Source organism: Tamandua tetradactyla, chromosome 1 (assembly GCF_023851605.1).
Source record: "Tamandua tetradactyla isolate mTamTet1 chromosome 1, mTamTet1.pri, whole genome shotgun sequence".
Taxonomy (NCBI): domain Eukaryota; kingdom Metazoa; phylum Chordata; class Mammalia; order Pilosa; family Myrmecophagidae; genus Tamandua; species Tamandua tetradactyla.
The window spans coordinates 121,364,778-121,508,956 of NC_135327.1; the positions used below are offsets into that span (position 1 = coordinate 121,364,778).

The 144,179-nt window shown below is 35.6% G+C and overlaps 1 protein-coding gene and 1 pseudogene across 2 annotated transcripts; one reads left to right on the forward strand and one right to left on the reverse strand.

Moving 5' to 3' along the window:
• The first annotated feature begins 23,198 nt into the window (after nucleotides 1–23,198).
• On the forward strand, nucleotides 23,199–25,052 carry LOC143681261 (BUB3-interacting and GLEBS motif-containing protein ZNF207 pseudogene; annotated as a pseudogene).
• Nucleotides 25,053–39,990: 14,938 nt separating this feature from the next.
• Nucleotides 39,991–90,901, reverse strand: CASD1 (CAS1 domain sialic acid O acetyltransferase 1). 2 transcript variants are annotated; one of them, XM_077123657.1, is made up of 18 exons: nucleotides 90,688–90,901; nucleotides 84,108–84,204; nucleotides 83,440–83,560; nucleotides 79,620–79,664; nucleotides 78,563–78,625; nucleotides 74,211–74,255; nucleotides 73,574–73,697; nucleotides 72,074–72,288; nucleotides 69,959–70,381; nucleotides 68,759–68,848; nucleotides 56,404–56,523; nucleotides 55,266–55,422; nucleotides 53,849–53,928; nucleotides 51,516–51,617; nucleotides 49,957–50,097; nucleotides 49,435–49,512; nucleotides 48,128–48,220; nucleotides 39,991–40,606 (listed from the first exon to the last, which is right to left on the reverse strand). In XM_077123657.1, the coding sequence occupies exons 1-18, from the start codon at nucleotides 90,818–90,820 to the stop codon at nucleotides 40,577–40,579; spliced, it is 2,157 nt and encodes a 718-aa protein (XP_076979772.1). In that variant the 5' UTR covers nucleotides 90,821–90,901; the 3' UTR covers nucleotides 39,991–40,576. The 2 variants fall into 2 exon arrangements, with proteins under 2 accessions (XP_076979772.1, XP_076979769.1); XM_077123654.1 differs by lacking the exon at nucleotides 39,991–40,606 and adding an exon at nucleotides 45,139–46,671.
• Nucleotides 90,902–144,179: the final 53,278 nt, after the last annotated feature.

Consider the following 144,179-nt stretch of genomic DNA (forward strand, 5'->3'; position numbering starts at 1 on the left):
TACCTAACATTGGGGGTTCATGTGTGTGTGTCTCCAGCCAATTAGATAGTCAGAGAAAGTAGAATGTTTGAGATACACTGGTCAAGCAGAATAATATATACCCAATTTTTATTATTTTTCAAAGCACTCAAATGTCTTAATGGACTGAAAAGCAGGGCCATTTCATTCATTTGTTCAATGGCTATTTACTGCAGTGGTAAATAAAACAACTGTAGTGTGTTATGAAAGACAATAAACAAAGTCTAGAACACTGGCACTAATTGATGCTAAATATTTGTTGAGGGAATTACCTAATGTCATCAAATAAAAGTTATGACGGTCACAGAGTACTGTAATAGAGAATGGAGAAAGTGAATCACTTGGATTAAACGATCAGAACAGGCCTTTTTAACAGAAAGCATTTAAAATAAGATTAGAAGAATGAAGAGGGGCCATCCTGATCAAAAAAAACAGCTTGAACACACCGCCAAGGGCAGGGCAATGGACTAGGTAGTTTAGTTACCCAATATCCATTTACCCTTCTTCTGAAAAACATCTGTGTTTTTCTCTGGACAACCACTCCATACCATACTTCCAATCCAGGTGCTTCCACTAGAGTTGACGCCATACCCAACTGCAGAACTCAAGCCTGGCTAATCAGAGCACTGTACCCCATTGAACAAGCTTCAGGCTCTGAGCTGGCAGAAGCTGTGGGATAGAATTCTATTTTCTAGGGTAAGTGAGACAGAGGAATGGGTTATTTTCTGATATTCTTGAATATGGGGGGTGGGAAGTAAGGACAATAAAATAAAAAAAGGTAGTCAGAAGTTAAACAAGTGAATACATTCTATTTGTTCTTTAGGCAATTGGATTGAATTTTCTGTCACTTCAGTCTCAAGAGCATGAAGGAGCTCTGTGTTAGAGTTTATTGAATGAATTAAAAGTGGGATTAAAGATGATTCTGGAAATATAAACAGTTCCAACAGTTTTGTAGAATTTGATAAAAGACTTTGGATTTTATTGGAAGAGCACTGATAATGATATATTTAAAGTAGGAACATAGCATAATCTAATTTCCATTTAACAATCACTCAGCAAAAATGGCAGAGGAAATACCTCCAAAAATTCTCTCCTCCATAAAAGCAAGCAGAATGGGAAAAAATGGGTACATTCCATTTTTTCCCGGAACTCCAGAATTTAATCAATAGCTTGCAGCAATCTGGAGATGGTTTATTCAAGTAAAACAGCTGAATCTTGGTAAGTACAATTTGCTTCATGGCATTTTAACTTGCCCTAATCCCATCCTCCCTCTCTAGCTCCAAGGTAAACTTGAAACAAATAGACTGCTTACATGGTGAAAACATCCAGTCTGATGTCCACTGGAGAAAGCAGAACGAGGTTGGAGCCCCTTCAGAGCCTCATTCCCAAAGAATTGTTATTGTTTGACTGGACTGGAGTTCTTTGGATGACCCCATTTACAAGGTAGCTTTTATTTGGCCTGACTTAGAGTTTACCTAGTAGAAAAACCCTTTTCCCCAAAAGATTTGTTGAAAACAATTAGAAGCAGTTAAGGAACTTTGTGGCTTTCTGAGGCAATGAATAACATTTAGGGCAAATAATAGGCCATCCAAAGTACTTAAAGGAAAAGGTTGGGAAATAAGATGTTCATCAGGGTTTTGAAAATCTCCAATATAGTCTTGGAATCTAGTAGGTACATGTATGCACACGGCTGTGTGCATGCCCAGGGCTATGTACATGGTAAGGAAAGACCTAAGAAGGCCCCTAGCTCTTCATTTAGGTTGACTTTGAGGTTTAGAGTACAGGACATGAAGGCTAAAGCAGAGTTGTCAACCCTGGCTGAAGGTTAAAGATGTGCACCTATAGGCAAGACCACACTCAGGCTCAATGTTTCAGTAGACTCACAGGCTATGCTAATCAAAGTTACAGTTTATTACAGTGAAAGGAATTAGATCAAAATCAGCAGAGGTAGAAAACTCTGGGCCAAAGTCCAGAACAAACCAGGCACAAGCTTTCAAGTGTCACTGCCCAGTACAGCCTCATGAGAACACACCTAATCGTCCCAGAAACTGTATGTGGCAACATATGTGAAGTGTTGCCAATGAGGGAATCTCACCTTACACTTGGTGTCCAGGGGTTTTTTCAGGGTCAATCCTGTAGGCATGCAACCTACTCAGACCTCAGCCCCCTGTACCTGAGCAAAACCAGACATTCTCCATAAATCACATTGTTAGGATAAGTTTATCTGGTCAAATTGTTAAAGTATGACCCAAAGCCTCAGAAATACAAAATCACTCTTATCAGGCAGGATATTCTAAAGACTCAGAGATTATCTCCTAGGATCTGGCTAAGAGTCAGTCCTGATGACAGGCCTTTCTTTGGAATATGCAGGGTTTGAGTGACCCAGGCCTGGTGATTTAACCCTTCTGGGGCAGGGGCTCAACCACACATTCAAGCAGGATGAAGAATCAGTGAACTTGAATATAAGAATATTGAGATTATCCAGTCTGAGGATTAAGAAAGAAAAATAATGAAGAAAAATGAACAGAGACTCGCAGCACACCATCAAGCCTACCAACATATTCACAATGGGAAACCCAGAAGGAGAGGCGGGAAAGAAAGGAACAGAAAGAATATTTGAAGAAATGATGACTGAAAGGTTCCCAAGTTTGATGAAAAATATTAATCTATATGCCCAAAAACTTCCACAGGTTTCACTTGGAGAAATTTAATGAGACCACACCCAAACAAACACTCACAGCTCTGGCAATCCATCCACCTGTCTGTCTATCTGTCTAAATATTTGAGGTTGTATACATCTGCCCCTTAAACACTTAATACTTCCATGTACCTTTCCTAATAACAAAGATGCTCACTTATGTAACACCTTGAGTGCAGTTATCGCCTTCAAGAAATTTAACATTGATATAAAGCTTACAGTCTATATTGCAATTTTTTCCTATTTCCCAATAATGTCCTTTTGTGCCTCTTCACCAACATTATTGTATCCAGTCCAGGATCATGTATTGCATTTACTATTCATTGTCTCTTAGTCTCTCTCTCTCTTTAAATTGCAGAAACATATTTACAACATAAACTTTTTGATCAGAACCACTCTCAAATTCAGTGGGATCAATCACATACACAATGTTGTGCTACCCACGTCACCATTCATTAACAGACCTTTTCCAGAACCCCAAACAGAAACCCTACATCCATTATGCATTTACTCCCCCTTCCTGTTTCTCCCTGCCCTGATAACCTGTACTCTACTTTCTGTCTCTGTGAATTTGCATATTCTTGCTATTTCATGTAAGTGAAATAATACAGTATTTCTCCCTTTGTGTCTGACTTATTTCACTCAACATGATGTCTTCAAGGTCCATCCATGTAGTAGCGTGTATCAGACCTTGATTCTCTTTTAAGGTTGAAAATATTCCATTATGTGTATATACCACATTATCCATTTATCTGCTTTCCATTTGGATTGCTTCCCTATTTGGCTGCTGGGAATAATACTGCTATGAACATTGGTGTACAAATATCTGGCTGAGACCCTGCTTTCCATTCTTTTGGTTATGTACTAAGAAGTGGGATTGCCAGTTCATACCTTTTTTGAGGAACCATCTTACAGTTTTCCATAGCAACTGCTCTATTTTACATTCCCACCAACAATGCACTAAGGTTCCTATTTACCTGCATCCTCATGTGTTTGTTATTTTTCAATTAAAAAAAGAAATAACAGACATTAAACTGAGTGCAATTCTTTGTGGTTTTGATTTGCATTTCCCTAATAGCAAATGATGTTGAAAATATCTTTTCATGTGCTTATTCCCAATTGTATTTCTTCTTTGGAAAAATGTCTACTTAACTCTTTTGCCCATTTTTAATTTGGATGTTTGTCTTTTTTGTCGCTAAATTGTAGAAGTCTTTTTTATATATTCTGGATATTCAACTGTTATCAGATATATAGTTTCCTACAAAGAGGGAATTTTGAAAACAGCAAGAGAAGTGACTCATCATGTGCAAGTGATCTTCAATAAGCTTAACTCTAGTTTCTTATCAGAAACCATGTGGGATGATATACTCAAAGTACTGAAAGAAAAACAGTTAAATTATACCTATATCTAGAAAAACTCTTAAAACATGAAGAAGAAATTAAGATATTCCCAGATAAAAAAAAACAGAGAATTTGTTGCTGGTAAACCTGTTCTTCAAGAAATGCCAAAGGAAGTCCTTCAGCCTACAATGAAAGGACACAGACAAAGTTGAATCCAAATGAGGACATAAAGTTTACTGGTAAAGTTAACTATATAGGTAAATAGAAAAGATATGGCAGGTGAACTCACTGCCCTCCCCACTACCATGTGGGACATGACTCCCAGGGATGTAAATCTTCTTGGCAACATGGGACAGAAATCCAGGGAAAAGCTGGGACCCAGCATGAAGGAATTGAGAAAATCTTCTTGGCCAAAAAAGGACGAGAGAAATGAGAAAAAAATAGTGTCAGCAGCTGAGAGATTTCAAACAGAGTTGAGATTTCAAACAGAGTCGAGAGGTTATCCTGGAGGTTATTCTCACGCATTCTATAGATATCCCTTTTTAGTTTATGGTATATTGAAGTGGCTAGAGGGAATTACCTGAAACTATAGAGCTGTGTTCCAGTAGCCTTGTTTCTTGAAGATGAGTGCATAATGACACAGCTTTTACAATATGACTGTGTGATTATGAAAACCTTGTGTCTGATGCACCCTTTATCTAGAGTATGGACAGATAAGTATAAAGTATGGATAAAAAATAAATAATAACAGGGGACAAAGGTTAAAATAAATTGGGTAGATGGAAATTCTAGTGGTCAATGAGAGGGAAGAGTGAGGGGTATGGTGTGGGCGAGTTTTTTCTTTTTCTTTTTCTTTCTTTTTCTAGAGTGATGCAAATGTTCTAAAAAATGATCATGGTGATGAATATACACTATGTGATGATGTTGTGAACCATTGATTGAACACCATGTATGGTATGTTTGTATGCTAAGAATGTTTGTATGTTTGCTTATTAAGTTTTATCAATAAAAATATTTTAAAAAAAGAAAAGAAAAGACAGCAGAATGTTATATTCATTTGATACTCTTTAACAATAGAAGGCAGGAATGAAGGTATAGAACAAAAAATATGACATAGAAAACTAATAACAAAATGGCAGATGTATATCTTACCTGATCAGCAATTACATTAAATAGAAATATATCCTCTCATGCCAGAAAATTGGCCAAATGGTTAAAAAAACATAATCAAACTATATACCATCCACAAGAGAGAGACCTTAGATTCAAAGGCACAAATAAGTTGAAAGTAAAAGGATGAAAAAGATATGCTATGCAAATAATAACCAAAAGAGTGATGGAGTGACTAAACTAATATCAGACAAAATAAACTTTAAGATAAAAATCATTCTGCTCCATTACATAAAAACTAAGAAAAAAAATTTGCATTGCAAAACTACCATAAACAAACTCAAAAGACAACTGACAAATGGGGAGGAAATAATTACAGCATATATAATAGGTAAGAGGTTAATCTTGCTACTTTATAAGAGTTCTTATAATTGAAGGGGAAAGGACCAAATGGGCAAAAGACATGAACATACAATTCAAAAAAGCTATATAAATGCTCAAACATAGGAAAAGATGTTTAAATCCACTAATAATTAGGAAAATGAAACTATGCTGAAGTGCTATTTCTTACTTATCAGATCAGTGAAAATTATGAATTATGACAATATGTTCTATTGTAAGGAAATAAGAATTTTCACAATATTGCTGGTGTTTTAGCTGCTAGATTGACAAAATGCAATATACCAGAAATGGAAATTAATTCATTTACAAGCCTCCTTTTCTGAGGCTGTGAAAATGTCCAAACAAGGCATCTTCAAGATAATACCTTCTTCCTGAAGACAGGCTGCTGGCAATCCAGGACACTTGTCAGATGGCAAGGCATATTGCTTGTCTCTGCTGGTATCTCCTGTCTCTTCTGGGTTCATTGCTTTCAGATTCTGCTTCAGTGGCTTCCTCTCTGTTGCTGTGGCTTTCTCTTTCAGCTTCTGTATCTTGCTATGCTCATCCCATTTTTAAACAACTCCGGTAGGAGGATTAAGACCCAACCTGAATGTGGTGAGTCACAGTTTAACTTAATTTGAGATCCTACTCACCAAAAGATCCTACTTACAATAGGTTTACACCCACAAGAATGGATTAACTGGTTTTTTTTTTTTTTTGTATGCTGTATGGTGGGAGTCTCATTTCATTCTTTTTCAATGTGAGTATCCTGCTATTGCAGCACTATTTGTTGAATTTTTGTTTGTTTGTTTTTTGGGCAGCACATGGGCTGGGAATCGAACCTGGGTCTCCCACATGGCAGGTGAGAATTCTACCCCTGAATTATCCTTGCACCCTTGGACTGGATTAACTTTTAAGAACACAATTTTCTGGAGTGCATAAAAGCTTCAAACCAATACAGTTGGTGAGAATGCGAACTGGTATATCAATTTGGTAGGGAATTTGGTAAAACCTAACATATCCATTTGTGTTTTTAGCCATAAATCCCACTTGTAGGAATTAGCCTGAGGAACACCTCTTATAATACAAAATTGTTTTTGTACTAGGATACTCTTTGATGCAAAAAGTATTTGTAATTGCAAAGCATTAGGAACAACTTAGGCCTAAATTGATGTATCCATACATGAAGGTAGATGTTAAAAAAAGAAAAATGAATGAAGAATATATCTATGAATTGTTGCAAAGTGATATCCAGAGTATACTATTCTATATTAGTGAAAAAACTATACTAGATAAGTGAAGAAAAGCAAAGGGACAATTTTAAATTTCTTGAACTTGCTAACTGCACTTAAGGTGATTATATAAGGTGAATATCTTCATTCTTAGGAAATGTACCTGGAAGTGTTCAAGAGGCAGTATGTGTATAACATACTGTCAAATGTTTATAAAATAGATAGATGGACAGACAGATAGAATGAAATGATAAATTCATTTATCTAGGTATGTTGGAATTCCCTATGGTTTTTGCATTACTTTTGCAACTGTCCTGTAAATTTTAAAGTATTTTAAAATAAAAAGTTTCTTTTAAAAAAAAGCAAAGGGAAAATAGTTTCTATAGTGTTCTAGCTTTCCTATAGGGAAAAATAATGAGATATAAAAAAATATACATCACTCTTCTTATTTTGTGCAAAAAGAAAGGAGAAAGAATAAACCAAAAATTAATGTGATTGGCTGTCTCCTTAGATGGTGGGAAGCGGGAATTGGGTGGAAGGAATGGAAGGTGGGGAGTGACAATTATTTGAGTTTTTGAAAGTATTTTATTTTTTTGGGGTATGGTTCTGACTTAGAACCATATTAATGTTTCATATACTTAAATAAATAATAGCTTAATTAATTAATTGATTAATTGAACCAACAAGTAAGGGACTACCCAAAATAAAATACAAACAAACACAAATGTATCCAAATGTATTTAAAATGAATAAGCTAATGCCTCTGAAATAATTAAGGATAAAACTAATTTAGGTAGCTGCAATACAGTGGTTTAAGTATTTGCCTTAAGGTAATGACAAAAAGAACTATAAAAAAAATTGTACTCCAGATTAGTGGGTTTTTTTTTACAGTGGTATGGGTTCACGATTCTGAAAACTATTTTATATTCTAAGATTAAGCAAGTAAGTGAAGGTTTTTTGGATAATGGGAGCCAGGTTTCTCATTGTTGAAGGGAGTTACAAGTATGGAAAGGGAAAAGGTTAAAATGGACTCCATAGTTTTGGATTGGAATTGGAGGCATCAATTTGAACCCATTGTTTTAAATAAACATATAAATAGAGGATGCATGTGTGTATGTGCATCGTACATCTATATATATTTCCTGGGAGGGTCTAAAAGCAATGCTACCTTAGAAAATCTGGCACCCAGATTCTTGGTTTCTAGGGGGCAGGACTTCTTTGAGCAAATGTTGATTTCAGGGTTGGTGTAGGGGTAGTATTAGATAAGCCTGGAATATCCTGTCATGCCAGAAAATTAGGAAATGCTCAAAGAATAATGTAAATTCATCAGAAGAACTCAGGCGCTAGCTAGAAGGGGCTCACATTGGTTAAATATGGGGCAATTTGATTGAAAAATAAATAATGATAGTAATACATTATAAACTACAGATGAGGTTCATGAACCCATACTGATATCAATGAATGAATGACTGGACAGATGGTTACATGGATCTATCTATCAAATATACAAACAGATATTCAGACAGACAGACATTCATACGGGAGAATGGGACCTATTAATAAACATAGAAGAATGATGGAATTAGAAAAATCATCATTCGGCCACCACCACAGAAACATTTCATGCAAGAAGCATCAATACATGATCATTTAGAATCCAAGATCCTGGCACTAGATGTTTCCTGGCGTCATTGCTTCTAAGACCTCTCCTCAGTGCAAAGTGCTAACATATATATATATACACAAACATCTAACTGTATATATTAAAATTTGTGAGTAAAAGTGCGTGGGAAAGTAGACTATTCAAATAGTATCAAAATATCTCTTTATGGTGGTTTGGCGCTCTATGTACCCCCAGAAAAACATTTCTTAAACTTAATCGATTCCTATGGGTGTGAACTCATTGTAAGTAGGACCTTTTGATGAGGTTAATTCAGTTACAGCATGGTCTACATTAATCATGATGGGTCTTTACCTTATTACTGGAGTCCTTTATAAGCAGAATGAAATTCAGACAGAGAAAGAGAAAGCCACACAGAGCAGCCAGAAGCTGAAATTCAACAGAGTCCAGAAAAGAACTGGATACCAACATGTGCATTGCATTGTGACAGGGAAGCCAAGGACCGCAGCCAGCCAGCCCCAGAATACCAGTCTTCAGGAAGACATTGCCGAGATGATGCCTTGATTTGGACTTTCTTTTAAGCCTCAAAACCATGAGCTAATGAATTCCCATCGTTTACAGTCACCCCATTGCATGGTATTTGCTTGAATCAGTCAAAGAAACGACAACACTCCCCATATGAATTACAAAGGGAAAATGTGTAACTTTTATGGGCTGAAACCTGTAAAACACTTCCTAAACCAAATGTGCAGAGTTAACATCACCTGTAATGATACAAGGTGCCTTCTGACATGATGCACTGAAAACACAGCCTCATTTGCCCAGCGATTCATTTTCTAAATCTAAAAATGAAAAAAAAAAATCTGACAATACCAATTTGAGGGACACTCTACAACTGGTCTTACTCTTTAAAACTGCCAAGATCTTAAAAGGGTAAGACTGAGGAACTGTTTCAAATTAAAGGAGACTAAAGAAACATGACACCCAAACGCAATGTGTGATCCGAGACTGGATTCTGGACCAGAAAGAGGACCTTATTAGGAAAATTGGTTAAATGTGAATATGTTCTGAAGATTAGATAATAGTATTATATGAATGCTAATTTCTTTGTTTTGATAATTGAGCTAAGTTTAGGTAAGAGAATGTCCTTGTTTTTAAAAATTTACACAAAAGTATTTAGAAGTAAAGGAGAATTATTTCAGCCACCTACTCTCCACTATTTTAGAAAATAAATTTTGTAGGTAGATAGGAAGATAGAAAGACAAAGATTGATTGGATGGATAGATATATAGTTATGTAGAGAGAAATGATAAAGTCTGTGGAGTAATATTTTAACATTTCGGAAATCTGAACATATGAAAATTGTATCACATTTACAACTTTTTCTAAATCTGAAATTATCTCAAAATGACAATGTTTGAAAATATTATTTTAGAAAAATCTAAAAAATAGCACTCTTACCAAGATACAAAGAATGGATAGAAGGGCAAGAACTTTATACAAAGAGGAAAGAATAGCAATAGTTTAGGACTAGGATGGGGAAGAAAAAGAAATGGAAAGAAGTATGTATCTTTGAGAAATATTTTCTATAGAAATTTGCTGATGAATTGCAAGCAGAAATGTGGGAGAAGGAGGAATCAAGATGATTTCCACAATTAAGGCTTGCATTCCAGGTGTTCCATTTACTGAGATTGAGAAGGATGGGAGAAGAAAAAATCGATACCAAGGGTAATTCCAAAAGTTTAGTTTTAAGCACTTTTTTTTTTAGTTACAAAGGCCAACTCTTCCTAGGGCAAAAAACAGGGCTGATATGCCATCTCAGGGAGTTTTTAATGCCATCTCTCAGCTTTGTGTATATAGGTTTGTTGTAATCCTCTGAAACAAATCTTAGGGGCTGCAACAGAAACTATTAGTAAAATATTAACTAGTCACATATACTAATGCTTGGTAATATCTATATCAGTGCAAAGCACACAAAGGTTCTGTTATAGATAAAAATATTAAAGTCCTGGGGTCTTGTTTCAAGTGAATGTATAACACAGGTCTATCTTAGACAAACCTAAAGAGTAATAAAAGTGAATAGTCAAAGGAGTTATGACACTGTGGGTCAACTATTTAGTCTAGGTTTGACTAGAAGGCTCTTCTGGTCTCAGCTGGATTTCCTTGTATGTCTTAGAGTTGGCTGACTATTGGGTGGTCAAATATGGCCTCAACTAAGATGGTGGGAAGACTTGGTTTCCTCCAAGTTTGTCTTTGTTTTATTCAAGGAGGCTAGCATGGCTGTGTTCTCACAACATGGCAGATACCCAAAAAAGAGTAACTCAATCAAGCAAAGGTCAAGAGAAATAAGTATAATTTATTTTAAGCCAATGTTTTGTCACATGTGCTAATAGCCCATTGATTAAAGCAAGTAAGTTGTCTGAGCCATGAATCAGAGTGGGAGAAGAATATAAGATTATAGGTAGAGTGTGGCTATAGGAGGCCATTATTGCAATCAATCTGCCATTGTATTCTCTTAGGTCCTAATTATTTATATTCCTCTTATGTGCAAAATGCACTGTCCCCCTATTGAGACCCCCAAATTCTCATTCAAACATGGCAACAAGTCTTGAAACACAGGATTTCATGATCTATATCAGGTTTAAATGGATCTCTTTGGATGTGGTACCTCTTGATATGGAGACATACATCAAAATTATGAATAGTTGCCCTTTTCTACAACTCAACATAGACTGGTGAGATAGGGACATGATAAATACAATAGATACTCATTTTAAAGGGGCAAAGCATGGGAAAAACTGCAGTCATTTATTTGTATATTAATTTACAACTGCTGGATAAAAATCATCATAAGCTTAGCTGCTTAAAACAAAATAAATGTATTATCTCATAGTTTCCATGGATCATGAGTCTGGGTCTAGGGTAACTGGGTCCTCTGCTCAGGGTCACACTAGGCTGAAATAAAGTGTCAGTCATGTCTACATTCTCATATGATGCTCAGGGTCTTCTTCCAAACTCACTGGTTGTTAGCACAATTCAGTTCTTTGTGGTTGTAGGATTGAAGTCCCTATTTTGTCCTGGCTATAAGTTGCTCTCAGTTCCTAGAGGCCACTCTCAAGTTCTGGCCATGTAGTCCACTCCAAAGGCAGCTCACAATATGGCTGTTGGCTTCTTTAAGGATATGAGGAGAGTCTCTCTCACTTTGAATTTCTCCCTTCAAAAAGGGCCCCTGAATAGGTCAGACCCACTCACGATAGTTTCCTTTTAATTAACTCAAAGTCAACTGATCAGTAACCCAATCTCACCATATAAACTAGTCCTGTCCCTACTAAAGGGGAGAGGATTACACAGGGTATTACACCAGGAGAGGAATATTTGGGGTCATTGTTGAATTCTGTCCATTACAATTTATAACAATTCTGTTATCCCAATAGACAAACATTGCTATTCCTCTCCACTGTAGAATAAAGCACTTCCTTGAGTATGGCCCACCAGTCCATTGTTCTCCACAGTTGCTGATTCTGTTTGAAAGGCCCTTCTTTAACAACACCCTCTTTGCCCACCTGTTGAAGAAGAAATTGGATAATTTGCCCTTTAAGGCAATGTTCTTAGATTGCTTATTGATCATAGAAATTTAGAAGCCCAAAGGACTTTTTGCATTTTGAAGTCTCCCGTCCTTTTAGTCTAGACTGGAGGCATATTCGCCAATATAATTCTCTCGCAAATTCTGTCAGCTTTTTATGAATATAATTTCTTTCAGATCCATTAATTATTTCCAAGATGGGCTTCTCTCTCTAGAGTTAATCACTGACACATTACCTTGGTTCTTCCAGATGACTTTACAAAGGCCATCACAGCCACACCCTTCATTTGATCTTTACTGAGGCTATTTCTTTGAGAATCTTTTACTGGTTTGAGAGATTGGAAATAAAAAAAACATTTTATTTTTTAACATAATTTGACCTCTTTCTATTCCCCGTAAATTATCCTTGCAAACTTGAAAGTTCTTTCTCTGGCTTATGTCTTTTTTATAGGCCTTTTTTATATGTAGCTAGTAAAATCTAGCCAATACTCTCAATATTTCATGTGAAAATCTTGCTATTCAAATCTAAGAGTTTATTAAATATATGTTCCATCATCTAAATTATCACTGATATTTTCAACTGTATAACATGGATAGTCATTTTTATAACCTCCTATAGCACTCTCCTTATTATTTTTCCAATCTCTACTAATTTTTCAACATTTTCCTAATCTTTACCACCTGATCTCAAAACTAATGCTACATACTTAGGTTTTTCTTATGGCAGCACATCACTTCTAGGTACCATTTTTAAATGTTATCCCTTGCCATAATAATGTTATATAAAAAAAGTCACAAAATCTGATTTTAAAAATAAGTATTAACTTTCTGTGGGCCAGTGGGTTAGACTAGATTCAGCTGGGAATTTCTTCCAATATAGGATATCTCTTTACTGTGATATACCTAGTCAGCAAAGGGGGAGCAGTACAGACAGCCTAAGTTAGAAATATTTTATTTGAAGTATCATGCAAGACAAAATAAAGACAACAAGGAACATCACAATAAGATAATATAAAGAAATTAGAGGTATAAAATAATAAAGGGGTGGTTAAACTATCAATATTTGAAGATGATATGATTGTATATCTGAAAACCCAAGAGAACCAACTGAAAAACTATTACAAATATGTAAAATTTTTTCCATAAAATAGGGGGTGTAGCTTTAATATAGAGGCACCACTATATACAAACAATAACTAGTTAGAAGATACAATGATAGAAAACACCTAACTTAAAATAGAAACCAAAAAGAGAAAACATCTACAAATAAACCTAATTGGTTAAGTGCAGACATACGTACAGAAATTTTACCGATTTTTTGTCACTACTGAATGACCCAAAAGACAACTTGTACAATGGAAAGATACACCATGTTTCTCGACTCATTATCCAAAAGAAGCCACTTTTATCCTGAATTAATTGATAGAGTCAATGTGATTCCAACAGAGTCACCATAGGTTTTTTGGAAGTAGGCTAGCTTATTCTGAAGTTCAGTTGGAAAAACAAACAATAGCTAGAAATCCTCTGATTAAAAAAAAAAGAGTAATGGGGGTGGGCACCTTTATAAAATACAAAAATATTGTTTCATAACATACTATAAAACCTCTATGGTAAAAACTGTGGGGCTGTTTTATGAATAGCTATAGTGATCCAGAATAAAAAGTACAGAAATGACCCATATATAACTGTGAGTTTAGTGGTAGAAAGGTGAACTGTTAATTAATAACACTGGGCTGGATGATAGTCATCTGAAAAAACAATAAGTTGGATTCCTATTTAACTTAATAAAGGTCTAGGAAAAATATGAGTGATTTCTTTTATTACTTGCAGTGGAGGAATCTTCTTTAACTATCATTCAAAATCCGAAAGCCATGAAGGAAAAGAGTTATGACACCAACTATATTTTCTAAAAGCACAATTTCTACAAAGTAAAAACATCATAAGTAAAGCAAAAGACAGACTGAGAAAAAAGCATTTGCATCTTGTATCATAGACACAAAATATACATTAAAAATGCCTAGGATTTGATAAGAACCAACAATAGGTAAATGAGAAAACAATAAAAAGAAACTTCACACAAAATGGAAATATTAATGACTTCTGAATAGATGACAAGATGCAAATATGTTGGGAAGCTTATGGGACACAAACGATCATACATTACTGGTTGGGGGCACAAATGCCCGCAGTCCCTAAGGAAAGCAACCTGGCTGCATGTATCAAAATTGAAAATGCATATACCCCATGACCCAGGACTACATCTTGGTACTTACATATACTGACATCGGTGCAAAATGATATATAAATATGGCTATTCATAGCAGGATTATTTATCATGGTAAATGTGTAGAAATAACACTCTCAATAGGGTGATGGTGAATCTATGAAGGGACATCCATACCATATAACACTATATAATGGTAGCAAAGAATGAGGAAGCTACAGAATGATAAGGAAAGATCTCCAAGGAATATCGCTAAGTTAAAAAAAAAAGCAGAAACCCAGGTAACATGGTATATTTTGATAGAATTAGACATATATATTCATATTTCCTTGTGTCATATAAAGAAACTTCATGAGAATATATAAAAAGCTAGTAAAAGTGGTTACCTGTGTTAGGGGAGGAGTAGTCATGACAAGTAGGCAGATGAGGGACTGTGGAGGAAAAAAAAATTTTCTTTATATGCTCTTAATATTTTGCTTTAATTTTTGAACCATTTAAATGTATTTCTTATGCAAAAACAAAAATATAAAAAAAGGAATTTTGAAGGAACTTGACCTGAAAAGAGGAAGCTAGAGGACATGGGCTGGTACCAGTATACATTCCTATTTCTGTTCTCTCCACATAGTGCCCTTGGTATTTTAAGGATGACCAGAATGCTGAAAGAGAGGCTTACTAAACCTCTGGTGTCTTCTTTCTGATCTCCCCTTATAACACCATTGGTATTTTCAAGGCTGTTACCTTGCCAAAAATGAAGTGTACACATGCTTCATGTGGGAAGTGATGGGCTCCTCACAATTTTAATTTTTGTTCCAATAGTACGCGGGTTCCTTTTAGGTGGCCTTGTTCAGATAAAATGAGAACTCTAAGAAAAGAATTAACGATAACTACTGGTGTGGCAGGAGCAGAGCATGAAAGGTTTAGATCAAGAGAAAAGAAACTGAAACGAGCCCATTCCAACATGCTGGAAGAGAGAAAAATAAGTCACCACAATAAAAAGTAATAGACAAAATATTAAAAATAGGATGGAAGGAGAAAGTTAAAAAACTGAAGTTAGAGTAAATGTAAAAGTTTAAAACCCCTCTGGAAAACCTCTGTAGTACAGCTGTTCTATTAGTTGATTGAAAGCACAAATTCAAGCATTAACTGACCAGCGAACTGGGGTTAAGAGAAGCATTTTCCGTGCCTATTGAAGTGCGTAACTGGAAGAGCCATCGCTCTGCCACGTGATGGACTGAGAGAGTACTTAAGATCTGGTCAAGATGCTCCTTAGGAAAAAAAACAAATTTCTTCTCTTAATCACAGACAAATGAGTCATTGAGGGCCCAAATTTCTGCTCCATATAGCACAAACTCAATAATTTTATTCCGTGAAATGTTTAAGGAAGGTGTAATCAAAAGCCGACTGCAGCACATTAAAAAAAAGAAAGAAAAAGAACTCACAAAACTCAATAAAACTTCCATAGAATGACTAGCTTTCAGCAGTTTGTTTCCTGATGTACCCTCGAAGTTAAACTATGTAATGTAGACCGAAGTAATGGAATGAAGTGATATATTACATAGAATCATTAACTAGAAAAACAGGCATAAGTTGGAGAAAACCCTGTGTTTATTTTTAAATAAAATTGTAAGAGTTCTTTATAGAAGGATATTAAAAGTAGGTTTATTAGTTTTTAAAATATTTTTTTAATTTGTCCTTTATTTTTGTTTATGGCATTTCTTCTGACCAAAAGAAGTATTTCTTTTTTTATAAGCAAATATTAAAATCGGGTACATTTTGTTTTCCTCGTTTGCTTATATGCGTAAGCCATTCTTTCTAAATTAGAGATCAGATAAAAATTAAAATGTATTTTCTTTTTCCCTCCTTTTCTTGCTTATTTGAAATTATGTGTTCGGTATATTATGAATGATTATATATATATATATATATATATGACACTATTTCCAGTGTACTTCTGGTCCATTGATGTAGCACACCCAGATTTAATATGTTTCTGGATCTCATTATTATTATTATCAATTAAATATGCTCCCCTCATTATTCTTTGGGGTGACCATGGAGGTGCACTGCTCAGATCTCCTTTCAAGAGAGGCCACTATGGGGAAGGAAGGAGAGAGACAGCCTCCAGCTGTTGCACCTTTGTATCTGCCTGTGTGCTCAAATAGAGGCCAATACAGGGCATGGCTGGGATATGAGAGTCAGTCCATTCCTGCTCAACATTTGACACCTCTAATAAGTAATTATTATTGTGGAGTTTCTATCACCCTAGCCAAGACTTTTCTTCGAATTGTGCTGAAATATTCCTTCCTTGCCTTTCTCTTACCACAAACATCAAACCTGCATTAATGCTGTAAAGGCTTCCTTGGGCTCTCCTGCTTCATTTCCTCTTTATCCTTGGCAAGTATTTCTCCTAGTAAATCTCTTGCACCGTCTAATTCTGTCTTGGTGTCTTCTTCTAGGGGACCTAAATTGACCTAGTGCATACCGAATGTCCAAGAATGGAGATGGTAAGATAGAGTTAAGGGACAGTTTCACTCACTGCCAAGCTGGCAACAAGTGCAATGTAGGTCACAGAGCCCCTGGCACAAGTTGGAGGCCTAACTGATGATGTTTACACTGGTAGTGACATGGGAAAATGTCCTGGTGAAGGAACACACTTGTAAGTGATGATTGAGGCTGCCTACAAGCAGTGGACATGGTAGATTACTACTCAGTTGTACAGTTGTATTAACACTCAGCAGATGGATGATGAGAAACTGAGGGAGAGGGGTGTTGTTAACAAACATAGGCTTGGTTTGATAGCCAGGGCGGGCCTTTTTTGGTAGCTTGGAAAGAAGGCCTTATATTCTGCAATGGAAGTATAGACACAGCTGAGGAGAAATGTCAGGATTGAATAGAGTGACAGAATTCCAGAGATGTTTAAATGCTCAGTCAAGGCAAGTCTGTTACACTAAGGCTAAGAGCTCCATGTAAAACCTGAGACCCTGAAACATGGGTTGGAGACATTTAATTGTATGCGCCCAAGGAGTATGGCTCTGCTTTCTCCTCTGAATGCTCAGAGCCTACAGAGGTGATTCACCTCTCTTTATTGAGAGCTGGTCTTTCTCCCATGTAGGAAAACATTGCAGAACTCTCTCCCTAGAAAAGCAACAGGTGTTCGCTCCAGAGTTGCCTTCACATCCCCTGGCTGTCACGGTAATAACTAAGGTTAAATCCTAGCATAATTCAGCTGAGGATGTTGGGAATGATAAGGGAGAATACAGATTATATCTGGAAAGAGTTGAAAATAAAAATTTTTAGCATGTGGGCAGGATCCAGAGGAGTATGCCTGGGATTGGATTTTGAGGGTTTTTTCATCAAAGGGGGCTGGAATGTATGACAGGATATGCCATAATATATTGACTTGATGACACTTTCTTGAGTCACAGTATTCAACATTCTGGAAAATTTACTGCCAGGGTGGCTTTTTTTTTTTCTTTTCTTTTCTTTTTTTACATGAGCATGCACCAGGAATTGAACCCAGGTCCTCTGGCATGGCAGGCAAGCATTCTTGCCTGCTGAGCCACCGTGGCCTGCCCGCCAGGTTGGCTTTTAAAAACTTGGAGAAAACAATGGCCCACACTGAGAAAAGTACAAATGCCTGGCAGATGGTAGGAGAAGAGATACAGGCTTAAGGTGGTAAGCATGCTGGTATGGAAACATAATTGAGGCTAGAAGATCCATATGAGGATTATGTTCAATAATTGGGAAAACAGGACAAATGATTCTTCACTAGGGTCTATCAGGAATGTCCTGGTGAGGGGTTACCAGTATCACTAAGAAGTTCAGTGGAAGATCTCTTTTGTAGGTCAAGGCTGATGACAGGAAACGAAGACTCTGAGCCGGACTTGTTAATCACAACGGGGTTGATGGGGCTCCAAAATAATGGCGGTCAGGTGGCAGCACATGAATATAATATATTACTATAATCCTCACAGTCAGTTTGTAGCCAAGAGGTCTTGACCTGCAAGGAGTTGTAGAAATAGTTAATGAGCTACAGTGACTCTAGGAGGAAAATAGATGGGCAGGAAACTACTGGGCTACTTAATATCACTAATCAGAAGAATGCAAAAATAGAGGAGCAGGAGGTTGAGAGCAATAGCCCAGTAAAATGTCACAATCCCTTGCTCAGTTCCCAGAACTGAGATACTATTTTAGATGTGGAACTCATTGACTGAAGGGTTGACTGGGTCCCCAGAGGGAGAACCCTCAAAATTATGGCAGATATATATTGTAAATATTTCTTCAGGCCTTTCCCCATTGAAATTTATGGACATTTACTCAGGTGATTGTATGAAGGGTAAATGGGAATACCAACATTTTAAAGACTACTAGATGCAGGGCCCAAGTTGACATCAATACCCAGTGGCCTAGGGCATCATCACGCCCTTCCCGCTTTTAGAGTGGGGTCAAATGAGGATAATTAGTAATTGAGGCCTTTGATAAAATCCAGCTTACAGTGTGTACACTGGGTCCACAGACCTACCCAGTGGTCATTACCCAGGTTCTTGAGTGTACACTTGGAATTTATTTACTTGGGATTTGTAATCACTCCAATGGGCCCTTTGTCCATGAGGTAAGAGCTATTAAAGGGAATAAGGCCAAGGCCTTTGAAATGACCCTCCTCTATGGACCAAGATGGTAAATCTCAAACAATTTCTCACCCAGATGTGATGGTAGATATAAGTGCAACCATTAAAGATCGAAAGGATGCAGGGATGATGACCCCTATCCTATCTCTGTTTAATTCACCAGTCTGGCCCTGAAGAATCCAGATGAATTGCAAGGGGTAGCTGTAGATTCCCACAAACTCAACCAAGTAGTAGTCTGGATAATGTCTCTTGTGCCAGGCATGGTTCCATTGGTAGAGCAGACTAGTAAGTCTTCAGGTACATGTTCACCAAGATCTAGCAAAAGGGATCAGGAATAGTTCATATTCATATGGAACAGACAACAACATTCATTTGCTTCAGATAACTTTTCATGTAACCCTCTATCATTATATAAACCAAAGAGATCTGAACCATCCAAAAACCTTCTGAACATCACATTGATCCATTACATTGAGAACATCATGCTGATAAAACAGAACAAGGACAAGGTGGCTAGTATGCTGGAGTCCTTGATAATACATGTGATAAAACACATGTATTCCAGAGTATGGGTGATATACCATAAAAATATTCATGAACCTTCTACTTAAATAAAGCTTTTAGAAGTTCAGCGGTCAGGACTGTGCCCTGACATGCCCACCTAAATAAAAGGTAAATTGCTGCATCCTGTATCCCTTACTTAGAGGAAAGAAGCTTCTAGGGCCTGGTAGGCTTCTTTGGGTTCTGGAAGTGACACATTCTATACCTGTTCTGCTCTGGCCATATACCAAGTGACAAAGAAGGCTATAAGATTTTGGTGGGGCCCAAAGTAGGCAAGGGCTTTCCAGAATATTTGTGGTGCAAGAAGTCCCCCGTTTTGGCCTTATGATCTGACAAAATGCCCATCAAGTGATTAATGGATAAACAAAATGTGTTGTACCAATACAATGGAGTATTATTACACCATAAAAAAGGAAGTAGTGTTACAAGTTACAACAAAGATGAATCTTGAAAACATTTTGCTAAGTGAAAGAAACCAGACACAAAAGGCTGCATACCATATGATTCCATACATATGAAATGTCCAGAATAGGTAAGTTTGTAGAGAAAGAAAGTAGACTAGTGGTTGCGATGGATGGGGTTAGGGTAGGGGGTTGAATTGGGACTAACTGCTAAGAGGTATGGAATTATTTTTGGGGTAACAGAAATGTTCTGGAACTAGGATGATGGATGTACACCATAGTGAACATACTAAAAACCACTTAAGCATGCACTTTAAAATGGTAAGTTAATGTTAGGTGAATGTTCTAGTAGCTAGCTGCCAGAATGCAATATACCAGAAACAGAATGGTTTTTAAAATGGGGAATTTAATAAATTGTTAGTATACAGTTCTAAGGCTGAGATAATGTCCCAATTACAACAAGTCTATAGAAATGTCCAATCAAAGGTATCAAGGGAAAGATACCTTGGTTCAAGAAAGCCGATGAAATTCAGGGTCTCTCTCTCAAGTGAGAAGGCACATGGTGAACACAGTCCAGGCTTCTCTCTCAGCTGGAAAGGCACATGGCAAACACAGCATCATCTGCTAGCTTTTCTCTCCTGGCTTCCGGTTTCATGAAGTTCCCCGGGAGGCGTTTTCCTTCTTCATCTCCAAAGATCGCTGGCTTGCAGACTCTCTGCTTCTCGTGGTTATGCTGTTCTTCTCTGCTCTCTCTGAATATCTTATTCTCCAAAATGTTTCCTCTTTACAGGACCCCAGAGACTTATGAAGACCCACCCGAATGGGTGGAGACAGGTCATCACCTAATCCAGCTTAACAACCACTCTTGACAAATCACATCTCCAGGGAGATGATCTGATTACAGTTTCAAACATACAGTATTGAATAGGGATTATTCTGCCTTTACAAAGTGGATTTTGATTAAAACATGGCTTTTCTAGGGTCCATACATCCTTTCAAACCAGCACATTTCATCCTCTGTACCCTAAAATAGACATGTTTTCCCTGTATACAAAATACATTCATTCCATAATGAAATCAGAGTACCTTAAACCATTCCAGTAACATTTCAAATACAAGATTAAAATCAGTACAAAGTCTCATCAAAATTAGTTAAAAGCATAGACAGTCCTAAGGCAAAATTTTCTCCATTTGTTCTGGACCCGTAAAACTCAAAACAAGCTAGAAATGTACAAACTCCTATCAACGTTAGTTACAGGCATAGTCTGTTCTAAGGCAAAATTATCTCTGTCTCTGGACCTATAAAAACTCAAAACAAGTTATTTGCTGCCAACATGCAAAGGAGGAACATTCATAGGGTACATATATATGTTTCCATAGGGAGGAAGGAACACAGTGGTGAGCAGACCCATGCAGTTTCGAAAACCCACAAAGCAAAGTCCATTAGATTTCAAAGTGTGAAAATCTTCAGGGCTTTAGAAAGCAGCAGTCCCACCTTTTCCAAAGGCCTACGCAGAGGCCTGCCTCTCTTCAAATGCAACTTTGGGGGACATTGGGGAGACTACCTTTCTCTCAGTTCCACCCTCTCCAAGCATTGGGGCTGCACCCAGGCTCCACCATCTCCAGGGCACACGCTCAACCCCACCATGTGGTGAGACCAGGCTCTCCCCAAACCTCAAGGAATGTGCTTCACCCTCTCCAAGGCCTGAGGCGGCATGACTCTTCCATTGCAATGAGGTGGAAGGCCCATCCTCTGCCTTCAAGGAAACTCACCCTCTTCATGGGCTTGGGTGGGTTTGCTCTCCTGGCCCAAGGCTTCTTGACTTCAGACCTCAGCCTCCATGGTTTTGCCTCTGAAGTAATTTTTCCTCCAATGTACCCCTTCTCTGAACCCCCCAGTCCAGACGGGCAGTGGCTCTGTTTATACAGGTCCCACAGCTCTCTCTCATTGGGTTTCTATGCAGTAGCCTTGGATCATGCCCATCGGACATAAGGAGTTTCCACAAATCCTTCCTGGATAACTCCATGTCCAATCCTGGCTTTCTCTGAAATGGCTGACTGGTTTCTCACATGGTCACGTCCTTATGTGGGGCACTGTTCTCTCGGGTCTCCCTTCCAGGAAGCCCAGAATTCTCCAGAACATCAACTTCTGATTTCTTTGTACCCAAGAGTTCAGTTCTCAGCTTATCTCTTTCCTATTGCATTTCACTATAAGCTGCAAGGAGAAACCAGGCTGCACTTTGGACATTTAATTTGGAGATCTCTTCTGTTAAATATCCAAGTTCATGGCTTTTAAAATCAGCCTTCCAGCCAAAGCCACTAGTCAATTTTGCCAGATTATCTGCCATTTTAAAACAAGGCTCATCTTCCTTCCAGCCTCTAATAACACACATCTCATTTCTGTCTAGAGCCTGGTCAGAGGTATCTTTAGAGTCCACATTTCTACCAACAGTCTCTTCAAAGCATTTTAGGCCTTCTCTGTCAAGCTCTTCACAACTCCTCCAAAGTCTTCCCCTTATTCATTTAAAAAGCAGTTCCAACATGTTTAGTATTTGCAAATTGCAGCAGCACCCCACTTCTCTGGTACCAAAACCTGTTCTAGTTTGATAGCTGCTGGAATGCAATATACCAGAAGTAGAATGGCTTTTAAAAGGGGGAATTTAATAAGTTGCTAGTATACAGTTCTAAGGCTGAGAAAATGTCCAATTAAAACAAGTCTATAGATATGTCCAATCAAAGGTATCAAGGGAAAGATACCTTGGTTCAAGAAGGCCGATGAAGTTCAGGGTCTCTCTCTCAAGTGAGAAGGCACATGGTGAACACAGTCTGGGCTTCTCTCTCAGCTGGAAAGGCACATGGCGAACATAGCATCATCTACTAGCTTTTCTCTCCTGGCTTCCGGTTTCATGAAGTTCCCCAGGAGGCGTTTTCCTTCTTTATCTCCAAAGATCGCTGGCTTGCAGACTCTCTGCTTCTCGTGGTTATGCTGTTCTTCTCTGCTCTCTCTGAATCTCTTATTCTCCAAAATGTTTCCTCTTTACAGGACTCCAGAGACTTATGAAGACCCACCCGAATGGGTGGAGACATGTCATCACCTAATCCAGTTTAACAACCACTCTTGACAAATCACATCTCCAGGGAGATTATCTGATTACAGTTTCAAACATACAGTATTGAATAGGGATTATTCTGCCTTTACGAAATGGGATTTTGATTAAAATATGGCTTTTCTAGGGTTCATACATCCTTTCAAACCAGCACAGTGAATAATATCTCAATTTAAAAATAAGTTAAAGGTTTTCCTGTGGGATGCAGTTGTAGCTATTGGGTCAGAAACTTGAATGATTTTTTGCCTTGTTTTTCTGTTTGTTTTCTCCCCTCTTTTAGCTTGTCTGCAGAATGCAGTCATGGGACACAAGAAGAAGAATAAGCTGAAGCTGTTATGCTGGTATTGCAATAGAGATTTTAATGATGAGAAAATCCTTATACAGCACCAAAGGGCAAAGCATCTTAAATGCAATTTGTCACAAGAAATTGCACATGGGACCTGGTTTAGTTATTCTTTGCATGCAGGTAAATAAGGAGACAATAGATGCTGTACCAAATGCAATACCTGGGAAAATAGATATAAAGCTAGAAATACATGGTGTGTTAGTTAGATTCAATTGTCAACTTGGCCAGGTGAGCATACCTAGTCTTGTTGCTGCGGACATAAGCCAACGGTACGTGAACCTCATCTGTTGCCAATTACATCTGCAGTCAGCTAGAAGGCGTGTCTGCTGCAATGAGTGATGTTTGACTTAATTGGCTGGTGCTTAAATGAGAGATTGCAACGTAGCACTGCTAAGCAGCTCGGCATTCCTCATTTCAGCACTAGCAGCTCAGCCCAGGCCTTTGGAGATGCAGAAAGAAGTCACCCTGGGGAAAGTTGTTGGGACCCAGGGGCCTGGAGAGAAGACAAGCAGAGACCATCTTGTGCCTTCCACGTAAGAAAGAACCTCGGTGGAAAGTTAGCTGCCTTTCCTCTGAAGAACCAACAAAATAAATCCCCTTTTATTAAGAGCCAATCCGTCTCTGGTGTGTTGCATTCCAGCAGATAGCAAACTAGAACACATGGTAAGGAAGGTATTCCAGAAAAAGACATTGGTGAAAGATGACAACTTCTTGAACAGAAAATATAAGAGGGTCAAAAAAAGGAAGCACAAGATGATTCTGATGAATATGATGTTGACTCAGTAGTTTCAACTTCATTTTGACTGTTCAACCTCAACAAGGTTATAATCCACCCACCCACCTAATGGCTCAGCCAGAACTACCCCCCAGTTCTGGGAGCACCAGGGATGCCTCTAGGTATACCTCCATTAATGCCAGGTGTTCCTCCTCTTATGACAGGAATGCTACCAATTATGCTACACATGCCACCTGTATTGCATCATCAGAGAAAACACACCCAGTCATTTTGCGATGAAAATATAATGATGCCAACGGGTGGAATGATGTCACCTGGACTAGGAATACCCCCTCTGATGCCTGGTATGCCACCACGTATGCCCCTACAAGTTCCACGTCTTGGAATTCCTCTAATGACTCAAATACAGACTGTTTCACCACCAGGTATTCTTAATAGACCACCTGCACCAGTAGCAACAGCTCCTGCTCCACAGCCTCCAGTTAATAAGCCTCTTTTCCCAAGTGCTGGACAGGCTTAGGCAGTTGTTCAAGGACCTGTTGGTACAGACTTAAGCCCTTAAATCGTACCCCTGCAACAGCTACAGAATCCCCAAAGCCTACATTCCCTACTTACACACAGTCTACAGCTTCAACCACTAGTACAACCAACAGCACTGCCACTAAGCCAGCCACTTCAATAATAAGTAAGCCTGCTACACTTACAACAACCAATGCAGCCAGCAAGGTGATCCATCCAGATGAGGATATATCACCGGAAGACAGTAGGGCAGTTACCTAAGTATCAATGTAACCTTCCTTGACCAGGACAGGCCCGCATTGGTAATCCACCAGTTGGACCAATTGGAGGGACGGTGCCGCCACAGCCAGGCATCACCCAGCAACAACGAGACCCCAGTGTTGCCTCATGATCAATATGGTGGTCCTCATCAAGGCATGCCAAGTTACATTCCCAGTTCTATAGCACTGTATGGTCAGGGACTGTCAATCGTGCCCCCTTAATTGGTCTCCTTGACCTCTGATGAGAATGAGACTTCCTGTAATGTCACAAGGTGGCTGTTCTTGATCTTACTTCAGGTAGTCTAGTAGCTTTGGAGAGTAAGCCTTTTCTCAACTTATGATTTGTTTATATAGCCAAGCTTCCATCAATTAAGTCTTCATTGTGACTTTAACAAAAATTATCTTCCCACATATAAAGAACTATTGAACATTTATTTTACATTGGAAAAATTATTTGGAATAAAGCAGGAGCATTTCCTGAAATTGCAATTTATACTGTATGGCTTCTTTTTCATGTTTCATCTGGGTTTTTAGAAGTGAACTATAGTAAATATGGTTCGTTGAATTGTGAAGGCACTGGAATTATATGAACATACCACCTTAATAAAGGCAAGTTTTGTAAGCTTACACTGCTATGTGTAAAGTTATGCCTTCACAGCATTTCAGATGCTGTTGGATTTTATGTCCCCAACCTAGCTTAGTGAGGGCTGTAACTGGATCAAGGAACTTTATATGGGAAGTCTGAATATGTAATAATATTTAATGTATTTAGAATTCCTGATGTTGCAGGGTTTAAGAAAACTGACCCACCAAGTTCATGTGACTGTTCTGTTCTGTTAAAACTTCATTGTAATAAAAGGAGGGAAATAATTACGACTTTTTATTCATAATCCAGTGGTGGACCACACTGCCTGAAAGGTTTGTACAGATGCATGCCACAGTGGATGCTCACATAATAATAAAAATCATGGTTTTCAATCCAGTTTTAATATATCATTGGATTCTGTCTTTGAATTGTAAGTTACTCCTTAGCTGTGTGGACAGTATATATAGAATTGTATGTCAGTGCTTTAGTTGACAGGGACACAGATACATATGAGTCATTACGTAATGGGTATGAAATCTTTATATTGTTTCTCCTCTCCACACTCCTTCCTTCCCGTGGTATCAATACACATCAGATGTTACAGATATTTAAAATGTAAATTCTTTACTCCTTTCCTAATGATGTTTAGAGCTTAGTACCAGACCCATTCATTTCCTTTTGATTACTTTTGAGACTGCAGTACTGCATGGACCTCAGAAGCTTTTCAGGTATACACTTCTGAAAGCCTAGGGACATGCACTAATAGCTTCTTGTGATATTAATAGGTTAGTATATATTCTCAGTGTAATGTTGAGAATGTAAACTTGCCTCTGTTAGGATGGTTAACAGACAGATTAGCAATGTTTAACTTTATTCTATTCTTGGAAGATTACATTATTTCATTATATAGATATCTTCTATTATTATTAAGTCTAAACTTGCTTTACTGCTAATTCTTTTCATCCATGGAAACTTGAATGTTTCTGTGTTTCTATGGAGAATTTATCTGTAGAGATGACCACTATTTTGTGTTGCAAGTCTATTAAATATAGTTCTTGTTAACCTTTTTGCCATCCATTTTTCTGATCTTTCACGAGGTAGTTTTATGAGTATTTAAGTATCAAATTATATATTAAAGGATAAGAATTATGGAATTATAACCCATACCAAACTTTGAAATCTGTTCTACAACTAATTGTTCTGATGTACCTTGAAATTTATTGCTTTTATGTATATATGTTATCTAAAGAGAAGGAGGATTATAACAGAGAAGTTAGGATTTAACAAATGAGTATGACTGCTAAATCATACTGATATTTCAGTTGCTCCCCAGTGTCTTGGTGCAGCTAGAAAAAAATGAAAAATCGTGAAACTGTAACCCATACCAAACTTTAAAATCTGTTCTATAACTATTTCTTAAAATGTGCTTGGATATTTATTGCTCTATTGTATATATGTTATATTACACAATAAAAAAAAACATTAAAAAAGTGTAAGTTTTAAAAAAATGAAATAAGTTAAAAATAAAAGAGCAACTGTGAGGGCTACTTTAAATTTTTTGGATCAAGAAGTCCCTGTTAAAGAGGTGAAAATTGAGCCAATTATAGGCAAGTTGGAAGTGGGACTGAAAAGAGCATTCCAGACAGGGAAAGAAGAGCAGACACAAAAGCTCAAAGGAACAGAAAAAGATCAGTGCATCTGGTGCACAGGAAGAAAGAGGGGGTGTGATAAGAAAAGGGTCAGAGAGGAGGCAAAGGCCAGGTCATTTGGGTCTTTAAGACATGGTAAAAAAAAAAGTTTGATTTTAATTTAAGCATGATGAGAAACAATTGGAGGATTTTAAGCTAAGTACAACATGATTTGATTTATGTTTTTAAAAGATTAATTCTGGTTGGTGAGTAAAGAATAAGTAGGGGGTTAAAAAAAAGGAACAAGGAGTGAGTATTCCAACAGTCGATTTGAGAGCTATGGCTTGAGCTGTGATGGGAGTGATAAATATGATAATATGTGGATGGATATGGGATACATTTTGACCATGTGATTGATGAACTGTGAATATAGGGGCTGAGGGGAAAGAGCGTAATCAAAATGAACAAACTGATGGAAATTGAAGACTAGAGGAGAGGAATGTTTGGTATGTGTAGTGAATCAAGAGTCCTGTTTTGGCTTTGTTAGGTTGAAATAACAGTAAGGCTTCCAAATGAAGATGTCATTTGGGTAACAGAATAAATGAGTCTGAACGAAAAGGGCACGTTGGGGGTACAGAAATAAATTTTGGAATCCTTGTCAAATATATAGCATTTAAAACAAAAGGAATGGGTGGATCATGTCTATAATACAGAAAAGAGAACAAGGCCCAAGAATGAGACCTGGGGCAAAGCATCATTTAGAGGGAATACAGAGGGGGAAGAAATATAAGAAACTGCAACCAAAAAAGGTGGTATCGCAGGAATCAAGAGAATGTTTCAAGAAAAGTGTATCAGAGCAGCTGAGAGGTCAAGTAGATGAGAAGAGAAAGGTGAACACTGGATCTTGTAGTAGGTCTGGCCCAGGTTATCCTTCCAAGGCACATTTCAGTGGAATGGTAGGAATAGTAGCTCAATTCAGCTGGTTGAGAAGTGAATAAAAGATGAAGATGTGGAGACAGCAAAGTGTAGGCACCTTGTCAGAAAACTTTTATATTAGGAGAGCAGATCATTGGGAGCAGTATATAAAGAGGTGCTTGGGATCAGGTTTTTCAAAGAAAAAACTTTAAAATTAGAGCATATTTTATGCTAATAGTAATAATTCAGGAGAAAGAAAAAATGATGATGGACGAGAAAGAGTAATTTTTGAATCAAAGTTCTTGAGAAGACATTCTTGAGGGGAACAGCATCCAGAGACAAGTGGAATGTTGACTATTTCTATGTAATATATAGAAAGACAGTATAGATTCAATTGTTAGTAGAATTGAAGACTAAGCTCCCATTTGATTGAATATATATATATATATTATTTTTTTTAAACACGGGCAGGCACCGGGAATCGAACCCAGGTCCTCTGGCATGGCAGGCAAGCATTCTTGCCTGCCAAGCCATCGTGGCCCACCCAAATCTATATTTTTAATGTAGTATGAGGCAAAGTCATCAGACTTCATGAAAGGAGAGGAAGTATAGGGGGTTTGTAGAAAGAACTTTCATAAGTTACCACTGGTTCTGCCACCTTAAACAGATGTACTATTATGGAGGAATATTCATAATATATTGTGGAAAGAAAATGTTGCCAAACAGTATATATTATTTCATGTAATAACTTTGTGTGTAAAATAAGGCCTTGAAGAATGTTAGGGTCCATATTGAACTATGAAAAATGGTTATCCCTGGAGAATGAGAATGCAGTTTGGAAAGAGAATGGAAGTAAGACGATCTCTTCTAACATTATGTACTGTTTTATTTTTTTAATGACCTTTTTTACAGGGAACTTGTATTATTTTCATCATTACAATAGACAAGATACATTAAACTATAGAACAGAAAAAATAAAACCATGAAAACACACCAGAATCTACAGATAGCAGACAAAGCTGTTTTTGGAATCAAGTTCATAGTTTTAATAGCTTCATTATTCAATAGAAAAAAACTTAAAAATTATTTAAGCCTGCAATTCCAAAAATTAGAGAAAGAAAAAAAATCTAAGGAAAGGAAAAAGAAAAGAACAAAAATATATATCTGAAGTTAATAAACAGATAAGCAGGTATTGACTTAATAGATAAAACCCTTTAAGTAATATTTATGCTTGAAAAACAATATAAACAAAACTAACTTTTAAATTTTAATCAAGAAAAAAGGACAGAATTATGGAAGATCACAACTACAAAATGGGCAAAAAATACAAATATAAAGTTTAAAATTTTTAAGAGAATACTATGTATAATCTATGCTAATAATTTTGTAAATGTCAATGAAAATGGATGATTCCCTTATAAAGTACCAAAACTGACCAAAGAAATAGAGAAATCAAATAAACAATTACCAAGATTTGGTCGATGCAACTGAGTAGAAAGCCTTAAAACTGCCCCTATAATTGAAAGAACTTTCCATAAGATAAAAATAAAAAACATGAAACTAGTAGAAAAGAATAGATTATTTAGCAAATGGTGACTTAAATTACTTAATTATTCATAAAAAATAAATATCTATCAGTACCTCATCTTTAACAAAAATTAATTTGATCTAGTAAGGATTACATATATTAAGTGAAGCCACAAAAAATAAGAAAATATACATAGATGTTCATATAATTAAGAGCAGAGTAACAATCCACTTACTTTAACAGGGAGAAAATTAAACTTTAGTTTTGTATGAATACCCCGTTTGACACAAAAGCTTTCATTTTTTTAAAAATATATGATAAACAGACATTAAATTTTGGTCATTACTAAGACAAAATTCACTTTTATGAACCTTTTTTTTTTTTTTTTTTTACAATTCTCTATATTCATTCAGGGCTTGTAGCCAACATTGACTATAACAAACAAAATTCACTACCTCCAACTCTCTACCACTTTTCATATCCATTTCACCTTTCATTTTTATTTATCCAGACTGCAAATAATCAGGAATACATTTGGTAATAAATTCACAAAGCTTTTTGAACTTGTATACTTCCTGTCAATAACAGTATTTATGAAGGTGAGAAGAGACAGAGATATCACAAAATAATGGAAGAAGGAAGAAATTTATGCTTGGGTTTGGAACACAGTCATGCATCTATATACTTATACACAGAACACATAAATGATTACAATATGCCTAAAATCTCTCGGTACAATTCAGCACTACCTTCAAAGGTCAGAAGTTTGAAATATAATTAGTTTTTTGATACTTATGGAATTTATATCCAGAAAAAAAACCCCTCAAATTTTCCATAATATTATTCCCAAGTGCTGAATAATACCAGGAATATGCTAGTTTACAAAATTAACTTATGGGTTCTAAAAAAACTAGTTCAGAGCTATATTTATTTGAATATTACTTTCTTATTTAAAGGTCTCACATGTGTCATTTCTTCTATGAGGTCTGCTTAGGTCATTCTTTACCTGCTTTTTAAGTTCTTCCGGTATTTTTATTCCTTTATTACCTCAGTCTTATCCTATGCCCTAGTACATATATATCTTAACTACAATATAAACTCTTTGAAGCTAAGAATTAGATTTTCTCTATTTATGGCAGTATTTACTAATGAAAATACACTGATTGACATTAACAAAGTCACAACAAATTCAAATTCTTCCACATACTGAGGTAACAAATGGCCAAGGAAATAAAAGCTAGACTCTTTAAATCCAGGTAATCAAAGTCATAAAAAATCCATTCATATTTCTTACTAAACTTAGCTGATTTCTTAAATAGGGTATATTTTAAACATTAGCATATTCTTATTTTTTTAAATATTTTATAAGTGTCATCACTTATCAGGTACATTGCTCAGTTCATGTATCCTAACTTGTCTAGTTAGGCTAATTTTAAGAGGAATATTGAGAATGTACTTATAATATTAGCATATATTATTGATAAGCTTGTATAAATTTAGGGTGAATATACCTCGGCTGAATAAAATTGCATTTGTTCAAAAATTTGCCATAAAATTCCTTTTATTGGGTTGGCCATGGTGGTTCAGTGGCAGAGTTCTTGCCTGCCATGCCAGAGACCATTTCCCAGTGCCTGGCCATATCAAAAAAAAAAAGAAAAAAAAAGATCCTTTTATTGGAAGTTGAAAACAACCTCTTTGTCTTCATAATATCTTAAAATTACAAACAATTTTAAAAGTACATTGACTATCAAGTTCTGGAAAATATAAGGCAATTGTTTTGTTGCAAGCCTAAATCCAGGAAAACTTTTCCGTATCTCTCAAAAATCGTTCATTTTTACTTACTGAAATTTGGTAATTAGATTTTATTCAGTTACTCCTATCCCAAGGCTATTTGTATTTTGATAATGATCTGATTACTACAGTTACCATGCAGAGGTATTATTGGAAAAAGATAATATTAACAAACACTCTGTTCTGAAGCATTTTTTATGTTTACCATTTCTAATCTCCAGGCCAGTAAGAAAAGAATTCTAAACCACAACGCACCATATTTTTCTGTGCTTGGCCCTTCCCCCATAACTGCTTTAGGTGGTTAGGCCTTGGGACAGAACGAAGCCTGTCTTGTTGAAAGTTTTCGGTGAGGGCTGTGGAATTTTGAGAGTTCCTATGCTCTTCTTCAACTATTTCCGATTATTTGATTTACTTTACTAAAAGCTGTGACCAGGACAATTGGAAGAGGTCTTTGGTTTATCCAGAGGCAGCTCTGTGGCAGTTTTCTGCTGCCTTAGGAAAATTCCAGGGGCAGTTTCTTTCTAATGTTCAGGTTTGTTCACAGTAGTTACAAAACTATGGTTTTGAATCTTGATGTTCAGAGAGTTTTCTCTTTTTTAAAAAATTCTTTTTGCTTCAGAAATACCTATTTATATAAAAACACTTGTCTATATCTTAAACAATTCCAAAAGAGCTTTTTAAAAGAATTTTGTTACTTTGATATTACCATCCAGAGGTATGAGAAAATACATTGAACAGACAAACACAAATAAAAAGTTAGGTACACAGAGACAGAAACACAAAAATACTTTTGAGAGGGACAAAGGATTGAATACATTGTCTCATCCCCTTTTTACCTTTTTGCAAAACAATTTCAAATGTAATATCTTTAATTTTAGCTGTAATGTTACTATTTTCATTTTAAACCATATTGAGGCCAGAGTATGTTACAGAAATAAAACTTTTTTAAAAAATAGACTCATAACTAAAATCTTTTCAATTTTCAATACAGTTCAAAATTTTCCTTTTTAAAAAATTTCCATAATCAGTAACCAATTAGGAACATTTGACCAGTACAAATGCAAGAACATACCAACTAACAAATTTAAACAGACACTTAACATTTATTATATTTAAGTAGTACACCAGTTAACTAGACCAAACACTCCAACCAACAATTAAATAGACATCAAATATTTAACACACCAATTAACAATTAAACAACCATTAAACTTTTATTGTACAGAGGTAACAAACCAGCTAGCACTTAAACAGCCCTATTTAATTTCATTAAATACAAATTAATTGTTGGATTGCTCACCTTTTAGGGGTATAATTAACAGACAAATTTAGGACAATGCTTTAAGGTCCATATAGCATGGTACCTAGAGAACAGAAAAGTGTAAATGTCAGAACTAAGGGGATCATTTTGGAAGCAAACCTTAAAGCCAAGTCCAAGGGGACTCAAACTGCCATATTTACTCTCTGATCCACTTTTACTCCTTGTTGACCCACTCACCTAATCAGATGTCCAGGAGATTGGAGATGGTTTCACATTCAGGTAATTGCCTCTGATTATTCCAACATACCAGAAAGCAAAAAGGAATACCTATATAATGATTTAGTAATCAAAGTCATCCCTTAAATACTAATTTCTTGGCTACCAGAGCAGCATGCTCAGAAAGGAAAGGACCAGCACTAATACCACTAGAATCATTGACAATCTTAAAAAAAAAAAAAAGAGAGAGCATTCTTTGAGAGGGAAGGAATGATGAGAATAGAATAGGAGATGGATAACTTTTTTTTAAGAGAAGTGTAATGGTAAGGTTCTGCTGTCAACTTGGCTAAGTGATTAGGCCTAGTTGTCCGGTCAGGCAAACACTAGCCTGACCGTTCCAGCAAAGATATTTCATTCCTGCTTGATAAACCAGAAGGCTGGTGTATTATATCATCAGTCAGTTGATTACGTCTGTGGCTGATTACATCTGTGATCAACTAAGGCATGCCTTGAGATAATCCAATCAGTTGAAAGCTTCTTAAGGGGGAAGAGAGACTCTTTCACTGCTTCAGCCAATAAGCCTTTCCTGTGGAGTTCATCTAGACCCCTCTTGTAGCTGCCAGCTTCACAGCCTGCCCTACAGATTTGGGACTCTTCCATTTCCATAGTTGTGTGAGACAACTTTATAAATCTTATATTTACAGATCTCTCCTGTTGGTTCTGTTTTTCTAGGGAACCTTGACTAACACAAGAAGTTATAGGTTTATAGACTAAATAATCACAACATATGTAAAATACAGAGGAGGAGATGAAGAACTTTTGGCCTCGATTTTGTAGAGTGTCATGGAAAAATGTGAACACTTGCTATACATTTTATGAGCTATTCAGAGACCCCAGTGGTGACTGAATGAATTTGGTAGACCGGGATTCCTGAACATGAGCACTAGGGAGACAACAGTACTATTTGTCTATTATGATCCTATTGTTCATCCCGGCTGGTGTGGTCTAAAGAAACATTTATGACAACCACAATGCTTTGTTTGAAAAAAGGATGCAAGGCAGCTCACAGGGCTATGCAAAATATAGCAAGAAATCATCTAAAATAAATGTGAAGGAAAAAGGGACCAAGAACCAGATCAATATTTAATAAATTTAATATTAGTGTTTATTTGCAGATGTAAAAAACCAAGTCAGTGTCCATAAGATAGTAGCAAATGAACTGTTCCAGAGAAGCACAAACATTCCAACACAAAGGCCAGAATGAAATGATTCTTGAGAGTCCACATAAAGAGGCCATTGTCTAATGTAATCAACAACATTCTTACAGCTGACACAATGATGAATTTCATAGAACTGTTTCATAGGGGGTCTGCAATGCTAACCAAAAATAAATTCTAGGGATGACTCAGGAAGTTATCGTCCATGTGGCCTTTGTTAGGTGTCTGACTTAATTTGGGGTACATTTTAAAAGATCTGAGGAACTAAAAAAAATAAATTCTTCACATTCCTTTATAAATAATGTTAGCCACAGTCAAACCCATTGCTGCTAGATACTAACTGGCTGTCAGTTCAATACTGGGTATTTTATACCTACAGTTTAACTATCCTAGGGTTTCAGGGAAAAAGTGAGAATGTTGGTCTTAATAAACCATTAAGCTGGTGTAGAAGTGACATCTTTTGGGAAGAGCAATATTTTAGAACTAACGAAATATTTTAGAACTCCGTCAAGATTCTTTTTAGGAAAAAAAGGGAGGCTTGAATCTGCAATCTGACTCAGATGGGCCATTTAGGTTCAAAATTCTAATAATTAATAATACTTAGTCTCGATTAATTTTATACCCATAATGCCCGTTAAAAAAATTCCCCCTTCCCCAGACAAAAAAAATGTATTCATACATAGTCTAGCTTTGAATACTGCAGTTTCTTGACGTTCTTTCAAGTTAAATTATCTGTGTACATCAGGGATCTGAATGAAGTGAATTTCTCTATGCAATTAATCAGAACCCAGCTGAAATTTGGGAAACACCTTATTTTTCTAAACTATTAGAGTTCTTTCTATACTCACAATATTAATTTTTTGTCAAATATTCAAGTTCTAAAGTTTTCCAGCTTGTATTTCTTCTATTTGTCTTTTGATGCATTAAAGTTTTAAATTTTTATGTAATAGAATGCAGCAATTCTAGTTTCACCTTTTGCTTGTACGTCTTTAAACCCATTAATCATCTTGAATTTCTATCAGTATATAGAGTAAGAAAGGGAATTTAGTGCCTCCACTTGTATAATTAAGCAATTGTCCCAGGACTATTTAAAGGATTTTTTTGTCTTTTCCCAATAATGTAACCAACAAGTTAGGATTTAACAAATGACTGTGATTCATTATATAGATTTCATTATATAGATTCATTATATAGATTTCTTTTCACTTTCTAATATATTCCAATAGCCAGAAGGAAATATCTGAAATTACTCAATTGCAATCCAGCAGACTTGATCTTTGATAATGACTCTATAACCATAGAGCCCTTATCTTCATTGTAAGAAGTCTGTGGTTGCCCCCCCACTTGTATCACCTTATCCTGTTTTTCAACTTTAGAGTCTTATGATCACTAAAGACAGCCCCTAATGTTTATTAATGAAGGGTTTTTAATCAGCCCAGAACTAACCCACCCCAATTCCAAAACTATCTTGCTAGATGGAGCTGGATCTAACCCAAATTGGCCCAGCTGACATAGTAATAGCTTAAATTTTAACCTATAAGTGACCTATACCTCATTATAATACTAAAAATCATGTTATTAAGTCATCATATTAAGGCCACTTTTTTCTTCATAGGTTCTCTGATTAAGCGTATAATCAATCTGTACATGCTCAATAATTAGATTGTCTCTAACCTCATCACCTTGAGCCATCGTGCTCATTATCTTATAACCTGCCCATCTTTTTTTTGTATGCTGTAGGTTGGAGGTCACATTTTATTCTTTTTCCATGTGACTATCCCATTATTGCAGCACCATTTGATGAATTTATTTTGGTGGGAGGTGGGGAAGTGCATGGGCTGGGAATTGAACCCAGGTCTCCCGCATGGCAGGCAAAAATTCTACCACTGAACTACCCTTGCAACCCCCTTGCAACCCCCTGCCCATCTTTTGATAGTATAAGACTATCAGAGTTGCTGCAGTTCAGGAAGACAGGTTTTAGGACCATTAGGTTATGTGATCTTCTGCTTCACCCATAGAGATAAATTCTCTCTTTAAACCCTTGGTGTCACGTATTGGCTGTTAATGCACATTGGGCAGAGAGCCTACCACTTTTGATTGGTATTTGTATTAGTTAGGGTTCTCTAGAGAAACAGAATCAACAGGGAACACTTGCAAATATAAAATTTATGAAAGTGTCTCACGTGACCGTAGGAATGCAGAGTCCAAAATCCACAAGGCAGGCTGCGAAGCCGACGACTCCAATGGATGGCCTGGATGAACTCCACAGGAGAGGCTCACCAGCCAAAGCAGGAATGCAACCTGTCTCCTCTGAGTCCTCCTTAAAAGGCTTCCCATGATTGGATTTAGCATCACTAATTGCAGAAGACACTCCCCTTTGGCTGATTACAAATGGAATCAGCTGTGGATGTAGCTGACGTGATCATGACCTAATCCTATGAAATGTCCTCATTGCAACAGACAGGCCAGCACTTGCCCAATCAGATGAACAGGTACCACAACTTGGCCAAGTTGACACCTGTCCCTAACCATGACAGTATTAGTAATGTGAAATCAAACTTTTTCTAGTATCTTAATCTAATGTTTCTGTGCATCCTATTGTGTCTTCTAATTTCTATATATTCTTACATCCATTCCACACTAATATAACTGTATTAAAAAATGTTTCTAAATATCCAATTGTACAAGTCCTACTCATCTCATTTCTTTATTTAAAACATTTTTTGGATATTCTTACCATGTATTACTTCTGTATAGTCACCATTTTTAATTATGTAACCTCTAAGAAAGTTCTTCAATTCCATGTCACTTTGTATGTGTGTTTTGAAAGTGCTGGACCCCTCAGACTTAAACTAAATGTGTATCTGACACATTTTCTGTCCCAAGGATAGTGTCCTGAAGTGGGGATAAGATAGGAGGAGGCAAGTAAAGATAATGGTGGGTTCTTAGCTCCAGTTAGTACTCTCTCTTTTTCTCTTTTCTGTATAAAAATAGCAATAGCTATTGCCACCTTGCCATTCTCAACATTAATTATCTTCCAAAACAGATCTAGTCTAGCCTTCTGGAGACAGTTTATTTCTTCTATTAGTAGGACTTTGAATCTATAAATTACCACACAAAAGAAAACAAAACTGCATATTGGCCTGGGTATGAAAAAAGCTAAATTAAAAAAAAAAAAACCTACTGGGACTAAAAGAAAATAGAATGAGGAGGGCTAGGGATAAAAAATTAAAAACCTTCCAGAAATATAATTAAACTTTTAACTTACTATATTTTACTGAATGATAATATAAGCCATTGCCGTAACATAAACATAAATGATACAGGAGATATTTTAAATTGTAAAGAGAGAAAAATAAATGTAAAACATATAATTATGATATTTTCTTTTGTGTATTTGTTTTACTTTGAATTTGGAATAAAAATCTTGACACCATTTTGTATTAAGATGTAAAATGTCAATCATTTAGAAGCTCAGTACAGTTTTACCTTTGAATTCAGTTAAAGACAAATGGTATTTGATTTTGTTGTCATATTGCTCCCCCAAATTCTTCATAAATGTTACTTCTGAATATGGATAAAATACCTGCATAATAGTTTTTTAAGGAAATTGTTTCTTATATGAAAATTCAGTTATTCCAATATAATCATATCTAGGTTCTGATATCATACCAAATGACAGTTAAATAACTTCCAGTTATACTCCATATTTATACTATCACCATAACTATGGAAATGTAAAGCAAATAGTGCTATTAAATATTCATTAAATTTTAAAATCAGAATCACTTTTCTGCAGTAGTTTTCAACCCACAATTTTGGGAATGTAGTTCAGGCCACAAATTACCCTTCAGAAACTAATTTTAGCATAAGAAAATGAGCCAAAATATATTTGCAAAATAAATTTCCCAAATCACAATTATCCTAGGAATGAACAAATTAAGTAATACATTTGTTCAATCACTTTTGAATGTCTTTGCAGAGAAATATTCAAAGTGGTAGAATGGGTTGAATTGCCAACCAAAAAAGTATCTAGATAGTGAAGAAAAGCAGACAGGTCTTAAAGGATAGTTGAAATGTAAAGGAATCAGTTAGCATGGGGTGAATTTTCCATTTTTGCAGCTTTTCCTAAGGGTAGCCACAATTGTAACATGGGACAGCCAAAAACTTATAGAAAGCTCAAACTCTTTCTGGTCTGAAGAACCAGGAGAAGAAGCCTGGGGCAACCAGAGCCACTAGAGTAAGGGGATAATTCCAGAAAGGAGATAGAAGTGAGGCAGCCTAAATTCTGTGTATAAATTCTCAAAGTATCTGGCTGATCCTTGAATCATGTATACACAGGACGGACAAAATAAGCTGAAATGATGTCTGAGCTGCTATCCACTGCAGACAACACAGAGCTTACAGCTTACGTCTAACCAAGTTAATTGTCTGTTAAACTAAAAACATCAACACTATTGAAGAATATAATGGAATCCAGCATCTCCATGCTATAACAGCCACAAAGCCCAGAATTCAGTCCAAATTTTTCAACATACAAAGAACCAGGTATATATGACCCAGTCTCAAGGGAAGAGACAATAAACAAAGCCCAACCACAAGATGATCCAGATGTTGGAATGATCAGACAAGGAATTTAATGCAGCTATTTTAACCATGGTCATAGGTAAACATGATAGGAAATAAAATTAAAATGATAGGAAATCTCTGTTGAAAAATAGAAACAAAAGAGAGAAGTGGAAATTTTAGAACTGAAAAATGTGTTATCTGAAAAAATTCACTGGGTAGGCTTACTATGAGAATGGAGATGACACAAAGAAAGAGTCAGTAAACTTCAAAAGGATAATAAAACTTACTCAGTATGAAGAACAGGGATAAAAGCAGTTAAGAAAAAGGAACAGAGTCTCAGGGACCTGTGAGTCATTATCAAAAGATTGAAAATAGGGGCAGTTGTAGTTTCAGAAGGTGAGGAGAGAATGGAGCATAAAAATATTTGAACAAATATGGCTAAAAAATATCCTAAATTTGGTGGAAGATTCAAATGCAAGAAACTTAGGAAACCTCAAACAGGAAAAACACAATGTGCTGATGTACCTCAAACTACTGAAAACCCAATGTGTAAGAGAAACTCATGAAAGCATGCAGAGAAAAATGACACATTACACGCAGATAGAAAAACTGAACATTGCTAACTTCTGTTTAGAAACTATGGAAGTCAGAATTCATTGGAACAATTTAAGTAGGAGGTGAAAAAACTCATCAAACCATAACATTATATCCAATGAAAATATCAAATGATGACAAAATAGATATTTTCAGCTAACGGAAACCAAAAGAAATCTTTGCCAACACAGTAAAAGAAATGCTAAAACAAGTCCATACTGAAGGGAAATACCAGAGGGGAACTCAGATCTTCAAGAACTAGTAAAGAGCATCAAAAGTAGTTCATGAGATGTTTTAGTTTGTAAATACTGCTGGGAATACACTACTCCAGAAATGGGTTGGCTTTTATAAAGGGAATTTTTAAAGTTACAAGTTAACAGTTCTAAGGCCATAAAAATGTCCAAACTAAACCATCCAAAGAAAGATACCTTGTCTCAAGAAAGGGCCCATGACATTCAATGTTTCTCTGGGAAGCTGGGAAGGCATATGGCAATGTCTGCTAGCTTTCTCTCCCAGCAACCCCTTTCAAATGGCTTCCGAGGGAGTTTTCTCTCTGCATCTCCAAAAGTCCCGGGAAGTGTAGGCTCTGAAGCCTTTCCAAAAATTGTTCCCTCTTAAAAGACTCCAGTAAGTGACCCACCTTGAATGAGTGGAGATGCATCTCCATGAAAACCACTAATCAGAAGGTCATCCCCATGGAAGGAATTTAATAAAAAAGATCCCGCTCACCAATATTGAAACAAGATTAAAGAACATGGCTTTTCTGGGGTATACAACAGTTTCAAACCAGCACAGGAGCTTAGACTCATAAAGAGAGAAGGAGGGAGGGAGAGAGTGAGCATAAGAGCAAGCAATCAAGCTAGATCCTTGACAACGCAAAGTTCTTCTCATTTATTATTACATATTTTTTGTTGTAAAATTATGGGCTGGGACATGCAGTTCAATCTCAAATAGTAGATTTGGAAGAGATTGCATGATGGTAAGAGAAACAAATGGGCTAAACATTCAACTAGCTAACATGAAAAGGTGATTCAGAGGGATTTAACTAGGGCTTGGATTTATGGGTCCAAGAAATGTTTCACATACTTCTTCATCCTGGAGTTAAAGGTTTTTGGAAATGGGAATCCTTAGGAATCTCAAATAAGCTATGGATTCCAGAACAGAAATAAAACCTATGGCCGGGCATCCTAGAATGTAGGCCAAGACATTACAGCTCTAACGAAGAAGCCTTATGTCCCTGAGACACAAGAGCAATAATGCAGTTTAAGCTTAGTAAAATGGGTAGACCTCCATGTAGCAAAAACATTGAAAAATTTTGTTTCAGCTTGCACCCCAAGAGGGGCTTAGAAGTGAGTTGAGACAAGGAGGATGCTGGGTACAAGGACCTCACAATCTGAGGCTATGGTGGCCCCACAACATTAGCAGATGCCAGTATATGATACTCAGCAGAACCTTGAAAAATAGGGAGACCATAGAACAAACGCTTCACTGTCCATGAAAGTTCATTAGTAAGTCTTCTGAGAATTCTTCTTAACCTGAGAGAAAAGGGAGAATGAAAAGTGAATGGAGGCAAATCCTGAAACCAAATTCACAGTTGAAAAACTGCTACCTTGAATTGTTCATTGTCTCCCATCAGTGGAAATGGAGGGTCCAGGGCTAAGTTAATTTCAGTTCTGAACAAGAAAATCATAGCTTGACCACCCAACTAAGACACCCAAACCCATTATCTTTCCTTCCCCATCACTTCATTTCTTTTCCTTTTACAAGTGTGACTAGTTGGGTCAAAAATAAGAAAAATGAACCATTTCTGAACCAAATGTATGTTAACATTCTCTTATTCAAAAACCTGACAAAAATAGAAAAATCTCAAGCCGTGCTCTGTCCTAGTTTCCGATGCAGTGAAGGTGTGAGGGAAGTTTCATTTTTCTTTTTCTGGTATCATATACTATGATTTTTGGGCTTGGGACACTGATTCTCTTCATATTTATGGTGATTTTCCATTACTAACATTAATAAACTAAAATCTGGATTGATTAGTATCATTACTGGTATAGGCTCCCTCAGCAACTGCACATTGAATTTGCGCCCCTTCTGTGACATCTTTTTTCAGCGTGACTTGAAGTTTTGATTATTTGCCTTCTGACAACAGTGAGGACATGTAGTAAGTGGGAGCAGGCTTCTCTTCTGGATAATAGATAATAGCCAAGAGTTTATCAGCAAGTGGATGTTCCCTCTTAATTAAATGGAAGACTGGAGCTGTGTACATACAGCAGAGCTTAAGATTATTTGGGTTCCCATCTGCACCAAATTCTCAGCTTGCCCACTGCTTTAGCCTCAGTTGACAATATCTGTGTCCCATAAGAAATATAGATATTAAAGACTGATGAAACCAGAGAGAAGTGGGTAGTCTATTCGTTCACTACTGTCTCTTCCCCAGTGAAACATGAACTCTCCTTTATGGTTGTTCTTATATTCCTTATTACTGGAAATTAACCCTAAATTTTGAGAGCAAACACCCAAAATTAAGAGGCTCCAGGGAACAGTGCATTAATATTCGCAACTGGAAGGTGGGCGGGATATCACCATACCCTCTGCTACCAAAACACTATAACCAGTTCCACATACCACACATTGTCCTGCTGAAGTTCTATCCTAGCAACCCTATTTTAGCTACCTTTCTTTTTTTAGTAAGGAGTTTTTAACGGGAAAAAATAAAAGACATGACAGGGCTAGTTCAAATAATGAAAGTTTATTGGGAGGGTAGATAAAGCAATAAGACAGATGGAATCCTGTGAAAGTCTAGAAGGAGAAATTATAGTATGTGCTTACTTCGTAAGGGCTAGAACTGGGAGGATGTTTTTTTCAGAGCCTAGGGATCTCAGCAAAGGGAGTACATCTTGAAACTAGTACTCATCCATTTCATGACTTATACTCAACTACTCTCCATAGGTCTACTTCTTTTCACCTGACAACTAGCTATTCTTTTTTACCTTTTGCATGTGCAGGCACCTGGAATCAAACCTAGGTCTCCGGCATGGCAGGTGAGAATTCTGCCACTTAACCACCATCACAACACCCACAACTATTTATATTGTTCTTTCCCAATCTAATTCTTGAGAGAGGAAATTTGTTGACTACTATGCCTGCTTGAGTAGAGCTTTGCAGATAAGACTTTTTTTTTCTTTTTCTGGTTCTCACCCCTAGTTCAAAAAGCTACGGCCACAAAGTGTATCTTGGGGTAGCTAACATGACTTCTTAGCATCTTTAGCAGGCATGGTGTGAGGGGCACTTACACTACCATGAAGACAGGCTTTGACTAACCTAATCACTCTATCTACTTTGTACAAAAGCACCTTAAGAGACACCATCTTTATTCTTACATTACTGAAGAAACAGAAAATATGACAAAATAATGGAACTGGGTAATTAATGATAAAGTTTAAAAGAATTTAAAATATTTAGTTTCACAGAGAAGGTGCAGCTTAAATTCTACTTAAAAAAAATAAGTTAGTTTAGGTAGATGAAAATAGTAAGAAGAAACAAAGGGAAAGAATAGCATGGTATTTGGGAAACAGTAAGACTAGCCTGGTTGGAATTCATATTAAAAAGAGATAGGTGACAACACAGAGAGATTTGATCATCAGCTAAGAATTTATGACTTTATTATTTTGGCAATGGAGAGTCATTGAAAGTTTGTGATGAAAAGAGTTAAATAATGCATCCATGATGGCTCTAAATAAAAAGCAGTTTTGTTAGTAGTTCTATGAGGACAAATTTTTAAAAAATAATTTTTGTTATTAGAAAATTCTCTTAAATAGTTCCTAAATAAGGATGACTAGGTATCAATTAAGTAAAAGCTAATACAAATAGCTGAATTTAAAAACACATTGATGAATATAATTACTTTTAAGCAGGAAGATTTTGCCCTACACATGATAGAAACTTCTAAATAACTGATTTCGTTTAAAAATATTGGTCTATTCCTTTGGTATGGTCAGGAATTCAATTTTTTAAAGTGTGTTACATAAATAAGAATTGAGATTTAAGTAAGTTATTTTTAATTTATTAAGTATTTTGTAGCTCATAATACTCTCAAATCTACCTTTTGAAAATAGTCTTATATTAGTTCTTTATGGATCTAATTTTTAAGGAAATTTAAATTTCTAATTCAAATCATACAAGGCACTAGAAGGGGTTCATTAAAAGAAAAATAAATATGAATTTAAAGGTGTCTTTCAAATATGAATATCTTAAGGAGATTGCACTAATCAAAACTACACTAAATATAAGCAAACAATATTTAGAATTAATATTGTTCTTATTAATATACTGTCTTACTTTTTCTCTCAATAGGGAAGTTATTAGGTTGAATTATATGAAACTACAGGTCAAAATGTTTTTGTAGTTCTAAAGTGATGACACATTAGTGATTTAATATTATTCAACACAAAATTTTCAACTTGATTCTCCAAAGATTTGCTAGATTGTTAAAAGTCCAAATCTAAAGGGAAAGGAGCATTCTCCTAGAAATTGTACTCTTTGAGACACTGGGTTTTACTGAATAACTATGTGAAAGTGCAGATGTAGGATTCTTATTATAGGTATTTATATGTATGTGTCTGCATAGCATATGGTTAATAATTTAGCAATAAAATTACATATAAAATAAGAATGTGCTTATTATCATTAAAGTTAATTTTATTAAGCTTAAGAGGTTCCTGTACTAACATTTGAAATAATAAGGTTTTTATGGAGAAAAAAATTTATCCATCTTTATAATGGATCTTATCTTACAATAGAATGGTGAGGTATAAATGTTATACACCAGTATCTAAAACAAATGATAGGATCTAGCTCAAAGGTACAGAAAATGTTCCTACGAGAAGGCTCTGAATTTTTAATGCTTCTTTTTTGCTATCCATAAAAATGGGAAGATTTGACAAAAGAACAGGAAAAGACAGAACTGAATCGAACAAGTACCTTTTGGGGTGAGATGGTACATTTCTGAACATGATTTATATTACAGAAAATCTGAGTTTAGAGAATCTTTGTGGTTTTAACTCAATTTTAGCATGGCTAATTATTCTCTTAAATATCTTATTTAGAAGATGGTATGACTGACTACTGCAACGTAAGCATCTGAATCAATGCAGAAAAATGATAGTAAGACATTTACCATACAGAGGTGCTATCACTGTGGATGTTTCCACCACAATAAATTCTCATCCATACAGACTCATTAAGAAAATAAAAAATAATATCAAATATGTTGTATTGTTTAAAATTATATTAATAATTTAATTATTATATATAAATACATATAAAATAAAACAGTGCTGCATATTAAAGAAGAGCTTATGATGAAGAAATAGGGCTTTCCAGTTAAGTTTTGGGATTGAGTTAAAATACAAAAGAAAACTTATGCTCATTTAGGTATCACTAGTGGAAGGTATAGTGCTTCAGAAAAACAGATCACCAGTCATATTTCTTTTTCAATGGTTTCATCTGGAAGAATATTTTTCAGGTGATAAAACCTACAAGCTAAATTAAAATACACACTACTCACTGGCAAGCCACATCAGCAAGAACAATGTGATACAGTACTTGGAAGTTTTTGATTTATCACTATACTATCCTCTACTTATAAGGCTGCAGTCTAGGAGGCAGAGCAATGAATCATTACAATTGTCTATCTGGGAAATGTCAAAAGATTAAACAAGGACAGAAAAAGAGAAAAAGAAAGAACACACATTTCTGTCAGAAAAAGATTCCTCAATTAATGGGAAGATATCACTATTACAGAAACTCAACGCTAGAGAAGTAATAATTAAATTCTTAATAGAGAAGTAATAATTAAATTCTTAAAATCTTCAAGTGAAGCTGCTAATAAACCACAGTGTTTAACCTTGGCGGATGGAAGGCAGATTATCTTCAAAAGCTCTGATAACTATAGCATTTCTTATTCAACCATCACTCATAACCTGCCACTATATATGACTTTCTAAAAAAGCAGTTTTTGATTTGGGAAATGAATTAGAAATTTGAGCCAATCATTAACAGATCCAGCTTTAAAATAAGAGAACATACATAGTTTAATTGAAATTTCTGCCAATACAAAAATAAGCATCCACAGAACATTTATTTACTGTTTAAATTACTCCATATTTTCACATGTGAACAAAAATATATTTTACCCCACACATAGTAAAAGCAAATAAGTGCAATCTTTTAAACATTACAAAACAATCAAATTTGTACAACAGATAAATAAATTTATACCCTAATAGTTAGGTTGTAACAAAACAAAACCAAAACAGAAGCAAACACATTGTCCAAAGTCACCAGTTTACTTAAAATTCTGTGTATGGTCAGACTCAATCATAACAATTTGAATCTTCACTACACTGCACAAGTTTAGATTGAAAGATAGATATTGAAAAAAAGGAAACAGAAGGGGGTAATAGGAAATACCAAAAAGGTGACAAAGAGCCTTCCAAACATTGGAAATAATATACAAAAAATTAGTGGGTGGCAGGGGCAGGTGGGGACATATTAAATTGATCCTCAGGGTTAGCAGTACTAAACTGGTGTAGCTGAAGGAAAGGAAACAGGTGAATGTTTGGATTGGAAAGAAAATTTGGTCTTTTTATAAAAAGCAATGACAACGTCAACTATGACAAAACCCTGTCATGGAGCCTAGAATAGTTCTGTGAGACAAAATGTACAAAGATTCAGGCTTATACATCAACAAATCACAGTCAATAGGCAAAATTATGTCAGGAAGCATTTAACATCAGAACACGAATACATATAAATTAAAGGCATACTGTTTATCATTCTACATCATTGCACATGATAAGAAAACAATACTGCAGTCATTCTTGAGTAAGAAAGTTTCAATGAATAAGGAAGTTCCATGAGGAGCACAGGTGCAGAAAGTCTTATTACCACAAATTTAGTAAATATCAAAACACTCGATGGTATCACTAAACTAATTATATATATATTTTTTACTAGAGAGTTAATAATTTCCCTGCCTTCATATGTTAACTTAAAATCAATTATAAATGGAAATAGAGATCTGGTAGAAAAGACTTTGCACATGCAATCCTAAACAATGCATTCTGTTGCATCATTTCTTCTAGTATTTCACATCAAATATATACATTTCCAATATATACAACCACGTGTTGAACAGATATCACTGAGTTGTCCTCTTACCACACAGTTTATATTTATATACATATTTATATCCCTAGATTAGATACTTTTCTCCTCTAGGTAGATACATAATAATCCTGAAGAGTTTAAGTATTTTTATGATTTTAGGAAGCTAAAGTCTTGATTTTTCTTGAATGGATGATAAGAGAAGGAGTCCACAAAAAAATGCAACTATGCATGCCAGCCTTTTCACCAGAGATGAATTGTCTTTAGGAATAATAACCTGTGCAAGGTCATTAGTAATCTGAGAAATTTCATGTGCTACACAAACGAATATAAAAGTGCTGACAATGATGTTGAGCATAGGGTTTCCAGGTATGAGCACCAAGACACCCCTCGTGTCTGCTGCCAGCCATATGTGATATTGGCAAATAAACAGCTAGAAGGAAAAACAGTTAAAGTTAGAGAATGAATGAATAAGTCACACTTTTTTTTATTTAAACACTTTACAGCATTATGATGCTAGGAGGCTTTTCTAAAAACCATTTGATTCCATTTCACTACTTTGAAAACACTTTGCATGTTGTGTAAGACATACTAGAGTGATACCTGGACTCCAATATTCAGATCTTGATTAAAGAATTAATGTATGTGTGTGTGTTTATGTGTGTGAGTATAAACTATATACTTGTGTCTTTTTATATATGTACAGCAAATGTATACAACTGTGCATATACAGGATATATATATATATATATAATATTGCCACATAAAGAAAACATTGTATTATATAATATGTTATAAATATGAATTATAACAGGTTAGGCATATATATTGGGTTTGTGTGTGTGTGTGTGTATAGGTTGGGTATATATATTGGGTTTGTGTGTCTGTGCATATAGAGACACTCCTACTATGATTAGAAATGTGGTTCTATAATTGTATTGCTTCAAAATATCAGAGAAGGAAAATACTTTAAGCTACTTTAACAAATATGTGGAATATGAAATTTCTAAATTCTTAATAGAAATACTAAATAGTAACTTCATTTATTAAAGTTGACAAAACTTCTGTGGCCCAAATATAAAGGGGCTGGCAAATAAACATTCTTTCTTGTTGATTCAGGTCTCAATAAGTCATTTACGATAAAAAATTTTAAATTTTATACAATTCCTCTTATAAATGAGACTACAGAAAACAATAGAATATTTATTTAATAACTCAAGGAGAAATTTATTTCCATATTTAAAAATTTAATAACTCTTAAACACTCTGAAAATATAATGGTTACCATATGAATTCTATAGCTTTAAAACATTCTATTTCAAGTAACAAAGCTCAGAGTACTGAGAATGTACTTCAAAATCTTCTGTTTAAAGATTTGTAGATGATGTTGTATTAGATATCTCATGCCAAAATGTAATGAGTTAAAACATTTTTCCACAATTGCCAATCATAGTAAGGGTGAATTTTATTATAGTAAGCATCAATAAACTGAATTCCAGTAATATAATATCTAATTAGGGAGACGAACAACAAATCAAAACTCCCTCAACTTAATTTCATTTATATCTAGTTTAATTTTTTTCTCTTATGATCTCAGCAGCTTGGTTGTACTTGAAAGCTTAAGACAAAATACAGAATATTAAAAGTCATCTGTACCCAGTCATTTAAAGCTTTAAAAACATTTTGCAGTACTTTACTGCTGTTAAACATTAGTTTTTCCCCTATAATTCCATAAATAATACAGCTTTGGTTTTAAAAAACTGTTTGAATGTCAGATTTACATACATACATACATATATATATACACACACACACACACATACGTGTACATATATGCATTCACATAACACCTGACTGTGTGAGATAGAGTAAAATATTAATGTACGAACCTCTAATGAAATTTTTCCAAACCAAGCAAAAAATGAACTGTAAACTGAACGGGCATATCCAGGGATGTTTCTTATTAGAATGAAGGCTAAAATCTAAAGAAAAACCATAAACGTTAATATTAATGATCTCTACAACAAAAAGTATTTTTGCAGGATGCTTTCCTTCAAGAGGCAATCTTATTCTTTATATTCTTGAATGTGATACATACGCAATAATTTTTTTTAAACAAATAAACTATTATGACGTTATTTTTGCTCTAGAGTCCACCCTAAACCGGATTTCTTAACATGTGATCTACATACTGCATACTGATGCAGATTTTAGGTAGTAGGTGGCTGAACATTTTTATTTTATATACTATATAACAAACCCACCCTGAGGTCTTTTGTGTAGAAACAGTTATCTTATTTATGTGGTAATACTTCATAAATCCTTCTGGTACAATTTTGCTCTTTGCACAAATATCTACATGGTTGACAGTCACTCCTTCTTTATCCTCTTTTTCCCCTCCAGATCCTTTCTCCCCTCAAAAAATCTCAAGCTTCTCGCGTCCTAGCCTTCACCCCTTTTCCCCATTCTTCTGAATCAAGTGATTCTTGCTTTTTATAAACTTCCAATTCAAAGTGTCAAATCCAACATTCAATTTATCAAGCAAAGAATTCTTAATAGTAAGTCTTCCTATCCATGTATATGGGATGCCTTGCCAATTGTCTCCTTCAAATTCTTTTAGAAATGTTTTGTAGTTTTCAGTGTACAAGTACTTCACTTTGGAGTTAAATTTATTCCTAGATATGTTATTCTTTTAGATGCTAATTTGAGAGGAATAAAATATTTGTTAAATGAACAAAATGTGTTAAACGAATGAATGAAAATATATTGATCTGTCTCTCTATTAGGCTATAAATTCCTTAAGGGCAGGGGCTGTACCTATTTAATACCGAATCTCTTACATCTAATATGTTGCCTAACACATAATAGATATTTAATAACTATGTTGTCTAACACATAATAGATATTTAATAACTATGATTAAATAAATACATTAATTAAGAAATTTGAATAAGTGAATGATGAGAAAAGGAAATAATTTTTTTCTGAGGGCCTATTAAGTGATAACTACTGAGCTACATTGTATCCATACAGTTAAAACAAAGATTTTAATATTCCTACTACAATAAAGGAAGGTAGGGCTTTAGAAAGATTAAAAGACTTACACACATTTTCTGGAGTTTGATCTAAAATTTCTCTGCCTCCAAAGACAGTTTTTACCAAGAATTAAGAAATAAAAATTTCTCTATATAATTACCTGTACCACAGAAACAGATGGATGGAGTTCATTGCACTCTGCTTTGTTTTTACAACTGCTAGCCCAGATGGAATAGGTCTACAAAAATATATATATATATATATATGGATTAGTACATAGAAAAGTTAAGCATTAAATAGGCTTAATACTCAGAATTTTTTTACAGTCTTATTTATAACATTATAATTCATTATGATATTTAATAAACTTCAGAAAAAAATGCCCAAAGGTCCCACTGTTTCTTGTTTTGGTGTACTCAACTATACAAAATAAAAAAGAAAGAAGTATAGCTATAATGCTTTTCTGAGAATAGTGATAAAAAATTTATTACTGGTTGTTCTTTATATTTAGCTTATTTATTTATATATATCTTTAAAATTTATATTCAGTTAGAAAAATAAGGAGAAGAAAGAAAAAATTAAAGATTTTATATATTAACTGATTAAATTCCTAATTATTAAAACTAATTTTTTTCTATCACTTAAGAGTTTGGAAAATAGAAAATTACATTTTGAAACTTACCAAGAAAGAAACTACTGAAATAAACAATAGAAAATTTGAAATTCTGTTTGAAAAAAGAGGTTCACCCTTTCCTTCAGAAAGTACTTGGCGCTTCTGTAAAGCCAGATAAATGAAAGCAAACAACATTCCATGAAAAACTACCTAAAAATAAGGAGAAAAATTTGTTTTAAACAACTATTTTTTAATAAACAACAAAAATATTTGGTTAATGAGGGATAGCTACATAAAAGTAAAGAAGATGAACTTTTAAGTTCATGAAGGACTTAAACTTTAAGAGTAAAACTTCAAGCAATGAAATAAAGACAATGATTGTCAGAAACCGTTAGCAATAGACAAACAAACATCTCATGCAACAATATAAGATAAAGTGGGTTCATTTTGAGCAGTCTCAGCAGCAAGTGAAGAAATAAAGACAATTTAAAAATAATGATCAGACACTATCTTGAAGACACATGACACAATTTAAAATGTACTCAACAAAGATAAAACACATTTTATATTGGTTCTTTCAGTCAAATAAAATGAACAACAATAGTACCATCAAGATCATAGTTTTAAAAAGTGTATAAGCACAAAAGAGTGAAAAAGAACAACAGTAGACCAGAAAGCAACTAAGCTTTTCCTTTTTCAGACCTAGCATGTATTATATCAAAGTAGACTTCTCTAATGAGAAAACTGAGAATTTATAATTATTTGACGTCGAGACTTCAGCAAAGCTCTCTTCTTCTTTTTTTTTTCTTTTGCATGGGCAGGCTCCAGGAATCAAACCTGGGTCTCCAGCACGGCAGGCAAGAATTCTGCCACTGAGCCACCATTGTACCACTGCAAAGCTTTCTATTCATACATAGTTTTGAAATATAATGTAGTACATTAGAAAAGACATAGTTATTAGAAACCAGGAATGAAAGAGTAGATACTCAGAAAACACCTACTGAATGAAAAGAGGATGACTGAAAGACGGAAGAAAAAAAGGAAAGAATAAAGAAGACTAACATTTATTCAGTGACTACTACTTTCCAACTGCTATGCTAGATGTTCTGTCAGCTGAATCTTAACCAACAAGATTAAGTTCATGGAGTCAAACATGACAGTGTTCTCTTCTTTGTATACTTCTAAAACAAAATCTATACTGCACAGTTTAGTACCCAATTGCACTTAGTTGTCCTGGGTTTTAAACTAGATTGTAAGGCTCAGGAGCCTGGTGGTATATTTCTAATATACTCCTCACAACAGCAACATCTAAAGGCTCACATAGGGGTCAATATTTATATTGTTTTGAATGGATGAAGCATACATATATTAGTGATCACCTATTATTATGGCTCCAATGAAGTCTACTTTATAGACAATATTTTTACAATATTTTCCTGCTGATACACATACACATGGATACCATTTCCCTGCTGTAAAAACAAAAGTTTGGAGGCGTGGAACAGGATGGCTTTGATTTATTAAATAAACGTGTTTCCTTATTCTAAAACTAAATGAAAGTGATTAATTCATATCCTTTTTTAAAAGTACAGTTAGAAATGGCAAGAGATCACAAGGTAAATACATACGTAACGGTCTAACCTCCATCTGAACCACCATTCATATACATTTCCTTTCAGTTCAAAGCACTTGGACAATGGCCAAAGAGAAAAGATCTTCTCAAACGCACCCTGAGAAAAGGAATCCAGAAAATAAATTAAGATGGTATAAGTCAATACTTGCTTTGTAATTCTATAAATTGTGGTGTTCTAAAGTTACGATTATGTAATAGTCATTCACAATTAGTAAATTCTACTTATACAATTTGAAAATATTGCTTCATTTGAAAATATAATTATTTTATATATGGTTAATAAAAATGACGTAAAACTTTTTTGTTCACGTACTTTTACTTCACAAGAAAGGCTACGGAGATAGTGCATAAAACTTAAAAAAAAAACTCTGGCAACTGGAAAATTATTCCACTTAAAGATTTTTTGTTTATTTTTAATTTTTTTCTATTTAAGGAACTTAATCTGGTACATGGTACATAAAACAGCTAATATCTACTGATCAAAACACAAAAATAAAAGACTTCAACCTGCATGGTATCAATATTTTACAGAATGATATAAGGTTACAATATAGCTTTCTTGTGTGCTAAATGCCCTTAATAATTTATAATTAACTATATGAGTTAAAAGAATCCTCTGAATTAGTCAACTTAATCAACTATATCCAAATACCATTACTGGCCTTTGAAACAAAGTTGACAATTTTCCTCTGGTCAAGTTAGTAAATGGTACCTTCTTATTAATCTGACAGCCAAAAAAATCTGGGAATGAAGGGGCAGAAGTCTTGGGTGCATTCCAGCACATTAACGAAGTCTTTCAAAGAAGAGAACAAAAACCTCAATTTTGAGGCTGAACAATGATAAGAAACTTTGTCAAGGAAAAGCTCTATTTTTAGACCTAATGCCATAGTATAAAAAAATGTAACATCACAATTAAAAAAAAATTAAAACCAAAGCAAAAATTTGAAAATACTTTTAGTTACTACTGAAACTTAAGTTAGAAGAACTTTATTATTTTAATAAAATGCAATATTCTCCATCTAACCACAGAATTAAATATGTATACAGCATATTAAAAGTAGGTTTTATAAAAAATTATGTCCCAGAAAATTAAGGATAAATCTTAACAGGGTTGCAACATTGAGTACTTCTAAATCATACATACGTGTGTGTGTGTGTATTGCTATAATATACAAATATATGATATAACAGATTTATATCTCAGAAATATGTGGGCATATATATAATACATAATTGTAATTGAAAATTTTATTCTAATTAAAAATTTTTTTCTTACATGATCAATAAACAAGTATTTAATGGACACCCATTTTGTGAAAGATACTGGGCTGTATCCTTTTTTCCTTGTATATATTGTTTTCTACTGGTGAGCCTTCCTTTCTTTTGCTCAGATGCACTCATATTATGATGGGGATTTTAACGAATAATTGTCCAGTAGTTGTTGCTGTTACCCGGCTATTTCATGATATTTATATATTTAACTTTATTGTTTCCTTATTATTTTATTTAACTCCTATAAAAATCTTGGATGTCAGACAAAAATATAAATGCTCTAAATATTTCTAAGTTTAAAGGCCCCAAAACAAACAGTTTTTTAGGATCATACGCAAACAGAAAATGCCGATAGGGCATTTACACCTGAAACAACCAAGTGTAAAACAAAGAGTGTTACAGGCCAGGAAAAACTACAGAAAATGCTACAACTACAGGCATTCAAATTAAAATATTTTGTTATAAATACCATGCTGCCCAAATAATATGCCTGCCAGTGGATATGATCAGTAGGTAGAAGTTTGCACACTGTTAAAATAACTGAGAGAATCTCAACCATCAGAATAAGGGGATTGGAAAATGACCAAAAATCTTATTAAACATAATGCATATCTAGAAACCCCTTTGCTGCTAAGTTGGTTTTAGTAGCTGCCAAAATTTTACTCTATGCAGATATACAAAATTGAAGTAATACTCTGATGAAATGAATAATGTACAAATCAAGTTGCAAGTTCTGTCAAGAAAAATTTGATCTCCACTTAGGGTACTGCCTTTTAAGAGGCATTCAATAAATGTTTGATTGATCAAAGTCAAGTAAAATGGATCTTGAACAATTGCCAGAGGCAGAGCTTTAAATTGCTCTTACAACAAAAACAGAGGTAACAAAAGTAGATAGGTCTCAAATGAGCTACAGTGAGTAGTCAAGTACAGAGTGACATTTTTATTACAGTCATTAAAAAAAATGAAGCTAAAGAAAAATGCTACGACTCATCACATACTTTAATAGACTTGAACTTTAAAATAAAACAAAGTGTAAACTAAAAAGATGGTACAAACCTGAGAATATGCCAAAAAGCATATACATGACAGCAAGAAGGCTAGTTTCATCAGTAAGCCAAAATGCCAGAAACAATTTCCTAGGAGAGAAAATATTTAATTCATCAAAAAAATGTAAATTTACATTAGAAAATATTTTAACTACTCTCTATTTAATGTACTTATACACTACCCTTTAAATAATTTAAGGCTGTTTATAAGGATATACAAAATAAATCTAAGTAGCATAAATTATAAGAAGGGCAAAAACGAAAAAGGTGGGAATCCTTGTTAAGATACACTACACCTGCTATTCATTCTTCTGGATTCAATGAAACCTATTCATTATTAAAAGTTACAAAAAAATTTGGAAGAACATGTTGACAGTAATTCTAACAAACATGTTAAGAGTATAACTTAGGTGATATTGCTTAAATATCGGAACTTAAACTCCCTAAGGGGCTAGATTTAACTAGAAGAAATGAGAGATGCATATTTTAAAATATGGGTACAAAGTTTATAGATATTGATTACTCATTCTATTAAAAATGCTGGGTTTGTGTAAAGAAACTGTCAAGACTGTCCAAAGACACCAATAGATTTTGTTAGTGATTTGAATTTAATTTTATCCTGAAAAATTATTTGATATAATAGAATGAAAGCCAATGAAAAAATATTTTTGACTCATATTATTTGGATGAAAAAGGTTAGCTAAATGCATTTTTTTAAATAAAAATTCTTTATTTTTCAAAAAAAAGGGAAGATTGTATTTTTATAATACGATCTTGAGGGAACAAAGCATTAAGATAAATTATATTGGCCTCAGTTTGAATGTCTACAGTAAGACTATGTAAAATTTGAAAATTACAACTTTTTGGGCATTCAGGATTCCCTGTATGTAAAAACAGGTTGCCTAAAGAGGTGTCTAGAAGATAAATTACATTAGTGCTTCTAAACACTGACATAAAAAGAATTCTTGCTAATGAACATTCACCCAAATGTTTAATATATGTAAGAAATAAAATTAAAGCAGAGGTGCCAGGATGAAGTGTGGTGAAGGGCTGTGGAGTCCCACCTGGCTTTCCCTTTCTCTATCAAGACCACTTCTTCTGGCGATCTCCACTTTGGCTTTGTACACACAGCCTGAAAACTGTGCATTAGTTAACTGGTAAAATAGCTTTGGAAAATCAAAATTTAAAGAAAGAGAAAATACACATAATATAAAAGCAAAAGTATATTATATTACTTGAATTACTTAGCTGTAATATTTAAAGACGTTTTAAAAACCAAATTTCAAAATATCAAAACTACACATAAATTTAAACTGTCTACATTTCTTACTATAATAATAATGATAATAATAGCGTTTGGTAAATAAAAAGAAATACAGTATGCTGAGAGAATATGTTTATTAATATTAGTAAGAGAGGACACTTACCATTTGCTTTTTTTTGGATTATTTGTGGCCATAACGCTAAAGTAACATATATGACCACGAACCATACAGTGACCAAGGGGACAAAGTAATAGAATTGGTAAGGCCGATCCATTACTATACATAACACCACTACCAGGAAATTGAGACGAAACAGGACCTATTAAAAAGGGGACAAAATGGTTTTCATTCCAGGTATACACAAAATGCAAAGTCAGATTTTCTCTCACAGAATATAAATATTTAAGATTAATATAATAGTTGTATTTTATAAATCCCCCAAATTAAATTTGTTCTACAATCACTGTAAAGAGTTGAATATAAAATATTTGTACATCACTATATTAACTAAATTCCAGCAAAATACCAGTCTGAGGTACCCTCTGGCTACATTTGCTATCTTATTAATTGTAGGGTAGGAATCGAAAATCTCCTTTCTAGGGCTACAGTTTGTAAGCAGAGATTATATTACCTCAATAGAAAAAGGCATCCATTTCATATTGATGTTGATTTACTTCATTTGAGATTAAACTGAGAATTGTCATGGATATAAAATAATATTATTCAAATTAAGAAGTACCTTTGGGGTCATTTAAGAGTCATTTCAGACATTGGTGTGATGCCATTGAATGAACAGACTTCGAAGAAACTTATACTAAAATTGCACCACTTACTATGTAACCTGGGGAAAATTATTTAACCTCTCTGAGCCTCAGTTTTCTTATCTATAAACAGGAAGATAACAACTCAGGGTTGTAATGAAGAGTAAATTAAATAATGTTTAGAAATTACCTAGCATAACACAGAAACTAAATAAATATTAAACCCCACCTCAGGGAGGAAAAACAGAGCATATTACAACAATTTCAGATAATTGTACATTTCTTCAAAACTAAAATCAATGAACAATGCTGTTCCTCGTATACTAGTGTTCTCTTACACACTCATTAAATTATATTCCCCTTCCTGCAGTAATAAATTATCACGAATTATTGAACATAGCACACAGAAATAACTTTAAAGTACTATCTCATAAATTCAAATTACTTTTGAGCTTACAATGACAATATATTTTTTGAACAGTTAGGCACAAAAGCATGTTGAATTGAAAGAAAAAGAGAATAACTGAATGCACTCCTACCTGACATACTCTATAGATTCCAAAGTCTCCTTTGATCCAAAAGTATGAAAAATGCCCATATCCCGTTTGAAATAGATATGCAGCAACCAGAACTCGAATGTGCATGTAAACAGGCAAAAACTGTTGACAAAGGTAAATAGGTAAATATATGTTGGCATTAATTTACACTTTGAATTATTATGACAAGTTTATTTAACAAAGATAATGTTCATTGTTATCATTTGGCATAGGCATAAATGTAAAATTTTTTTCTCAAAAGTTAGACATTATAGAAAGGGTTAAAAAATGCAGATTTTGGAATCAGATAGACATGAATTCCAGTTCTGGTTCTGTCACTTACCAGCCATGTGACTTTTCTAATCTGCAAAATGAGACTATCACTTCCTCCCTCAAGGGATTCTCACGAGGACTGAATGAGATAATGTGAAGAACTTGCAGCCAGTCAGAATTCAGTATACAATGACTATAATTATTAATCACCATATATCCTGAATATAAGATCAAACTGAACGTCATATTTTCCCAATGAGAAGAAAAATAAAACAAACAAAACTCTCCCATATTTATCCTTGTTAAATATATAAACTTTAGAATGGTAAATAAGAGTGACATAACTACTTACAATATTTAATAAAATATACATATTTAAAAAACAATTTAAAATATTACCATCCCCCAATTTTATTTTAAATTTCTACATCAGTGTCTTTACTACCACCAAGCTCTTTAAAGTAAACTCTTATGGTTTTCTAGAGCATCAGGTTATTTTTTAAAATATTGAGTATCTTCACACCCCGTACAGTTCATCCAAAGCATACAATCAATGGCTCACAATATCATCACATAGTTGTGTAGTCATCACCATGATCATTTTTAGAACATTCATACCACCCTAGAAAAAGAAATAAAAAGAAAAAATAGATCCCATCTCCTTACCCCTCCCTCTCATTGACCACTAGTATTGCAATCTACCCAAATTTTTTTTACTCCTTATGCCCCTCCTTATTTATTTATTTTTCATCCTTATTTTTTCATGCATCTGTCCATACACTGGATAAAGGAGTGTCAAAGACAAGGTTTTCACAATCACATGGTCACACTCTAAAAGCTAAATAGTTACATAATCGTCTTCAAGAATCAAAGTTACTGGAATACAGTTCAACAGTTTCAGTATTTCCTTTTAGCTATTCTAATACACTAAAAACCAAGAAGGGATATTTATATAATGCATAAGAATAAACTCCAGAATAATCTCTCAACTTTATTTGAAAACTCTCAGCCACTGAAATTTTGTCTCATTTTTCTCTTCCCACTTTTGGTCAAGAAGGCTTTCTCAATCCCATGATGACGGGTCCCAAATCATCACTCGGAGTCATGTCCCACACTGCCAGAGAGATATACACCCCTCGGAATGATTACTCTGGGATGTATCCGGCATCATGCTAATCTGTACAAAACAACAAAATCTCACTCTCTATTCAAGAGTTCATGTAATTATGGTGTTCAAATAAACTGATCATACAAGTTAAATCCAATAGTGTGCTACCAAAAATGCAAATTTTGCACCAAATAAACATCTCTTCTTTTGGTCTCACATAAAAGTTGAAGTTTTAAAATATAGACCATATCCTCCTTTACGCTGTATTCTGATTTACCTTAGTCCTATTCAGATCAGCTTCATTCATATCTCTAGTTGAAGTCTGAGCACTTTTTCAACTTTTTTAATAGTGGTTGTATGGGGTAATGCTGACTTTCATAGCTTCAGAGCTCCAACTCTGAGTCTCAGATGTCATAAAAATACCCGAACTTCCAGGAAGCAACCAGGTTTTACACAAAGAGCTCAGCTTCTCAGGATATAAATAACAGTTACAACTCTAGAATAGATATGACCGCTGTAAAAGCTCACATTCTAGGAACCTTTATAATAGGCCTTCACCTGATAACCTATGCTCTTAAATTCAAATCTCCGAGTTTATATATTACAGTTAGTCCATATGAGTTGGGCATATTTTGTTTTCTGACATTTCATTCAACACACTGCCCTTAAGGTTCATTCACCCAGTGACCTGCCTCACAACTTTATTCATTCTTGCAGCCACTCAGTAGTCCACCGTATGTATCCATCACAGCTCCCCTTTACATTCCTTAGTCAACGTACCTTTAGGCCATCTCTATTCATTGCAAATCCTGAACACTGCCACCATAAACACCAGTGTGCATATGTCCATTTATGCGTCCCCCACCCCAGTTCCTCCAAGTATACACCTAGTGATGGGGATGTAGGATCATATGGCAACCTCACCCCTAGTCTCCTGTGGAGCTACCACGCCACCCTCCAGAAGGGGCTGTACCACTCTTCTGTCCTACCAACACTGAACAGGTACGTGTCTCTCTCCACATTTTCTTCAGTAATTATATTTCTGTTCATTTTTAAACAGTTTTATTCACACATCATACAATTCAGCCTAATAAACATCAGTGGTTCCTGGTATAACTGCCTTCATCACCACAAGCTATATGATGATACTTTCTGCAAAGAATCCCATACTCCATGCCCATATCCCTGGCTTACTGATATTTAGTTCTGGCATACTGCTTTTGTTACATTCAAAGGAAGCATATTACAATGTCATGTTAATTGTAAACTCTAGTTTGCATTGATTGTATACCATCCCAATTCTAATAATTTGCAATGTTGACATTCATTTATTCTCCCATATGAAAAAACCATTCTTATATTTGTACATTTAATCAGCATCATTGTCCACTAGGCATCACTAAATTACACCATCTCAGTCTTGACCCTCTATCTTTCCTTCTGGTATCATACATTTTCCCAGCCCTTCTCCCTCAACTATACTCACACATTCAGTTTCGTTCAGTATACTTATATTATTGTGCTACCATCAGATAGTATTTTCCTATCCATTTCTGGATCTTTACAATCAGTCCTACTGAACATTCTGTATCCCTTCAGCATCAAATGCTCAATCTCTGCCCTTTTCTATCCCCTGATAGCCTGTGTTCTTAACTTTAGCTGTCAAGATTCACTCATTAATGTTAGTTCATATTAGTGAGACCATACAGTATGTGTCCTTTTGTTTCTGGTTAATTGCACTCAGCTTAATGTCATCAAGGTTCATCCACACTGTTACATGCTTCATGACTTTAATTTGTCTTATAGCTGCATAATATTCCATCATATGTATATACCACAGCTTGTTTAGCTATTGGCTGCTGGTGGACATTTGGGCTGTTTCCATCTCTTGGCAATCATGAATAGTACCAATATAAACATTAGTGTGCAAAAGTCTGTTCTGTCCTTGTGTTCAGTTCCTCCGAATATATACCATGTAATGGGATTGCTAGATCATATGGCAACTCTATATTTAGCTTTTTGAAGAACTGCCAACTTGCCTTCCAGAGCAGTAGCACCATTCTACATTCCTACAGTTAATAATTGTGCCTCTTTCTCCACATCCTCTCCAGTACTTGTTCTTTTCTGTTTTTCTGATAATGGTCATTCTAGTGGGTGTGAGATGATATCTTATTGTGGTTTTGATTTGCATTTCCCTAATAGCCAGTGAAGCTGAGCATCTTTTCATATGCTTTTTAGCCATTTGTATTTCATCTTCTGAAAAGTGTCTGCCCATGTCTTTGCCCATTTTTTAAATTGGGTTGTTTATCTTTTTGTTGTTGAGTTGTATAATCTCTTTACATATTCTAAATATTAAACCCTTATCTAATATGGGATTTCCAAATATTGTCTCCCATTGTGTAGGCTGCCTTTGTAGTTTCCTGACGAAGTTTTGATGTACAAAAGTGTTAAATTTTGAGGAGATCCTATTCATCTTTTTCTTTTTCCACTGCTCGCACTTTGGGTATAAGCTCTAGGAAACCAACTCCCATCTTAAATTTATAAGATTTTTCACTGCATTTTCTTCTAAAAGCTGTATTTCAAAAAGCTTTATGGTCTTAGTCCTAAGGTTTAGGTCTTTAATCCATTTTTGAGTTAATTTTTTTGAACTGCTTGTTCAGTGTCATCCAATCCTTGTGCATATAAGTTCATTCCTTTAGGGATAATTACTAAATCTACATGAAATTTCTTTGTATTGTGTTTTATAGACTCATTTGATAAGCGCTGTAAGTAGTCAACACTACTTAAGGCCATTTAAGGTCAAATACGTCTTTCACAAATACATTTTGTAGGACAAAATAACTAAGTGAATACCCTAAGTAAGAGATTTTATATGGTCTTGAATGTATAGAATCCTTTTTATCCCCCACTGTGGGATAACTATTTTTTTGGAAGAAGAAAACCATAGGAATTTTTAATGGGTCATATATTCTTTTAAACAGCCTCCACTCTAACCAACCTGATAAATTCTCTGTATCCTACATAAGTTCTTCTTGTGCTTCCCTGACCACTCTCCTTTACTTACCTGTTTTTTTTTCTACCCTGGAATGTTCTTCCCCTAACCATATATCACTTATTCAAATACTATTCTTCTTCAGAGCGCTGTTCAAATTTTCTAACATTTACTATCAGATGAAATTCATCTCTCCTCCCTCTGAGTTTCTATAGCACCAAAAATCTATTTATCAAACAAGGAGTTATTATTTATTGCCCTTCATCATTGGTTCTTTATAAATGTTTTAACTTTTTGTTACATCAGAAATTTTCAACGAAAGGGTAACATATTAGACTCACAGGGTTGAAGGAGGGAAATGTAGTATTGAAATAATTATATTAGGATTTATCTAATCCAGACCTGTGTCCTTACCTAATTCTTCAATACTCACTAAAATATCCCCTTCATATATTTGCTGAACACATTGTAAGGGCAGAAAACATAAAAACCTCAAGGTAATTTATCCCCTTTCAGATGATGATTTAGTGCCATAAAGTCCCTTTTCATGCAAAGTTGAAAACTAACTATAGGTAAAAGCTACCAGCTTCAGCCTTCTACAGCAGCAATGCTCAATAGAAATAAAATTTGAGCCACATATATAATTTTTCATGTGGCTATTAGAAAACTTAAAAATCTAAAAACAGGTGAAATTAATTTTAATATATTTTAACTCAATATATCATTTCAACATGTAATGATTTATTTTACATTCTTTTTTCACACTAAGTTTTGCAATCTGTTGTGTATATTACACTTACATTATGTCTAAATTCTGACTAACTACATTTCAAATGCTTAATAGCCCCATAGGTCCAGTGGCTACCAGGCTGGACAGTCCTGCTCTAGAGTCACATGCACAAGCTTAATTACTCTTAGACCTGATAGATTTAAAGTATTTGAAAATTGATGTCAAGCCTAGGCTACAAATATTCCCAATAACTTTAACCACTCCCCACTCTTGGTGTCAAAACCTGTTCTAGTCTAAAAGCTGCTGGAATGTAATATACCAGGAACAGGATGGCTCTTTAAAAGTGAAAAATTTATTAAGGTGCAAGTTTACAGTTCTAAGGCTGCAAAAATGTCCAAATTAAAGCATTGAGGGAAAGACACCTTAATTCCAAAGAAAGGGCTGATGAAGTTTGGGATTTCTCTCTCAGCTGGGAAGGCACATGGTGACATTTCTAGCTTTCTCTCCTCATTTCAAAAGGCTTCCCTGGGGACGTTTTTCTTCTGCTCCAAAGGTCTCTGGCTGCATGGGCTCTGTCAGTTCTGGTGGCTCTGTAGCTTTTTCTAAAATGGTTTCCTCTTAAAGGGCTCCAGTAAACAACCACAACTTGTATGGGCAGAGACACACCTCCATTGAAATCATCTAATCAAAAGTTACCATCCACAACTGGGTGATTCACATCTCTGTGGAGAAAATCTAATCGAGTTTCCAATCTACAGCACTAAATAGGGGTTAAGAGAAATAGCTGCTTCCACATGATGGATCAGGATTAAAACAGGGCTTTTCTAGGGTCTGTACTCCTTTCAATCCTCTGGAGATGAAGAAGGAAAGTGCCCCCAGGGAGCTACATGAAACAAGAAATCTGGAGAGAAAGCTAGCAGATGTCGCCATGTTCGCTGTGTGCCTTTCCAGTTAAGAGAGAAATCCTGAACTTCAACGGCCCTCTTGAACCAACATATCTTTCCCTTGATGCCTTAGATTGGACATTTCTATAGCTTTGCTTTAATTTGGACATTATCACAGGCTTAGAATTGTAAACTTGCAACTTAATAAATTCCCCTTTTTGAAAGTCATTCTGTTTCTTATACCACATTCCAGTAGCTAGCAAACTAGAACAAGTAATATATTTCCCCCAAATTTTTATTTTAAGGCATTTTAAACGAGCAGAAAATGTGTGAGCATAATACACTGTACACCTATATACAATGTGAACCATTTGAAAATAAGTTGCAGACCATATGACATCACCCCTAATTCAGCAAATATCTCCTAAGAATAAAAAAATTTTCTTACATAAACACATTATCATTATCATACTGAAGAAATTTAATATGAATATAACAGTATCTACTATACAATCCATATTGATATTTCCCGTTATTCCAATAACATTCTTTAAAGGTTTTCAAATACGTTTTTGATCAAGAATCACACAATACATTTACTTGTTCTGAATTTTTAGTCTTCTTTAATCTAAGCTGTTTTTCTTTTTGTGTTACATGACTCAAGTATTATACCAAAATATTAGTATTCAAAATACATTTTAGAGGGTGCACAGGTAGTTCAGTGGTAGAATGCTTGCCTTTCATGCTAGAGACCCAGGTTTGATTTCCAGACCATGTATGCCCTCAAAAAAAAAAAAAAATTGAAATTTCAACTTCATTAGATTTAATGATTTAATGGCTAGGCTGACTTCTGGTCCTGTTCTTTTTCTTGTCTCACCAATTTTCCCCCAAGACTTTTAATTCAGTTCCCTTTAAAAGTTATGTACAAACTCTCACAGGAAAAAAAAAACCCACAATAAAGCCCAAAATTATCTACTGCATATAACTCACTTACTGCTCTGTCCATGTTAAATTTACAGCATTTTTATCCATAATTGATATCAATTATATTTTTAAAAGAGTGTTAATAGTAACAATTGTGAACTGCTAGGCCAACTGGATTATTTTAATAATTCCGTTTTTTTTAAAATTACAAATAGTGAGTTTATTCATCAGTGTCCTCATTCATCTTTGTTATGTACACACATATTTTAATAATTATGTAAGAGTTAAAGCATCATTTTTTGTTCCGGGATTTTCAGTTGCAATACAAATTATTTTCTGATTATCCACATATTTTTAGTTATGTTGATAAGCACACAGAAGATAGAAATCGACTAAAGGATCAACAGTGATGTAGTATTAATGGAAAAATGGCCACATTTTTCTCAACATATTGTTTCATGCTTTTGTTAAAATAAATACAAACAGGGAAATACGGCAGCCTAGGGAGGTGTGGTATTTAGTTCATTCTCTAGGGTAGTTAGTAGATAGCCAGGAATTGCCTTGAAAAATTGTTTGGGGGACTTCCATGACCAACCATACACTGTACACCAGCGTGGAATGGGTGGAAGGGCCAAGATCTCAGCCCAGAACTGTAACTAAATGCTTCCAAGCTGTGAAGGCTGGTGCCCCTCCCCCACTGGCACACCAGACTGATTTGGAGTTTTTTCCCAGTGGAAAACAGAAGCCCTTTCTAGGAGCAAGGGAAGGAGAGCTCAATTAAGCTCCAATTACAGATCTGATCGACAAATTCACACTGCTGAATACAAGTTCTAAACACAGCTAAAACTACCAGGCAAATATGAAAGATATCATAAGGTCTCTTCACAGCAGCAAGGAGGCAGGGCTGATGAAAAAACAGAGGCATCTGGAGTTGACTGAGCTCAGAATACTGGAAAAGGGGTATGCCCCAAGAAAAGGGGCACATGGAACCAGGGTATCAACTCTGGCTCTTGATTGGTGAAACCAGGGCATGGGGTAGAGGGTCGGGAGGAGTAGGGAGCGACTCTGAAAAGGATTTATATTTTTTTCTTTTCTTTCTTCTTCTTTTCTATTTTTTTATTTTTTATTACTTTTCAGCAGCCCATTAAAGAAATCAGAGGCCTTTCTCATCTTTCAAGTACTCTCTTAGGCAAGGGCAGAATCAAGGAGTGACTGAGACAAAGAAACTAATCAGGTAAAGGAGATAGCTCCATAATGGGCATATCTTCCCAAGAAAATGGAGTAGGGCCTAGTGCAAGTGGCAGCTCTCATTTAGATAATTTAGGCCCCCAGGGGCTGGGATATCAGCAGGCATTTCAACCTACAGGGTGGAGACCAGTCTGTCCAATGCAATAGTACCAACCTACAAAAAGTGGAGCCCAGCCCGTCTCAAACATGCTCCTGGCAGGGGTGGAAAGGGGCTCTAGCAGAGGGGGGAAGAGGGACTGTTTGAGAGAACTGTAAGTTTCCAGGCTGCAGGGAAAAAAGGGCTAAAGAGCAGATTTCCTACACAATAAAAAGGGGGGTGGGCGCAAAACACAGCACAGAAACATTTTAAGTCTGCCTTTAGCCTCAGCTTCTGTTCAACAATGCCTCTGGCAGGAATAGGGTCTGCTGAGAATTTAAGGCACAATACCACTTTATACCAGCGGGGAGCAGTGGGCTGACAAGTGCCATCTTCAAGGCAGGACAGGAAAAACACAGAATCAAGAGGATGCACAAGAAAAATGGGCACCCTGCTATGTCTCATGCCCAGGAAACCTTGATACTTATTGCACCCTCTTTGTGAAAACTGGGCCTGTCTTGTCCTGCATATCTTATTGGGGTTGATCCTATTTTGGCAGGCCCTCCTGTCAAAGACACACCTCCAAGTAAAAGTTGCTAGAGGAAATAAAAGGAATGTTAAAAAACATACAGGCAGACTCTCTCGCAGTGAGCATGACAAGAAAAACTCATTGTCTTCCCCCTCCCTATGTGGGACATGACTCCCAGGGCATAAACCTTCCTGGAAACATGGGACAGAAATCCTAGAATGAGCTGGGACTCAGCATCAAGGGATTGAGAAAACCTAGACCAAAAGGAGGAAGAGAGAAATGAGACACAATAAAGCGTCAATGGCTGAGAGATTTCAAACAGGGTTGAGAGGTTATCCTGGAGGTTATTCTTACGCATTATATAGATATCACTTTTTTAGTCAAGGTATACTGGAGAGGCTGGAGGGGAAGTGCCTGAAAATGTAGAGCTGTGTTCCAGTAGCCATGTTTCTTGAAGATGATTGTATAATGATATAGCTTTTGCAATGTGACTGCATGATTGTGAAAACCTTGTGTCTGATGCTCCTTTTATTTACTATATGGACAGATGAGTAAAATATATGGATTAAAAATAAGTATATAATGGGGGAACAAATGTTAAAATAAATTTAGTAGATTGAAATGCTAGTGATCAATGAAAGGGAGTAGTAAGGGGTATAGAGAAAAACAGGGGAAATAAAAGCTAAAATACACTGGGTAGATGAACATACTAGCAGTCAATGAGAGGGGGGTAAGGGGTATGGTATGCATGAGTTTTTTTCTTTTTTCTTTTTTCTTTTTATGAATTGACGCAAATGTTCTAAGAAATGATCATGGTGATGAATATACAATTATGTGATGATATTGTAAGTTATTGATTATATACCAAGAATGGAATGATCATATGGTAAAAATGATGTTTGTATGTTACTATGTTTAAAAAAAATTTAAAAATTAAACAAACAAACTAAAAAAAGAGGCAGAAAACAAAATGAACAGCAGCTCAACACTCTCTGAGGAGGAAGACAGAAGAGCTTCTTCCTGGTAGTGAAACAATTGCACACATACAAAAAAGGGCAATCTCAAAAAACTCCCAAATAGGCAGGGCATAAACCAGAAAAACAAAAGCTGAAAAATTCTGATCAGCCAAACAGAAGCCATGTGAAAGGTCTAGAATAAGATGAATCTAACGTCAAAGAACAGACTGAGAACAAAGCCAATCAACAAAAAATCCCTAGGGAAAAGAGACAAAATGACCTCCAGAAAAATTAAACAAGAAAATCAGATACCCAGGCACCAGCAAAAAATCATTAGTCATACTAGGAAGCAAAAAAATACGTTTCCAGTCAAAGGAACAAACCAACGCTTCAAATGAGACACAGGAGCCGAAAGAACCAATTAAAGATGCTCAAACAAATCTTCTAAATCAGTTCAATGAATTGAAGGAAAAAGTGGCAAAAGAGGTGCAGGTTATAAAGGAGACTCTGGTGTTCACAAAGAAGAACACAAATTTTCTGGGATTTTTGACAGCTTCTATTATAGTATAAAATCATGGCAAAACTAAAGTTTGATACATTTTACTCAAAATAAAAGACATTAAAATTAAGTTATTAAAATAATGATGTCATTTAAAAAGTTTTTAATAAGGCTAAACCCTCAAATACTGAAGAGTCAAGTCCCAAATGGTTTATAACTCATGCTAATAATACTTTGCTATTGGAGATACATTTGATTTTTGACTACAAAATCCTACAGATAAAAGAGCTGGGTTATGCTAATTCATCATAACAAATGATCTATTAATGAAAAGTATGTCTTTCTAGAACAGGGATAATTTTTTAAATTGTAATTTAGGACAAATTGGGATGTATTCTAAGAAGATGTATTAGAATGTTAGTTTGGCAAATTATTACAATGCCAAATTGCCCTTATCCTTTTATAATCTAAATCCCTCTGTAATCACTGAACTGAGGAACTTAATCTGCCTTTAGAAAAAACTTTTTTCAGTAGTATCACCATTCAGTATGTTAGCAATTATGTCTCTAAGCAACATTTTAAAACAAAACTTTTTTCCCTAAATTAATCTAGTCTTTATTCACACATCAGAGATATTTGTAAAGATTCAGCATTCATCTCTACTTAGTTCTTAGGGAATCTATTGGATTTATCCTACAAATTCTAAAGTTTTATTATCTCCATCTCTCCATGCTTCAGATTTCTTTTACTCCCTGGCTCTTTCGTAACTACTAAATTCACTGCTTAGCTCCAATATCACAGGAGTTTCACTACTGCCACAAATACACATATCATAGTCTTATGATTTCAGTAAAAACTACATTTCATTACTGTCTTGTGCCCTTCAAACAATCCATAAAAGCACTGATATTTGTAAATAACAAAGAATAACGCTGTTTTCAAATTGTTAGAGATATCAATAAAAACTCAGTTATAATATTAGTTATCTTCTTAATTGCTGCTATGGAAATTTCAAATACTCCTTTTTGGGCAACATTTCCATATTAGCTCAATTTATCACTGATTCAATATTGTTTACCAACGTGCTTTTTATAGGCAAATAAAGCAATTAAAAAATCATAGTTTAGTAGTCCTCAACTCACAAATGAGTTTCTTAAATTTTTTAAACATACTTTATAGAAGTCAGATTGCATCTTAACTATAAAACTTGAGTTAAAAGTGGTTGTTAGATACCTAGGCTCACCCTCAAAAGCCTATTTTAATCATTATGTTGCTGGAATGTTGCAACTCAGAATTAATACATTTTCTCTACTGCTGCCATATCCAAGGTGGCCACGCACCACAAGAATTCTAAATCTTTTAAGATTCTAAGAGAAAAGGAAAACACATTTTTTTTGTCCAGGTACAGCAGACACTGTGTGATCAACAGGAAGGAACATCCCCAGAATAGAGGAGGTAAAGCTTTGGAAGTATGACACACCCTACATGATCATCAATGGCAGACCAGCTGCGTCTGAGGCATATATATTCTTTGAAGACAGGGGCAAGAAATCTCTAAGTTTTATACACCTTAAAAGTACACAAATAGTTGGTTAAATTTCCTAAAATACCATTAAAGTTAGAGTCTAAAATATAAGCATATAATTTGACTTCTTTTGATAGCAAACTGCATATTCTAATTCTTTTGCTATGAAGTATTATCTACAAAGTTTCTTTATAACTGTAATTGTTCAACATTCTGACATCAAATAACATCCTTAGAATATCAGCTATTTCTATTACATTAAACTTAAGGCCAGCGAGGTGCAGAATTCTTGCCTGCCATACTGGAGACCCGGGTTCGGTTCCCGGTGCCTGCCCATGCAAAAAAATAAAAAATAAAAATAAGACCAAATCAATACAAATCAATTATTGTCTTACTTCACCTTTTTTTTTTTTTTAATTATTTTGCTTCAAAAACTATATACTCTCAAAGAATCAGGTAGCAAGAAAAGAAAAGGAAGCAGGAAGGATGGGTGGGAAGTAAGAAGGATCTCTAAATGGTTGACTATAAAAAATGCAAAAAGGCTGGCACTCCTAAATAAACATTAAAGTGACATTATTTCTTAAACTTTCTGAACTTAAATTCAAAATACTTACTGTACTTGCTCCAGAGATATGATAAATCAAAATCACAAGTTGCATCCAGCCTTTCCATTCATCTGTTTGTTCTCTATTTAGTACTTTAGCCTGTGTAAAAGAAGTGCTTTAAGAACTCCTCATGAAGTAATTATTTGGACAGGATACATTAAGTACGTTAAAAATTTTCTTATAGGATATATAGCTAATGCTCCCAACCAAAATACCCTGGGGGACAAACCAGTTAAAATTGATATTTTATTTTATTTTATTTTATTTTTTTTTTTTTTTAAACATTTTCTTGTTTTATTATATTTTGTTTGTTTGTTTGTTTTTTACATGGGCTGGGGCCGGGAATCGAACCGGGGTCCTCTGGCACGGCAGGCAAGCACTCTTGCCCGCTGAGCCACCGCGGCCCGCCCGATATTTTATTTTTGATAAAAGATATGACTACTATTTTAAATGCAATATAAATGTGAAAGACAAATACAAACATTTCTTTATATTAAAATTATATTTACACTATGATAGATATATTTAAAAATTTAAGAGGCATTCTATAATTTTCTTTAATAAAATCTTAGAATCTCAGAGTTAAAAAAGGATGCTACCGTTCCCTTAAACTTAGTCAGAAAAAGCTCTACTACTATAGTTCATTTTCCCCAATACATTCTCACTGGAGATGAAGAACTGATTAATCATCCTCATATAAGCGCTATTTCTTACAAAAGAATTTATTAATTTAAATAAATCATGCTTTTAAAGGAAACAAATATTCTGAGCAATTCCAGCTGTTCTGAAACAGGAAATTTAGAATATTGCAAACAGTTATATCATTATCTAAGTTTTAATTTGCATGTATATATCTGTATAAATATATAAAGTATGCACACATAAATATTTGCTAATGATGTTTTTCTAACTTTATAAAAGGTAATAGTATCCCACATCTGAAGATCACTATAAAATCAGGAGCACCTCCACTTTCTCCATTGCCAAGCAGTCAAAATAACATTAAGTCATGAAATCTTTTCACAGTTGATTATTTTCCAACTTTTCAACAATCTTGACTCTTTTAACGTCTTCCAAACTGTTCCAAAAAAATAAAAATTCTTCTATATACATATTTGTATGTTCTGGCATGATAAATGATATTATTTCTTTAATCTAGAGTTTATAATGAGATAAGATAACATGAGTTAAAAAGAAAATGACTCTTACCTCTTTAGTATTTTCATTGTAAAATATTCCCAAAACCAAGATGTAGATAATTGGAATAAAGAAAGATGAATGTGTATAAAATTTGTTTTCTTTCATAAACAGATTTGCACGGTCACACATGTAGAAATAAGCCATAATCAGGCCAAGTTTACAGAAAGAGTGTAAAAGTATTTCTAACGGCGACACAGGGGTATTGATAATATTTTTCTTTTCCTCTCCACTTTCCAAATCCGGACATGGCTTATTCTTCCGATGAGCATTACGATGAATGATAAAAAAAATTAAATATCCGATAATAGATAAAGTGAAAAAACAAGCAGCGAGCTTCTGTATGAGAGTTATAGGAGGTTGAGGTTGACAACAGGAACCATCTATAGGCTTCAAAATCTTATTGCAATACACGTTCATAAGAATCATTGCACTCTGTGAACAAATCAAGTTATTTGGTTATTATCTTGTCAGTAATATATTTGACATTAGATTTTCTACTATGAACACTGACAAGTTTTCAGCACTAAAACCAAAATGCTTTTGTATTCTATGCTACCATTTCCCAAACACTCATGAAAATAACTACTCTTTCAGTCTATAATAGCTTGCTCAGGGTTTTTCAAACTTTTTGAGTATGATCCTTAATAGGAAATTCATTTTACAATGTGATCCAGGACACACATAATACCTATCCTTATTACTTGTAATGTATTCTGACATTTTTCTACTCTGTTCCATTCTCTTTTTTTTAAAATATCAACTTCATGGCTGCTAAGGGGTCATAAGCTTTGGTTTAAAAAGTACTGGCAGATGTCAAGAACCAAAGAACTTTAATTAGCAGACTTTCAATACTGAAGATACCAGGATACTCAGGATAGATTTCAAGTCTTCACAGGCAAAAAAAAAAGAATGTAGAACAATTGCCACCAAAAAATAATTCTCATCTGACAATATTTTTAATATACTTTTCATTTAGTTTACAGGTTATATAAGATCCTATAGTTTCAAGATCTCTAATGTTAGATAAAATGTTGAATCATCAACATGGTTGGGATATAATAAAAATATTTTTGGCATGCTAATATCAAGATTCTGTACAGTGAAAGATCAATCAAACTCTAGTTTCATACAAACTTCATAGTTTAGGCATATGTGGAACTCTAAACAATTACATTAATTAAGCTTAAGCATTAAAAGTAATCAAGTATTTAGACAATCTCACTCTTTTAGCCCTCAGACTTCAAAAGGTTCTGTGCATGGCATTCCTGCAAATACAAATCTACAGACGCCATACCAAGGTTCTTAATCAGCTTCCAAGGAGTCCAAGAAGACCCTTTTTATAGGTAGAACCATGTATGTATGTGTGTACGTGGGTGTATATGTATTTTTCTGCAGGAGAGGAATGGAACCATTGCTTTTTTATCAGATACTCAAAGGAGTTATGTGACATTCAAAAAGGTTAAGAACCACTGATATCTGTTCTACTATCTGTAAGATTTATAATTATGCAATTTCTTAATGCTTAACCCAAATCCCTTTTGATCAACCTGGATTTGCTAAGTATCTGCTACATACCTTGAATAATTGTTAGAGTATATGAACTATAAGTAAATAATAAAAGATATTCCATACATTATAAAATGTGTTCTTCACTCAAGTTTAATCTTAACATTTAAGGTAAGGAGAACATATATATAGCAGTAGTTTTCAAACATTAGTATGCTGAGAACTTACACATTTCTTATGAGACAATGTATATTAAGAGTGACTAGCTCTTAAAATTGAGACTAGATTTTCTATTTTATCACACAAAACAACTCACACACACGTTTATTCTATCATTTTATTATTCTTTTTTACTCTCAAGAATACAATGAAATTCATTTAGTATGTATAAAGTATTTCCTCCTTTCCATAACTTCTTTTTCTCAGAGCTATGAAAATTCCAAGGTATATTTAACTAGGCAATGGAAAACAAAATTATTTCTAGATCTAGCTTTAGATAGAATAACCACTAGTAATTAAGATTGTGATAAATTATTTACAACTACATTATGGATGCTTACGGCTATAACCAATTAGATATTATATTTTCTATCTTCTGACAGACATAGGAATTCTTACAGTTTCTCTGCTTGATTCAGGAAGATGTAAGCCATCCAACGATTCCATGATGGTTTCTTGCGCAATTAATTTGGAAACACTGAACATCCTAACATTTGATTTAGAATTTCTGGTGCTACTATTCAAAATACTGACTGCAGCTTCATTGTAGGCATCTATCTTCTCATTAGTAATCATTTTCCTATTTTCACTTAATAGATCTTCATAAACAGGATCTGCGCATGAAACACAAGAAATTGTGATTATAAAAGTTTACTTGAATCCAGTTCATATTTTATTTTTAAAGTCCAGATGATTCCAGATATCTAATGATTTATTATTACCTAAAATTGGCCGTTTACATTTCCTATCTTAAATTCAATTTTCAAGTCACTCATCCTCTCCCTCAAATTTCGAGAACTCTTCCCTTTTCTCTCTTATGTTTACAGCTTAGAGGAAGCATTTTGTTTTAGCATGTCTTAAGAGCTTAAAATTTTTTAGGGTGCATGGATAGTTCCATGGTGGAATGCTCGCCTTCCATGCGGGACGCTTAAGTTCGATTCCTGGAACATGAACCCCCCCAAAGAAAAAAGAGTTTACAATTTTTGAATGCTAGGAGTTTTACTGGGTAACAGGAAATTAAAATTGGATTATGAAAGACTACCTAATCAAGAATAGAAGCCAATCTGTTTTTTTTTCCTGTTACCATTTCATTTTGTAAACTTTGTTCACACAATTAGGAAGTAGTATTATTAAGGATCAGGATCTGTCTATTATCTTACTACCAATCATACATAATTTAAATTTTTCTGATTTAACTAAGAGAGAGCTTAACAAAGCCAATAAATAAAATAGGGATTGTGGAACAGATTATCACCATCCTTTGTTATGCCTTTCAATTTGACATTCAACTTGGAAATTATAAAAATTTCTGACAGACAACTTAAATTGTTAAAATATTCAAGGCATTTCAATACTCTGCTAGGCATTAAAAAATGGACAGTCAATAAATTCTTAAAATGAGCTGATTTAACATGCACTTTCTCTTAAAGAATTTCATTACAAGAATAAATTAGATGGTGTGAATTTAAATATATTCTGTCAATTCCAAAGTATATTTACCTCAAACGATTCTAATATTGTGAAACAGACTTGCTAATAACTTTTTCTCTATTATTTTCCAATCATAATAAACAAACTTTGTAAGAAATAAAAATCAGAGGTAAATATCGCATTTGCTTTTACAACATATCTCTTCGTTATATTTTACAGCCATTCTTCCTGCTGAGGCTCTTTGGAGGATTTTATTTATTAATTTTTACTTAATATATTTATTAGACTATCTGCTCCTTAAATTCATAATAAGGAAAGCAACTAACTAAAGCTTAATCTAATCTCACAAACCTTATTTCAAGATATATTCTCATAAAGCAGTAATTTTGCTTCTTGAAACAGGAGATAATAAAAACCCATGTCTCAAAATTTATACAAAATGACATTTTTTCATTACTTATTCCTTACCTTGTAAGACCCAGTAAACATCACTAGTCTTTGCCAATTTTTCTAAAAGTGGTGCTATTGAAGTAATGTTCATTTTATATTGGGAAAGTGCTTCATTGCTACCATTGTGAATCTTGATGGACCACTAAGAATAAGTAAAAATTAAGCATTAATTCAATATTTTATCATAGAAAAATTAAAGCATATGAATGACCCTATTGTAACAAGGTTAATTATTTTAAGATGATTTCCATTTCTATTCAATAGGCAAATAAAATTTGATTTCTCTTCATGAAATCTATGAAAGCAGTTAGAAAAAGCTATTATAAAAATAAGATTCTCAAATGTATAATATTCAAGAAGAATACAATTTTAGGTGCAAATATTTTAGAGATAAAATTGTAGATGTAAAATACAGAAAAATTTAGATTATAAATTTAGATATAAAATTGTAGATATAAAACTGATATTTAGCACCAAATGTCCTAAATTAATTGTTATTATTATTAAAAATCATCAATCTGATTATTTCTGATAGAAAAAGGAATTAAAATGTGCAATCAAGAATTCTATTTAAACACAGTAAACTATACTTTTCTTATTATGCCCTTAGGTATGAAATAAAAGGCCTTGTATAAGAATATAGGTAATAACTTACTGTTGCAGCTCCTGCTACAATCACATGGGGCTTTGTAACAGAATCCTAGAGAAATAAAAATCTTTCATAATGTTATATGCAGTTAAGGAAATTAATACAAACAACACCATTTATTTTTTCATTAAAATTTCAATTCTTTTTCCTTCTAAATACATTTTAAATCTCTAGAGTTTTCTTATTGGATTTTTATTATAATAAGATAGACATTCAAAGCCTAAAACCTTATATGGTTATACAGGATAGAATGAGGAAAACATCTGAAGACATGACATTATTGCTGTCTGTCAAAATGGGAGATGCCATTCCTTTTATGTTGACATGGCTTGTATGGTTAACTCTTTGATGGTCTTAAAAATAAAGCAACAGTGGGTGCAAGGGTAGTTTAGTGGTAAAATTCATGTCTGCCTGCGGGAGACCTGGGTTTGATTCCAAGTCCATGCACTTTCCAAAAGACAAACAAACAAGCAAAACAAAAAAAACAACAAAAACTCAACAAATAATGCTGCAATAACGGGAAAGTTACAAGAAAAATAATGAAATATGACCCTACCAGAGAGCATACAAAAAAATAATAATAAAAAATAAAACAACAAACACACATCCCCAAAACCCTGAAATCTAACATGACCTAACATTATCCTAAATACTGAATGAATTGCTTAGAGTGAATTGCTAGTCAATTAAAAAGTCTTCATGGAAAATACACAACTATGTGATGGTACTGTGAGTCATCGACTGTACCATATGGTAAGACTTTATGTGTGTGTATATTTCTCAATAAAAATATTTTTTAAAAAAGGTCGTCATGGAAGCCTACAGCATACACAGCCTAAATGTTAAATAACATATAAATTTAGTGCTGAAAGACACCTACTACTCTTTGAGGAAGCTAAATCCAACATGTATTTAACAAAATAAATTGATCATTATTATAGACCACAATATGGGGGAAAAAGGGAGAAATTTATACCCAAACCAAACTATACTACTACTGATTCCACCAACTATATAGTACTTAGCAATTAACTAAGCACTTTTTCTTAAATTATCTCACTTTAATATAGATTCTTATTACCCCATGAGATAGGCAGGAATATATTGCACATATCCTACAAAACAAGTAAAGAGACTAAGAAAGGTTTATAGGGTATTGCTGAGGTCTAACAGGGGACAAAGCTAGAACTTAAGTCTTTTGGCTTCTGAATTCAGTGCTCTTTTTATCACATCAAAGACCTGGTATTTCAATTTTGTGTACAAGAAACAAAAGTAAGCAAGAAATTTAACTAGAAAAAAAATCAATCCATACATAAAAATTAAAATGGCAGTTACTGTCTGATTATAAAGGAAAATAAAATAAATGTTCATTACAGAAAACTATGAAAACACAGAAACATAATAACAAAATAAATCCCCATTCCCTTCCAAGATATGCTTCTGTTTCTAGTCCAGTGTGCTTCAGTTTACACTATTAGAGAATTATTCAATGAAATGTGTTTTTTACTTTTACCTCATCCCAAGGTGGCAGCCTTCTCCATTCTTCACAGCGGTTATCCTAAACCTTATTTTCCTTATGCAAATCCCTCTTGTCCTCCTCCTCACTTTCATAAGAAAATCTAATTACTCTCGAACTTCATAGAGAAAACAGAATTCAGCTGGCATATTTGTCTTATCTTTTTTTCTCCTTTCTTCTCCTATATACTCATCCAGCCTATCTTACTTCGAAAAGAGAGTAAAGAAGGTATATTCCTATTTCACTCAGTGGTTAACCTCTTACTCTGTGACTGGATTTCCTCCCTCTTTATTTCTGGAGCTATGAGCCATGAATTATCTCATCCAACTACAACACTAACAGTCTTGTCCTCCTACTCTGCTTTTCCACTCTCCTTTCTTCCCTCAACCTACAAACTGTTAAATCCTCTTTAGCTTAAAAAAATCTACCTTTGACCCTACCTCACTCTCAAATTCTTCCCCTTCACACCCTTACAGATTTCTTGACAAAGCAGTTTGTGATCACTATGCCAATTTCTTTACTTTTCATTTATGTCTCCATTTATCAAGTTTTGAAGTTAGCCTATGGAATTTCCTCAGAGTCTGTTAAACTATGGCTTGTCAAGCCCTATATCTTCATTCTAACTAACTACTTCCTAAAGAGACACTACTATCAACCTTTTAAAATTCATAATCTGCTATATACTTACCTTATCTTTTGTCAATGTGCTCCAAAAGGAAGCACATGAAAGGAATAACCAAAACCAAATGGAAATAAAAACCACTCTGTATTTCAACCACACTAAAACTGCAGATGCTCTTGAATAGGCTACATTCTATTTTTAGCATCTTTGCTAGTTCCTTTACATGGAAAGACCCCCTCACTCCAGGCCCTCACCTTTGCGATCACTTTATCTGAAAATGAGACTGAAAATTCTAAAATTATCATTAGTGCTCAGCCACTGTAATCCCACTGTACCCTAAAAGTTCCCTATTTAAACATATGTCATATTGCTTGTTTAATTAGTTCTATCTGAGACTATCCTAGAAGCTCTCTGAGGGGAAGACCTTTGCTTGTTAACCAGCATATCTATTAATGTCTAGCTCAGTGCCTAGAATATGGTAGGTGATTTGTAAATATCTGTTGAATAACAAGCTACTTAACAGTTCTTTAAATTCTACTTTGTTTCTATGGCTGTTGACTTCCATAAGCCTATTCCAGTTGAGTGTTATCTTTCTGTCCCACAGTTCTTCTGGAAATATTATCTCCTCTGTAAAGCTTTCTTGGACCATCACCTATATTTTCAGCACCCCCTATCTCAAGGGCCAGTAAATGAGCTTCTATCCACAGTACTTTCACAGTTCTTTTTTGCTCAATTATATATTAGCCTTCATCTTACCACATCATTATTCCTAAGTAAGTCACTATCTACTAGACTGCAAATTCTTCAAGGTTGAGACTAATTTCCAGGCACATTCTAAGCTACCAGGTAATACATAAGTAATAAAAATGTACTACTAAGCTATCATGTAGTACATAAGTACATGAGTAATAAAATGTGAATCTCTGTATTCTCAGAACTTACTATGGAAATTGCCAAAAATATATAAACATATACATACAAATATACATGCATACATACTTTTTGAATGAATGAACCAATCAGCTAATTAATAGGTAACTACATGGCCATCTATTTAACTATTTAAATTGAATCTTCCCTTTCTCCCAACAACCACAGGAGTTTTGCAATAGAATCTAAGGCTCCAAAAACTAGTTTTAGTAAACTATAAAAATGGAAAATTTGGATCTGTGGCACATCTCTAGGTTAGTAAATAAAGACTTTCTGTGATCTTGAAGGACTTATAGATTACATTCTATTGATATCTGTTTAAGCATGAATTTCTACTACTTTCATGTACACACTTTCAGGTTCAGTACAAATATAAAACATATGTTTCAATGATTTTAAACATACAAATAAAACTATTCTACACGACTGGGCATTTTTTAATTGATATAAAAACAAAACAATATAGGCAGATCTTGATTTACAAGAAAGTAGAATCCTAGCTCTTTCTTATAAAAACTTGATATTTTCTTAAAGAAACAATGTTAGAAATGGTGACTAGGTTAGCAATGAGTCCTACAAAAGCCTATTTAGTGTATGACCTACTTGCAGTACCGAACACTTACCGTGAAAAGAAGCAAAGAAAAACATCATAGCAGCAAAAGTAATCAAGCAAAACAAAGCCAAAAAAAACTGGATACTCTTGTATCCATCCCAAATGCAAAAGCGCTGGGAAAGAATACAGAGTTATAGGGAGATTGTTGTGGAGATTTTGAGGGAGAATTAGGTGTTGTCTGAGGTTAACTAAATGTCCCTCATCTCTAATTAATTTCCAAACATTAGGAGTCAAAACTTATTAGTCTTGTCTTCTGGGTCACAAATATAATGCTAAAAGGGAAAATAGGCTATTTAAAAAGAAAAAGAAAAAAATGGTTCCTGAAGTATCCAGGCATAAGTTTGAAGAACAAAGTAGAAAAATATTTAAGAGCATGTGTACATGTTCTAGAAAGGTGACCTGGGTTGTGTTAGCCGAGCTGTGGAAGTAACAGAAAACTTTTAGTCTGTAAAGTCTGGCCCAAGCATAATCTGCCTTAGGGTTAGAATGACAATACAAAGGTACTGGTCAATGGTTTCTCCTCTCAATAAAGTGACAAAACCAGTCCAGAACTTGATGGTGGGAATAAAGTATAGGAGAGTGGGACATGTAAGTAAAGGGGAGAAAAACAACAGATGCTTGCAGGCTTTATAATTTGTTTGCTCAAAACCAAAAAGATTGTATTCTCAAATACAGACCTCAGTCCATACTTTGATACACTGTTTCATAGAACCATTAACTTCTGGATGCCACAGAAAATCCTAAAAGAGAAAGGTAAGAAGAAAGGAAAAAGTATAAGAAACTGTTACATCCACCACTCAAAATAAACACTAACATGTCTTTTATAAAGTACTTAAAACATCCCCTTGTTTGAGACAAGATAGATTTATCTCCTACTTCATTTTAGCAAGAGTCTCACGATAGTTCTTGCATCCACTGTTGTCTTCTGCTAACCTAATCTCCATATTTTAGAAGAATAATGTTTAAAAATTTTAATTCTGACCTTGCCATATCCCTGCTTAAATATCCAGGGGCTTACAATTGCTTTCAAAATAAAATCCAAAGTCCATAAAATTGATAAAAAGGTGCCTCTCCCTCCTGCCACTCTTTCCTTAGCTCTCTATGTATCCATTTTGGTTCTCATTCGGCAACTGCAATGTTCTAAATGCTCCTTTTTCTCTAGCCCTTTGCACATAGTTTTCTTTCTGCCTGTAATGCTCTTAAACTCTTTCACCGGGCCTGGCTATCTCAGTGGGCCTCCTTCATATCCTTGAGGTCTCAGTTAAAACATTAGTTCCTCATGGAGGAAGACTACACTCAATTCCTTGATCTGTACTTCCCCAGGCCCTACTTTTTCCCTTTTGTCACCCTTATGCTACTTGTAATTGCAGTGGAGAACTGTAATGCCATGCAAGTTCCATTAGGTTATTCTGTCTTGATCTCTATTGTATTCACAGTGTCTAAGAAAATTCATAATGATTGAGATTTCAGAAAATTCACACATATTCTTTTATGGTTATTAATCCTCAAGACATACTGGTTTCACAAAATTACTTTTCTAGATAAAAATTTGAGAGATTAAAATTTCTATTTATCACACAAAACAACTCAAATATTTCATTATCTTATTTTTATCTGTTCTCAAGAATATACAGAAATATATTCAGTATGTATAAAACATCAACTAATCTGCAAATGAATTAACCAGTGAATATAGTTTCAACATTATAATATTTAACTATTACATGAACTTACCACTTTAACTGATGCAGTCTTATCTTCAAAAGGAATGTTTTCATGCTGCCATAAAAAAAGAGATAAGAGAAATCATTAACATGTAGATTGATTTTATATAAATAATTCTCCCATTAGCTGCTCTTGTTGATTTATTTTTATGTATTAAATCTCAATTATCTATATTCAACCATAAAGGAAAAAGACCTGCATTGAATACAAAAAAAACCCAAAAAACTAATAACAGTTCAATTGCTTATGTGTTTACATACATGTAAGATATAGTTCACAGATAAAACCTCAACTATAAAAAGCAGATACATGAACTTGTGTATATGAATCACCTTTTTGCCAAGCTACCCATAATTCCAATTTAGTCCTAGCATCACTATTTATGGGCAAAGACAAACTGGATTATTCCCCTACGTTTCCTGAATATCCAATCAGGCATGGCCACAGGACTAGTTCTGGCCAATGCAATGTGGACAGACATGCATGGGTCACTTCCAGGCTGAATTTTCCAGGATAATTCTCTAGTCTGTATCTTAACCTGATGCAGAGACTGAGGAGGCCACATGCTCCAACTGGTACAACTTCAAGATGGTAGCATTTCCAACAGCAGGAATCCTTGAATGACTGGGTAAAGCAAAGCCTCTTGTCAAGTCACCTAGGGCATACAGTGCTAAGTGAGAAATAAACTTCTGTTTTGTTAAGTCGTTAAGATTATGTAGTGGTTTGTTGCTGCAGCACCACCCAGTCCATTCTCACAAATATAATTAGGTCCTGCCATATATGGATATATATGACTTTAGGTTACGGTAGGTTTCACTTTAAAGATAACCAGTCCAATTGCAGAAAAAAGATAGAAGACTACAACTACTCATAACCAAGTCCTCTAGGTAAAGAAGAGAAACCCTGTCAGAGTTAGAAATGCTGGTGGGCTGAGAGGGTAGGTAGGGATCGTCAATAAGAAGCTAACTATTCTGTAAACTAAGATTGAAATTTTTTTTGTTTATTAATCAGAAAGCATTTGAGCACCATTAATTGAACAAACTCCCTTTCCTCAGGATTTCCAATGGTGTATCTGGTACTTACTAAGTCTATGTATAGGCATGTATCCATTTCTGAGCTCCATATTCTAGTCCACTGATTTGTCTAACTCTTTACCTACTAGGAAAGAAATTCTACACAGACTTATTTGGATTTACAAACATATTTACTACTTTCTTTGTTAAACATTGTTTCTTATATTTTAGATCATATTTTCTGCATTATTTTCCTCCTTCACAAAGTTCATTTTCTAGGAACTTTTTTAGTACAACAGTACTATATAGTATAATACCTAGTAGTAAATACAGTATAGTATCGTGTAGTAAACCCTCACTGTGTTTAACTGAAAATGTTCTAATGTCTCAATAACATAAATTTTTCCAGTAGGTATACACTTCTATGTTGAAACATACTTTCTTTTAGTACTTTGAAACTATTATTCAACTGTCCTCAGACTTCCAATATTGATACTGAAAAATATGCTGCACCAATGCTTAGTGTTTCATATATGGGGCATTTAGCTATTGACATTTGCCTTCAGGGAAACCCAATTCGTCACGCTTGCCTAGTGTCACTGCTCCCATCTCTGGTTTTGCCTCATAGTTTGTTTTTGAGGGAATATCTTACATTTCCTTCAAGCCTAAAGAAATATCAACAAATAAGTTTTTAAATCTAGGATCTAGCTGTTTGAGATAAAAGGGGACCCAGTGTATATAGCCTGAACTACAGCTAGAAACAACATGAATAGATTTCTTAACTGCAAGATATCTCAGATATTTACTATCCCTACCCTAAATTAAAACCACCTAAGAGTGGGATAGATATAATACCTCTGGATATGATGCAATCATGACAAGATATGAGCAAATATAAGAAGCAATTATCTGGCTAGAGTTTCTCACAAAACTAGTTTAGTTTTCTACAAAACATAATTTGAAAAAAGCATGTGCTAATCCTTCTTATAAAAAAAAAAAAAAAACCTTTTACTATATACTAGATGCCATGCTAGGCACCTAGAAATGTATTTTAGAAAACTAGCAATGTGATATACGATTTCTGTTCTCAAGGTGTTCAGAGACAGGAGAACTAAGTACGGCGAATGCTTCACTAGCAGCTTAAAAAGTAAATGTTTTTTCAACTATCTCTTTAAGGCTATGACATGCCATTCTTACTCGTTTCTTTTTTCAATTCATGTGAATTAAAAAGTATCTTGTTTAATAATTTTCGGATAACTGGGCACCCCTAGAAAATAAGAATTGGAAACCTGCATGTTATAACTAGGGCTTAGAAACAATGCACCATATTGTACCTATCTTTAGCTATTAATTAAACCATTAGAGCTTGTATTAACTAACTGTTGCTAAATCCATTATTATAATTTGCAGAAAGTCACATGATTCTAAACCCAGAAATATTAAAACTGTCTCTGTAATAAATCTCTCTACTTTTAAAGTGTACTGAAGTTTTTACTTTAAATTTTGATAATTTCATGCAATTAAATAGTTCCAACTCATCTGTATAAATTGTATAACTGTATTTTATGTATTTAAATACCAATGGAAAATGCATTTACAGATAAAAATAAAATAAAAAGTTGACTTTATTATTTTCCATTATTCAGCTTTAAAATAATTATGAGTCTTTCCTAGTGGATAAAATCTCTAATTGCCTATGAACTCTTCTCACAAGGAATAGTCCTAAGGATTTAAATACTCCACTATCATCATCACTATGTGACTAGTTCACTTATCTATATAGCCTCTAAGTTTTCAATTCTTTACCACAGGGTGATTTGATATGTACAGGTTATTATAAGTTCATGAGCTATTCCCCCAATAATTCTCAACTTTTTTGTACTCTACTTTTCTCCCATTGCTATTCTTCATTCGCAATCATATACAATTGAAGACAATAACTAGAGTACTTGATCACTTAAAAATGTATAAACAGGATATAATGAGGTAATTCACAAAAGAATAATTAACATATAGAATAATGCTTGTTAGATTTCAAAGAAAGACACATTTTTATAATGAAAAATTTTCTATCCAAATAGCAGTTTTGCATAATGTTGCTTTAATTATACAGCAAGTTTGCCCAGTGCTAGCAAGTTTGCAGTAAAATGAGCCCTGTTTATATTCTTTAACCTAGCTAGTACTGGCATTTTAGAGATTCCATCCAAAGGAAATAATTAAAGTAGCAAAGTTTTTGCACAAAGATTTAACTGAAAATGTCTTTTTAATTACCAAAAAAAAAAAATTAGAAAAAAAGAGAAAGTTAAGAAAAAGAAAGATTTATAAAATTATATCTATTCAATAATATGTCATCATTAAGAAGATACATAAATTCACTGTATAATAATATGGTGAATTATCATAAGTGGTAGAGGAAAAAAGGAAGATATAAAAGGTGCACACTAAAAGATTACAAGTATATTTTTAAAAGAAACAGATAAGAATTATGCCAAAACATTAACAGGAGTTCAGAGATGATATTTTCTGTTTGTCTTCTTTCCAAGGAATTTTTAGGGTTTTTCTAGGGTAAAAATGTATAGCTTATGAAAACCAAAAGTTTAAGTTAATAAAAAGTTTGCAAATACCCTGCTCACCACTTTTTTTTTTATGTTACTCATCAGAGCAACTTTTCCCTTTCTCATCTAACTTTGCTAAAACCCAGGTAAAACTTTTATAGTTCCTACTATTAATTTGGAGAGGCACTTTCCTCCTATAACTATTGAGGTGGTTAACTTCTAAGCATAGCACGCCAAAGAAGAAAACAGACAAATTCTTACCTTATTTCCTTCTTCTTTGAATTGGGGATTAATTATTTTTACAAAAGAATAAAATAATTGACGAATTCTGGAATCTCCAATAAATGCAATATGCTTATCTACAAGGCAGTTCTTTGCTTCACTGAAACCAACAAAGAAGCTTAAATTAAAATAAATAAAATCAGTATACTGGAATTTCAAAGTACAGAGTTTGTGAAGGAAGTTTTACATTATTGTTATTTGTACAGTCATGTCACTATAGAAATAGGTGACCAGGTTTGTTGAGCCTCATGATTCATATATGCTCAACTAACTCTCAATAATAACATTCTACCATTTATTTAGTGCTTAAGATGTACTCTAACTGTACTAAGTACTTTATATCCATGATTTCATTTAGTCCTCAGAATTAATTCAAGACGTAGGTATCCATGTTCCAGAGCAAGGGTCCTTGCTTCAAGGATTCTGATTACCTCTCACCTAAGATAAAGCAGCTTGGCCAGAGATCTTTCTACAAAGCTTTTGGACAGGATCTTTTACTTGTAATTAGCCCTACTCCTACTCTCTATCTCTACTCCTAATGGAGAAGAAACAAGTTCTCCCTGCTTTACCAACCCCCATTCACTAGCTATTAAGAGCCATTCTGGAAAAGAGAAAAAACAACCAACAATAAAATGGAGAAACCTTACCTGATTTTGTATTTATGCATCATACAACTGTGAGGTTGCCAAACTTTCTCTCCAAGAAATCTGCCACTTGAGAGAAGGTAGTCACATGAATCATTGCCTAGAATAGTTAAACATAACTGCATTTTAAACAATAGTTAAATTTTTATATGTTGGCAATCTTGATCCCATTTACGCTCCTTGAGATCAGAGAGTACAAAGTTTTCTATGCTTCACTCTAACTTCCAGACACACATTACCCATGCATGAGAAGAACAGTAAATATCAATACATTAATATTCAAGAGATACTAATATCTGATGGTATATATTTTCACTTATAAGAGATTCCTAACTCCTAAATGCCTTGTTCAATACTTTGCTATCTCCTTCTGCTCAAGTTTTCTTTCTAGGGCATTATCTCAACCACAAACTAATCTTTACATCTGCTTATCACTCCTACTTCTAGTTTGGAAAGAAACGTTGAAAGGATAAAAGCAAAGACATTTTTGGAAATGGATTCCTATTTAACTATCATAATATTTAGTATATTAGCATATCTGGAGATATAGTAATTATTAAAATATTTTATAAATGCACTCCCTGATTTTCACAATTTCCCCATGAGGAAGTATGTCATCTCTGTTTGGTAAATGTACAAACAGAAAGATGATTATTTTATGACCCTTTTAAGAAGCTTACTAAAATTTCATCCTTTTACCTTTTCACAAAGATAACATTTAAATCTATGTCAGTCACAGGTAATTGAAGATATGATCAGTATCAGCAATAAATACAGATTTCATCATTATTAATATTTAGCTTCTCCTACCTTTCTGGTGCCTTCCTTTTGGATGATCAACTGTCCCAGTTTGGTGGGGATTGTTATGTTTTAAAATAGACATTTCCACAACTAAGAAACACCTCAGATTTCATGTAAACTGGGCCGCCCTACTTCTTTTGACTATTTTTCAATACATTAGCCAAATGTACATGACCAAAAGGGTTTGGAGACATTAAAAAAAAATCACATTGTCAAATTGAATGAGGAAAAAACTAAGATGTTTAGATTAATTGTGTGTTATAATAAAATATCTGTATTATTTAAGCTCTAGTTCTCTACTCACAGCAAGCTATATTGTTTTACAATTAGCTATGGTTAGGATAAGGAATCTGGTAAGACCATTTCAGAATAAAAATGGAATTGAACCATTCAGGGCAGGGGTAGGAAAGACCCAGAGATATTAAAAGTAGAAAAATACATCTCTTTTTTCAAGCCAGTTACTCATGTATCTGGCCATCTACAAACAAAAGGTGAAAAAAGCGCAAGACAAGTATTCATAAATACTAAATGTTGCTGATTCAGTATCATAAAATATTTTAAAGTTCTATTTTAGAACAGGAAGGGAAAGTGAAAAATCCTTCATCATCTTAGTAGAAGACTGGATAAGCAAAGTAGGATATTAAATATTATTAATTTTTTGTAATTACATATGTGACCTGTGCAGGTTTTTTTTTAAAAGGTTTTTTAATAACATCTCTCTAAACTATAAATAATTAGGTCTTAATTCTTTCCAATTATTAAAACCTAATACTAGTTCTAAAACATAAAATTAAGCTACATAAATAATCAAGGAAGGAAGAGTAAAGAAAGGAATGTAGGAACACAAAGTTATTTTCCTAAAAAATGGCACTTCTACTACATTGTTTTATAATGACAATATAGTAAAATTCTATTAAAAATAAACAGTTTCAATTTCAGAAGAAAATTCCATAATTATAGTGCATCTACCTTTAAACAAATTTATTAAACCAAGTAAAAAACTTATAAGAAATTTCAAATAACTACAAGTTAATTTGGTGGGGTTTTCTTCCTTTTCTTCTTTCTCTCTTCCTCTTTTTTATAGGGGGTGAGCTGGTTATTTGACTTCTGTTTTTTAATCAAATTCTAAACAGAACGCACAAACTGATTAATCTTTAATGCCTAGGATTAGGCTGAAACATTATCAATACGATTTTGTGGCAACAGAAGTGCTGTACCAACCATTTGAAGATAATGAGTCTTTTCTTCACCAGAAGATATCTTTAGAATGCATATTTATTCCTTTCCCCTTCAATATTATTATCCACACACAGTTTCAGTTGTTCAGCTAGTGGAGAATAGCTCTAAATTGATAACCTCATATTAGAAAAATCCAGTATCACCACAAATTTGATGTTGTTGCTACCCAAAAGGCACTTAAAAACACATAATTTTAGAAACTTCTGGTCTTCTCAGGGAAAAAAATGTATTTGCTAATGACTGATAGTATGATGATGACCTTTCTTAATATATTTCAGAATGCAAAGTTTTTGACAAGCTTTGGATCTGAATTTAATGGTTTCTATATTATGGTATCAGGCTAGATGCAGTTAGAAGACAGAAAACACCAGGTATTTTAACAGAGATTTTAATATAAAGAATTGTTAGTAAAATAAAAGGGCAACTGAAAAGGAAAAGAGATTGGCTTTTTTGTATTTTTAACAATAAAATAAAAATTGTAGTAACAATAAATAGTATTGTAATCCAAGTCAAAATCAATTAACCTGATCTAGAAAAGAAAGCCTCACAAAATTTCAAAACCTAAAACAAGTTAATTTTTCCAGGGAAGGAAATAGTTCTGGGGTTAAGTTGCTATATGTAAATCCTGATGCACAAATACATTAAAGTGCTGCATACTTTTTATGTATACTGTTTGTAATTATCAGCTGGCACATATTTTTCTTTCCAAATTTTACCCCCAAAATACAGTCATTATTTTCAATTGCCTAATATAATTTGATAGCTATTTTAATGTAAGCAGTATGAAATAAAAGTTGGCAAGTACTCAGATAAGTGAAGCTAGGAACAATTAAAAAGAAACAACTTAAGGAAAATACTTATCCACTTCAACCACCTCCAATGCTATGATTATCTAGATGAATAGTGCCCTTCCTCTTCATTCCATTACCTTAAGCATAAGTATTTTATTTTGTCAATCTACAGACTCAGGCTTTTATGCATGATTTTTCTATAACGGTAAGATACTTCAAAGCAAGCAAAATATGCAAAACTAAAAAAAGCTAAAAACCAAAACGTGACAAAGAGAAGACATATCTGGATATTGTACATCTATTTTCCTTTAAAAAGAACACATCTGGTACACTGAACTGTGTTGCAAATCATCATTTAAATTTTTCTTTGGGGGAGCTAGAAGTACCCTATAAATTATGTCATACAGATTAGCATCGTTCTAGAAGTCAAAGAAAGAAAAGGCTGAAATACCTAAAGCTTTAATTTCCTTGATTTAATTTCTGAAGCTTTCAACTCACTTTGCTCCAAAACAAGCAATATTAACATGTAACATTTGCAATTAATATGCTTAGTGATAAAAAGGAATTAAATTTCAACAAAAAAATCTACTTTCTAAAGTTGAATTTAGGGCATGCAATTAGAACATGAAATTTATTTAAAACATAAAGATCCAAACGCAAGGAGGAAAATAGAATGAAATAGGGACTTAAATCTACTCAACAGTTATTTATGGAGTTTCTACTCTGTGTTAGGCTCTGGGAATTTAATGATGAATAAGATGTTCTTGAAAGCTCAGTTTGGTGCAAGGGGGACAGATATAAATTATTTACAATACAACATAATCAATGCAAATAGCTGGAGAAACACTGAATTCCTCATTTCTACCTCTGCAGCATGGCATTTGAACAGACCCTGAAGGAAAAACCTGTAGTTTCTTTCAAGGGGAGAGAGGTCAGTGTAGGGAGGGAAAAACAGCACTTGCGAGATGTATAAAGGGACAAAGCATGTTTAGAGAAGAATGAGTACCATGAACCTGGAGTTTAGAAGACTAAGGAGAAAAAAGTTAATAAAAGTAGGCTAGGGTCAGATCTTGAAATTTTACACATATGACTTCGAGAAAATCACTTCTTACCAAGAAAAAAATAAGAAAACTCTTCACTAATACTGAGGCTGAATCAGTTTCTAAATTATTTAACTTATAACCCTGAAAATGCATTCTCACTTAGTCTTCTAAACATCTCCACTACTTAAGGAGCTTTGAGAAAGGCAGACTATAACATAACCCAGACTAACTGGGTTCTAAATCCTAGCTTAGTTACTGACTAGTTGTATACCTAAATGTAAATAATACTGTAACTCACTAAATCTAAATTCAATGATTTAAAACACATTATTATTTTATGTAAGAGTAGGAAAAAATTGTGCCAATTAACTGTGATATACGGACAAGTTTTAAATACTCCTCCTGATTATGCTGATACTAAAAATGGGAGGGGGATGAAATACAATAGTTGTCTACCTCATAGAATGGTTGTAAAGACTAGTAGAACAGTGCCTGGCATATAACAAGTGCTCAATGTGAGCAAGTAGTATTTGCCAAGTTTTACTTTTTTTGTAGCACATTACTTATATTACTTTCTGTAGTTTGTAAAGCAAGAGACATTAAATACGTTCACTCCACCCTGCCTCAGCCACATACATACCCAGTCACGCATGATTTTAATATAGAGCCTAAATCTCTACATGTAATAAAAAGTCCTTTCTTATTCCGGAGATTTGATATTGTGATTCAAGTGTATAGTTATCTTTGTGTGAAGGGCATTACACCTGACTCAATTGGACACTGCCAGAACATGAAGATGGCTAAAAGCTTCCCGGTGAGATTATTATTTTTCCCCAGTCTCTGGTTTAAGTTCTTGACATTTAATCCCAGGCAAGTACACACACCAGGTGTACTGCTTCACACTCAAGGCACTGAAGCACCTAAGGAAGCTGATGATTCACTTCTGGAGGAGGTTTTATAAACAACCCCAGATTGCTACGCTGACTCATAAGGTCCCATCTGACATTCTATCCTCCCTGTTGATGACAGATCTTGATAGATGAAATATATAATCTAATTATAAAAATTAGTATCCCAACCTTATTAAAATATAAAAGCATGATCAAAAAAATATGTGTTGCAGGAGAGGTGTTGATCTTAACCTTTTAGACAACAGCACTGTAATTACAAAATTTATCTCTACTACCATCACATTATACATCAAACTGAGTTAGACCATGTCATTTTATATCAAATGGCATAAAATGATTAGTAATAATCAAAATATATTTATCCTCAAAATTGCAACGATATAATCCATCATTGCCATTTTATTGTGCAAATTTCCACTTAGAAAGTCTTCAATTTCTGTTACAGCAACTACAAATGATCCAAAGCCCTGTCAGGACACATGGCTGTAACCCTGCATGGGGCAAGGGGAAAGAGGCCAAGAGGTAAAAGAACCTATCCTTCAGAATCAACTTAGTGTATTTATATAAAGAGCTGTTTATCGTGTATGGCACTAGAGTTTAAAAATTTTAATCCTTAAAAGTTGGAGAACAAAGTAGCACAGTAGACCAAAACATCCCCTACACTTTGAAAGATTTCCCAGGATGAGGAGGCAGCCCAGTTTTCTCTACCAATTTACTGGATGTTTTGCCAAAGTAAGTGTGAAGTTAAATGGGCAAAGCGTTACATGTGCGCATGTCCACTACACTACATCTTCACGATGAATCTCACAGTCACCAAGAACTGTCCAGATGATGGCTTAGATACTACTTCTAAGAGCCAAAAATAAAAGATCCTATCGTTGTTACTTTTCCTCAGCTTGCGAACTTCTCTACTAGTGGTATTCTTTGCAGACCAATTAAACAAAAACAAGGACAACTAAATATTCCTTGATCACTGCAGGCTAATTCGCTCTGAAACAAGGAGGTCATATTTCCTTTTCCACTGTACACCAATTTCAAACTTGCAGCAAAGGCCTTTCAAATTGCTTCCAACTTGCCTTCACTGCCCACCTCAACCATTAAGTTCTTTTCAAAAATCTGCACCAGTGCCTTTACTTCGTAAAAGATGTGCACCCAGATCTTTTAAACATTTCAAAGTCACAAAGGGTTGGTGGCACCTCCTCCATCTGGCCACGGGAATCTTTTGCCAAGGGTTGATCGCGCGGCAAAGGAAAACCAGGCGGCCCTTGCCGCTGTCCAACAGCTTGACCATCCCTGCTACAGGTCAGAGGCTGAGAAAATAAAGGCTAACCAGCCGAATCCCCAGGGCGTGGAATCTGCGACCCCCACTCCCGGCAGAGGTGCCTTACCCGGGCGGCCTTAGCCGTCGCGGAACCCCGAAGTGGCCCCTGCGGACCATCTGTCCGACTTTCTGCACGCGAGCCCCGGGCCTGGCGGGTCTCCCCCAGCCCAGCTAGCGCCGGAATCAGGACCCCGGCAGCCCCTCGCGCTAGGCCCGGGGTTAGCACCTCCAGCCCCGGACTGAGCGACTCGGAGCGGGGGGAGGGCGGGTTCCAGGACCACAGGCTTTCACCCCACGGCGGCCGGCAAAGGGACCTGACCAGACGCCGGGAACACCTGAGGGCACGTGGGGGCACTCCCTCTCCCGCGGGAGGGCGGCCGCGTGAGCGTGGGCGTGTGCCGGGCGAGGGGGGCGGCCTCCCGCAGGCGTGTCGCCGCCTCCCCCAGGCCGGCCGGTGCTGGGGGAGGGCCTGCTCACCTCGGTAGCGGCGGGAGGCGAGGTGGCAGGCGGCGAGCAGCAACACGGCCACCAGCGCCAGCACCTTGGCGCTCTTCACGCTGAAGTAATGGTTGATCTCCCGCTTGCCCAGGTTGTAGGCCAGAGCCGCCATCTTGGTTCCTCCATGACAACAGCGCGCGGCGGAGCGGGGAAGGGGCGCCGCACAGGGGCAGCACTGGGGATGCCGCCGCCAGCCCCCGCCGCCGCCACCCGCGCCTCCCGCCGGGGAGCCTGACCCCGCCGCAGTCCCGGCGCCTCCGGCCTCCACCTGCCCCTCCTCGGCCGCGGCCGCCTCGGTGGCCTCCCCCCAGCCCCGCCGCCGCTGCTCCGCCGTGCCGGTTCCCCAGACGCCCCGGACGCCTGTCTCCTCCCCTTCCTCCTCCTCCCCTTTACCCTCCTGCCTTAATAGCGGCTGCGCTTGCGAGGGGGGCCCGGATGCCCAGTGCTCCAGGGTCTCGGGTCCCAGCCGGCCCTCCGGGGTCACCGGGTTACGGGCGACGGGCGGCGGCGACGGCGGCGGCGGGAGAGACATGAAGATGGGGGCGGGGTCCGGGGATCCCAAACCTGTCCCTGACGCTGTCCCCTGGCCGTCTCTTGGTTTAGTGGCCTGTACCTGAAACCCGGCTCAGGTTGGGACAATAGAACTACAGTTCCGGGATAAAAGTACACATTGTCCCACACTTTCCTTCAGCAACACACCCTTTCCTGGACTTTCTACAACCTGAATCCGCCCATTGGAATGAGAAGGTCACCACAACGCTCCTGGGAAGTTGTCATACTGTCCACGCGGCCTTTCTAGTCAGGTTGCCTCAGGTCTGGCCTGGTGTTGAGATTGCTGGTATTTCTAGCACCCAACCCACGGGTAAAACCGTCTATAACTTAACTCACTGTCTTGGCCCATTTCTCTTTAATCCTTTTTTGTTGTTGTTAATATAGCCCGATTGCCCAATTCCCGTGGGTGGAGGTGCACCAAAATATAGAGTAGAACGTGCAGAATGAACTTAGCTTAGTATAGGTGTTGACGTGGAAAGAACTCACTTTTCCTTTGGGTTTACACAAGGATCAGCTAGGTGGGTGTGTCCAAAAACAAAAGCATGCTTTATGGCAGTCATCCTGCTCCTAAGGTTGGTTAATGCTTTGTGATTATCATTTAACCCAAAGCTCTTTGCGTTGTTAAGCCATTGTTATCCTCACCTTCACCTTCTCTCCCTTTTTTGGGTCTCTCCTGTGCTGCTTTTCAAATGGGAATGGTTATTTACACAGTTTACTGTTCTACTTCCCTTGTTTAGAAATGAGTCAGTTTGTTGGGGTGTAGTCAAGTATTCTTTACGGCTTTCCCTCTTAGCCATTCCTGAACTTGTGCTTATAGGCCCGTTCTTAAAGTTATAGAATGTTAGATGTGAAGGGACAGTAGAGATCTTGTTTAGTCATCACCATTCTTTTCATCCAAGGACTCTTTTTATTATGTTTTTATCCATGGACGTCATATCTTGAAAGATTTTGTCACTTAAATGAAATCGCATATATCACTGTCATGGATGTAATGCTAATAAGCAATAAAGTTAAATAAATGTACAGATACTTAGGCACTATTCCTACAAATGGCTGCTTAATTTTGGCTGTCACTCCTCTGAATCGAAGTTGATCACATGCCAGAAGAATTAAATCAGATATTGTAAAAGCTAGATAAATAACTGTGTTAACAATATATAATCCACCAATCACATCCTAGAAATTTCTATGATGTCATCAATAGCGAATTAGAATTTCTGATTGGCCATATGATAACCAGTGTTTGCCCACAGGGTTGATTTAATGCCTGCCAAAAGTTAAGAAACATGGTATTTTATTTAAATTGCCATTTCCAGAAAGCTTTCTGGAATACTGAATATTGCTTGTGGATCTTTTTCTTCCCTATCCTTAGTTTAAAGTTAATTCCTCTACTTCTGTTTGGAATCTCTTCCTGTTTCCTTTTCTTGGGAATGTTGATGCCTCCGTAAATTATCCCTATGTCAGTCATTCTCTCTCCAATGTGTTCTTCAAACTCTCCCTCTCTTCTAGCTATTTCCCTTCCAGCAAAAATTTCTCTTTGTCATGAAAACATTCATGGACTGTGTGTCTTTATCTCTATCTCTGTTATCTGCTCTTCCAAGTATCTATAAAGAGTAGTGTTGAGTTGTGGACTCCCCTTGTTCAACAACCATTCTCTTTTCAGCAATTTCATTGTACCTCACCAAGACTGTGTGATACGACCACTTCTCAAAAGAATGCCTTATATTCCTTCTCTTTCTGAACAATTGTGTAGCATCTGACACTGTTGACCATTTTTCCTTACTTGGTATCCATCATCAGATTTTTCTCATTTCTCTTTAGACACTCTTTTGGTCACTCCTTTAAATAATGGTATTAAACAGGGGTCTGTTACCAGCCCAATTATGGCAATTCTTAAAGTTTTTTTTTAAGAAATGAGTATTAGGTACTGTGATGGTTCAGTTCATATGTCAACTTGACACTTGGGACCCAGTTGTCTTAACTTCTCCCATGGGATCAATGGCTGTCTATATATGACTCTGATTATATTGACTCATATTTATCTCCTCATGCCCATATTATAGACCCATCTGCCTACTGGATCTTTCTACTAGGCTGTCCATCACATACCTGTATTATTCAGGGATCTCTAGGAAAACAGAACCAGCAAGAGATATCTGTAAATATGAGATTTTATAAAAATATCTGCCACAACTTTAGGGCTGCATGTGTCCAAATTCCATAGGGCAAGTTGCAAACTGGCACCTCCAATGAAGGTTTTTGATGAATTTGCCAGGAGAGGCTGGCTGGTTGAAGTAGAGATGAAAGTTCTCTCTTCTGACTACTGAAGTTGTCACCACTCCCTTAAAAGTCTTCAACTGATTGGATTAAATACTGCTGATTGGATTGATCATTGTGGAAGATACCCCTATTAGTTGATCATAGATGTGATCATCCTATATGCAATCAAATGACTGATGATTAAAGTCCACAAAATGGCCTTGCAGTAACAGGCCAGTGCTTGCTTGACCGGACAACTGCGTACCAAGTGTCAAGTTGACATATGAACTAAACCATCACAGTACCTAATACTGATTTCTTAAAGAAAAACTTGTCACCTTCCGTTCCTTCCTTCATTTACTTTTGACCTGTATGCCCTATCTTCTCACCCTCAACCCAGTTATCCTAGCAAATATTTAGTCCTCCTTGCTTACCACCTATTAATCTCTCAAATATGTTGCCTCTTCTCCTTCCCCTTGCCATTGTCTTGGTTAAGACATGATTCCTTGCCCAAAAGTCTTATCCTGTGTAGTTAGCAACCTTGGGTCTGACTCAGAAACACAATTCTGTTGCCACTCTACCATACAACTTACCAAACTTAACATTCTTAAACTCAGATTTCATGATTCCATTCCCTGCTGAAAACCAATTTTTCATGTTTATTTGCTTTCCCCTAAGTTACAAATGCTCGGTAAGTTACCTCACCTCTTAATATTCTGCAGAAAAGAAAGACTATCTCATAGAAACTCTTTCAATTGTACATTACTTTTTCTTTTTACTTTTTATATTGAAATACTTTCAAAGTTATAGGATTATTACAAAAGTAACACAAACCGCATACTGAAAACTCAAAACCCCATATCCAGATCCACCAATTTTAACATTTTGTCACAGTTTCCATATTATTCTATCTATCCATTTACCTATCTCTTTATCAATCCATTTTCTGAACACCTGAGTGTTCGTTGTATACATCATGCTCTTTGAACACTTAGAATACAGCCATGTGATTTTCTAAGAACAAGGATGCTCACTTATGTAACCACCTTAATTGCAGTTATTAAGTTCAAGAAATTTAACATTGTATTAGGCTTACAGTCTAATTGCCAATTTTTTCATACATATCATTTATGTCCTTGAGCCTTTTCTCCTCCCTTGATAGATTTCATCCAAGATCATGCATTACATTTAATTCCTGTCTCATTAGTTTTAATTTTTAGTTTAGTTTTTTTTTTTTTTGATTATGGAAACTGGTATATAAGACAGAGTTTCCCATTTCAACCATACCCAAACAACCATTCATAGGGATTAATCACATGCACAATATTGCAACACTCTTATCACCTTCCATTACTGAAACTTTCCCATCTCCCCAAACAGTAACCCTTCAATCATTATGCATTAACTCCCAATTTCCCCTCCCCCTGCTCCAGGCAATTTGTACCCTAATTTCTGACTCTATGAGCTTGTATGTTCTGAATTTTCTCAATAGTTATCATGTGGATTAAATATAACATCTAAAATCTATAACAGTCTTATCTGCTTTGATACCAACTTGACTAAAATGGTATACACAAACTATGTACCTATACTACTCTGTCCCTCTATCTTTATGTAGTTCTTGTCATAAATTACGTGTTCATACAATATGAGTCCCAAACAACTGATTTCTCATTCTTTTAGATGCTGTAGGAAGTAGAAAGTGGAGTTACAAATATAAAATGCAATAGGACTGGCATGTACTGTTACCCATATTGTTATTCTCACTGGATCTTCATACAGCTTCAATAGATTGTGTATTATTTCCTTTAAACCTGAAGAACTCTCTTCAACATCTCTTGTAGGGCCAGTCTAGTGGTAACAAACTCCTTCACCGATTGTTTTTCTGGGAATGTCTTAATCTCTCCCTCATTTTTGGGAGACAGAATATAAATATAGAATATCTATGGGATATAGAATTCTTGGTTGGTAATTTTTTATTTTCAGCACTCTAAATATGTGATCCCATGTGCTGGTTTGAAAGGAAGTATGCCCCCTAAGAAAAGCCATGTTTTAATATAAATCCCACTTCGTAAACGTAGAATAATCCCTATTCAATACTGTATATTTGAAACTATAATGAGATCATCTCCCTGGTTGATGTGATTTAGTTAATGGTTGTTAAACTGGATTAGGGGATGACATGTCTCCACCCATTTGAGAGGGTCTTGATTAGTTTCTGAAGTCCTATAAAAGAGGAAACATTTTGGAGAATGAGAGATTCAGAGAGATTCAGAGAGAGCAACACTACAAAGCAGAGAGTCCACCAGCCAGCGACCTTTGGAGATGAAGAAGGAAGACGCCTCCCCGGGGAGCTTCATGAAATAGGAAGCCAGGAGAGAAAGCTAGCAGATGACGCTGTGCTCGCCATGTGCCCTTCCAGCTGAGAGAGAAGCCCTGACTGTGTTCGCCATGTGCCTTCTCACTTGAGAGAGAAACCCTGAACTTCATCTGCCTTCTTGAACCAAGGTATCTTTCCCTAGATGCCTTTGATTGGACATTTCTTTAGACTTGTTTTAATTGGGACTTTTTCTCGGCCTTAGAACTATAAACTAGCAACTCATTAAATTCCCCTTTTTAAAAGCCATTCCGTTTCTGGTATATTGCATTCCAGCAGCTAGCAAACTAGAACATCCCACTTCCTTCTTGCCTCCATAATTTCCAAAGAGAAATTGTCAGTTAATCTTATTGAGGAATGTGATGTGTTGTTCCTCTCTTGTGGCTTTCAGAATTCTTTCTTTATCTTTGGCATTTAACACTTTGATTATAATATTCCATGTCATGGTTCTATTTGAATTTATCCTGTTTGGAGTTCATTGAGTTTCTTAGATGTGTATGTTCATGTTTTTGTAAATTTGAGAATTTTCAGCCAATGTTTAAAAATACTCTCTTTGCCCCTTTCTCTGTCCTATAAGTTCCTCAGGCTATATTCATTTTTCATTCTTTCTGCTCCTCAGACTGAATGATTTCAATTTTCTTATCTTCCAGTTCACTCATTATTTCTTCTGTCAGCTGCAACCTGCTTTTGAGCCCTCTAGGGAATTTTATATTTCTGTTACTGTGTCTGCAGCTTCTTTGGTTCCTTTTCACATGTGCATCTGTCTATTGACATTCTCTTTAGATTTTTCATCTATCATTTTCCCTATTTCCTTTAATTTTTTGTCCATGTTTTCTTTAGCTCATTGTGCATATTTAGGATAATTTTATAAAGTCTTTCTCTGGTATGTCCCAGGTCTGGTCCTCCTTACTGATGGTTTCTAATACTTTAATCTTCTCCTTTCCCAGACCATCACTTCCTGTTTCTTTCTGTTTTGTAACCTTTTATTGAAATTTGGAAATTTTGATATTGTAGCATGGTATCGTTGGAATTTAAACTCTGAGTCATCTGTTCCTTATGTTTGTATCCAGCTAGTGTTATGACAGAGCATTCTTGAATGCCAGGTCCTAATTTAAAAAAAAAAGAAAGAAAACACCTTTCCTTATCTTTGCAGATTGACCTGGATGAGTGTACTCTTTTGAAGGGCTTAATCACAAAATAAGTTTAGAGAATAGCTCTGAGCTAAAGTATAGCTGCCTCCCCAATCCTTTCTGAGCATGCATCTTGGATATGTGTGTTTGGCTCTAGCAATTCCCCGTTTACATGTTTACAAATCTCCCTTCTTCTCTAGGAAATGGTTTCCTCAAGGTTGAGGCACTGTACTGTATGTCCTATAGCCAGAAATTCCTTTCTCAAGGCAGCATAACTTTACTACTCTCCCACAGCATTCTGTAGGAAAGCTGTGGGCACTGCCTTTTATATACAAGGTAAGTTTGGGGATTTCAAGCCTCACATGTAATCACCTGGCAGATTGGGCCAGACATACACTACTCCCAGTATTTCACAAGGTTTGCTCTGGTCACTCTGGAACTAGAACCAGGGATTCTGGTAGCACAGGCCTTATTTGCACTGAGCTGGTGATGGGTGTGGGAAGGGACAGTAAGGGCACCATGAGATCCTACTGCTTTTTAAAATATTATTGTTATCTTTTTAATTGGAGAAGTTGTGAGTTTACAAAAAAGTTATGTAAAAAATACAACATTCACATATAGTTGCCTATTGATAACACTTTGTATTAGTGTGATATCTTTGCTACAATTGATGAAAAAATATTAAAACAGTGATATTAACTATAGTCCACAGTTTACATTAGGTGTATTTTTCCCATATACCACCCTATAAATATTACCTTGTAATAGTATCTTACATTCCTTCTAATTCATGAAAGAACAATTCTCATATTTGTACTATTAAACACATTCCATTGACCACAACAGGGTTCACTGTGTTAAACAGTCCCAAGTTTTAGACCCAGAACTTCCCCTTTCAACCACATTCACAGACATCACTCAGCACTATTAATAACACTCACAATAATGTACTACCATTACCACTAACAACTTCCAAACAATTACAATCAAACTAAATAGAAATTCTACACAAATTCAGCGTCAATGTGCAAATATCTGTTTGAGTCCCTGCTTTCAGTTCTTCTTGGTATATATATATAGTAGCCGAGTTGCCAGATCATATGGCAGTTCTATACATAGCTTCCTGAGGAACTGCCAAAGTTTCTTCCGCAGCAGCTGCATCATTTTACATTTCTACCAGCAATAAGTGAGTGTTTCTACTTCTCTACATCCTCTCCAACACTTGTAGTGTTGGAGAGGATGTTGTAGTGGCCGTTCTAGTAGGTATGAAATAATACCTGCTTGTGGTTTTGATTCTCATTTCCCTAATAGTGAAGTTGAGCATCTTTTTCTATGCTTTTTGGTTATTTGTATTTTATCATAAGAGAAAAAACTATTCATGTCTTGTGTCCATTTTTAAATTGGTTTGTCTTTTTATTGTTGTTTTAGGTTTTCTTTACATATTCTGGATATGTGATATTCAGCTCTTTTCTCCCATTGAGTATGTTGCCCTTTCACCTTCTTGACAAAGTTCTTTGAAGCAGAAAAGTTTGTAATTTTGAGGAGGTCCTGTTTATCTATATCTTCTTTCATTGCTTGTGCTTTGTATGTAAAATCTCAGAGACCATTCCCTACACAAGATCTTCCAGATGCTTCCCTACATTTTTATCTAGGAATTTTATGGTCCTGCTTCTTATATTTAGGTCTCTGATCCATTTTGAGTTAGTATTTGTATAAGATGTGAGATGGGGATATTCCTTCATTCTTTTGCATATGAATATCCAGTTCTCCCAACACCAATTTTGAACAGGCTATTCTTTTCCAGTTGAGTAGATTGGCAGCCTTGAAAATATCAATCGGCCATAGATGTGAGGGTCTATTTCTGAACTTGCAATTCGATCCCATTGGTCAATATATCTATCTTTAGGTCAGTATCATGCTGGGTTTTTTTGTTGTTGTTTTGGTTTGTTTTTTTTTTTTTTTTTACATGGGCAGGCACCGGGAATTGAACTAGGGTCCCTGGCATGGCAGGTGAGAATTCTGCCACTGAGCCACCATTTCACCACCCAGTATCATGCTGTTTTGGCCATTGTTGCTTTGTAATACATTTTAAATCAGGAAATTTGAGTCCTCCAACCTTGTTCTTCTTTGTCAAGATGTTTTTGGCTACTCAGGGCCCCTTATCCTTCCAAATAAATTTGATAATTGGCTTTTCCATTTCTGCAAAGTAGGCTGTTAGAATTTTTTGATTGGGATTGCATTGTATCTGTAAATCAATTGGGTAGAGCTGACATCTTAATGATATTTATTGTTCTAGCCCATGAACATGGAATCTCCTTCCATTTATTTAGGTGTTCTTTGAGTTTTTTTTAGCAATGTTTTGTAGATTTCTATGTATAAGTCCTTTAGATCATTGGTTAAATTTATTCCTAGATATTTGATTCTTTTAGATGCTGTGTAAATTGACTCTTTTCTTAATTTCCTCCTCAGGTTGCTAATTAATAAGGTGTGATATTGTATTCCATCACTTTGCTGAATTTGTCTATTAGCTCTTGTGCTGGTGTGAACCTGTTGTGTATCCCAGAAATGCCATGTGCTTTTTCCTGATCTAATCTTATGGGGGCAGCCATGTTTCTTTTATTCCTATTCAATATTGTGAGGTTTAAACTTTGGTTGGTTGTTTCCATGGAGATGTGACACACCCAATTGTGGGTGTGACCTTTTGATTACATGGAAATGTGTCAACATCCATTCAAGGTGGGTCCTGATTGGTTTACTGGAATCCTTTAAAAGAGAAAACATTTTGGAAAGAGCCTCAGAGCTGATAGACATGCAGACATTTGGAGATTCTTGGAGTGCCAACAGAAAGAACAGATGCCTAGACAGGGACGTTTTGAGATGCAGAGCTCAACAGATGCCACCGTGTGCTTTCCCATGCAATGCTGAGCAAACCAGAACCCAAAGTTATGTTCCAGAGAAACTATGTGAAAGCTCACATATGCTTACAGACAAAACCACTGAACCAGAAGCTGGAAGCTATTTGAAACCAGAAACCAAATGACCAGCAGATACCAGCAATGTGTCTTCCCAGCTGACAGAGGTGTTCTGGACCCAGTGGCCTTTCTTGAGTCATGGTATCTTTCCCTGGATGCCTTAGTTTGGACATTATTATGGCCTTAGAACTGTAATCTTGTAACTTAATAAATTCCCTTTATACAAGTCAACTCATTTCTGGTACATTGCATTTCTGGCAGCATTAACAAACTGAAACAGTCTCATAGCTTTGTTGGAAATTTTTTAGGACTTTATAAATATAGGATCATGCATCTGCAGATAGTGAAAGTTTTACTTTTTCTTTTCCAATTTAGATGCTTTTAATTACTTTTTCTTGCCTACCTGCTCTAGCTAGAGCTTCTAACACAATGTTGAATAACAGTGGTGAAAATGGGCATCCTGATCTTACAGGGAAAGCTTTCTGTCTTTCACCATTGAGTACATTGTTAGCTATGGGTTTTTCATATATGCCCTTTATCGTGTTGAAGAAGTATCCTGTTTCTATGTTTTGATGTGTTTTTTATCATGAAAGGATAACAAATATTGTCAGAAGCCTTTTTTGTGTCAATTGAGATGATCATGTGTTTTTCCCCTTAAAAAAATGTCATATGCATCTCATTCAATGTATATGACATTAATGAGGTATATGACATTAATTGATTATCTTGTATTGAACTACCCTTGTATACCTGGTATAAAGCTCAATTGATTGTTGTGCATAATTCTTTTGATTTATTATAATTTATTGTATTTCGTTTGCCATTGGATTTTATTTGCAAGATTTTATTGAGGATTTTTACATCTATATTCACTAGGTAAATTGGTCTATAATGTTATTTTCTTGTAATGTTTTATCTGACTTTGGTATTAGGATAATGTTGGCTTCATAGAATGAATTAGGTAGGGTTCCCTCCTTTTCCATTTTTTTGGAAAAGTTTGTGCAGGACTGGTAGTAATTCTCAGAATGATTGGTAGAATTCACCTGTGAAGCAATTTGGTCCTGGTCTTTATTTTGTTGAGAAGTTTATGACTAATTCAGTATCTTTACTTGCAATTGGCCTGTTGATGTCTTTTATTTCTTCTAGAGTCAGTGTGGGCTGTTTCTATGTTTCTAGGAATTTTTCCATTTCGTGTAAGTTGTCTAATTTGTTGGCATACCATTGTTCATATTATCCTTTATGATCATTTCATTTCTGTGGATCAGTAGTATTGTCCCTGCTCTCATTTCTGTTTTATTTATTTATTTATTTTGCATCTTCTCTCTTGTTTTCTTTGTCAATCTAGCCAAGAGTTCATCAATTTTATTAATCTTTCAAAGAGCCAACTTTTGGTTTTGTTAATTCTCTCTATTGCTTTTTTTATTCTCAATTTCATTTATTGCTGCTCTAACCTTTGTTATTTCATTTCTTCTGCTTGCTTTGGGATTAGTTTGCTGTTCTTTTTCTAGTTCTTCCATGTCTACAGCTAGGTTTTTTATTTCAGCTCCTTCTTCTTTTTTCTTGTAGGCATTCATGACTATAATTTCCCCTTAGCATTGCCCTCCTGCATCCCATAAGTTTTGATATGTTATTTTCTCATTTTCAATTGCTGAAGATATTTACTGATTTATCTTGTATTTCTTCTTTGACCTATTGATTGTACAGAGTCCCAAAATTTCTGAATTTTCTCATTGTGTACCTGTTACTGATTTTTAGCTTCATTCCATTATGGTCAGAGAAAGTGCTTTGTATAATTTCAATCATTTATATTTATTGAGACTTATTTTGTGACCCAACATATGGTCTATTCTGGAGAAAGATCCATGAGCATTTTAGAGGAATATATATCCTGCTGTTCTGGGATGCATTGTTCTGTGTATGTCTGTTAGGTCTAGTTCATTTATCATATTATTTAAGTTCTCTGTTTCCTTATTGATCCTCTGTCTAGATGTTCTATCTATTGATGAGAGTGATGTATTGAAGACTCCAACTATCAGTGTAGATATAGAGATATTTATCTCTTCATTCAATTTCTCACATATTTTAGGACTATGGTTAGGTGGATTGCCACTTTTATTAATGTATAGTGTCCTTCTTTGTCTCATAATATTTTTGCATTGCATCTATTTTGTCCAATATTCGTATAGCTATCCCAGTTCTTCTTTTTTTTTTCTTTCTAATTTTGGCATGTGCACTCTCCAGGAATTGAATGCAGTCTCTCTCTCCTGGTGGAGATAACTCTATCACTGAGTCACCCCTGCACTGACCCCAGTTCTTTCTAGGTTACTGTTTGCGTGGATTATCTTTTCCAACATTTCACTTTTAACCTATTTGTGTCTTTGGGTCTAAGGTGAGTCTTCTATACACAGCATATAGTTTGATCATGCTTTTTATCCCTTCTTCCAATCTGTGTCTTTTGATTGGGGAGTTTAATCCATTAACATTCAGTGTAAAGGCAGTACTTACTTCAACCATTTTGTCCTTTGTGTTTTAAATATCATATCTTCATCTCTCTTTTTATCCTTTTAGTTGCCCTTACTGATAATCTTCATTTCTACACTCTACTCTAAGCCTCTCCTGTCTTTTCCTTTCAGCCTTCAGAACTCCCTTTGTTCTTCTTGTAGGGCAGGTCTCTTGTTGATGAACTCTCTCAGTTTCTCTTTATCGGAGACTACTTTAAACTCTCTCTCATTTTTGAAGAGCAGTTTTCCCGGATAAAGAATTCTTGGATGGCAGTTTTTTCTCTTTCAGTACCTTAAGTATATCATGCCACTGCTTTCTTGTCTCCACGATTTCTGTGAGAAATTGGAACTTAGTCTTACTGTAGTTTCCTTGTGTATGATACATCACGTTTCTCCTGCTGTTTTCAGTATTCTGTCTTTATCTTTGGCATTTGATTTTCTGATTAGTATGTGTCTCAGAATAGGTCTATTAGGATTTATTCTGTTTGGGGTTGCAATTCTTAGACATGTATATTTATGTATTTCATAAGAGTTGGGAAATTTTGGGTCATATTTTCATCAAATATTCTTTCTACCCCTTTTACCATCTCTTCTTCCTCTGGGACACCCATGATGTATATATTTGTGCTCTTCATGCTTTCATTCAAATCCCTAAAACTCTGTTAAATTTTTCCATCTTTTCTCTATCTTTTCTTCTATCTGTAGAATTTTGACTATCCTGTCTTCTACTTTGCTGATTCTTTCTTCTGCCTTTGTATGCCATTTGTGTATTTTAATTTCTTCTATTTTACCTTTCATTCCCATAATTTCTGTTATGTTTATTTTTATACTTTGAAATTCTTCTTTATGCTTATCCAGTGTTGTATTAGTCAGGGTTCTCTAGAGAAACAGAACCAAAAGGATATATCTGTAAATATGAGATTTATAAAAGTGTCTCACACACCTGTGAAGGTGTAAGAGTTAAAAATCTGTAGGGCAGTCCACAAGCTGGCATTTCCAGTGAAAGTCCTCAATGAACTCATAGGAGAGGCTGACTGGATGAAGTGGAAGGAGAGATAGTCTCTTCTGAATTCTCCTTAAAAGCCTTCAGGATGGGGGTGTGAGGGTAGTTCAGTGGTAGAATTCTCACCTGCCATGAGGGAGACCCGGGTTTGATTCCAGCCCATGCACTTCTCCCCCTCCCCCCAGAAAAGGCTTCAGGTGATTAGATTAAGTATCACTCATTGCGGAGTATACTCCCCTTAGCTGACTGCAGATAATCAGCCATGAATGCAACCAATGTGCTCATGATTTAAGTCCATGGCATGTCCTCACAGCAACATAGTCCAGTGCTTGCTTGACTAGACAGCTAGGCACCACCACCTGGCCAAGTTGACACATGGAACTGATCATCACAGTCCACTCTTTGTCAACTTGGCAGCTATACACATCACCTTAAACTATACTTAATCTCTTAATAGAAAACAATAACAGACACATCTTTCTTTGCCTAACAATACTCAACTTTCTTGCATATAACCAGAAATACATTAAATCTCTCCAGAATAGGGTGAAAGTCCTTGGGAAATATTCACTCTTAAACTTAATATCCCACAACTTAAATACTATAACATGAACAAAACAACTTATGTCAGGGAATAAAATAGAGAGTAAAACAAAGATAAATTTGCTTTATATATAAGTACATAGATACTAATTACAAAGCAAAGAAGAAATATTCATACAATCACAAGTGTCTTCCTAATATCTTTTATATCTATCTTTAGTCATATTTTCCTTCATCTCCTTGAATTGATTTAGGAGAATTGTTTGAACATCATTGGTTAGTTATTTAAAATTCTGTGTCTCTTCCAAAGTTTTAACTTGTTCCTTTAACTAAGCCATATCTTACTGTTTGTTAGTAGGGCTTGTGATTTTTTCCTAATTTCTCGGCATTTAATTTTCTTGATGAGTTTACTTTGAGTGTCAGTTTCTCTCTCTTGCCTAGGGTTTTATTGTTGATTGGCTTTGTGTTAAAGCTTGTCTTTTACCCTTTGTTCAATTTATTCTAGATCTTTAGAACTGCCCATGTTTAACTGATCATATTTTTTCAAGCTTTTCTTTATCTTAGCCTTACTCTGCACACGTGGTACAATTTTTAAGATTGCCCTATTTGTGCAACTGTTCACCCCCAGGAGAAAGCTTCCTTTCCTCTGTTCTTTCTCTGGGAATCTTGATGTGTTCTGTTTGGTTTGTTTTTGCCTCTATAGTTTGTTTGTTTCTTATACTTCTTTCATTGCTTCTAGCTGTTTTTGCCTGGAGGGCAAATTCTCAGAGGAAGGTCTGAGAAATTCACCCCAGAGATGAATTTCTCATGTCTGTATTTCCCAGAAAAACTGGTTCAAGGACCCATAAAGGGGGCACAGCAGAATTTCAAAGAGCCCCGGGGAAAGGATCAAGAGAAACACTAGGAGCCTTTTGGATGACTTCCCAAAGCTGTGCTTTCCTGGCCTGCCCAGCAAATGGCACTCTTTAGCAAACAGTTCCTGTGGCCCTGAGAAGGTACTGTGTCTTTAAATATCCACCTTCTCTGCCCTGTAGGAAATGGGGATGAAACAATGGCCATGGACTGTCCTTGTCTGGGATGAGCTGAAACAGCAGTTCAGAGTTTGAACCCTGTGATCTGAATTTACCAATCAAAAGCTATAATCAATGCTAAACCATGCCATGCCACGCACCCTTTGTTCTTGGGAAAGAAGACCTCCACGTCCCTATCTGTCCACAGAAGCCAACCACCTTAAAAGTGGGTGAGAATCTTGGGGTTTGTCCATATGAAAATTAACCCTGCAAAGGCTAGGCTAAGTCTACTTAAAATTAGGCCTAAGAGTCCCACCCAGAGAACCTCTTTTGTTGTTCAGATGTGGCCTCTCTCTCTCAGCTAGTATGACAAACAAGCTCACTGCCCTCCCGCTCACCACGTGGGACATGATTCCCAGAGATGTGGACCTTCCTGGCAATGTGGGACAGAAATCTTGGAGTGAGCTGGGACTCAGCATCGGGGGATTGAGAAAACTTTCTTGACCAAAAGGGGGAAGAGTGAAATGAGACAAAATAAAGTGTCAATGGCTGAGAGATTCCAAAGAAAGTTGAGAGGCAATCCTGGAGGTTATTCTTATGCATTATATAGATATCACATTTTTAGTTAAGGTATAATGGATAGGCTAGAGGGAACTGCCTGAAAATGTAGCTCTGTGTTCCAGTAGCCATGTTTCTTGAAGATGACTGTATAATGATATAGCTTTCGCAATGTGACTGTGTGAATATGAGAACCTTGTGTCTGATGTTCCTTTTATCTACCTTAACGACAGATGAGTAAAACATGTGGATTAAAAATAAATAAATAATAGGGAGAACAAATGTTAAAATAAATTTAGTAGATTGAAATGCTAGTGATCAATGAAAAGGGGGTAAGGGGTATGGTATGCATGAATTTTTTCTTTTTATTTCTTTTTCTGAGTTGATGCAAATGTTCTAAGAAATGATCATGATGATGAATATACAACTATGTGATGATATTGTGAGTTATTGATTATATATCAAGAATGGAATGATCATATGTTAAGAATGTGTTTGTATGTTGTTATGAAAAAAAAGAAATAAATTTTAAAAATAATACCTTTTTATAATGTCAAAAAAAATAAGTGGGTGAGGGGTACCAGCTGTTGCTGCAGAATGAGTTACTCACAGTCTTTACCACACTTTTTCAGCTTCTTCCTCCCTGGATGCTGTAGAGTGCTTTCCTGTCCTCTGGAACCCCACCACAGTTGTTTCAGACAGTTCCTGCCTGTCTGCTAGCTGTTTTCAAGGAGGAGTGAGTCCTGGAGTTCCCTACTCTGCCATCTTCCCAGAAGTCTCTTCCTACTGCTTTTAAGTAGCTTTTTTCTTGATTTGGCACTCATCCTATTCCTGCAATACTTCATCTATTTTCTGGAGCTTTGAGAAAGTTATTTCTGCTTGTTCTTGCTGGTTGTTCAAAGCTTCTGTAGTGGGACAGAGCCCTGATGTGTCTCACTCCACCATCCTTATCAGGGAGGACGCATTTTATATACATGATTTTTTCTTTTTCATTTTTAATCTACCACATTTTATCCTTTCCCTTTTGGCTCAATGAAAAATTTCTCTTTCCCCTTCCCAACACTGTCTCTTCTCTAAGTGTCTTTGATTGTATCAATACTATTTCATTTGAGAACCTGTTCTTATCAGTTTCCCTTTTTTCATTTCTACTTTCAATTTATGCCTCTCTACTGTTAGCCCTAGGTCTAAGCTCAAATGATTCTTGTCTTATGTCACCTTCCTCCACATAACCTCTTTTTTTTTCTTAACCATCAGTCTTCTTGAAGGAACAGTCTGTGGTTACTGATTCCCCCACCTCTTTGACTACTTATTAGTTCTTTAAACTCTTGAAAACTGACTTCTGCTCCAGTTACTTTTCTGATACAATACTTTTAAGTGTCAACACTATCCTAAATGACCAAATTCAGTGTCTTTATCTTAACTATATCCTTCCTGACTGTACAGAATGGTTAAAATATTTACTTTCTTGAAATTTTTTCTTTTTACTTTCATGACAGTACATATTTCTGACTTTCCTCTTACCTGTTCTGTGCATCTCCAAGATGAATCCTTTGGCTTTCCCAAACCCCATTTTGAACTTCATTTTCGCATTCCTCTTGCTTGCCTACTTCTCTTCTTGGGAAACCTAAATTATGCATTGGATTTAGCTATCACTATTGTTCCATAAATATAACTTGTATTGTTCTCATGTACTCCCGACCTCTGCTTTCATATACTTGAGGGATAAACTTCACATGGGTGTCCCATGGCACCTCAAACTGAATGTGTTTGGACATTGATCTGTGGATCTTTTAATCACATTGAGTATTTCAAAAACAAAGCAAGACAAAAACCAATTTGTATGTAGTCACTTTTCAAAAACTGATTCAAAATAATAAACATAAATTCTAAAATATCTCTCAATTATTTTATATGTTCTTTCTTTCTTCAACCTGAAAATTTTCACCTGAAAAAATTTACACATAAGTCCATTCTTAGTAATCATTTGTAAGTTGTATAAAGTAAAAATTTTATACGTGAAATGATAGTCTTCAGTTTAGGAAATACATCGTGAATTCACCCTATATTCACATGACATGTCTCCTTGTCTTTAGATCAGAAGCATTTAAGATTCAGCTTTAGGCCTCTGTCCTTTCTAACTTCTCTTATCCCAAGTGTATTCTGTTTCTCCCAACTTTTTGCTTTTCTTCTATCTCATTCCCTTCTGCTGCAGATTTTTTTGTGTGTGATTTTGTGGTCCCAAATATCAGTTCTTCTTAAAAAGCTCTTCATTCCCTACCACAGTGGTGCCATTGAGGCCAATGGGTTGGACAAAGGAGGAAACAGAGGAGATAAAAAAGAGAAATGGAGACAGATTTTAGAAGCAAAATGGAAAGAACTTGCTGATGGATGGCATGCACCAGATGAGAGGGAGAGAGTCAGGGTGACTTCTGTTTTTGACCTGAGAGACTGGAGGCTGCAGGGACTTCTTTCTTACAGTGTGAAGACTGGGGTAGGAACAAGTTTAAGAAAGATTATCATAGTGTTTCTATAGTTCTTTCTTGTTTACATTGAAGCATGTTTAAGAGTAAATTAAAATGCACAAAACCCAAAACATGCTAAATTTTCATATGTGCAATTCTTCCCCACCTACTATCCCCAGTGACATTTGCCTGGAGCAGAGATATAAAAAAACGTATTTGCCATTCCATCCCCAAGTTGCATACTTTTATTCTGGTGAAGTCAACATTTTCCATCTGCTAGTTAAAAAATAAAGGGGAAGGGAGGTGGTAGTGTAACAATTATTTTGCTTTAGGTCTTCCTCAAAGGCTAAGGCAAATTCTTCTTTCCGTAGAATAGTTGTTTTAAATTATCTTGAAATTCACAGTTCACTGCTTTTTAAAAAGCACTGTTGTCCCTTAGGGAAGAAAGAGATAAATATCCCCCACTGTTCCTAAGGTGAGAGATGTTAACCATCCAGATCAGAATGGGGCAATTTGAAGGGAAAACTCTAAATGTCCTGCCTCACGGCCTCATGGTCAAAACGGTACTGACAGTTTCATTAAACAGGTTAAGGAAAACAATAGCGGTTAATTAATTTAGGGGTGTTCCCGCAAATGGTTGAAACTGCTGGAGGCCTCAGGTGAGTCTAATGCTGTTAGCTGCTTCTTTGCCTTGGACTTTATATTACCTTTGAATGTCTAAACAAATTAGGATTGTATGTGTGTATGTGTGAATGTGTGTGTGTGTGTGTGTGTGTGTGTGTGTAGGGCTATCTAGTTCACAGGAATTTGTGAAAATATATTAGGTAATGTCTGTAAAGCCCTTTAAATGATTTATTCTTTAGCCAGTTTTTTCCTAAGGGATACTTTGTCATGCATTCTTCTAATTGCTATCTTGTTAGATGATAAAGAGCCATCTTCAACTAAACACTTGGTGGGTCTTTTTACTCTATGCACATTGAACATATATTCCTATTATGAAATTCTGCCTTTCCAACTAGCATATTTTCTTGTGTGACATTTATATATCATTTTCATTTGCAGAAGTGTCAGGTATAACTTTGTGGTCCTTAGAAAAGTTTTTTACTACGGGGGTAGAATAATATAGTGAAAAAAGCATAGGTTTTAAAAGAACAGTCAGGGTTTGACACCTAACTCCACCATTTACTAGCTAAATTGTCTGTAGCAAACCATTTTACCTATTGAATGTCAACTTTCTTACTTGTAAAATGAAGATAATAACACCTGTCATTCAGGGTTGTTTTTATGTCTAAATGAGTAATGTATAGTTCTTGACATTTAGGCAATGCTCAATAAAAGATTTTTCTTTTCTCCTTCAGATTTCATTGCCATTGGTAAATTTATCAGCAGTTGTTCTTAAATCTTCTCTCTACCTGGTCTGTAGCTAACATATAGTAAGTTAATATATATTTCATAGTGACTGGATGTTTCACTAATAGAAAATAGTCAAACACAGATACATTCCCTTAAATAAGTAAATAATCCTTTACTGATCCTGTTAAACAATACCCTAGTATGATACTGAAAGGTCATGCCACCCACCTTTTTGTCATATCTTCAAGTTTTAGAATATTTTGTTTGACAGTCCACTCTTTCCATCATAAATAATCTCTAGGAATTATTCTTGATTGCATAAAAATTCTAATTTCATTATGTTTTGGCCTGATTGGTTACATAGTTCAGCAAGAGGCATTAATTAAGCATATATGCCACCTTGATCATTTGGTTCTTAGCAACTACAGAGGCCAGAAAATTAAATTTCTGCTGGATAATTTCATTTAGGAATATAGGATTCGATTATTTAAAAGCCTCTATTAATTTTTCCTTCTATCCCCAAGCTAAGAAACAAAGTCTAAGAAAATCTATCTATCAGATTTCACCTCCATTCCTTACAAATTCTGGGGAATTCCTTTCTTCCTGAAGTGCCCTAGTATACTGAGGTTTCTGGACAGCCAGTAAGTGATATTGCTTATCATCTCTGAGGCTTTAACCATTAAACGTAGACCAGGCCAGTTTTCTTAGGTAGTATTTATAGGCGTTGGTTTTACACGTAAAACACAACCTTTGTTTCATAAGGATTTCTTTTCAAAAATGACCTTCAAGTATGATCTTGGATGAAGAAGAAGAAAGATAATTTTATTTTACCTGTCCAAGTGATTTCATTCCCAAGAAAGGCGTGGAGACTACATAAGAGCTTATCTGGTTTTAAATTCTGAAGGGGACAGTGAGAGTTGGAGACCATTTTGAAAATGTTTCATTTCATATTGAGAGAGAGTTAGAGAACTGGAGATAAATTACCAAGCAAAACATAGGGCTTCTTAATGAATGTGCTTGTTTGAAACTGTGTGTACCCAAGAAAAGCCATTCTTTTCTTATCCAGTCTTGTGGGGGCAGATCTGTTGTTGGCTGGGACCTTTTGATTAGGTTGTTTCCATGGAGCTGTGATCCTGTCCATGCAAGGCGAATCTTAATCTTTTATTGAAGCCCTTTAAGAATGCCCATGTAGAGAGAGAACTCAAAAAGAAAATGTCCCAGCGTGCTGGTTTGAATCTTGTATACCCCAGAGAAGCCAAGTTCTTTAATGATCATTAAGTATTGCTGGGTGGGAGCTTTTTGATTATCCATGGAGATGTGACCCACTCAATTGTGGGTGGTAACTTTTGATTGGTGGTTTCCATGGAGATGTGTCTCAACCCATTCAAAGTGGAGTGCTTGCTGGAGCCCTTTAAGAGGGAACCATTTTGGAAAAAGCTATAGAGCTCATATAGCCAGAGACCTTTGGAGATGAAGAAAGAAAACATCCCTAGTGCAAAGTTCATGAAACAAGAAGCCTGGAGAGAAAGATAGTAGATGTCACCATGTTCGCCACCTGCTTTTCCAGTTGAGAGAGAAACCCTGAACTTCACCAGCCTTCTTGAACCAAGATATCTTTCTCTGGATGCCTTAGATTGGACATTTCTATAGACTGGCTTTAATTTGAACATTTTCACTGCCTTAGAACATGTAAACTTGCAACTTAATAAATTCCCCTTTTTAAAAGCTGTTCCATTTCTGGTGTATCACATTCTGTCACCTTGCAACTAGAACACCCAGGAAAAGCCAGAAGAACTCATGGGAGCTGAGACAGCCATTCTGAAACCAACCCAGGAGAGAAGGGCCAGCAGATATCACTGTGCCTTCCCATGTGACAGAGGAACCCTGGATGCTATTGGCCTTTTTTCAGTGTAGGTATCTTCTTGTTGATGCCTTAGTCTGGACATTTTTATGGCCTTAGAACTGTAAATTTGTAATCTATTAAATCCCCTTTGAAAAAACCAATCTATATCTGGTATATTGCCTTTTGGCAGCTTTAGCAAACAAAACCAGATTTTGGTGCCAGAGAAGTGGTGTGCTACTCAGTTTGCAAATGCCAAACATGTTGGAATGGCTTTTTAAATAAAGGGAAGATTCTGGAAGATTTTCGAGGGCTTTAATAGGAAAGGCCTAGAAAGCTTTGAAGAGACTGTTGGTAGAAATATGGACTCTAAAGATGCTTCCAATGAGACAGAAATGATGTATGTGTCATTGTGAACTGAAGGAAGGTGATTCTTGTTTTAAGATGGCAGAGAATTTGGCAAAATCGAGTACTGGTATTAGATGGAAGGAAGAATTTAAAAGCTATGAGCTGGGATACTTAGCTGAAGAGATTTCCAAATCAAATGTGTAAAGTGTAGCCTGATTTCTCCTTGAAGCTTATAGTGAAATGTGATAAGAGAACTGAACACTTGGGTACAAAGAAACCAGAAATCGATGATCTAGAAAATTCTGGGCTTCCAGAAAGTGAGACCCCAGAGGCCAGTGCCCCACGTGAGGATTTAACCAAACATGGAACAAGTCAGCCATGTCAGGACGAGTCAGGCTTGGAGATGGAGTTATCCAGGAAGGATTCATGGAAAGTCCTATAATCTGATGGTTTTGACCTCTGAATGCTGTATGCCAAGCCAAATTTTTTTTTTGCTAGATCATTATGAACAGAATACTGCCAGTCTGGAATAAAAGGGATAGAAAAAGGACATTTTGAAGGAAAAATGACTTCAAAGGCAGAACCATGGATGCTAAGATCTGGAGTCAAGAAATCTTAGGTTAGGAGAGAAGATCCATCTATGCCTGTGGAGAGGGTGAGTTTGCCCTGGAGGCAGAGGGTGGGCCTTCCATCTTGATGTTCCAGCAGAGTTTTTGTGTCCTGGGCCTCAGAGAGGGTGGAGCACATTCCCCAGGGACTGGAGAGGGCCTGGCTACCACTCACTGTTCTGAAGGGGTTGAGTATGTGCCCCAGAGATGGCAGAGAGTCTAGTGCCACCCAGATGCTTGAGGAGGGTGGGGCTGAGAGCAAAGTGGTCTCCATAATGCTTCCCAGTGTTTGGAGAGAACAAGGCCACTGCATAAACCTTTGAAAAGGGTGGGATTGCCACTGTCTCAAGCCCCGAAGATAAAATGTCATTCTGTAAATGTTGACATCTAATGGAGTTTACCCTGCAGGTTTTAGGAATTGTTTGGTACCTTTGACCCTTGTTTTCCTTCCAATTCCTCCCTATGGCAATGGGAATGTTCATCCTATGACTGTCATGCCTTTCAATATTGGAAATAGGTAACTTGTTCTGAGTTTCACAGGTCCACATTCAGAGGAGAATTTTGCCTTAGGACAGACCATGCCTATAGCTGATTTTGATGAAACTTTGTACTGTTTTTCACTTTGTATTGTATTTGTATTGTTATTGAAATGGTTTAAGGCTTTTGTGATAGAATGAATGTAATTTCTGTATACATGTGTTTTGGGGGTCCAGAGGGTAGAATGTGCTTATTTGAAACTGTTATGTACCCCAGAAGAGCCATGTTCTTTTAATCCAATCTTGTGGTGGCAGACCTTTTATTGGCTAGGACCTTTTGATTAGGTAATTTCCATGGAGATGTGACTTCTCCCCCTCCCCATTCAAGTCCTTTATTGAAGTCTTTTAAGAGAGCTCACAGAAAGAGTGAGCTCAGAAAGCAAATGCTCAGAAGAAGCCAGAAGGACCCATGGGAGCTGGGAGAGCCATTTTGAAACCAATTCAGGGGAGAAGGGCCAGCAGACATTGTCATATGCCTTCTCATGTGACAGAGGAACCCCAGACTCCATCAGGTTTTCTTCAGTGTAGGTATCCTCTTGAAGATGCCTTAGTTTGGACATTTTTATGGCCTTGGAACTGTAAATTTGTGATCTAATAAGGCCCTTTTAAAGCCAATCCATTTCTGGTATATTGCATTCTACCAGCTTTAGCAAACTGAAACAATGTATTCATCCGAAAATAGACAAAAATTAATACCAACAGTATTCTAAACCAAATAACTATAATTAAATTTATCTCATTAGTTCATTTAGTTTTATGTAACTTTTTTTATTCTGCTAAGTTTTAGGTCATCAGACTGCTTTCATGAAATCATCTGCTTCTGTACTAAATATTCCTATAAATTCCAAATAAGTTCCTAGATATGTCTGGCACTTATCCAAGCAATGTCATCTTTATACTCCAAAGCATCACTCATAAACCTAGTCATTGAAATAGTAACACTTAAAAGTACCTGATATGATCCTGTCCACAAAATTCTGAGGTTGTTCGTCTTCGCTGAAGACAGAAATTCTATCTAGTGAACCTTTGGGCAAGCATCAGAAGATGACAGAAACCATCTGCCAATGTGATTAAATGATTGTGGTTAATTTATTAAGATAACCAACAATATCAAAATTGAAGAGACTAAAACTCTATTGGGACACATTCATAATTACTGTATAAGAATTTGATCAATGTTTTTCCTGGGAGTGAAAACATATTATGGACAGTGAGAGTACTGACAAATCTCCAGGGCCAGTATTCATTTTGTAACATGTACAATCTTGGAAATATGTATATGAGTTATATTTTATCTACAAAATTTATTCTTCAATTTGACCATCCCTGTGATCAGTGCTCACAATAGTGTTAATCTGATTAAGAAAAGGAACATATTAGAAACTGACAGCAATTATTTTGAACATCTTTTATGAGTCAAAATAACAAATCTTTTATGATATTCCAGGGGTCTTCTGGGAAATTTCAAAAGTAGTTTTAAGTAGAAAAAACATCCTGAACCTAGGATCAGAACTTGGGAAAGCAAAATCAAAAGAGCTATTAAAATACATTTAATATTTTAGGACAGGATCAGGTGTGCCTGATAATATTAAAGTGCCAATACACTATTTCAAATAAACATAGAAGGAGGTGGCACAATTGAAAGGAATCTTAGCACTTTAAGTAATGAGGAACTTTTTTTGTGGTTACTTTCAATTAAGGGCTTGACAAAGTTGGCACAAACAGAAAACTGTTTTGATGGGATGTGGCATTTGTGCCATGTAGGCAGATCACTTACAATATAAAAGAACAGCCTTCCTCCCCCCACTACACGGGGCATGACATTCAGGGGTGAAAATCTCCTTGGCAACGTGGGGCCTGACTCCAAGGGATGATGAGTCTAGCCCTGGCACCATGACAGCCTTCCTGACCAAAAGGGGGAAAAGAAGTATAATATAAGGCATCAGAGGTTAAGAGAGATCAAATAGAGTCAAGAGGCTATTTGGAGGCTATTATGAAACTTCAGTTGGATAGTGGTAATTGCTGTGATTTGTTAAATCCAAACCAACATTATGCCTGTTAACTCTTAAGAACACCTAGGGCTCGAACTGAGACTCTATAAAAGTTTCATGCATTAAGTTTGCTTTCCTGGAACCTATAATTTCCAGAGGGTTCGTAGGTCAAATACTTCCTGGAACCCATAGGGACCAGCCTCTGCAAGATTATCAATTGATTATATCCCCTTATCCTTTAGTGTGGACACTCCTTCTCAACATGAAAAAAGTTAGAACAGGCATTGCTTAAAGATCCTTATAGAACAGGAGAAGGATCAAAGGAGGAGGAAGTATAAAAAGAAAATAGGATTTAACAAATGAGTGTGGCTGCTGAATTACTGTATTAATATTCCTTCTCGCCTCTAGTGTTTGGCGCAGCTAGAAGAAAAAATCTGAAATAGTGGAATAATAACACATAACAAACTCTGAAATCTGTTATATAACTACTTGTTGAAGTGTACTTTAAAAATTATTGCTTTATCTCTCTTTGCTTTGTATATATATATATTTCACAATAAAAAATGTTAACCGGAGACCCGGGTTCAATTCCTGGTGCCTGCCCATGCAAAAAAAAGAAAGTTAAAAGAACAGACTTTTACTGCCTTTTGTTAAGAGAAGATCAAATATTTTAAGATAAACTGTCATTTTAGCATTAAAAACAAAATTCTAGCTTTGCATTAATATTTACAACTGCCCTGTTTTTTAAATTATCTTAAAAATAAACTCATCCAAATTGAATGAACTTTGTCAAAATTTTAATACATTTCATCACTTCTTTTGAGACCCATTATTTGCAAGTTTAGGCAAATAAAACCTTTTTTTGCAAACCCTAAATAACTTTCTATGTCTATTCAAGATTTGTCTTACATAATCCTTTTTCACATTCTGTAAGAACCAATTTTTTCACTTTAAGCAAAAGTGCTTTCTTTTTTGGAAAAAAAAAAAAACTGCATGTTCAATTCCTTTCATTCATAGTAGAACTTTTTTGCGACGATTGCTCTAATATAGTTTTAATCACCCATATGAGTTATAACTTTCAGCCAAACTAGCTAACTTCAAAATAGAAATTTTGAAGAGAAAATGCAGGTAGGTCATTGAGAAGTGTCTATCATAAACAGAGAGTTTAGTAAACTAGAAAAGCTCATGGATAGAGTCACACACATCCATTTCACACCTTTTAAAATTAGAAAAATGAATGCAAATATTCACATGACCTAAAAATATAGCCACTGTAAGAAATAAAAATGTATATATGTTGGGTGACCAAATTTTAGTATTCTATTTTGTGTAGAAATTATCTAGGTGTCCAAGAATATCCATTAAATAACTTGATTTAAGAGTAGTCCAAAGTCTCAGAACTAAATGAGGATCTTGGTTCAGTTAAGATGACATATTACACTTGGAAAATTATTTATAAAAATTATAATTTAAGAATTTAGGCCATTGGCCTCTACATTGCTTAGCAATTGGGATGGAGCACTGAGATCCTGTGCCAATCTGACTGAACTATTTGTTCCAGGAAATTCTTACCCAGGAATATAAAGCTCTCAATCAATAGATAACTTTATTATTTGCTTCAGGAATTCTCTGAAAAGTTTAGCTATCTAGTGGGTTCATCTGGCCAAACAGCTCTCCTATCATGATAACATATTGCTCACCTGGCCAAACTGCTAGCTTATCAAGGAATGTTTATTCTCAAGATTCATGTAAAAAAGCTGTCCTCACTGTGTCCTCCATTCCTAAATGGTTACATCATGAACTGTACCCAATCTCAATCACTTCCCTGACTTAACAAATCTGCCTTTTAAACCACTTGAACCCAGTTCCTCAACTTTCCCCTTTTGAGACATTGCTAGGATCTTTCAAGGTGGTATTCTTATTGAAGTAAGTCGAATAGACTTAGCTTTTATTAACAGATATTTTGATGGTATTTTAAAAGGGGGAATTGACAGTTGATGAAGTCAATGTAACTGAACATACAACTTTCACATTCTTTACAATGCCAAACATTATTTATGAGAAATGTTAACTTATTTAACCAACAAACTTGTATCAAAAGTTTAGGGTAGAGGAGTTAATTTGTCTTTTCATGAGAAAACAAATCCAAATCAAATATGTGTGTAAGTGCATTTTATTTATTTATAAATAAGTATAAATTTCATGTATATAATTAATTTATTTTAATATATGTGTATAAACTATATACAATACATTTATATTCATACAACCATGCTTCTGATGTAGAAATTTCTGTAAGAATATTTTAAGCCTAATATTAGTCTTAAAATATAATTAATGTATTTTAATATATTAATATTAGGATTTCAGTTTATTTACTGAGAAATTTGGAATTAGAGTTATATAAGTGCTTATTCTTCTAAATAAACTAATTAGATTGGAGCTTTAAATTTGAGAGACTCTACAATTTATTCATATACTCCAGAGGTAGGAAAATTTTCAAATTCATGCAATGAATTAAAAGTTTCCTCAATTACTGATATACAGATTCACTGAAGCCTGCAGCTTCAGTTCTACAACCTTAATCATAGGTCAAAAGCAAACACAGAACCATAAAAACTTGCTAGTATAGATCCAGAGATGTCCCACTTTCAGTGAGCATGAAATGTTCCCTTGATTGATTTGAGCTCAATGGCTAACAAACCAGATTCTCTATCACCTGTCACCCAAGAGAGAATAGACTACCATTAGATCATGATAGAAATCAATAAAAAATAAATGTTTAGTCCATAAAACAAGATGCCAAAATATTGCTGCCACCAATGAGGGATAACTCTTTGGCTGTACACAACCAGACTTACAAATATGCAGGACACTTCTTCAACTATGAAATCAGGACTGCAGCAGTAATCCAATATATCCACTGTTCCCTGGGCTTAGCTGCGGAGTAAGACAAGACACAAACAGATGAATGAATGAATAGTCTTGGCCAAGAACCAGAAAAAAAGAAAGAAAAGCTCCCATAGAGAAATTAAGTTAGGCTATTTTAATATCAAAGAATTTACATGGGAAGTAAGATGGCCACAGGAGCCTGTTTGAAGTTGTTATGTACCCTAGAAAAGCCATGTCCTTTAATCCTCATTCCATATTACTGGGTGGAACCTTTCTGATTGTTTCCATGGAGATGTGACCCATCCAGTTGTGAGTGGTGACTTTTGATTAAGTGGTTTCCATTCAAGGTAGGGTTGCTTACTAGAGCCCTTTAAGAGGGAACCATTTTGGAAAAGATCTTTAGATCCCATGCAGCCAGAGACCTGTGGGGATGAAGAAGAAAAACACCTCTGGGGGAGCTTCATGAAGCAAGAAACCTGAGAGAAAACTAGCAGATTTTGCCAAGGGCCCTTCCAGCTGAGAGAGAAACTCTGAACTTCATCGGCCTTTCTTGAGTGAAGGTAGCCTCTTGTTGGTGTCTTAATTTGAACATTATCATGGCCTTAAAACTGTAAGCTTGCAACTTAACAAATTCCATTTTTAAAAAGCTGTTCTATTTCTGGTGTATTGCAATCCCATAGCTTGCAAACTAGAATGATGGCCTTGATTGTTAAGAAGTGACAGCATGACATTTTTTAATACATTAAAGTTTAAAATTTTAAAACTTTCATACAGATATAAAAATGGACATATGTTAAAGATTTTATTTAACTCATTGATAATGAAATTGATGAGGTATTACAACCAATTCAAGGGAGAATTAAAAAATACATTCATATATTGGGAATATTGAAATGAATTTACAGATGGAGGTAAAATTGGCCTCATGGAAGTATGTAGGGAGGAAGAACAATCAAAGTGACTCTCCACCAAACTGAGTTTACATTTTATAGAAAATATTTATTTGCATTGCTATCTTTTAGCTACAACTTACAGAGTCGTAAAATACTTCTAGCCAATGAAGGATTAGAATCAGATTATTTAGATCATAATTGATTATTTAGATAATCATAATGATTTAGATCATAATTATTATTTAGCTAATCATAACAATCATAAATGATTATTTAGATCATACCCATCTAATGGTATTAGAATTCGAATGGGTATGATCTAAATAATGCCTACTTTTTTTTTATTGAAGCACAAATATTTTCTCTACAATGAGCACTGATTTGATCATGGGAAAGTGGTGGAACTGATTTGAGAACAGCTTATGGAGTAGAAGCTATCCAACTTAGTAGTTGGTTGGATGGTAAGTGAGTGGGGAGGAAGATTCAAAGATTATTCACTGCAAGTATGGCATTTGCCAAAGAGTTTAGTGTATTGCTTTACTTGAGCCATGATAATAAACTGCATCGTATTTTAGGACCATAAAGGGAAGATGGAGAAAATAACTTAAGAGGGAATCATTTTTGAACTCAAGGTCTGGGTATTGTATAGGGATTTTGGGGTGAGGAAGACACTGCCATTAGCCCCTCCCTCTTAAGCTTACTTCAAAAAATTATTCAATCTAAATGAAAATAGTGTACTTGTGTCTAGCAGCTCCAGGGAAAGTTCTTTGGCTTTCCCTTTCAGAATAGACTTAGAACATATCATCTTTTATCATGCACCTGATTGGGAATCATTTGTGGATCCACAGCGAAAATTCAGAACAATTTAGGAAGGTCCTGTGGTGAAGTGAGGGAGACATTGCTCAGTATCTTTCTTTTTCTGGAATGTGACATTGATAAGATATTCTGAGCTAAAAAAAAAAATCAAAGAGCAATGTGTTTGTTTTCTACACATTACAGTCAAATGTTACAGTCAGACTAACTCTTCAGTAACAAATTAGGGAACAAACTAGAACTAAGATCAAGTTTGTTCTTTCTTCCACTTACCCTCCTTTATCTCCCTCCCTCCCTGCCTGCCTCCCTGTACACTCTTTCTCTCTCACATGCACACACACACACACACATACACACACATACACACTTCAGGCCCTGGAATGTATTATAAAGACATTTCAGGGTATACATTCCCTGAAATACACATAAATACAATAATATATAATGCAACATGCTAAGTAAAAAACACCTTTTTTGGTGGCTTGAACCCATATATGAGGTAAAAAAAAAAAAAAAGTCTCAGGTACCCTGATTCTGAAGACTACTGTGGAGAGTGAGATACAGACATCCCTTCAAGGGTTACTAAGTGTTGCTTAACTGGTTCTCCCATTCTAAAACTTCCCTTTTTTCAACCCCCTGTCAGTCTGTGTTAGAGGAAACTAAAGACGGATTGGGGAGAAAGAAAGACTCAGTTGCCTAAAGTGAGTGTGCTTGATGTTTTCTTTTTCTCTACCTGGCAGAGTTTGGGAAAGTATTCCTTAAAAGTGAAGTGAGGGGGTGCAAGGGTAGTTTACTGGTAGAATTCTTGCCAGCCCATGTACTTCCCCCAAAAAACAAACAAGCAAAACAAACGAACAAAAATTCAACAAATGGTGTTGCAGTAATGGGATATTCACATGGTAAAATAATGAAATATGACCCCACCACACAGCATATAAAAAAAATAGTGATGTGAGTGTTTGGTATACCCAAAAGCCAAATGAGGGGAGCTGCAAGAAAGCAATCCATAAATTTTGGGGTTTCTGCAAGTGAGACTGCATCTTATTTTTTATTGGATCATCCTCCTGACCATTTACTGGCTGATCTGCTTCTATGCCATTTTGACATGGAGGAAAAGAATCTGAGACAAATGACAGGGCAGAGAGTGACTGGTCCATCCTTGCACCTTTGCATGGTGAGGCTGTGGAAGTTCCCAGTTAAAATAAACACTGCAAACCACAGATAGTCTTGATCTGACATCTTGGTACCTCACTTGTAAGTAGATTTCAACATCAAGAGCAATTGTAGATCACAATTACAGGAGCAACTGCTATGGAAAGTTTGGGAGAAGGGAGCCAGAGTGGGATCATCTATGTCAGAGTGTCAGGGATCCCTCAAGGTCTTCTGAAGAACCAGCAATTGAAGGACAAGAGGGCATTTTCTAGCTTCTCCAACCAGAGCAAGAAAAACATGAAAGACCAGTGGTCTTACTCACAGAAGGAAGCATCAATAACCAAGAGAGAATCGGAAACAGGCAGCCAATTACATAAGTTCTCAACTTTTAAAAATTTTTCCTTTTTGTCCCTGATCCCAGGAGACCTAATATCAAAAGGGATGGGGAGGAGGTATGAAAAGAGGATACTAGTATGAAGTAGACAAAGAAAGAGAAAGAGACTATACTGGATTTTTAATAACTGAAGGTGACCTAAAAGTTTTGACAGCAGCCTGAGTTATTGTGAAGAAAACTTGAATAGTGCAAGGTTGAAGACAGTGATTGGGAAAAAATAAAACCAAAAACAACTGCTTCATGTTTGTTCCCTTACAGAATTCGAACTATAAATGAATGGATCACAAATAAGTGGTATAATCCTGTTTGGTGTTAATACTGGGAAGCAACTATGATAACGATGTAGAGAGTAACTTTGAAGATAGGAGTGGGTGGGGGCCTCACAGCTATGGTGTCTAGGAGGGCCTGCTTACTTGGGTTGAGAACGTCTATGATGAGAAAAAGCTACTCATTCCAAATGCTGGGAAAAAAATACAAATGGTTGTAAGGTAAGACTAAGAAAGAAGATCAGTGTGACTGGAGTATGATTTGTGAGGGGAGCTGTGGTAGAAGATACTTCTGGCAAGTGAGTAGGGGCCAGGCAAAGGCAAGACTTGCAGGCCATCATATGGTAGTTTGATGGTAACTTTGCTTTCCTCAAAAAAATTTCCAAGTGTTTTCTTGGCCTTAGCCTCCTTGTAGAAGACTCTAGAAATGTTCATCTATTTTTATTTAATGGATCACATGTATCATATAATTCTGGTGTCTGGGGTAAGAGCTACTAAGATGTTTTATATTTGTTTTCCTATGACCTCATTGCTACTATATCTAGATAGTTATAAAAAAAATAATTTGTGCTATTCCACTTTTCACCTCACTCAGATCTTCATATCCAAGGATTAAATTCTTGTCTATCATGTGTGTGCACATTCTTAAGTAGTTATAATTGACATCTAGATTCTGAATGATTTATCTCTTTGCTACAAGATTGAAATGATGGACTCAAGTGTTGTTATAAATAGTTCATATTAATCAAGCCAAGAGAAAAAAGTATACATACTAATTTGCTAGTATATAGAAAATGTATAGAAAATAATGAAGGCATGGCAGCTACAAGTTCTTCTCTTTTATACTTATGGTTTAAACCTTGAAACAGGAAACCTTCCTCTTGGATTTAGTTTTAAATTCCAGAGATAAAAATCTCTGCCAGGAGCAGCAAGTATCCTCTCATTAGAGGGCAGTTGTTCCATAACTATGTTAAAGAATGCACAGACTTCACGAGACGTGTACTTGGCTTTCTTGCAGCAATGTTCCTGGCTTCTTCTCTAATATGAATTACAGACCCCTCAGCACAATCCTTAAACTTCTACGCACGACACTTATTCGAATAGTCCCTTTGAATCCAACATAATACCTTTTAGTTAATCCTGGAACATTAAGTACTGCAGCTGTCTCATGGAAGAAACAGAAAAAAAATTCTGTTCAGTATGGAAATAACTCTATAAAGCTCATGATAAATGAAGGCTTATGAATAGTATATCAGTTATTGCAGTCATCGTTATAGCAGTGTATTTCCTTGGGTTCTTATGGGAAATTACTTTCTTTGGCACATTCTTGGGAATTATTTCCTGTGTTCCATTAGCTCTGCGGGATGACATCCTAAAATGATGAATGCAGTTCTATTGTTTTGTTAGAGTGCTCTATAACTGCTCTTAGCACTCATTGTTGAATTCGTATTATATTCTCTTTGAAAATTATCTGAGAATATGATTCATAGATTAGCCTTAACATTTTCAGGAAAAATCACTTAATGAACAAGAAGCAAGCTTGTTATGGTGGGAAAAGCAATAAACAGCAGAACCGGTAATGTTTGTTCTGTCCTGCTATCACTGCTACCTATGGTTACTTCACCTGTAGTGTCTGTTTCTTCATCTATAACTTATTTTCAGGATCCTCTTCAGTTTAAATTTTCTATTATTTTATGATTGTCAGTATTCACTCACTATTAACTAGGTAACAAAATCCTGTTGGTAAGACAAAAGTATAAATACAAAAATTAGGGTAAAAGATACAAAGAATTCACTTATCTAGTGTATTAGTGAAGTTCTTTGCAAGCAATAGAAGTATACTGATTAAATTAAACAAAACTGAGGTTATTTCTAAAGTTGTCTGGGGCTCTCATAATCACTTGGAGGCGAGGTAAGTTTCCAGACTTGAGAGTAGGGAGAATTTCAGGGGGCTCTGAAGAGCAGAGAAGCAGGAAGCAGAACCACCATGGCATGCCTGGAATAGTTGGCCAGAATTCTCCTGCTGTGTATGACTGCCAACCATTCCTTCTGGTCTTGCCTCACTTGTTGAAGTTCAAAAGTGTAGAAAGAGAGCATTCAGTGAGCTGAGGTTAGATCATGTACCCATCTCCTGGCTGTACGTAGAGATGGGAGCCTGAGAAGGTCATACACAAGAGGGGAAATCATTCTCTAGAAGGAGGCCAGAGAGCTGTTAGGAAGTAGAATGGCAAATGACAAATGTCCACTAGGTATTAAGTCACAGAGACTAGAGGAGAAAGTTCAATGTGCATTGGAATTAATGAGAGACTTTAAGAAAATGGCAACTCTTGAAATGGCATTGAAAGATTTGGCTAGAAGTCCAGATGTGTTCAATGAAAGGAGATGTAAAATGCTACACCAAAGAAAGAAACAAAGGAAATGAATCTAAGCCACCTGAATTCAATTGTAGGACTTTCAACATTGTTCTGAATTAGTTACATTGCATATTTTAGCTCTCAGAGGGGCCTTGTGGTCACTCATGGGAAAGAGTACAGTATAACTGTTGACATAGTCTTTTCTCAAACTTAGCAAAACTATATATTCTCCTTAAAGATCATTCTCAGTCTTTTCCCAAAGGCATTCTGAAAATGAATAGTCATGTTTCCCCCGGAGGCTGAGGAATTTGTGCTTCCTCAGTCTTCCCCACCCATTCAGAAGATACATCATTCCCTACGTGATAAAAACAATAAGCACAAAAATATATGTATAAAAGAACCAATACAAGATGTATGAAGTCACATCCTTTTGGTATGGATATTATTTATTATTGATGTAAAATAATTTTATTCCCCTTTTCACCAAGGTTTTATTGATGGCATGGTATCAGGTGGCTTATATGGCTTATGTTGCTTACAGTTTCTAGCAACAGAAGTTTACTGTCTTTCCACAGCATTTTAAGTCCACGCGTGGCAGCAGTAATCCTTGATTAATTGGTTTCAAAAGCTATTAATACGAAAACATTCAAGACTTCTGTGGCTGAGCTGTTTGAGGTAATTCTCCTCCCCCTCTCCCCACCCCAACACACAGCAGTGAGACGCTCACTTGATCTTGTTTCATTTTTTCACAGAAAATAGAAACAATACTTTTTTATGGTCCCAACATGAGAACAAATGAAGACCCCAAGTTGCCTCCTTGTCTCAACACAATTTTAAATAAACACATAAAACCTATTTCCAAAGTAGCAGTTTCATGAATATAAACTGGGGGATTCCATTGTGCTGAGCACACATTTTAGGGGCTCGGTAAATACCGGTTGATTTAATTCAAAATCCATCTGGAAACAGAGAAATGCTTCTTTAAGTTGGCTGTCATGAACTTACATTCTTATTGTTTGTGCAAGTCCTGTAAGGCTGAACTTTCACTTTCCCCCAGAAACATTAAGAAAGCAAATAACTCTCTAGATAACATGGGTAAACATGAATAAAATATATTTAGAGTATCCTACCTTGATGACTGGGTTTGAAAATCTACCTGCTTTCAGATGTTCAAGTCAGAGCAAAATTGCACAGAAAAAAAAATCTTGTATTTCCTAATCAAAACTAGGGAAAGTAAACACAGATATTAAACTGGAAAAAGTATGTAAGTCTGGAATATTTTTTTAAAGTATTATGCATTAGCTTAGTGTTCGTTGGGTTGAGAGGGGAGGGCATTTAACTTCCCCAATCTTTAATTTCATTTTTCTTGTTAGAAGTGTCAATTTTTCTAGGTGGAGCTGAGAAAACAAAAGTGCTTTCTTTTTTTTCCAGTTGGGTGTGAAGGGTATGTTCTGTTTATGGTAAATTCCTGTGCATAAGGCTAACTAGCATGCCAGCAATTAACAGGCTGCTAAGGTTAACTCTGGTGCACAAAATCAATAGAAATGTGAAGACAAGCCCAGTCTGTGAGAGGTGTTGTCAGGGCCAGGCTAGCAGCTGGCTCTCTTGACACCCCATAGAGCGCTGTGAAGGGGCTTTACTTGGGTGAATTTATCATAGTAAATGGCCTGGCCCTGAACTTGTCTAGTTTTGTAATCCTGAAGTTTTTGTGAACTCAGAAGAATGGATCTTCTCAGTAACAGACTCACATAAATCAAGCTCAAAGGACAGATATCTAAAAGTTGCTGCCAATTAATTTCTAATGAGCAAAATATTTTACATAATTTACAGCGATCACATTAACTGAATACTATAATCCGATGGCCAGTCTACTCCCACCTTATGATAACTGAACATGAGATGTCAAATTATAACCAGAACCTTGCTTGATGGGCATGAGACCAGAACAGAGGGAACTGGTTAAGTAAACACTTTTTAACTGTTAATGTGTCTCAGGACACACTCAACTTTACTGGCCTAAGCTCTTCTCTCTTTTTACTTTCCTTTTATTATTCATTTTGTGTTAAGTCTAACCATTTATGGTCTATCTTTCCCCATCTTGGGGGAAACTGAAACCCTTCATGTACTGACCTCAGAAGAATTGTTCTTTTAACGTTTGCTTTAAACAGATATCACTTAGAAAATAAGGTACAAATTAAGATTACAAGTACGGTCTTTAGAAATGAGTTTGGAGGCAGTACATAGAAGTCACGAGCATTCTCAGAAGGCTGAGAGTTTAACAAAGTTGGACAATAGTGAATTTATGGAAAAGAGAGTTGACTTTTTACCCACTGCTATAGAAAGCTAGAAAGGAATGGGGAGTGGCATGAATGCACAGGACAACTTCAGACAGCCATCATTTGGCTCTGTTTTATCAAGTGCCAGCCAGGAGAGAGACACCAAATCTGAAGAGCAGAAAAATTCTGGGCACTAAAGATGTGTTCTTTGGTGAGGTACTTTTCAGCATGACTTAGACAAAATATCCATAAACACTGTCCACATAATTCTCATTGGATTCCAGATCCCCTTAGCAGCAGCAAAGGGGGTACTCTGAATTTTGCAAACCATGGTGGCATTACCATGTCAAACAAATTAAATTCTACCATGGGGCATGTTTGCTTGGTCTCTGGACTATCAGAAAATATTACCTTTAATATACAGTTTCTAATTTCTTACCTCATGTTCATTTTAATTTTCCCTGACCTGTTCTGTAAAGTGTGTGGCATGAAGTCGAGTGAAGAAAGTAAAGAGAAAGATTTGAGATTTTCCCAGTGTCCATTTTCACATTCCCCTTCCCCAGCTCTGGAGACTTGTGGAGCAGTATCCACTGCAGATGGGCATCTGGGTCACGAGGAACATTCTGAGCAGTGACCTGAACTAGACCTTAGTCCGATTTGCCAGGATTCATTTGTATTGCACATAAAAACAGCATCTATTCCCCCCATTTAATAAAGCATTTTTAAAAAGGGTTTTGTCCTTTAGTTCTGCCTTGGCTGATTCCCAGTGCAAAATATCTGTAGGATGGGATTTCCTGAAGATAGTCAAGGAAAAAAATGAAATGAAAGATAATTTCAGGGGAAACAGGAATGGTGCTTGTTGAAGGAGAATTTCTGACTCGGATGAGGAAGAGGGGAATGAGTTCATGTTCCTGAGAAGAGAGGCAAGAAGGGATCCTGTTTGGGGGTCAAAGTTTTCTAAATGCTCTAGGAAGAGCATATGCTTTGAAGTCACAGAGACCTGTGTTTAGATCCCAAATTATCAGTTACCAGGAGAGTAATGGTGAACAAGTTATTCAGCTTTTCTGCTTTAGTCTCATCAGTAATGGGAGGGAAGAGGACATCTAAGTCACAGCATTTATGACAACTAGCAAATGAGACCACATGAACAACACACCTGTCAAGGTGCCCAGTCCACCGTGGTGCTTCTGTACTGGTTTCCTTCCTCTGAATCCATGATGTTTAATAGTAAACAAGGTGAAAAAAGAATGTTTCTGGGTTTCTGGAATAATAACGTCTTCTTCCTAGTTGATTGAAAGTTTCTCTTACTTTAATTCAGTTGCTCCCCCGGTAAAACCCAGAGAAGAGCTCTTTCACGCCTTGTCTGCAGACATCCCTGCCGGCAATCTCTTTCCCTGATTCACTTAGTGTACTTACCCTTGCTGTGGTCACCCATAAGGGAGGGATATTGGTTCAATTTGGCAATGAGGAAAATATTTCACTGTCCCACAGAGGCAGTAATGGCTCTTCTACCCTTGGGGAGAGAGATAATAGGGCTTGGTGAGTTATTTGAAAGCTTCATCTATATAGTGTTGTCCTTTTCCACTTTAGTCTATTGTATCTTAAGCCTTTTTTTTTTTACATGAGCAGGTACCGGAATCGAACATTTTTTTTTTTTTGGCACTTCTTGATGGTGTCCAATGCTGGCGTCTAGAGTTGATTTAGTTATTGTTAGTATTTTCATTTATTTTTTAGAACTTTCAAATGAATCTGGCAAAGTTACCTTTTTCATTGCTTTAGAATTAAGTAACTCCTTGATCTTTTGCAGGCTTTGATTTTTAGACTCCTCTGCCTTCTGTATGTGCTCTGAATATCATAAATACAATATTATAGTGAACTGACACTTTCACCAAGGAAAATCAAATCTAATCTCACTAAACTTGTTTTTCAGAAGTAAGAGCCAAAGCTATGATTACTTGGGGGCTCAGGGCATGAAATGAGACTAGGTAAAAAGAGTATAAAATAAGGCAGTCTTTTCCAATAGGAATATAGACATATAATTAAAATGATTTTCAACCTACAGGCACAGCCTAGATTTGACTATATCCTGATGGCAAGGGACACAATGAATACTTTGTTTCTTTGACTAACAATGAAAGCATCTGATTAAGAATAGTGTATTTTCAACAGTAATGTCCTAGACTGCAAAACCAATCACATGAACAGAAGATACCTAAACACAGTATGATTAATATACACCTATAAAGACATCTAATTTGGAAAATGCTGATGATTTGATTTTCAAAAAAAAAAAGATGATTGCAACAGATACTATAGGCCTCAAAGAAGTCATTGTATGTTCCTAGTTGTGTTTAAGATACAGACAATTCTGGTAACACTTTTTAATTTGTGTTTAATATAATGAGTGAACCAGAAGTGAGAAATGTTCTAAACCAATAACCAACATTCTAAAGTGAGTTTTATATAATTTTCCAGATGAGATTCAGGAGACCCAATGCAATGTGATTTCTGGGCAAGCTCAGATCACTCGTTACCTTGTTCTCTCAAGAGATAGGAAGAACAAATGGGAATGAGAAAAGGCTACCCATTTGGGATTCTATTGCTTTTCACATGTTATTTTCCATTCTGCATGCCTCCTCCAACATTTTCTCACCCCTTGCTATTTCTCTCACTGCCAGCATGGCTGAGAGGAAAAAAAAAGTGGCTGTTGATACATATTGGTGGATATTGTACATATTGGTGAGTTGATTAAGGTTTTCTATTTCTGTTCATAGTGCCAGAGTGCATATGGAGCAGGGCAGTTTTCCTACAGTCCTACTGGGCCATTTGGCTGGAAGCTGACTGATATCCAGCTGAATTTAGAAATTGTTTTTAGGGTGACCTTTAAATGTGTTGCTTGACAGATAATTAGGACTTAGATTTCAGAGAGTCATCCTGGCAGGGTGGTTAAGGAATAGGCTCTGGGTACAAAATTCTGATTCTACATTGTTTTAGTTATGTAACTTTGGGTGACTTTCTTAACTTTTTCATGCTCCACTTTCCTAATTTGTAAATAAGAATAAAAATAGTGCCTACTAGATATGCTTGTTATGAGGATCAGATACGTTGATAAGTAAAATGTTTAGAACATACCTAACTCATGCTATTACAGGTCCACAATCCCTTATTGTAATTTTAAAATTGAAACATATTTCAGCAAACTCATTTAGTGGCAAGACCTGACCTGAATGATGTGCAGCAATTTATAGACTTTATTTATCATACTTAGTGTGAATACTCATATGTCTCGTTGAGGAATTATTAATGTGCTTGATTAAGAGCTGCTGCCCGACCCTGGGAGTATTCATAAGATATCTGTAATGTCTGAAAATCTCAGTCATTCTAAATTCCAAAAGACATCTGACTCCAAGGGTTTTGAATGGAAATTGATTGACCTGGGTTGCTATTATTTCATCTGATAGGATAGCAGAACCAATCCTGCTTTTTATTTGGTGGGCATGAAACAAATAGTTCGAAAATGCAGAGACTTTCCTGACATAGTGCTGCTACGTTATAACATTGCTATCCACCAAGTTTGGGGATAAGATATTCTAGTTAGATATGCGATTAGATATTCTGATCAGCACAGAGTTGACATATATATGAAATGCATTGATTGCAACTCTTAAAAAGAGTTTGCATTAACTATTATCAACCCCAAAACTTTACTAAGTATTGTCTATATATTTTTTTATTAATTAAAAAAAAAAGAAATTAACACAACATTTAGAAATCATTCCATTCTACATATGCAATCAGTAATTCTTAACATCATCACATAGATGCATGATCATCATTTCTTAGTATATTTGCATCGATTTAGGAAAAGAACTAGCAAAACAACAGAAAAAGATATAGAATGTTAATATAGAGAAAAAAATAAAAATAATAATAATAGTAAAAAAAAAGAAAACAGAAAAGGAAAAAGAAAAAAAAGACAGACAGACAAAAAAAAAAAACCTATAGCTCAGATGCAGCTTCATTCAGTGTTTTAACATGATTACTTTACAATTAGGTATTATTGTGCTGTCCATTTTTGAGTTTTTGTATCTAGTCCTGTTGCACAGTCTGTATCCCTTCAGCTCCCATTACCCATTATCTTACCCTGTTTCTAACTCCTGCTGGACTCTGTTACCAATGACATACTCCAAGTTTATTCTCGAATGTCGGTTCACATCAGTGGGACCATGCAGTATTTGTCCTTTAGTTTTTGGCTAGACTCACTCAGCATAATGTTCTCTAGGTCCATCCATGTTATTACATGCTTCATAAGTTTATTTTGTCTTAAAGCTGCATAATATTCCATCGTATGTATATACCACAGTTTGTTTAGCCACTCGTCTGTTGATGGACATTTTGGCTGTTTTCATCTCTTTGCAATTGTAAATAACGCTGCTATAAACATTGGTGTGCAAATGTCCGTTTGTGTCTTTGCCCTTAAGTCCTTTGAGTAGATACCTAGCAATGGTATTGCTGGGTCGTATGGAAATTCTATATTCAGCTTTTTGAGGGACCGCCAAACTGCCTTCCACAGTGGTTGCACCCTTTGACATTCCCACCAACAGTGGATAAGTGTGCCTCTTTCTCCGCATCCTCTCCAGCACTTGTCATTTTCTGTTTTGTTGATAATGGCCATTCTGGTGGGTGTGAGATGATATCTCATTGTGGTTTTGATTTGCATTTCTCTAATGGCCAGGGACATTGAGCATCTCTTCATCTGCCTTTTGGCCATTTGTATTTCCTTTTCTGATAGGTGTCTGTTCAAGTCTTTTTCCCATTTTGTAATTGGGTTGGCTGTCTTTTTGTTGTTGAGTTGAACAATCTCTTTATAAATTCTGGATACTAGACCTTTATCTGATATGTCGTTTCCAAATATTGTCTCCCATTGTGTAGGCTGTCTTTCTACTTTCTTGATGAAGTTCTTTGATGCACAAAACTGTTTAATTTTGAGGAGTTCCCATTTATTTATTTCCTTCTTCAGTGCTCTTGCTTTAGGTTTAAGGTCCATAAAACCGCCTCCAATTGTAAGTTTCATAAGATATCTCCCAACATTTTCCTCTAACTGTTTTATGGTCTTAGACCTAATGTTTAGATCTTTGATCCATTTTGAGTTAACTTTTGTATAGGGTGTGAGATATGGGTCCTCTTTCATTCTTTTGCATATGGATATCCAGTTCTCTAGGCACCATTTATTGAAGAGACTGCTCTGTCCCAGGTGAGTTGGCTTGACTGCCTTATCAAAGATCAAATGTCCATAGATGAGAGGATTTACATCTGAGCACTCTATTCGATTCCATTGGTCGATATATCTATCTTTATGCCAATACCATGCTGTTTTGACCACTGTGGCTTTATAATATGCCTTAAAGTCAGGCAGCGCGAGACCTCCAGCTTCGTTTTTTTTCCTCAAGATGTTTTTAGCAATTCGGGGCACCCTGCCCTTCCAGATAAATTTGCTTATTGGTTTTTCTATTTCTGAAAAATAAGTTGTTGGGATTTTGATTGGTATTGCATTGAATCTGTAAATCAATTTAGGTAGGATTGACATCTTAACTATATTTAGTCTTCCAATCCATGAACACGGTATGCCCTTCCATCTATTTAGGTCTTCTGTGATTTCTTTTAACAGTTTTTTGTAGTTTTCTTTATATAGGTTTTTTGTCTCTTTAGTTAAATTTATTCCCAGGTATTTTGTTCTTTTAGTTGCAATTGTAAATGGGATTCGTTTCTTGATTTCCCCCTCAGCTTGTTCATTACTAGTGTATAGAAATGCTACAGATTTTTGAATGTTGATCTTGTAACCTGCTACTTTGCTGTACTCATTTATTAGCTCTAGTAGTTTTGTTGTGGATTTTTCCGGGTTTTCGACATATAGTATCATATCGTCTGCAGTGATAGTTTTACTTCTTCCTTTCCAATTTTGATGCCTTGTATTTCTTTTTCTTGTCTAATTGCTCTGGCTAGAACCTCCAACACAATGTTGAATAATAGTGGTGATAGTGGACATCCTTGTCTTGTTCCTGATCTTAGGGGGAAAGTTTTCAATTTTTCCCCATTGAGGATGATATTAGCTGTGGGTTTTTCATATATTCCCTCTATCATTTTAAGGAAGTTCCCTTGTATTCCTATCTTTTGAAGTGTTTTCAACAGGAAAGGATGTTGAATCTTGTCAAATGCCTTCTCTGCATCAATTGAGATGATCATGTGATTTTTCTGCTTTGATTTGTTGATATGGTGTATTACATTAATTGATTTTCTTATGTTGAACCATCCTTGCATACCTGGGATGAATCCTACTTGGTCATGATGTATAATTCTTTTAATGTGTTGTTGGATACGATTTGCTAGAATTTTATTGAGGATTTTTGCATCTGTATTCATTAGAGAGATTGGTCTGTAGTTTTCTTTTTTTGTAATATCTTTGCCTGGTTTTGGTATGAGGGTGATGTTGGCTTCATAGAATGAATTAGGTAGTTTTCCCTCCACTTCGATTTTTTTGAAGAGTTTGAGGAGAGTTGGTACTAATTCTTTCTGGAATGTTTGATAGAATTCACATGTGAAGCCGTCTGGTCCTGGACTTTTCTTTTTGGGAAGCTTTTGAATGACTGATTCAATTTCTTTACTTGTGATTGGTTTGTTGAGGTCATCTATTTCTTCTTGAGTCAAAGTTGGTTGTTCATGTCTTTCCAGGAACCCATCCATTTCATCTAAATTGTTGTATTTATTAGCGTAAAGTTGTTCATAGTATCCTGTTATTACCTCCTTTATTTCTGTGAGGTCAGTAGTTATGTCTCCTTTTCCATTTCTGATCTTATTTATTTGCATCCTCTCTCTTCTTCTTTTTGTCAATCTTGCTAAGGGCCCATCAATCTTATTGATTTTCTCATAGAACCAACTTCTGGCCTTATTGATTTTCTCTATTGTTTTCATGTTTTCAATTTCATTTATTTCTGCTCTAATCTTTGTTATTTCTTTCCTTTTGCTTGCTTTGGGATTAGTTTGCTGTTCTTTCTCCAGTTCTTCCAAGTGGACAGTTAATTCCTGAATTTTTGCCTTTTCTTCTTTTCTGATATAGGCATTTAGGGCAATAAATTACCCTCTTGGCACTGCCTTTGCTGCATCCCATAAGTTTTGATATGTTGTATTTTCGTTTTCCTTCGCCTCGAGGTATTTACTAATTTCTCTTGCAATTTCTTCTTTGACCCACTTGTTGTTTAAGAGTGTGTTGTTGAGCCTCCATGTATTTGTGAATTTTCTGGCACTCCGCCTATTATTGATTTCCAACCTCATTCCTTTATGATCCGAGAAAGTGTTCTGTATGATTTCAGTCTTTTTAAATTTGTTAAGACTTGCTTTGTGACCCAGCATATGGTCTATCTTTGAGAATGATCCATGAGTACTTGAGAAAAAGGTGTATCCTGCTGTTGTGGGATGTAATGTCCTATAAATGTCTATTAAGTCTAGCTCTTTTATAGTAATATTCAGATTCTCTATTTCTTTATTGATCCTCTGTCTAGATATTCTGTCCATTGTTGAGAGTGGTGAATTGAAGTCTCCAACTATTATGGTATATGTATCTATTTTCCTTTTCAATGTTTGCAGTGTATTCCTCACGTATTTAGGGGCATTCCAGTTCGGTGCATAAATATTTATGATTGTTATGTCTTCTTGTTTAATTGTTCCTTTTATTAGTAGATAGTGTCCTTCTTTGTCTCTTTTAACTGTTTTACATTTGAAGTCTAATTTGTTGGATATTAGTATAGCCACTCCTGCTCTTTTCTGGTTGTTATTTGCATGAAATATCTTTTCCCAACCTTTCACTTTCAACCTATGTTTATCTTTGGGTCTAAGATGTGTTTCCTGTAGACAGCATATAGAAGGATCCTGTTTTTAAATCCATTCTGCCAGTCTATGTCTTTTGATTGGGGAATTCAGTCCATTAACATTTAGTGTTATTACTGTTTGGATAATATTTTCCTCTGCCATTTTGCCTTTTGTATTATATATATCATATCTGACTTTCCTTCTTTCTACACTCTTCTCCATACCTCTCTCTTCTGTCTTTTCGGTTCTGACTCTAGTGCTCCCTTTAGTATTTCTTGCAGAGCTGGTCTCTTGGTCACAAATTCTCTCAGTGACTTTTTGTCTGAGAATGTTATAATTTCCCCTCATTTTTGAAGGACAATTTTGCTGGATATAGAAGTCTTGGTTGGCAGTTTTTCTCTTTTAGTAATTTAAATATATCATCCCACTGTCTTCTAGCTTCCATGGTTTCTGCTGAGAAATCTACACATAGTCTTATTGGGTTTCCCTTGTATGTGATGGATTGTTTTTCTCTTGCTGCTTTCAATATCCTCTCTTTCTCTTTGACCTCTGACATTCTAACTAGTGTCTTGGAGAACGCCTATTTGGGTCTAATCTCTTTGGGGTGTGCTGCACTTCTTGGATCTGTAATTTTAGGTCTTTCATAAGAGTTGGGAAATTTTCAGTGATAATTTCTTCCATTAGTTTTTCTCCTCCTTTTCCCTTCTCTTCTCCTTCTGGGACACCCACAACACGTATATTTGTGCGCTTCATATTGTCATTCAGTCCATGATCCCCTGTTCAAATTTTTCCATTCTTTTCCCTATAGTTTCTGTTTCTTTTTGGAATTCAGATGTTCCATCCTCCAAATCACTAATTCTATCTTCTGTCTCTTTAAATCTATCATTGTAGGTATCCATTGTTTTTTCCATCTTTTCTACTTTACCCTTCACTTCCATAAGTTCTGTGATTTGTTTTTTCACTTTTTCTATTTCTTCTTTTTGTTCAGCCCATGTCTTCTTCATGTCCTCCCTCAATTTATTGATTTGGTTTTTGAAGAGGTTTTCCATTTCTGTTCGTATATTCAGCATTAGTTGTCTCAGCTCCTGTATCTCATTTGAACTATTGGTTTGTTCCTTTGACTGGGCCATATTTTCAATTTTCTGAGCGTGATCCGTTATCTTCTGCTGGCATCTGGGCATTTAGTCAGATTTCCCTGAGTGTTGGACCGAACAGGTTGAAAGATTTTTCTGTGAAATCTCTGGGTTCTGTTTTTCTTATCCTGCCCAGTAGGTGGCGCTCGTGGCACTCGTTTGTCTGCGGGTCCCACCAGCAAAAGGTGCTGTGGGTCCTTTAACTTTGGAAAACTCTCGCCGTGGGGGAGGTTCGCCAGCCGAAGCGGCTTGGAAGGGTGCCAGCCGGCCCAGGGATCCGAACGTGGGGAGGGTTGCCGGCCGCCGCAGCTCGGGAGAGCGCCCGTCTGAATCTCCTAGCTGGCCCAAGGCACCAAGCATGGCGGGAGGGCGCCAGCCGCCGCGGCCCGGGAGAGTGCACCATTCCCAGCTGACCGGGAAGCCACGTGTTTGGAAGGGACCCCGGTCACCGTTTTCCGCGGCCTGGGGATCTCCGATCCAATTCTCCCAGTTGGTCTGGGGGGCCGCACGTGTGGGGGGGCGCCAGCCACCGCAGCTTGAGGGGACCGCCTGTCCAATTCTCCCAGCTGGCCCGGGAAGGAGGAAGGGAGGGACTCCGGCCGCTTGCAGCCTTGGTCTGGGGAAGCCCGTGCCCCTCGGCCTTCTCACCGGAGTGGGTTCTCCCAGCCAGTCAGCCGTTACAAAATGGGTACGTTCTCTTCTTGATCTCTGTCGTGGCTCCGGGAGCTGTTCTGTATCGTTTTTACTCCCCAAGTAGCTGTTCTGGAGGAGGAACTAAGACCCGCGTGTCTTACTAAGCCGCCATCTTCTCCCTCCTGTATTGCCTATATTGATTGAGAACTTTCTATGTGCCAAGTACTGTGCTAAGCCATTTACATGAATTTTCATTTAATATTCTCCACAGCCCTATGAAGTGAATTTTATCGTTATCCTGTTTTACACATAAATAAGTTGAGAAGGCACATAGCTAGTCAGTGAGATTCAAATCCAAGTCTGTGTACACTAAATTTATGCTCTGAAATGCAAATTATTAATTTTTGATGACTTAGAAATTGTGACCCTTGACATTATTGTGTTCCAAAGATACTAAGACACTAGTAATAATAGTTAGCATTTATTATGACTTTACTATATGCCAAACATTGTACTAAGAGCAGAATCATGACTCACCTGTGAGCATGTGCCAGTGAAAAGGAGTTGATTCAAAATGCCTCAACACTGATTGTTTCATTTTAATCATTCAGTTTATTCAATTCATTACTTTGTGGTGAATGATCTAGGAGGAGAGATCAATAAGACATTGATCTTTTTTTAGGAGATTATAGTCCATGGTAAAGTTTTTGTTCTGAAGAATACAATACATCCTTAACTTTTCACTCTCAATTTAGAATTATATGAGTTCAGGAAAAATTTAGGAACTTTATAAGTCTATTTTTCCTCAATCCTTCCTTTATGTTATTATTGTTGTATGTGGTACATGTAGATACACTATAAGCGTCACAAAGACCATTTTGTAATTTTTGACCCAAACACTTAGATGAATTTTTTAGAGATGAAGTGGAAAATAGTATTTTATATTTACTCATATATTTATATTTCCAAGGCTCTTCATTCCTTTCTGAAGTTCTGAGTTCTCATCTGGTATTATTTCAGCATGAAGAATTTTATTTAGTATTTCAGCAGATTTGCTGGTGACAAATTCCCTTGGTTTTCTTTTATTTGAAAGCATCATGATTTCACTTTAATTCTTGTAGGAAATATGTGCTGCATATAGAATTCTGAGTTGACACTTTTTTTTTCCTTTCAGTACTTTAAAAAAATTGTTTCATGGAATTTTGGCCTCTAAAAGCTTTTTGTATTTAAATTGACTATATTAATCTTGTTTTTCATTTGCTTTTCCCTCCTTTCTTCACTTGAATTAATCAAGTGTATTTTATTACTCTTCCCATCTCTATTAGCTTAGTAGCTATGCATTTAAAAATTAATCTTTAATGATTAATTTACAAATTACAACATGTTTCCTTGACTTATTACTATCTGTTCTACTTTGCTAGCTGCTGAAATGCAATATCCCAGAAATGGAATAGCTTTTTAAAAGAGGAATTTAATGAGTTGCTAGTTTACAGTTCTAAGACTGAGAAAATATCTCAAAACAAGTCTATAGAAATGTCCAATCAAAGGCATCCAGGGAAAGCTATCTTGGTTCAAGAAGGCCGATGAAGTTCAGGGTTTCTCTCTCAAGTGAGAAGGCACATGGCGAGCAAGGCATCATCTGCTGGCTTTCTCTCTTGGCTTCCTGTTTCATGAAGCTCCCTGGGAGGCATTTTCCTTCCTCATCTCCAAAGGTCGCTGGCTTGTGGGCTCTCTGCTTCTCGTGGCTATGTTGTTCTGCTCTGCTCTCTCTGAATCTCTCATTCTCCAAAATGTTTCCTCTTTTATAGGACTCAACGGATTAAGACCCACCCAAATGGGTGGAGACACATCTCCCTAATCCAGTTTAACAACCACTCTTGATTGGGAGACATTTCCAGGGAGAGGATCTAATTACAGATTCAAACATACAGTATTGAAAAGGGATTATTCTGCCATTTTACAAAATGGGATTTTGATTAAAACATGGCTTTTCTAGGGTCTATAAATCCTTTCAAACCAGCATACTATCTGTATCAAATTAGAATCTATCTTAAATTAATGCTTTTCTTGCTTTCTTGGATGGACAATGCAAGAATCTTTCAAACATTTTATCTCCATTAACTGTCACCTTTGTGCTGTTATAATATACTTTAGTTTCCATATATTTTAAACCACATGAGATATTGTTATTTTTTATTCCACTGATATTTACTTAGATTGACTCACACTCTGAACTTTTGGTGCTTTTTCTTTGCTCCTGTATCACAGCAGTTCCATCTGGGATAATTTTCCTTCTCATTGAAGAACTCTTACTAGTATTTCTTTTAGTTTATGTCTACAATGAATTGTATTGGTTTCATCTTTGTGTTTGAATTTTTAATTTAATTAATTTTATAGCAGCTTTATTGATATATAATTCATAATCCATCACTGCTATCTAATTTTAGAATATTTTCAGAAGCCCAAAAGAAATTCTGTATCCATTATCCGTCAGCTCCCACTCTCACTTTCCCCTCCCTAGCCCCTAGCAATAGCCCCTTATCTATTTGCTGACTTTAATAATTTACATAATATGAACATTTCATCTACATGGCATAATAGGAAATGTGGATTTTTGTTGGCTTCTTTTACTTAGTATTGTATTTTCATGTTGTAATATGTATAAGTACTTCATTCCTTTTTATGGGCAAATCATTTTCCAATGCATGGATGTACCAGGCTTTGCTTACCCATTCATCAGTTGATGTATATTTGGGCTATTTTTACCTTTGGCAACTATGAATGATACTGCTATGAATATTATGACTGAGTTTTTGTGTTTTCAATTCTTTTGGGTATAGGCATAGGAGTAGAATTATTGGGTAATGTGGTAACTCTATGTTTAACCTCTTTAGGAGCTGCCAATTTTTTTTCTAAAGCGGCTGCATAATTTTACAGTCCCATCAGGAATGTTTGGGATTCTGATCTCTGTACATCCTTGTGACATTTGTTATTGGCTGACTTATTATTTTAGCCATCCAAATGGATTTGAGTTGATATCTCATTGTGGTTTGTATTTGCAATTCCCCAATGATGTTGAACATCTTTTCAGGACTTATTGGTATTTGTGCATTTTCTTTAGAAATGTCTATTCAAATCCTGTGGTCACTGTGATGGTTAGGTTCAGATATCAACTTGACCAGATGATGGTGCCCAGATGTGTGGTCAAGGCAGTGTTTTGGCTTGCAAGCTAATGGAATGTGATATACCAGAATGGAACGGCTTTTAATAAGGGGAATTTAATAAGTTACAAGTTCACAGTTCCAAGTCTATAAAAATTTCCAAACTAAGGCATCCAGGGAAGGATACTTTATTTCAAGGAGGTTCGATGAGTCAGGAATACTGCTGTCAGCTGGGTAGTCACATGGCTGGTATCTGCTGGTCCCTTTCTCCTGGGCTCCATTGCTTTCAGCCTCTGTTCCTGTGGGGGTTCCTCACTTTGCTTCTCTGGGGCTGGCTTTCATCTCTTGGCTTCCCTTGGTTCTCTCCAGGTTCTGGCTTGCTTAATATCTCATGGTGATGTCTGCTAGCTTTCTCTTCTCATTTCATTAAGTTTCCCCAGAGATATTTGCCTTATGTATCTCCAAAGATCTCTGGCTGTGTTGGTTCTGTTGGTTCTTTCCAAAATGGTTCCCTCTTAAAGGTCTCCAGTAAGCAACCACACCTTGAATGGGTAGAGAAACATCTTTATGGAAATAATCAGAAAGATCCCACCCAGTAATATTGAATGATGATTTAAGAACTTGGCTTTCCTAAGGTATACACAACAGATTCAACCAGCACAGGCAAGCTGCTCACCTAACCACTACTGCAAGGATATTTCATGGCTTGTTAATCAACCCAAAATCTAGTTTATTAAATCATCAGCAGTTGATTATATCTCTGGCTTATTACATCTGTGTCTTCTGCAACAAGAGAATCCAGCCAGCTGAATTTAATTCAATCCCAGTTAAAGACTTTTAAGGAAGAAAACAGAATTTTCCTTTTCTTCCACTAGCCAGACAATCACGTGTAGATTGTTAAGGACCTTCATCAGTGTTGCCAGCCCCATGGCCTGTCCAATGGATTTTATATTTCTGCATCTCCACGGCTGTGTAGTCTCATTTTTTTAATTTATTAATTTAAAAAATTAACAACAAACAAATAAAACATTAAGATATCATTCCATCCTACATATATAATCAGTAATTCTTAATATTATCACATAGTTGCATAGTCATCATTTCTTAGAACATTTGCATCGATTTAGAAAAAGAAATAAAAAGACATCAGAAAAAGAAATAAAACGATAACAGAGAAAAAAAAGATTATACATACCATACCCCTTACCCCTCACTTTCATTTATCACTAACATTTCAAACTAAATTTATTTTAACATTTGTTCCCCCTATTATTTATTTTTATTCCATATGTTCTACTCTTCTGGTGATATAGTAGCTAAAGGGAGCATCAGACACAAGGTTTTCACAATCACAGAGTCACATTGTGAAAGCTCTATCGTTGTTCAATCATCATCAAGAAACGTGGCTACTGGAACACAGCTCTACATTTTCAGGCAGTTCCCTCCAGCCTCTCCGCTACATCTAGAACAACAAGGTGATATCTTCTTAATGCATAAGAATAATCTCCAGGATAACCTCCAGACTCTGTTTGGAATCTCTCAGCCATTGACACTTAGTCTCATTTCACTCTTCCCCCTTTTGGTCGAGAAGGTTCTCTCAATCCCTTGATGTTAATTCTCAGCTCATTCTAGGGTTTTTCTCAGTCTCTTGATGCTGAGTCTCAGCTCATTCCAGGATCTCTGTCCCACATTGCCAGGAAGGTCCACACTCCTGGGAGTCATGTCCCACGCAGAGAGGGGGAGGGTGGTGAGACTGCTTGTTCTGTTGACTGGAGAGAGAGGCCACATCTGAGCAACAAAAGAGGCTCTCTTGGGGGTGACTCTTAGGCCTAAATTTTAAGTAGACTTGACCTATCCTTTGTGCGGTTAAGTTTCATATGAACAAACCCCAAGTGTAGTCTCATATTTACAGATATTTCCTGTTGGTTCTGTTTCTCTAGAGAGCCCTGACTAATGCACCCACTTTTAAATTGGATTGCCTTTTAATGTTTTGTAAGAGTAATTTAGATATTCTGGATACAAATTCATTATCAGATATATAATTTGAAAATATTTGCTCTTATTCTATGAGTTATTTTTTTTACTTTCTTGATGGTATCTTTTAAGCATCAAAATTTTAATTTGTTGAACTTGTCTATTTTTCTTTTTGTTGCTAAAAATAGAATGTATCTAAGCAACCATTGCCTAATCGAAGGTGTCAAAGATTTACACCTATGTTTTCTTCTAAGAGGTTCATGGTTTTAGCTCTTACATTTTACTTTACATTCTATTTGAGTTGATATTTGCATATGGTGTGAAATGAGTCCAACTTCTTTCTTGTCATGAGAATATGAGGTTCTGCCAACACTGTTGAAAAGACTGTTCTTTCCCCATTGACTTATCTTGGTCCCCTTGGTCAAAAATCAGTTGAACAAAAATGTAAGGGTTTGTTTCTGGACTGTCAATTCTATGGATTTATATGTGTGTCTTATGTCAGTACCACACTGTGTTGATGACTGTAGCTTCATAGAAAATTTTAAAAGCAGAAAGTGTCTTCCAAATTTGTTCTTTTTCAAGATTGTTTTTGCTAAACTTTTACTTTTATTTCACATTCATATTTGAAAGATATTTTCTCTGGGTATGAAATTATACCTTGGCAGTCATTTTCTTTCAACATTTTAAATATGTTATTCAATTTATCTAGCTTTTGTTGTTTCTGGTAAGAAATTCAGTAGTATTTCTTATTGGTGGTTCTTGATAGGTGTATCTCTTTTATTTCCTATGATAATGCTAACATTTTCCTCTTCCTTTTTTTCCCCATTTTTATTGTAATGTATCTAGATGGGTTTTGCTTGTGTTTATTCTGCTCGGCATTCAAAGAATAGTTTGGATGTATGGCTTGATTTATGCCATTAGTTTGGAAAGTTATATGCCAGGATACTTCAATATTGCTTCTGTTCATTCTTTCTCTGATCTTCTTTTGGGACTCCTGTGTATTTTCTCTCCTTTATTCTCTCTGAGTTTTCATCTATGTTCTAGTTATTCTTTTCCAGTTTACTGATCTTGACTTCTGCTTTGTCATATCTCCTATTAAATCCATGTATTAGATTCTTACTTTTAGTATTGTCTTTATCAGTTCTACAATTTCCACTTCACTTTTAATAGATTCCTATTTTCTGTTAAATTCTCCATTCTTTTTTCTATTTTCATGAATGCATTTGTCTTTATTTTGAAGTCTTTAGTGTTAATTCTGATATCTATGACTCCTTTACGTATATCTCTTTTTTTCTTAGTTGCTGGTTAGTAATATTTGATGGGATATTTGACATTCTGAATGAAATATTCCCACAAATAGTATTTGTTTCCATTTTGTCAAAAGATACATGGCCAACCACCTTTATCTAGTATAAAGTGATTTTGTTAGGGCTGGTCTGGCTCTAATTCGCCCTCACTCCTGGGACATAGTCCTAAATTCTAAGGTATAACCTCATTATTATAGTCCCGATTGAAATTATCAGGGTGCTTCTTAGAGCTCTGTACTTTTGGTTCTTTGAACTCTAACCTATATCTCTTCACTACTGCCATACTGTTAAAATATTTGCACAGCTCTTTCTTATCCCACTACTTTCTGCTAGGTTTCTAGGAGTCTTCAAAAAATACACATTTTTGAAGTTGGCAAACTTTTTGTAGGGAAATTGCATGAGAATTTCAAGTTCATGTTTCTGAATTTCTCCCTTTTTCCGCAAGGATTGACCTCAATTTCTGCTCTCAACTCCAAACTCTGGCTCTTCATCCCAGTAAGACTGCTATGAGCCAGGCTTGGTCTCTGTTCTCTGTATTGCAATTAGGAAATTCCTCGAAGGAAAAGGTTCAATTCAGGGCTCTCCTCTTCTCTACAGGAGTGCTGCTTTCCAAGTCCTGCCTGCCTTAGTGTTCTCTGATGTCCTTAAATACTTGTTTTATTATTTCATACTTGATTAGGGCGAGAGAGTTAGTCTGATGTAAACTCTTCTGTCATAGCTGCAAATGGATTTCCCCAGCTTTCTTTTGAAAAAAAATATACAAGGATGTTCTGGACAGCAACGTTATTCTGCCATATTAATGAGTAATAGCTCATAAAAAAATCACACTCTTTCATAGTGTTATTATTTGGGGGTTGATTTGTGACCAAGTATTGGCATGAAATAAATCCTAAGATGAATTCCTCCAAATTATAAATCAGTGATACAATGTCAACACAAGGATATAATAATTTAAAATTGTGAAAAGAGGCTGGGTTTACTTATGCTATATGTAAAGGACCACAACATATATGACGTGTAATAAGTTAAATCTTGATTTTTTCCCAATATTTTGACTCATTGTTATTATGCCAGCTATTTAGTTCATTATGTTATGTATTTTCCTTGTCTTAGAATGTAAGAAATATTTTCAGGTGTGAGAATTTGGTGACCCAGTTCTCTTTAAAATGTCTCTAACAGGTTTGAATTACTTGTTATATTTTCTCTCAGTAGCTTTTCTTCAGAATCAATAGAATACTTCTATTGATCTTAATTCTATCAAAAACTATCATAATAGAAACAAGATTATTTATTGATGGTGATAATGATCAGGATGTTTTCCACTGAATATTATTTTAAAATAATGATTGGCAAAATAATTCCCTTTCTTTACTCTGTCCTAGTTTTTGCAAGCTGTAAGTACACCTAACAAGTATCAGAACAGAAAATAATAATTTCTTTATACTCAGTGTCATTGATACTTTGGCAATTATCAAAAGCCTTGACATTTTATTATGATCCACACAAATGATTTCTTTGAAAAAAGAACCTATATCTCAATTCATAGAATTGTAGAAATAGAGATGACACCTTACTGATTATATATAAAAGCTTATTGTGAGAAGCATTTTAAGACTTTGGAATAATCAAAAAGATATTACTGGCTATACATTCAATAGAATGTGAGAGCCTTTGGGTATTATCCTGAATTTATGAGGATTACACAACTTTGCCTTTGGCTAAAACAACTATGTACAATAACAACTCTAATAATCCATTCCTGTGGGTGTAAATCCATTGTTAATGGGAGCTTTTGAAGCTAGTATTTTTAGATAAGCTGTGACCAACTGAATTAGGTGGCGCTTTATTCTGGATTATCAGACTCCTTCATAAGCAGAATGAACTTCAGATAGGGGGAGACAGCCGCAGGGAAGAGAACTGAAAGTTGGTGGAACCTGGGAGATAAAGAAGAAGATCCTGCCTGTGCATCGCCATGTGTTGGAAAGGCCAAGAACCCAAAGATTGTTGGCATCACACCACAGAATGCCGCAGTCTTCAGGGAGAAAGAATTGTCTTGTTAATTTTGGAGTTCATAAACACTTGATGTGTGTTCATTCTATTTTTCTATGTGGGTCATGTTTTTAGATTTTTAAAAGACAGACTTTTTTTCTTTGACTGCTGTCTTCACAATTTTAGCTTACACACTTAATCTTGTATATGCAATGGTTAATCATACCTGCAGTTAATTGGTCATTTTTACCCCCCTCCCCCAAAAAAGATAATAACCTAGGCTTGACTTGCCTTTTCTTTCTCACCCATCTGCATGCCCTAACCACTA

Bases quoted from the DNA above. Each gene is read 5' to 3' on its own strand.
- CASD1 (XM_077123654.1), bottom strand. From the start codon at position 90,820: ATGGCGGCTCTGGCCTACAACCTGGGCAAGCGGGAGATCAACCATTAC. The intron at 79,665-83,439 runs GTAAGAATTTGT...TTTTTATGGCAG, and splicing joins TCAAAGAAGAAGGAAATAAG to CATGAAAACATTCCTTTTGA. The intron at 70,382-72,073 runs GTAAGAATTCCT...ATTTGTTCACAG, and splicing joins CTGAATCAAGCAGAGAAACT to AGTGCAATGATTCTTATGAA.